The 112,642-nt window shown below is 36.4% G+C and overlaps 2 protein-coding genes across 3 annotated transcripts; one reads left to right on the top strand and one right to left on the bottom strand.

The window, feature by feature from the left end:
- The first annotated feature begins 20,770 nt into the window (after positions 1 to 20,770).
- Positions 20,771 to 87,957, top strand: USP8 (ubiquitin specific peptidase 8). 2 transcript variants are annotated; one of them, XM_044665174.1, is made up of 20 exons: positions 20,771 to 20,853; positions 34,791 to 34,957; positions 38,584 to 38,728; positions 40,910 to 40,995; positions 50,931 to 51,087; positions 54,550 to 54,592; positions 56,301 to 56,445; positions 60,756 to 60,918; positions 64,012 to 64,156; positions 66,788 to 67,011; positions 69,976 to 70,515; positions 75,457 to 75,543; positions 76,394 to 76,474; positions 76,850 to 77,112; positions 79,254 to 79,466; positions 82,919 to 83,129; positions 84,479 to 84,715; positions 85,132 to 85,274; positions 86,367 to 86,499; positions 86,656 to 87,957. In XM_044665174.1, exons 2-20 carry the CDS (start codon positions 34,854 to 34,856, stop codon positions 86,839 to 86,841), a joined length of 3,306 nt encoding a protein of 1,101 aa, XP_044521109.1. In that variant the 5' UTR covers positions 20,771 to 20,853; positions 34,791 to 34,853; the 3' UTR covers positions 86,842 to 87,957. The 2 variants fall into 2 exon arrangements, with proteins under 2 accessions (XP_044521109.1, XP_044521108.1); XM_044665173.1 differs by having other exon boundaries at positions 20,783 to 20,962.
- Positions 87,958 to 93,509: 5,552 nt separating this feature from the next.
- On the bottom strand, positions 93,510 to 111,434 carry USP50 (ubiquitin specific peptidase 50). The gene is made up of 7 exons (XM_044665171.1): positions 110,207 to 111,434; positions 108,032 to 108,226; positions 107,074 to 107,269; positions 103,748 to 103,954; positions 101,271 to 101,413; positions 95,299 to 95,431; positions 93,510 to 93,786 (listed from the first exon to the last, which is right to left on the bottom strand). The coding sequence occupies exons 1-7, from the start codon at positions 110,251 to 110,253 to the stop codon at positions 93,595 to 93,597; spliced, it is 1,113 nt and encodes a 370-aa protein (XP_044521106.1). The 5' UTR covers positions 110,254 to 111,434; the 3' UTR covers positions 93,510 to 93,594.
- Between the last annotated feature and the right edge of the window lie 1,208 nt (positions 111,435 to 112,642).

Below are 112,642 nucleotides of genomic sequence, written 5' to 3'. Positions count from 1 at the left end.
ACAACTGATGATTATAACTCTGAATGTGAATGGGATGAACTCTCTCATAAAACGTAAGCAAATAGCAGAGTGGATTAGAAACCAAACTCCCACCGTATGCTGTCTACAAGAAACACATATGAGGCGGGTGGACATACACAAGTTTAAGGTTCAGGGTTTGAGCAAAATCTTCTGGGCGTCAAATGAGAAAAAGAAGGCAGGAGTGGCTATTATGATTTCTGACAAAGCCAAAGTAAAAATAGATATGATTAAAAAAGACAGGGAAGGTCATTACATCCTGATTAAAGGCAGTATAAACAATGAGGAAATAACACTGCTCAATATATATGCACCAAGTGGCATAGCACCCAAATTCATAAAGGAGAAACTGGCAGAGCTCAAGAAGGAAATAGATAGTAAAACTGATGCAGAGCGAAAGGAGCAGAGCCAGAAGAACTCTATACACAGAGACTGACATTCTGTGGTAAAATCGAATGTAATGGACCTCTGAACCAGCAGCAATGCAATGACCCAGGACAATTCTGAGGGATTTATGGTAAAGATGCTGCCCACATTCAGAGGAGAGACTGCAGGAGAGGAAACATATAGGAAAAACAACTGCTTGAACGCATGGGTTGGGGTGGACATGACTGAGGGTGTGGACTCGAAACTACCACACCAATGCAACTACCAACAATTTGGAAATTGGTCTTGATCAAGGACATATGACAAAACTAGTGGAAATGCGCATGGGTAGGGGGGGGGGGGGGGGGGGGTTGAAGGGGAAAGGAGGAGCATGAATCATGTAACCATGTTAAAAATGAATATTAATAAATGTAAAAAAAAACATATGTTGTCTTTTCCCATTAGAATATAAACTCCTTGAGGGCAGAGACTGTCTTTATTTTTCCTTCTAGTTGTATCTCCAGTGCTTGGCACAGAGCTTAGAATAGTCAACACTTAATAAATGCTAATTTTTTTCCCAAGTGAAAATTTTTTTCCAAGGATATGTAATAAAAATTTTAACATTCATTTAAAACATTTTGAGTTCTAAATTCTCTCCCTCCCTTTCCACATTCCTCTTTAAGAAGCAGAGCAATTTGACATAGACTATACATGTATAATTGTTCAAAACATTTCTGCATTAACCATATTGCAAAGAGAACACAGGAAAAATAAAGGAAAAAATAAAAATAAAGAGAATTTTAAATGTATACTTTGATCTGCATTCAGATACCATCAGTTCTTTCTCTGGAGGTGGATAGCATTTTTCATCATAATTCCTTTGGCATTGTCTTGGATCATTGTATTGCCAAAAACAGCTAAGCATTCATATTACATTCTCAAAAATGTAATAATTAATCACTCAATCCGGAAATCCTATCAACATAATCAAAGGGTTAGCATTGCTTTCACCCATCCCCTGGAACCGTGGCTACTCATGGCACTTGAGACAATTTCCAGTGTTTTAGCTTTGGTCATAGCTTCTCAGGGCAAAGCTAAATGTAACAAAAAGCCTGTCCTTGAATCAGGAAGGGAAGAACAGATTTGACAAAAGGCTTATAGGAAAGGAAGACCTCCCAGGTGACCAAAAAAAGAAACAACAATAGCTTGGGTCTTACAGTAATTATTCTCTCTTAATTCCCTCCTCAAAAAATGCCTTATTCAGATAGTTAACTCAGGGCTTACATAGATGATGCTTACTATAAACCTTAGTTAGACAGCCTCCCATTAGGGAACTGGTATAGACTCACAGCTCCAGGGTATTCCACTTCCTTTACTATTTGTTTCTCTCTATCCAAATAACAAAAAGTGCAAAGATTAAAACCTATGGAATCAACAAGAGCACCAAACACCACAAAGAAGTCGAAGAAGAGGGTCCTCTACTCTGCAGAAAGAATGAACCATTAGAAAAGAGTATCATTTAGATGCCCCGATGGTATAAGGTGCCAAAGTCCAAAGAAAATGGTACACTTGAGTCTTGATTTTTTTACACATATTAAAAACCAATTTAAACAAACCTGGCCTCAGACACTAAACCCTGGGCAAGTCACTTAATCCTAACACCTAGCCCTTGCCGCTCTTCTGTCTTAAAACTGATAGTAAGGGGGCAGCTAGCTGGCTCAGTAGATTAAGAGCCAGGCCTAGAGATAGGATGCCCTAGATTCAAATATAGCCTTAGATACTTCTTAGCTGTATAACTATGGACAAGTCACTTAGCTCCCATTGCCTAGCCCTTACAGCTCTTCTGTCTTGGAACCAATATTAAAACAGAAGATAAGGGTTGTTTTTTTTTTTTTTAAAGTAATTTGCTACCTGCACAAATACCACAGATATGTACAGGGCTTTAGAAGAAACAGAAGAAAAGAGGATGCCCCACAGTCACTTCAAATTCTTATGTCCACAACTGAATTCATTAGGCTCTTAAAGAGATTCTCTTTCCCAACTTTTCTATCTTAGTCAGTGGTAGTAGCATTCATTCTACTTCTGGAGAAACTGAGGGCCAGAGAAGGATAGCAATGTAACCATAATCACACAGGTTAGTAACTGAAGTAGCCTAGAGCTGGGCCAGGACCCCGCTGATCCAGCATCCATTCCCCACCACCATATTGTCTTAAGTGATCTAAACATTCCAAGTAATAGCAGAGAAGATCTAGAATTCATAGTCCCATAGTTTTTTCTCTTCTTTTGGGGGGATGATTGGGTGGGGTGAAAACGAGGAAGGGGGTGGCTCTATAATTTCATTAGTATAGAGAATCCAGATGAGGAAATTCCCTTTACTCACATATCTGCTCAGCAGCAGTGTTAGATGGCTCAGGGTCATATGCTTAGTATGTATGTAATGTAGGATGTGGGCACATATATTCTAACTCACAGGCCAGCTTTTTTTTTTAAATAAAAAAAACTTTTTTTAAGATTTGGAGGCCAGTTTTCTACCTAATATGCCACTTGGTCTGAATTATCACCTCTAAAAACCAAAACCTAAGACCTTGTGCAGTTGTAGTTAGGTACCATAGTGGATGGAGCACAAGGCCTTGAGTAGGAAGGACCTGGGTTTAGTCCAAATCTGGCCTAGCTGTGTGACCCTAGGCAAGTCATTTAACCCCGTTGACTGCCCTTGCCATTCTTTTGTCTTAGAAATGATACTAAAATAGAAGATAAGAATTTAAAATAAACAAACAAAAAACCTAGTGTACAGCTTTTCTGCTAGATCATGGAGATAAATAAGCAGTCAGTTTCTGAATGTGAATTAAAACAGCAGTGAGCTCATTTAACAGCTTAATTGCCAGTATAATCCTTTCCAAAAAGACTTCTAGCAGGGTCTATAGGGTTTTGCTTAATTGTTTCCTTTTGTTTTAAGGGGAGGGCTCAATGAGGGGTAGGGAGAAGGAAATACATATCGGAAATGATAGTAACAAAAACAAAAGGCATTAATAACACTTTTTAGAAAACTCATTTATAATGTGCTTCTTCAGTAGTAAATATGAGTTCTGAAAGAGCTCACATTTTATCAGGGGAGATAACATACAAAGCTCATGTGCATGTAATGTCATATGTACATATACTATAAATTAATGTAATCTCAGAAAGAGGGAACTGAGGTGAGTCAGGAGGAGTGACAGAAAGGGGCCTCCTGAAGAAAGGGAGATTAGAGTTGAGTCTTGAAGGAATTCAGATAATCTAGGAGACAAAGATGAAGAGAAGGGTCATCTAAATGGTTCAGTGGATACCATCAAGCCTAGAGGAGGACCTAGGTTCAAATTTGAACTCAGATACTTCCTAGCTGTGTGACCTTGGGCAAGTCTTTTAACCTCAATTGCCTAACCCTTACCGCTCTTCTACCTTAGAACCTATATTAGTATCAATTCTAAGGCAGAAGGTAAGGGTTTTTTAAAAAGATGAAGAATGAGAGCATTTCCCTGTCTGGCTATAGGGGATCACCAGAGCAAACACAGCCCCTATCTTGGACTTTACTCCCCTCTATAAACTCTATCATCTGGCTACACTTGTCCTATTTGCTAGTCCTTGAAATTATGCTCCATTTTTGGGCTTCATACCTTTTCCAAGTTGTCTTCAGTATTTGGAGTAGAATATTCTCCCTCCTCATAGAATCCATGGGATTAAAGTATAGAAGACTGGAAATGGTAGAAGAGACTAGGTTGTGAAAGGCTTTACATGCCAGATAATTTTACATTTGATCCTGGAGGTAATAGGGAACCAGTGGAATTCACTGAGTGAGGCAAGAGTGGAGGTGACGTGGTCATTTGTACTTTAGCTGCACTTTTGATAGCTACAAATGGAGAATAGATTAGAGGGGAGAATGAAGAAGGGAGAACTTGAAGAAGACCAATTAGAAGACTATTACAGTGGTTCAGGAGAGGGGGGATAAGGGCTGAAACTACTAGAATTGTGGTTAGGTGAGTGGAAAAAAGGGAATTATGGGAGAGATGGTGTGATGATAAAAAAGACAAGATATGACCATAGATTGGACATGTTGAGATGATTGGGAGTGAAGAGTCAAAGATGACACTAAAGTTATAGGCATGGATGACAGGTGGTGCCCATGAATGAAATAGAAAAGTTTAGGAAGAGGAGAATGTTTTGGGGAAAATATAACGAGTTTTATGTTGGGTATATTGAATTTTTAATGACTATAAGGCATCCAGTCCAAGATATCTAAAAGCCACTTGCTGATTCAGGCCTAGATTTGTAGAGAGAGATTAGGGCTGGATATATAGATCTAGGAATAATATGTATAAAGATGATAGTTGAAAACATGAGAGCTGAAGAGATGCCAGAGCAAGAAAAAAGAAGAGAGCCCAAGACAAACCCTTGGGAGACAGGTATGGTTAATGATTATAAAATGGATAAAGATGCTACAAAGGATTCTGAGGAGGAGCAATCAGATAATTAGGAGAACCAGGATGAAGTAGGGCCACAAAAACCTGGAGAGAAAAGAATATAGAAGAGGAGAAAGTGTTGGGACAGTTTCAAATGCTTCAGAGAGATTGAGAAGGATGAAGACAGAAAAGATCAATAATTTTAACAATTAAGAGATTATTGGTTCTTTTAGAGAGAGCAATTTCAGCTGACTAATGTGATTGGAAGCCAGATTATAAAGGATTTAGAATTAAGAAAAGAAATAGAGGTACCTAATGTGGACAGCTTACTCAAGTAGTTAGCTGAAAAAAAGGAATAAAGACAAAGGATGCTATTGAGAGACAATGGTATATTAGTAAGCAGCAGGGAAGGATCCAGGAAACTGGGAGAGCCTGAAGAAAAGAGTATAGGATGGTATATGGGGCAGTATGATGGAGGAGACGGGAAGGGACGGAATTAAAAGGGTTTGTAGAAGGGTTTACCTTGGTAAGGAGAAGGGCTACCTCTTGATCTGAGCCAGAAGTGAAGTAGGAGGCAATGGAGGAAGATCTGTGAATAATATAAGAAAAGCAGGAGGGGAAAAGAGAGATGCTTCATCAAACAGTCCCCTTTTTTCTTTTTGGTGATGTAGGAAGTGAGATCCTCAGCTAAGAGGGTGGGAGGGAAAGGAGTATTGTGGGAGGTTTTAGGACAGATAAAAAGTTTGGAGTAGATGCTGTGGTAAGTGGGATGTCAAATCAATTAGGTAATTTTTTACAACTCTCTAAGATGAATAGGAAGGCATAAAAGAATTTCTTTGCTACTCTGAAGGCCTCATTGAGATAATGTAACAAATTTGTATTGAATTGAATCAATAAAGTTTTGTGATTTTCTACAGCAAGTGAGGAAGATTGAAGAAGGCAGATGGTGGGAATAATCCAAGGTTGAAATTTGACAGGGCATGATTTTGAGATCTTTGATAGGACATGGGGTAACAGATTAAAATGTAAAGAATAGTGAACAGAGTGACCAAAGAGTGGAGATAGATTAGAAAGGAGTAAGTGCAGGCATTGTATGGAGCCTGGGGAAGAACCGAGTGGGTAGCAGGATTGGAGGTTCACAGTGAGGACAAAGAACAGGCTTAGGGGTTGTAAGGCATAGGAAAAGAGAATTATAAAAGATTATGATAGCATAAAAGAATTTCAGAGTTCATAAACATGGAAGTATAACACTTTTAAGTGATGGTAAATTTATCTCAGTATGTAGCTGGAGATAACATGGAGGAATAAGTTGTGGCAACTTTGTAGATTGAAGAAACAAGAAACTTGAAAACTTGAAGCCTGTCCTCTTTTCATTGTACCATATTTCAGAGAGTAAAACATGGAAAGGCTAAATCCCTTCTTCAGTCATAGTATTTTAAAAGGGTTTCCTATTCAAAATGAAGCAGAGGGCTCAAATCCGGCCCCAGACACTTCCCAGCCGTGTGACCCTGGGCAAGTCACTTGACCCCCATTGCCCACCCTTACCACTCTTCAACCTAGGAGCCAATACACAGAAGTTAAGGGTTTAAAAAAAAATGAAGCATAGGGGGCAGCTAGGTGGCTCAGTGGATTGAAAGCCAGTCTTACAGACAAGAGGTCCTGAGTTTGACACTGGTCTCAGATACTTCCTACTTGTATGACCCTGGGCAAGTCACTTAACCCCCACTGTCTAATCCTTACTGCTCCTCTGCCTTGAAATCAATGCATAGTGTTGATTCTAAGAGGGAAGGTAAGGGTTTAAAAAAAAAAAGGATCCAGAATAATTGACATCTTCTTGATTCCATTTAAAGTAGAACATTTACAGGTAGCCTTCTCTAAGTTGTTTGAGATGTAGCAAGTGAGATGTCTTGGTTTGGAGTGGAAGTGGTCAGTGTGTCATTGTACTGAATATTTTGCAAATAAACTTAAAATAGAGGAAGAATAGGCTCAAAATAATTTAAAATATCTTTAAATGTCTTTAATAGAAGAGTGCTTCGATCATGAACTCCTATTGACATTTTTAAAAACTCCTTTTTGGTATTTCAAACAAGTATTTTCTGAGTACCTACTACATAGATTTTGAGAGACTTCATGGAGCAAATGAATAGAATGCTGGGATTATAGTCAGGAACACTTACATGCATATTCTCCATCTGATATTTACTGGCTGTGTAATTATGCCCAAGTCACTTAACCCCCATGTGCTTCAGACAGCTCCCTGGGATTTATTTACTAAGTCACAAAGGGAACTAGATCTACATTAATGGAACAAATTCCAATACCAACAGATCTCCTTACTGATGATATCACATATCTTTGATGTATTTGTGTGCTATATACTTAATGTTGCTAGGTGCCTTAGAAGTATAAAATTGGCTCTACCTATTTGGGAAGACAGCCAGTATATTATTTGAATTTTTATTATGTGCAAAGCTCTGGGTTAGGTGCTGTGATATGCTTTTAATGGAAGACCTAGTGAGAGGATAGGATTTCAGATGCTTATTGAAAACTTTATCATTCAGTAAATCATTATTTTTCACACATGTTTGGGCAGGTCTTGAAAAAATGTCAGCTTTGTTTCCCCACCACCTCATACCGGTCAACTCTGCATGAAAGATAGGATTATAAACACAAATTCCACAGAGGTAGCTGGTGACACAGTGGATAGAGGACTGGGCCTGGAGTCAGAAAGGCCTGAATTCAAATCCAGCCTCAGACAATTACTAGCTGTGTGACCCTAGGCAAGTCATTTAACTTTCTGCTTTGTCTCAGTTCCCTCAACTATATAATAGGGATAAAAATAACGCTTTCCTCTCAAGACTGTTGTAAGGATCAAATGAGATAATATTTGTAAAGGGTTTAGCACAGTGCCTGGCACATAGTAAGCACAATAAAAATGCTCATTCCCTTCTTTTCTTCTCCTCTTCTCATAAGAAATTGATGATGTATAGTAGAAAGATGGCTGGATTTGAAGTGAGAATTTGGATTTGAAACCCAGTGCTACTATTTAGAACTTAGGTAACTTTGGACAACTTTCTTAGACCTCAGTTTCTCATCCATAAAATGAGCGGGTTGGACTAGATTATGTCTAAGGTTCTTTCAAGGTCTAAATCTTTATATATTCCTCTTTCTTATTACACGAATCACTTCCAGTGATGCCACCAGAAATTTGACATATTGACATCTCCCCTCCCCAATTCAGAAAGACCTCTATCTTAGCCTTTGCTAACTATATAAGAAAAAGATCCCCAGACTGCCTACAAGGTAGATAAAACTTGGATGAAACTTACAACTATGGAAAAAGAACAATTTTATATTTTTTAATTCTCACACTTAGTGGTACAAATTTGGGGCATATTCAGGTAATGTTTCCAAATCACTAATACTTAAATTATAAAATATTTTCTAAAGTTTTAATATTTCAACAAAATGATGAGTATAATTTGATCTGAAAACTTCATATTCCCAGATATAATAATTATAATTATAATATAATATCATAGAAAGAGCCATGTACTGGATGCCATAAGCCCTGTCAATCTTTTCCTCTGCTATTTACTAGCAAACTTTGAGGGACTGAATCTAAAGTTCTTCATCTATAAAATGAAATCTCTCAACTAGATGGTCTCTAAACTCCCTTCTATTTCTATAATTTAGCCTCAGGAATTTTATCAATCTTTCATATTAAAATACATTGCTATTACAACTAGATCTATTCCTGTCTATTGTCCTATCAGATATCAAATATTCCTATCAGATGACAGTTATTCCTACCATAATATAAAACTATCAATCTTTTCATACCCTATATGCTTGAAGATTGTTTTGATTTTTGGTTTTAGTCACAAGGTCTGTCTCTTTTGTACTTTTGCCTTGCTATCTCTTACCTGCCTTGCTACCTTTCCCCCAAATGCACCACTCTTTAACTACTGCTATATGGTAGTTAGGTCCCTGTGTGTTATACAGTTTACTAGCAACATTTTATCTAACCTGTCTTATTTGAAGTTTCCATGGGGAGTGTAACAATCCCCAGCAGGGGCCTGGCTGGCCACAGACTTCCCTGGGACTTATATTTCTTCTCTATTTGGAAAGGGAAGAGAAATAATTTCAGATCAGCCTGGGGAGGCTGGGGAACAGTCAGCATTTGCCACATCTGTGGGTCTGTCCTTTAAGACCATAAGAAATGGCCTCTCTCTAAATGGACAAGCTAAAAGGTATATGTGAAAAATTTACCTGAATATGCCCCCAAATTTGTACTGCTAAGTGTGAGAATTAAAAAATATATATAATTGTTCTTTTTCCATTAGTTGTAAATTCCATCCAAGTTTTATCCACCTTGCAGGTGAACTAGGAATCTTTTTTCTTGCACAATTAGCAAAGAATAAGGTCTACAGGCCTTTCTGAATTGGGGGTGGGGTGGGGGAAGGAATATCAAAGTGTCAGATTTCTTGTGGCATCATTGGAAGTGATTAACGTAATAAGAAACAGGAGTAGTATACATTGTGTTTCTTATCTTAGGTACTCACCTGAGGGGAACGAGCCAGATGAACCTACACTACCCCATGTATTCTTACTACTGAAAATATAAAATTTAAATTTAAAAATTATTTCTTATAAACACCTGTGATCAATTTTGTCTTTATGTTGTTGCTGCATGTTCTTTTGTTTGTGGCATGAGCGAAGAGGGAGTCACACAGGAGAAAGGAACCTTTCCTAGTGCCAGACTGGTGGTACAACCCCCAGGTGATTGTTAGAGAGTTGTGCTACCAAAGTCTTAAGCATGAGTCATTTTATAACAGCCTTTCTAAGTGCAAAATTTCTATAAATGAAGTCCTTAGATTGAAAGAATCTCAAAATTTGGCTTTTTTCCCAACTTCCCCTCCTTGTGCTTACCTATCCACAGACATATAATTTATTTGAGTAACAAAACATTTATGCTTAGGTTATGCAAACATTTCCAGTAAACTAAATTTTGCTTTAACTACAAAGAGGTGAGAAGTTAATTAGAGATAGATGTGCATGTAAAATTAGGCACTGAGCCCAATCTCTTCCTAAATGTTAGGAATTTTCCTAACTAGGAGCTTGAAGCAGTTGTGACTGAACTCATAACTGTAATCCCTCTTCTACATGAGAGCCTTTTAAACACTCTCATCTTAAGCACTCAAACAGGGAGGCATCTGTCATGTGATATTTGTTAAAGGCCCAGATTGGGGTTTGGTATTCCAACTACAGAGTTCCCCCCTGATTTATCTTCTCACACTCATTGAGCCCTGGTCAGAGATAATGATAGGGAATGGACCTCTGATTTCATTAATAGGGGCTTTCTGTAATAATAGCTTGTGTTTACATGACTCTTTACTCTTAGATAGTGTTTATGGTGCATTATCTTTTTTGACTCTTACGGTAAATTGTGGGGAAATATGAGTACCCATTTTATGGACAAAGAAACTAAGGCTCAGGAAGTTTAAATGATTTGCCTAGGATAAGAGTCAGAGCCTAATTTGACAGCATCAGGAAACAAGGGGTTAAGCTGCCTGGCAACCAAATCAAGGACCAGTAGAGGGCAGCTGAGCAGTGGCTATTTGAGATCTAATGGCTGGGCGTGCAGGAGCTCCTGGGACCACTGGGCAGCTTTGTGGAGGAGCTACCTTTGTGGTGGGTGTTGTCATCACTAAGAGCACTGGCTGAGTGCAGAGAAGACTCCTAGGAGGCAGCAGTAATTAAGGCATTAGATCCCAGAACCACACATCAGCACATCTATATCTGAGAGTCCAAGCTGAGTCAAGCTGCAGTGTGATGCCTCTCTTTCCTGAGCCCAGTGTGAAGGGGAGTGGGGAACTAAAGGAAGCCCCAGGCTGAGATGACAATGATGGAACTGGAAAGGTGGGTCACTGCCCAGCAGAGCTGCCATATGACAAAGCAGAGCTGCTAGATCCATCCTGATTTCTTAAAGAAGGCCTGGCTCTCTGATCTAGGGTCAAAGATGACAAAAACAAGTCCAAGGCTCACTTCTGTCTTCTAGGCTTTCTCTCTCTGTGGGAATTATCCCACAGGATCATTCACCCACTGTGAACATGTTATTCTCTCCATTCCTCAGCATTATCTTTCTTATAAATCCTAGAGCTGGAAGTGAATCAGTAGATCATTTGGTTTAGCCCACCTATCTTAAAGCAGTCAAAGGATTATTATTGTCATTTGGCAGATGAAGCAAGTGAGGGCCAGAATTAACTTGCTTGAGTCCTAAGTGATTTGCCCAGCATTCTCCTAGTTCCACAGTATCCTTCCACATTTGTCCTGTCCTTCCTATGTCCACTATCTACCCCTGATGACAGTCCAGCTTAGACTAATACAAAGGCTTCCTAGCCAGTCTTCCTGTCTCCATTTTCATCCTTTCTTTTATGTATTCCTACTAAATTCATCTTCCTTATGCTCAGACCTTTTCAGTGACTCCCACTTGCCTACCAAATAAATTTCACTCTCTTGGTGCCATTCAAGGCCCTCCACAATCTGGCACCTACCCTATCTTTCCAACCTTGTCTCAAGCTACAATTCCTTCCCCATGCTACTTTTATTTAACTTCTGAGCTACTACATATTCCTCCCACACTCTAGAAACTTTTCTACCCTCTCTCTTTTCTCAACACTGTTCTTTATTTATGGAATGCCCTCCTCTCTTCCACCTAATGAAATCCTACCAGCCTTTAAAATCTAGCTAAAATGTTACTTTGTCCATGGGGCCTCCTCATTCTGTTCATAGTTGTGGTCTCTCTGAATTTCACACAGCATTTTATATCTCCCTGACTCTTACCATGCATTAGTTTGAAGTTACGTGTATATGTCGAACCTCCTTCTAGACTATAAATGGCAGGAAGAAGGCAGGAACTATGTCTCATTTAATTCTCGCATCTCTTTCCAAGCTTAGTACAATGCTCTCTTCACAGGAGAGGTGTTTAACGTTTTTGTTTTGCTTTTTAAACTCTTACTTTCTGTCTAGTAACAACTCTAAGACAGAAGGGCAAAGGGCTAGGCAAACAGGGTTAAGTGACTTGTCTAAGTTCACAAGGCTAGGAAGTGTCTGAGGTCATATTTGAACTCAGGTTTTCCTGACTCTAGACCTGGCATTCTTTCCATTGTGCTACTTAGTTGCCCCATAAATGTGTGATAAATAAATTTCAGACATCACTGTCGTCATTTCTGATTTTTCTGAACTAGCTATAATATAGGGACAAGGAGCTGGACATGTTATTTCTTTGGTTTAGGGGGATTCCAGATGAGGAAACTCATACTATTAGTATTCCTCAGCAACTTATAGTCTAGAGAGTACTTAAAACACTAAGACATTAAGTAATAATAATTAATAATAGCATTTGTATAGCATATATAATTAGCATTTATATAACATTTTAAAGTTTATAAAGCACTGTACATGTTTTATTTCCCTTAATAAGTGACTTTTCTAGGCTAATATAATCAGTACATGTCAGAGGTAGGATTTGACCCAACTCTCCTTGGTTCCAAAGCCATTGCTTCTCAGTTGTAGCAAAGATTGTAAAAAATGACTACTTTATTGACTCATCATGGCGTGATAGTGAACTTTGGTTCTTGAAGGCTAATATTAGTAGAATATAAGCTCTGGAAGATTCTACTAAATAAACTGAAAAGCCTGTATAGGACGAGTGATAGACTGCATGTCCATTGTCCAAGGATCAGGCTAGTTGATTTTAGAGAGATTCATTACAGATTTGCCACAGAGTGATGAATTTTTTGGCCATGGCAACTCTTAAAAGCACATCTGTTTGGGCAGCTGTGTTGCTATAGTAGATAGAGTGCCAAGCCTAGAGTTGGGAGAACCTGGGTTCAAATCTGGCCTCAGATACTTCCTAGCTGTGTGACTCTGGACAAGCTACTTAACTCCCACTGCCTAGACCTTGCCACTCTCCTCTCTTAGCATTAACACTAAGACAGAAGGTTTTTAAAAGCTTAAAAAGTTTTAAAAAGCTCATCTATTGTTTGTCCTTCGCTTTCAAAGAGGGCCAGTGACATCATACAGTGATGTCATGACTTATGCTTGAACTGGATTTAAGTGGGGCAGATTTGCACAGTCATCAACCTCACTCCCTCTTAAAGAATTATCAAAGTCCAACGTAAGACAAAAGTCAGGATGACTAGCTATGCCTGGAGACATAGTGGATAACCTTGGCATTTTTGATGTCTGACTAAGCTCTAAGTACTATTCCACAGTGCCTGCTTTCAACCATCGCTATTGGAATAAATTGTTCTCATCCACACATTCTGTGGGGGCAAGTCTTCACATGCTTGGAACAGAGACATTCCTCTAACTTACTGATGGGTTTGAGGCCTATTAGTTACCCTCAACTTAGTTTAGCCCATCTGCCAAGACTGTTTTGCTGGAATGTGGCCACTATACATGCTGAAGCTTCTTGGAGCCACAGAGAACTGGGTGCAAGGTGGACACCAAAGGTGGATGAGCAGCCCTGAAAAGGGCTCTGGAGGTCTTCACATAAGAGGTATTTGTCCTGCTTGAATGTCTCATACATCCCCTGGCATAGAAAGTACTTAATAAAGACATTATTATATCACTTGAATATTCATTTTCAGGTGTGAGTCAAACTGAATAACTACTGAAAATCCTCCGAATTTTGAAATTCTCTGGTTCTGTGAATGGGATCAAGGGCACAAATAGAAGGACTAAACTCTAGAAGGACATTTAGTAACTAAAGGAAAGGAAGAGTATATTGGTAATGAAATTATAATATTACAAAGTTTCAAAGACTGGAGAAGAGTACCTCTGAGAACTCACGTATGATAGCCCCAGTCCCCTTCATGCAATAGCAAGCTATTTTATCTGCTAAAAATACATTTGTGGAGGGACAGCTAAATGGCTCCACTGAGACACAGACATTTCCTAACTGTGTGATCCTGGGAAAGTCACTTACTCTCCATTGCCTAGCCCTTATAGCTCTTCTGCTTTGTAACCAAAACTTAAGTATTCTAAGGCAGAAGTTAAGGGTTTTAGAAAAAAAAAAGAATTTTGGAGTTTTATTAGACTGAGAAGTCAATATGATATAGAAATTTTAAAAGGCAATATTCTGACCTTAGGTCATACATGAAATAGTATTCAGTTTTGAGCATCTTCTTTTAGGACAAAAATCGTCTACTAAGTCAATGAAGCAACCAATAAGTATTTATTAAGCACCCACTACGTGCTGATCATTCTGCTAGGTACTGGGAATACAAAAATAAAAAGACCTGAAATTTTATTGAGAGACATAAAATATGCATATATAATTATATACAGAATAATTTGCTGTTGCTGAGTTGTTTTTTCAGTTATGTCTGACTCTTTGTGACCCCTTTTAGGATTTTCTTGGCAAAGCCATTAGAATGGTTTGCCATTTCTTTCTTCAGTGATTTTATAGATGAGGAAACTGAGGCAAACAGGGTTAAGTGACTTGCCCAGAGCACAGCTAGGAAGTGTCTGAGTCTGGGCATGAACTCGGGAAAAGGAGTGTTCCTAACCCTGGGCCCATCACTCTCTGTACAGCACCATCTAACTGTCAATAATACCAGGTATTATTATTTTAAAAAAACAACAAGGTATTTAGGAAGCTAAAGGGATCAAGAAGGTCTTTGGACAGGTGGTAGTGTTTTAACTGCATTTTAAAAAATTTTTTTATTTTTTTAAAAACCCTTACCTTCCATCTTGGAGTCAATACTGTGTATTGGCTCCAAGATGGAAGGTAAGGGTTTTTGGCTCCAAGGCAGAAGAGTGGTAAGGGCTAGGCAATGGGGGTCAAGTGACTTGCCCAGGGTCACACAGCTAGGAAGTATCTAAGGCCATATTTGAACCCAGGACCTGTCTCTAGGCCTGGCTCTTAATACACTGAGCCATCCAGCTGCCCCCTTAACTGCATTTTGAAAGATAGTAATGGGATTCTATGAAGTGGGGTGCACCCCAAGGATGGGCTCTGGCCAGGGTAAAGGCACAGAGATGTGGAATAGATTATCATGTCTCTCCATGGAAGATCAGTCTGGTCTGGGACTGTAAAGCCTAAGAAGGGAAGTAATGAATAATGAGGCTAGAAAGATAGTTTGGAGACAATATTGTTAAGAGCTTTAAAAGCCAGAAGAATTAATATTCTATGCTAGAGGCAATAGGGAACCACTAGAGTTTATTGACTAGAGAAGTTTGTTTGAAAGTTGGATTTTGGAGGGTGGATAATGAGTTTTGTTTTGGATGTGTTTGAGATGCCTATGGGAAATGAAGTCCAATAGGCAGTTGGTGATATGGACAGTATCAATCAATCAGTAAACATAAATTAATCACTTAAACAGTATCTATTAAGTATCTGCTATGTGCCAAACACTGGTATAGCAGAAAGAAGACTGGATTTGGGGACATGGGTTAAAATCCCTTCTCTGACATTCACTATGTAGGCAAGCCATTTGATATATCCAAGACTCAAGTTTCCTTAAGTATAAAAAAGAAAGAATAATTCCTGTAGTATCAACCTTGATGTTTAGCACAGTGCCTAACACACAGTAGGTGCTTAATAAATGTATGTTAACTGACTGAGTTTCAGGGTGTTCTGAAGATCAAATGAGATCAACACAAGTAAAATATTCTGGAAACCTGAGAATACTAGGTAAAATCTATGTAAGGTGTTATTATTATAGTGGTATATTTACATACAAAAGTGCTATGTATAAACTGCTATTGTTATAATTTATTACAATTATAAATAGGTTATTATTATTATATGTATACTTATAGTACTTCAAAGTTTGAAAAGCACTTTATATACTTATTGGCAATCCAGACACTATTGTCCTACTTTACAAATGAAGAAACCTTTCTGAATCTCAGTTAGATGACTTGTCCATGGTCACATAGCTAGAAAATGACATTTTTTTCATTTCTTGGCCTTCTTTTATTTATTTTTATTTATTTTATTTTTTCCATATGTACAACCAGGAGTTTTGGTTTGGTTTTCCCCCCACTTTTTATTTAATTAATTAATTTGAATACTTTTCCATGGTTATATAATTCATGTTCTTTCCCTCCTGTACTCCCTCCCCCTTCCCGGAGTTGAAGAGCAATTCCACTGGGTTATCCATGTATCATTGTTCAAAACCTATTTCTCCATTATTAATATTTGTAATAGAGTGATCATTTAAAGTCAACATCCCCAGTCATATCCCCATCAAGCCATGTGATCAATCATATGTTTTTCTTCTATGTTTCTACTCCCACAGTTCTTTCTCTGAATGTGGATAGCTTCTTTCTCATAAGTCCCTCAGAATTATCCTGGGTCATTGCATTGCTGCTAGTAGAGAAGTCCATTACGTTAAATTGTGCCACAGTATATCAGTCTCTGTGTACAATGTTCTCCTGGTTCTGCTCCTTTCACTCTGCATCAGTTCCTAGAGGTCATTCCAGTCCATCATTCCTTTCAGAACAATAGTATTCCATCACCATCAGATACCACAATTTGTTCAGCCATTCCCCAATCAAAGGACCTTCTCTCATTTTCCAATTTTTTGCCACCTCAAAGAGTACAGCTATGAATACTTTTGTACAAGTAGAAAATGACATTTTCTAATACTATTAATAATAACTGGAGGAAGTTGGGGGGGGATAGAAACACAATCTTTTCACAATATCTCAATGGATCAACAATGTAGAAATCCTCCAACTACCTAATAGCCTAATAGTAGAAAATCTCCAACTGCCATTAAAGAAAATTAATATATAACAATACAAGGATACATAAAATAGATGGACTCACCTACTGTTGTAACAGCTGCTTGCCCTTGGTCAGGAGATACATATAGTCTTGCCTAAATGGTTATCTCAACCTTGCAGTTTTGTCTAAAAAGACTTCTTTCCCAGTAGTAAAGGAATTTAGTCACCTTCCTTCATCTCCTACCCTTGAATAGGGAATGTCTTCTAATAACAAACCCTGCATGACAAATATGTTCCCAAAAGCTCCTTCCCCTCCTCTTCCCTTAGATGACCTCCCATCCAGATCAAAGCTCCCTTCCCTGGTCACTACTTCTTACTTCCTTATACCCATACATATCAACTCTATATTTTCTAGATCCCCTTCCAACTCTATGCCTCTACTGTATCCTGTGGTACCATATTTTCCCACAATTTGTTCCCCATATTTGGCATATTTTCCCTCCTTGCCTCTGCCTTTTGGAACCAGTAATTCCTCTCAAGTCTTCCTTAAATGCTATCTCCTTCAAGAGTCCTTTAGTGATTTTCTCAACAGTTTATATCTTCCCATCATTCTGTATTCATGTATATGAGGATATATACAAACTACTTAACAGTGAATATGATGGATCCCTGTAATAGAAAATGAAATCTTTGAGTTAGGGGCTATCCCATTTTTGTATTTGTATCAATTGAATGAAATGAAATGCCTTTACTTTAAATAATTGCATCTTCTATTTGACTAGTTGAAGGAAACACATCACGGAGTGGTCATAAATCAGCCCACAAGTATTTATTAAGTATCTGCTATGTGCCAGACTCTGAACTAGACACTGGGATACAAAAGTAAAACAATAGTCTCTTCCCACAAGGAGCTTACTTTCTATGGGAAGAAAATAATATTTACATAAATAAGTAAATATTACATATATAGGAAGTCATAAATCTAACATAAAGGAAAATTTAACAATAGAACATGAGTGTCAGAGGGAACAATGAGAGGAACAGTAGAAGGCAGAGTAGAGTAGAAAGGAGATAGTAGAGGGATTGAACTGGTGTTGGATGTGTATTAGAAACATGATAGTCACGAAAGAAAAATTCATTCTGAGTTGAGCTCTTGGGTGGTAGGCTGTCTTATCCTCCATATGAATAAAAACAATATTGATTATCAGTCCTTGAGAAAAAGAAAGGAAAGGGATCATGATGGGAAGGATACATGAATAGCAGGGAAAATGTCTAGTCCTTGATTCTGCTTGATAGTCAGAGTATGAGTTGGTGGAGTCCTGGAGCCAGAATGATTGTAGAGGGTGAGATAGAGTGGGAAACACAGGATTTAGAATCAGAGGACCTGTTCAAATCCTGGCTCTGCCACTTTTGACTCATGTGATCTTGGACCAGCCACCTAACAAAGACTCAGGCCTCAGTTTCTACAGCTATAAAATGAAGGCATTAGACTAGACTGTGGGCTCTAAGTTTTCTTCCATTTCTAAATCTATCATCTTATGATTCTGTGATTCTATATTTGATGTGCTCACCCATATCCAAGTTAGGTCAGTCAGCCTCAGGTCTTACTCCAGTACTGAGTAGATTATATCCTTAGGGCCCCTTGCACAAGATGGTCTTGATTCCTGGCCTGATGGCCAGAATAGAGTAGGAAAAGCAGGGAATGTGACCCCTCTCCTGGATGAAGCAATTTCTTCCATAAATCTGGAGACTACTCTCCCCTCAATATACTTACCATTAGTGGAGAGAATCAAACACATAGTAATCATTCATGTAGGCAACAAATATGTCCAGGGCAGACACAGGAACAACTCACAATCTCCCAGATTGCAGAGCAGATGATATCTTCTGGTGATGTCACCATGCTACTTTATTTGGGTTTGTACAGCTTCTAAAACCCAAGGCAAAGATAGTATCCCCAAAGGGGTAGTGGTCAATAGTATCAGATGCTACAGAGAGGTCAAGAAAGGTGAGGACTTGAGAAAAAGGTTCCTAAGCCTGAGTTCACTTTCTATAGGGGGCCAGTCTCTATATGATTTTTGGGGTCCTGAGTGGCGTGGTGGCATAGGATGGTTAAAGCAGAAGAAAGAAAATGAGAACAACAATTCTAGTGGTTAGCCCATGCTGTTCTGAATTCTGTGGGCTTGGGAATTTATTATATACTGATTTCAAGCAAAGAACACAAAAAAGAGTCACAGCTGTGAAGGGGTAATAAATCACACATAACCCATTGAAGTCTAAAGAGTAAAGGTGCAAAGATAAATGGCCAAATTCCAACCACCAATTTAGTAGGGGATAACTCTGGGAGCGGAAATACCCCATGGAGATGCTCACCAACTGAGTTCTGCTAAAGGCACCAGTTCTAATCTAAGTATGCAATCTTATCTAAGTAATGTTTGTTAGGATTCAGGCTTCTCAATTATCAAGGAGAGGAATCATCAACTCAGTAGATGCTAGTCTGCCACTTCAAAGCTCTCTAATAAGAATTCTAAGAAAGGTGGGGATCAAAAACTAAGTCAAAAGAGGAGCCTCAGATTTTTATCTTAGATGGCCCATTCTGTCTGCATCCTGACATGCAGTGCAGAAAAATCATACACACAGTTTTACTTGCCAATGATTTTGTAATGGGATCGAGATAAAATATCTGTTACAGACTCTGTTTCTCTAAATGACTCCTAATAGCCTCTTGGAGGGATCAAGTTGTTTTTGGATTAACCTACCTGCTGGTACCAGAGCTTTTTGGGGCTCAGGTGACCAGAACCAAACACAAAGACTGCTTCAGCTTGGATTGGTCATGTAGGGAATCCAGATAACAGGCCCTAAATTTGATCCTATTTCTCCAATGGCTTCCTACATCCAATGGCTCTCAACAACCTTCCTCTGGACTCTATTGTAGAAGAGTGTGTCAAACTTAAGGCTACTATAAAAGTGTCTTAAAGATGGTCGACTAGATTCTCAACCAATTGTCTTGGAGGAAGGGATGCAAATCGATGGGAACTTGGCCTTTAGAATCTCCTCTCCATTCCCACCCTCCACTCCTCAAGAATCTTGGGAGATGTAGTCAAACTCTAGGAATCCAATTCATCCTTGAGAGTAGGAGTTGCAATCAGGCTCTTCAGAACTTACATTAATTACATTCCTTTTGTATGAACAGGTCAGTCATGTGGCAAAGGCTGGAAAAACAAATTAATAGCCCACATGCCCTACTAGTATGCAAGAGAATGCAAGCTTTACCAAAAAAAAGCACCTGGGATTGGCTCGACCTCCAGTGAAGTGAAGGATGGACTAGCAACAATGGTGTTCTGAAGGAGAAATGGGTGGATTTCAGTCTGGAAGCTGGAAGGGGGGAAATGTCTAAATTAATAAAGCCATAGATCTATCAAAGCACCTAATTATATGAAATCAAAGTGTTTCGGTTCCACTTTTCAGAATATTTCTCCAATTAAACTTAAAAAAAAATTTTTTTTTTAGGAGAGAAATTAGTTCCTTAGCTAATAGCGCACTGATGCCGAAACTTAAGCCTAGAAGCAATTTGCACCTTCTAAAAAAAAGTGCAAAACTTTTAACCTGAATTGGATGCTATGTATTCATTCCCTTCCTTGCTGGTTTTGGTAAATTTTAGGGTTAAGTTATCCCCGGAACAGAACGTAAGCGTACAGAGGGCAGGGTGTTTGTGTTTTGTTTTTGCTTCCCTGACAAATATTTGTTAAATTGAACTGAGTTGAAGGTCCTTTCTTACCGAGCTAACCTAAAAGAAATTCGGGGTGGGGGAGGGAAGCTCAGGCTTTCTCGCCGTAGCCTGCAGTGGAGCTCCCGGGAAAGAGGGAAGAAAGGGATGCTCCCGTGATACCACAGGGCGAGGCGCGAGACACCCACTGACATCACCGAGTAGGGCTCGCTCCCGAAACTCGCAGAGCTTGGAGCGCGCTAGCGCGCCGGCAAGGGGTGGGGTGGGGGTGGGGAAGGGGGGGAGGTGTGCCCTCTCTGGCCGGGCTCTCCCGCGGCCCTCCCGCCTTCTTCCTGCAGGATCCTCTCCAGATCCTATGCAGAGAAAAGAGCCCAAGCGGAGCCCCGCCCCTTAGGATGACGTTTATCGACGCGACGCGTCGCGGTGCAGTTTGGGAAAAAGGGGATGAGCCGGGCTCGCTTCCGCTTGGACGGCGATGGCTGATTCCGCGAGTCCCCGGGAGAAGGGCCTTTGGCGAACGAAAAGGCGCTGGTGAAGCGTGTCCTCCCTTCCTACCCCACGGTAAGCGAGGTCGAGGTCACGGTCCCCTGGCCTAAGAAAGCCGCCCGGATTGATGTCTACTTTGTCCGTCGTCGCCCTGAAGACGAACCCGGTCCGGGAGGTCCCCGTGGTGAGAGAGACGAGGAGGGCGGGGCGGGGACACCTTGGAGCCGGGACCGGCTGGGAGGGAGGCACGGGCGGCATTCCTCGGAGCTTTTCCCGCTGCCCACGAAGGGGAAGCTCAGAGGATTCGATGCGAACTGTCATGGCTTCGGGTTCGTGGGAAGAAGACGGCCCAGTATACAGCTGCTTCCCTGGCTCGGACTCGGAGAGCCATCCGTAACCTCCTTCTACCTGCCTGTCCGCAAGCCCGGGCCTTAGCCTCTCTCATAGAGGTTTCCTTAACAAACCATCCCTTTTGACTTAATCCAGATACCTCGGAAGGGACAGAGAAATTGGAGATTTGGAGACCTGCCTTTGTTTACCTGTGATCTTTAGATTTATAATTGTGGGTACCACACATAACACCCCATCCATTCCTAAATGTGCCTTTTTGCCACAGAGTTGTTAGGTAATTTCCCCATCTTTTTAGTTAAACATTACCCAGAACCCTGTATTGTGGTGGTATGTTTTTAAGAGTAAAGCTGCAGAACAAGAGTCTAGACATTAAGTTTATTTCTTGTCTCCGATTCATTCTCTGACCTTGAACAAGTCACTTAAGCACTAACAAGACATTTTTCTACCTCCGGTAGTCCTTGCAGAGATTGAGGTATTTAATGTTTGTAAAAAGCTCTGAAAGTCTGGATAAATGCCACTATATAAGTAAAGGATGCCACTCTTCTCTCTGGATCTGCAGGCATCCTTAGTTTTTGTGACTATCATGCTGCAGCCATTTAAAAATGTCAAATGATAGTTGTTGAGTAAATGTTAATATGCTAGACTTATTGGTGAATTTTGCCAAATAACTAGATTTTCTTTTTCTGTGAAAGCTATCCAAGGTTCTTTGTTTGTGATAGTTACATACAAATTGATACAATGGAAATATTTTGTTCAATAGGAGGTGATGCCAGTCTTGTTAGAAATAATTTCTGGAAATGTGAATTGCCTCATTAGGACACTTGAATATATATTACAAATTGTGTATCTTACAAATATAACTAGGGTACCTTACTATGGAAAAAAGATTTTAAGGTAATTTTACATAGTTATTTCTTTAAGAGATCATATAACTTAAAAAGGGATAATATTGCATGTCTTTTCTAAAAGGATATCTTTACTATCTAAAGGCTAGGTATACCCTTGACATTGAAAGAAAAGGCTTCATTTATCATCTCAAATAATATTATATTTATCACATTTTTCACAACACAAAAAACAGTGTTAGCATTGTGCTATATTATATAATATTTTAATATAATAAATGCTAAACTTCTACAGAAGCAAAAAATATTGATGGAAACAGAAAGACATTATCATTAAGACAATAAACACAATTAAGGAAACATCTTTCAATGACTAAGTTTGTCTGAAGAGTATTTTTTGTGACTTAGGCTTATTTTTTGTGTTTTAGATGCAGAATGAGATAGTTTAAAATTTCTTGCTCATATTTATTTTTTAGTCATAATTTTAATTTAGTATTAGTTAATGAATGTAAGTTATTCCATATTGCTGTAACAAGATTAGTGAAAATTTGGTGATATAAGTTGATAGAACTATTTCTTTTAACTTTTAAGTTTCTTAACACAAAGGAGAAAAAGCTTTTTTTCCTTTTCCAAGCATGTTATTGTCTATATTAGCTGTAGAGTGTCTTATTTCAATTTTACATTTTGAGGTAATCTAGTCACATCAGAAATTAAGTAGTGTTACTGAATAGTTTCATGCCTAAGATTATTGCCATGGAAAAGAACATCTTGATGATAATGGGTTATATTTGTATTGTCTACTCTCCAATTGGTATTTTGTGCAGTATGTACAAAAAATACTTTATCTAATCTGATGTGGTTCGTTTTCCACTAGTATGGAAATATCCAGTCATTAGTCAACTGGTTATTGCCAGCTCTCAATTTCAGGCAACTAGGTATCACTATTGTTTTTATAGACACCTAATTTAATTAACAAATTATTTATCACTTGAAAAAGCTAAGTTTTCTAAACCTTTCTAATAGTGATATGGGCACATTGCTCTTGAATTTAATAAAATGAATCGTTGATCATTTAAGTAATTAGTATCAATTTCAGAGCAAATTGAAACTGGAGTTTAATGACATTGCATCCTTTACAAAAAGTTGTATAAGCCAAATCCTAGCATATTCTTTTAAATCTTCATATTTAGTAGACTTTTAATATTTCCTTACAAATATACTTTTTGGTAAGATTTAGACTTAGTAAACACATTTTATAAGTTTAAGTCAGCCCTAAAGTAGTGGATAAAGGCTGAACTAAGTCAGGAAGAGACCTGGTTCAAGACCTATTTGTCTTTGAGCAAGTTATTTAACCATGCAGTGTCCCAGGCAGTTCTCTAAATAATATCTCTAGCAGGTACTGATTTGCATTAATGATGGGATTTGCTTGAATCCCATTGTTAGTTGCATAAAGTAGTAAAATCACAGATTTTCTCCTTCCTATTCCTTCTCTTCCACCTCCCAACCTCACCAGAATTGTGCTTAAGTATTTTATTTGTAGGTTAATCAGATTATGAATTTGGATATGTGTTAAAAGTTTTCATGTTGTTCAAACTTCCTTTATAAAGTACTTTTAAAAATTGAGTCAGATTGCTTACAGAGTCATTGCTGAAAGCTGTCAAGTGCGTAAATGAACAACTACCCAGCACTTTTGAACAGAGGTCATGTGGGCAGACCCCTGCACTTGAAACCAACAGTTCTTTTTTTATTTCTAGACCTAGTTCCTCATTATAGACATGATATGCTGACCAATTTGTGCTTTCATGTCAAATGCCAAATGGGTATTTTATAGGCTATTATATAAATTTTTTTTCAAGTCCACCAAACTATGAAGATTGTTAAAAACAAGTGGGACTACACCAAGTAGCTCTATTTTCTATTCAGTAATTCCCATTTTAACCTAGTTTAGGTCCTTTCCATTGTACTGATATCAAAATTGATACCAGCGGCCTCCTTAGGGAATTCAGTGTCCTTTTCTCAGCTCTCTTACTCTTTGACCTCACGTGGTATTTGACTACCCACTACTTGGAACTCTCTCTTCCCTTAGCTTCCGTAACACTGTACTTTCCTGGTTTTCCCCCTGCTTTTCTGATTATTCTATGGCCTGTACTTAGTACTTTTCTTTTTCCATCCTTCTAACTGGAGTTTACTCCCAAGATTTGTTCTCTTTCGGCTCTGTGTCTCTCTGTGTCTCTCTGTGTCTCTCTGTGTCTCTCTGTGTCTCTCTGTGTCTCTCTGTGTCTCTCTGTGTGTGTGTGTCTCTCTCTCTCTCTCTCTCTTTCCCTCTCCTTCCCTCCCTCCCTCCCTCCCTCCCTCCCTTTACTTACATTCTGGGGACAAGGGAAGCAGCTTTAAAAATACTCTTGATTCTTTAAGACAAAAGTCAACTGATTGGAGAGTTACTATAGTAGCTTATAGATATGTGTTGATTTAACAGGATCTGCAACATTGATCTGGTAGCTTCTTATTTGAATTATTTTTGCTAACTAGGGGCTAAACTCTTGTTTTAAGCAGTTGAGGAAATGTTAAAATTTATGACCTTTGAGTTTATTTGCCTTAGAACAAAGCTCTAGGAACCCTTTTTTAGTTAAAGGCCTTTGCTTAGAGACTACTTAATCTCAGTTTTGCCCCTGTGCAGATGACCAAAAAATCTACATCTCTAGCCCAGACCTTTTACCTTGCCTTTGTTTACATCTCCTAAAGATCTTCTGTACTTGAATATCTCCTTATTATATCACATTCAGTATGGCCACAAAAAGCTTTGTGTCAGATACCTCATATCCTTTCCCACCTCTTTTCCTATAATTATTCTATCTGCCTGGGACTCCTCTTTCCAAGAGCTGAAATCCTACTCATCCTTCAAAACCTGTTAAATCATGGATGAACCTTTCTCTGTCCCCCTTCTTTCAGCTAGTTAATCTCTTCCTCATCTCTGCTACTGTAGCACTTTTTCTCTTCTGTAACAGTTACATTTGACTTTATATTGCAATTGTATTGTACAAATTCCCACCCAATAATTAGGTTTTAAGCTCCTTACAGGTAGAAACTGCCTTATTTGTATTTCTGCCTGCACTTTTCTCACCGTAGAAGTTACATAAATACTGAATTGATGAAGACATTGTTTCCCTCTTCAGGACAAAAACAATCAATAATGTATCATTACTTTGCATTATGCATCCATAAATGATATTCATTTCTAATGCTGCTTTTGCTGTTTCTTTTGTTTTTGAAGTAAATCCTTTTCAATTCTCTGCTTAAGTCCTATGCATACATTCCTTGAGAGTATTTTCAAGTCCCATTTCATTATCATTAAACATTTGAATAACTACTAATATACACATCACTAAGGAGTGAAAGAAATGTGAAACATGGTTCCTACCACCAAGTGCTGTAGAGTCTAGGAAAGACAGGAGATATATAAATTGAACAATATAAGGAAAGCAAGTGAACTTAGTGAATGATATAGGAAATAAGTATTTTAAGGAAACTGGATGAGGCAATAAACCTTCAGAGATGCTACTATCAGGAAAATATTAAAGAGGAGATAGCTTTGAAATTGACCTTGAAAAGAAAATTAGAGCTTTCAATGGCAAGGAAAGACTTTAGTGAGTGAGGGATGGTAGGCAGACCAGTGGGACATGTATAGAATGAAGCCTTCTCTTACTGTTCCAGCCCACACTGATCTCTATTTTCTCTGAATTCTTGATTCTGCTTTAAGCACTATGCAGCTAAACTCTTCATTATTCTCACTGTCCTATGGATATTAGTTTGGTTTTAACTTGATATTAGTTTGATTTTAACTAGATTTCAAGTTCCCTGAGGACCATACCATATATCTATCTGCCAGAGCAGCTGGCATATAGCCTATATTCAAGATATTTCTTCACACTGACATATTCCTGAGGAGATCAAGCTTCTTTTATACCTTAATATAAATAACTATTCATTCAGAAAATATTTAATTGTTTCCAATGGTTAGCACAAGGTATTATCTTAGAAGATGGTTTTTGTCCTTCATACTCAGGACTAAAGTGACCTCATGATGTCAATGTCATTGTACAGTATGTTCAACTGTGGCTGATAAGACCAGTACTAGCTCAGAAGACTACTACAGGCTGGAGACAAATAGTCCTTATGAACATTTGGGATGGAGATGTCTCTAAATTTACACATCTCACATTTCTTTTGAGTTATTAAAATTCTGCTTTGCTCATAGATATTGGATATACAAAGACAAATATTGGTATAGTTCAAATACTGATCGGCAGCATGGTGTAATGGAAAGGATATTGGACTGAAACTCAGAAGAGCTGTGATTTATAATCCCAAGTAGGAGAGAATTGGGGGTTGGCAGATAACCTTGAACTCCAGAGCTCCAAGATGCTATGGGCTAAACCAGATTGGTGTGCACACTTAAGTTCATTCAATATGGTGAGCCCCTGGGATTGGGGGATCACCAAGTTGTCTAAGGAGTAATGAATTGACACAGGTAAGAAATAGAATAGATCAAAGCTTCCATGCCAGTGAAGAGTGGGATCTAGCCCTTGAATAACTACTATACTTCTAGCCTGGAAGAGATAGGAAGATCCAGTCTTATTTATAAAATAATTTTTTTGAAGGAGAGAACTGATTTTTAAGTCTTGACTCCGGACCATTGAAAGGTCTCTTAGCCTCTTATAACTGGTTTCCTTATGTACAGGATGATCCAGAGATTTTCTCCTAAATGGGTGTTAAAAGTATCAAATGAGATATATGAAGTTCTTTGTAAATCTTAAAGAACTATACAAATGTAAATTATTATATGCTATAGATTTTCCCACTGGAGATTTTTACGGTCTCCTAGACTTAATGATTCAAGGTATAGCTCTTCATCAGCTATACAAATGGGAGATTATATTCTTTTCTCATGAATCATATTCCTACAGTTTTTTTTTAGCCATTCTCCAGTTGATAGGCATCCAGTTTGTTTTCAGTTTCCTGCCACTTGAAGAGTGTTGTTTGAGTATATTGGACCTTTATATCTGTCTTTGACTAACTTGGTATATATGCCAAGTAATGGGTTCTCAGGGTCCAAGTGTATAAACAATTTCATCACTTTTCTGGCATAATTCCAAATTTAAATCCAAAATGGTTAGTCTACTTCACAACTGTATCAGCAGGACCTAGATGTACCTGTTTTCACACATCCCTTCTCCAACATTTACTGTTCCCATCTTTTTTCATCTTTGCTCATTTGCATTGTACAAAGCAAAACCTTGGAGGTGTTTTAATTTGCATTTTTCTGGCTATTAGTGATTTTGAATATATTTTTATTTTTTAAATTTAATTTAGTTTTTTAAAATGCAGGTGTTTTTTTTTTCATTTTTATGTCAACATCTCCATTTACCCTGTCCTCATTGAGAAAGTAGGAAAACAAGTCCATTACAAAAAAACAAGCCTATTACAAATATAGTTAAGGGGCAGCTGGGTGGCTCAGTGGATTGAGAGCCAGGCTTAGAGACAGGAGATCCTAGGTTCAAATTTGGCCTCAGATACTTTCTAGCTGTGTGACCCTGGGCAAGTCACTTAACTCCCAATGCCTGCCCCTTACCACTCTTTTGCCTTGGAACCAATATACATTGATTCTAAGATGGAAAGTAAGTGGGTTTTTTTTTGTTTTGTTTTGTTTTTTTAACAAAAAACAAATGCATATAATCAAGCAAAACAAATTCCCACATTGACCTTATCTAGAAAAAAAAAGTCTCAGTCTCTGAGTTCAGTTAAAACTCTTTTGAATTCATCACCTCTTTATCTAGAAGAAGTGAATTCGTTTCATTATTATTCTTCTGGAATTGTGTTGGTCATTGTATCCATCAGGTTCCTAAATTTTTCAGAGTTGTTTGTCTTTACAGTATTGTTATTATGGAGCAAATGTCCTGTGCCCAATAGACATATAATCTATATGAAATTGAGTTAGAAGTTTCTTCTCTCATAATATTTTCCTTCAAAAGTATTGTTAGTTTAGGTATTTTTCTTACAGGAAATTGAGGATTCAATCAGCTATTCTTTCCCTATTTCAATTAGTCAAGATATTTTAATATTTAAATAATACCTAGATATAACAGGACAAATTACCAAATATATCTGTTGGATTCCAATACTATCCATAAATGAATTTGAGATCCTTTAAAAGAAGTACTTGATATCTCATTAGGATAACAGAAGTAATTAGAGCTCTCCAAGCAAAGGCTGGATGAACATCTGTTAGAGATGTTGGAAAGGAGATGCCTAGTCAAAAGTGTTTGACTAGCTAAACTCTTAAGTCCCTACTCTGAAGTGCTATAAACTTCACTAGCATTTAAAGTCCTGTTTATATCCTTTTTTATACTTGCTCTTTTCATCAAACACCTTTTACCTTGTGCTTTGACTTTAGCAGAAATTAGTGCAATTATTTTAAATCCAACTTCACCTTCTGCAATGCCTAAAATAAATTTTAGCACTAAGTAACATTACTTGTCTGCTCAGCTTTAAAAATATAATCATGCTAAACAACCATAGAAATAGAAGAATACATTGTCCTTTAAGAGACTCAATAATCTGAAGAAGTGTTGTTTAGAATTGCTCTTAGCCACTAATGGAGGGCAGAAAATATAAATTTATTCAAATTTGGAATATAGTACAAATTATTGTTTAAATTCATAAAGCTAAGTGACCTAAACACAACATGTCTTAACTTTTTTATGTTTTACTAATCCAAATCTTCAGTAGTTATCAGTCAACAAAAATAGAATATTTAAGAATATTCTCAGTTTGTAACTACAATAGTTACAAACTGAGAAAATTCTTAAAGTTACAAACTGAGAAAATTCTTAAAGTTACAAACTGAGAAAATTCTTAAATCTTTCTTCTGCCAAGAAACCTAATTGTCATTAAATTATACATCATTTTTCCTCTCATAGAAATCAAGGTCAGATAACCCCTATTTATATTCAAGCATATGTTCAATGTCTCTGAATAGTCATCCCTGTGGCGTATGTGGAACAAAAATTTGGTAAAATGGGTAATGGTTGGAGTAGTGCCATAGAGTCTCAAATCTGGTGCTTGTTCTTCAGTGCTATAATATTACAACTGCAGAACATTTAAATTGTCTAGGGAGTTCCCTTGCTGGAGTTGGAATTGTGATCGTTGTCTTGCTGTGGTAGAGTGAACTTTGACAGTGGCTGACTGGAAGTAGGTAATTCAGAAATTGCTGGCATTCCTACCTATCTTCCTAAATGTACTTATGTTGGCAGATATCCTTGTTTTAGAATCAAAAAGAATTCTTAAAATGCATGTAAGCATAAAAAGAATTTCAGATTAGCAACAGAAAGAGGAGATGGAGAAGGGAGATTTGGTGATTGCAAAAGATAACTCATTTTTGTCAAAGGGGAAGTTATGTTTTAAGGAAATTAATAGACTTACCACATAAAAAAAGAATTTCGTTAGTTAAGACATAGAAGTCATTATCATGAAATAAGGGAAATTTATATTCCTATCCAACAATACAATTAACAGAATAGCCCTTCAGACCCCCTCAAAATGACCATAATTCCAGTCTAACAATGGTAACATTATGTATTCAGTTCCCCTATAAGAGGAAAAAAGTCAAGGATTAGATTTTTAAAATTTTATATCTGTCTATAGAAAATAAATTTAAATATATAAATCTTTTTGATTTCAAATCTAGCAATCTATTAAAATTAAGAACTTGGATTTAAATTTTAACTCTGCTTTTAATAAACCTGTGTTTATACAACAGCAAGCCATTTAAACTTTCTGGAACTCATCCTTCATTTGTAATATGAGGAAATTGGACTAAAATACCTCAAAATATTTTAAAATGTTTGATCCAGTGTAAAAGGCAGTTCTAAATTGTATCTTTGTAAGAACTAGCTCAAGGAAAACTGTTGTTGTACTAATAATCATCTGATAGTTAAATTCTGACTAGAATGTATTAAGACACATAAGTAAAGTTGTTTTAAAGAGTAGTAAAAAATTAAAATCTGTTTCTAATTGTTCAATAAATAACTGTAAATTCATAAAATAAAAAGTTGATTTTATAATAAGAACAGGCCCTAAATAAGATTTCTAAAGCCCCATTTGTTAATATGAAAAGTGAAACAAAAAGATAATATTTGAGTAGATTAATGAGAAGTAGATGTAGAAGATGGCCCAAAAGTCTTAGTGTAGTTACTGTATAGAGATAATTTATGAGGTAAAAAAATTTACACATTCTTTTTAAGTACTCAATGGAGTACATATACAAAAGTACCAAGCAGATCTAGAAAACTAGAGGCTATGTGTATTTCATTGATAACCCATACAGTTGTAGCTCCTAACTAGAAATCAGTTTTTAAATTATGGTTAACAGACATTTATTTACTTCACAGGTTCAGAGAACTCTATTAAGTTTCTCTTATTGGTTAAAGAGAACCAATATTTCAAGAATTGGAAGAGACATAAATGACATTTAATAATGTATAAAGAAAAAAAAGTTCCCCACTGATTCATATCTGTATGTTTAGCCAGATCCTTCTTGAAATCCTCCAAAGAAGGAACAATTTCCTATAAAGGCAGCCCATTCCTCTTTTGGAAGAAATCATAGTCGTGACTAGTATATTTAAATGACAAAGAGAACACAAATACAGTAATCAGAATATTTAAGATGTCTCCAAAGTAGTTCTCAGGAAAATTCATAGCTCTAAATACCTACAATCAAATGAGAGTAAAAGAGTTATGAAACCATATTTGATGAAATTAGAAAAGCAACAAATTATATTTGGAAATATAAAATATAAAAACAAAAGGATTTAATAAAAGAATAGGTAAATTGAAGAAAAGTAGGAAATACATATATATATATATATGTAATTTTTAAGATGAGAACAGAAATTATGGAAACTGTAAGAACAATTGAAATGATAATCCAAGAGTTTTTTTGTTTAATGTTCTATAACATGGATTTAACAAAGAAGAGAGGAAAAAAATCTAAGAATTAGGCCTGAGAAAGGAGTGATCACAGCAGAAGCCAAAAGAGATAAAGAAAAATTTCAGGAATGAACTATTCTCTCAAAGAGCCTGTCATTTCTATTTTCAGCTATGGGCCTAAAATCTAAATACCATTTTCATTTATCTACTCAACCATCTTTTTACTTTTCAATTTCTTTTCTAAAGTGTTTGCCTTTGATAGGTCCCAGTGTGCTCCCAGAGGCTTCAGTTTCTTGTCCAAGACTTTGTAAACTTTAGGAATGTTTTCCTTCCTTCTGGTAATATAATATAATTTATACCCAAGTGAATCACTAGAAATGAGAAGTGGACAGTAGGCATTATTATGACAAATCTTGCTACGTCTCCTCTCACATTTTGTGAACACGTTCTTTAAAGAAAGCAACTCTCTCTATCATTATATTATAACAAATGGAGTTCCTTAGCAGGAAAGTACCAACCCACCAGTATTTTAAATTTTCTTTCTCCAACTCTTAAGAAAGATGTTATTAATTCACTGGTGCTATCATTCTAGTGATCATTTAGTAAAACAGCAGTTGCTTTCTCTCAGAGGGCCCAGCTCTCCCCTTATCCGGAAGCCCCTCAGATCTGTTTTCTTTGTGCTAAGCATTATGTGTTTTTCCTTCTGTGTTTTCTGTGTGCCATAGTCTTCTACTCTCCAACCTCCAGACACAAGTTGATTCCCTTCTGCCCATTCTGTGTTTGTAAATAATGCCTTCTTCCATTTATAAAGGAATATTTACTTGTCCCTAATGCCCTGAGAAGTAGAAAAAGTTTCCTCAAATCCTTTGCTTTCTTACAGGAGGTAAAACAGTTTGCTCTTTAACAAGTACTTGGTAAAAGGAGAAATAAAAACAGCATTTTCTTTGTAAATAATTCCAAATTCCCCTGTTCTCCATACTTGCTAGAAATTAGATCCTTAGGCTTTTGTGCTTGCTTGCTAATATTTTCCCTGAAGAATCGCCGTGGCAAATTGCTCTTCAGGAAGCAATGAAGGAAGAACTGAACAATTGGATAATTGACAAAATATTGTTAGAATGCCAATGCATTCAAATTAATGCATAGATTCATGTGCCATACCAACCAGAAGATAATTGGGGTATTTTGTAGAATCAGTTTGACATAGAAAAATAAGTAAGCAAGAATATTGAGAGCTGTTTTTGTAGCTCCCTCAGTTGGATAAAGGGGTATTCCAGATACCCTGCCAGAGTATAAAGTGTACTGTAAGTGGTACTTGTAAAGGCTATCAGGTGCTATATAAAAAAATACTTCAGTGGAACAAATTTAAAAATATTCATTTACATATGAGTGAAAAGGCAAGCAAGAATAGACAGATCATAGGGAAACAAATAGAAAAGTGAGACAGTCTCTGCTTTCAAGGAATTGACATTCAAATTTGGAAAGAGAACACATATTGGAGAGTTCAGTTTTAGGGAAAATGGAAAAGCCAATGATCCTTAGAGGGCAACAAAGATGGCCCAGTTGGTTGGAGTGTGAAGCAACTGGTTAATGATTAACCTGGATGTTCTTTAGAGCACAATGGAAAGGCTGATGGTAAATGCTTGGAATTCTTCAACTAAATAGTCTTTTAGGTTTTTTAATTATTTCTTTCCTCTCGTCAATAAACCCATTTTATGGATGAGAAAACCTAGGTTTAAAGAAATGGATTTACTTGCCAGGATCATACAGCAATCATATAGTAATAATCATTAAACATTTAAGTGCCTACTAGGTTCCCAGTACTGTGGAGATAAAAAAGAACCAAAATATAGTCCCTTCCTTCAAGGAGTTTATAGTCTAATGGGAAGATAAAAAGCAATTATATACAAGCCAGCTGTATACAGGATAAGTAGGAAATAATTAAAAGACTAGAATTAAGAGGGGTTGGAAATATATCATAGAATTTATGAGAGCTGTGATTTAAATCTTGTTTTTCTCACTCTGACACCAGTACATGTTATTTCTCTACCTTACATATGTTTATATTATATTAAAATCCAAATGGGGCACTGAGATAAATATAATAGCATTATTAATAAATTATACAGTATTTTATAAGGAAAATCTCAATAATGAAGAAAAGATACTTTTTAAATCTATCACAGAAATGAAACTATTAGAAACAAAGTATATGGATTCAATTTTATTTTTAAAAAAAGAATTGTTATTCACAAAAACACTGTAAGCCAAATAAGACAAATGTCAGACTTAAAAACCTATGGGGAGAATATTACTGATAAAAACCTTAACATCCAGTCTCTTAAAAAATTCAAAAAAACTTGGATATTGAATCCCCTATGGTTAAAGGAAATTAAAATTTGCAAGAAAAAAAAACATATTGTACCATCACCTGAAAATTTTTTTCAAGTCTTTAATAATCAAAGAAAGGCATTTTGATGACCCTTATTAGGAAACATTCATCTGATTACCAACAATATTTTAAAATATATGTATATTTTTTAAAACCCTTACCTTCTGTCTTAGAATCAGTACTGTGTATTGGTTCTAAGGCAGAAGAGTGGTAAGGGCTAGGTAACGGGAGGTTAAGTGACTTGCCCAGTCACACAGCTAGAAAGTGTCTTGAGGCCAGTTTTGAATTCAGGATCTCCCATCTCTGGGCCTGGCTCTCAATCCACTGAGCCACCCAGTTGCCCTACCAACAATAATTAAAAACAACCAAAAGTAAATGTTGATGGGGCTGGGAAGAAACTAATATATTGTTGAATTGCTAGTTGAACTGTAAATTGATATATTTTTGTTAGAGAACAATCTGGCAGCATATAATAAGAATTAGAAAACATCATTCCCAGTGGCCAATGATCCCCATTATTGAGCCTAAAACAAACCCCAAAAAATCTTTTTGTAAGTAAAATGTATAGCTGCTTTATTTGTAATAATATTAAAATATATATCTAGTGGATGAGGACTAACTTTAACAAATATTGGTAAATCTGTACAGGAGAATGCTACTATGTCATTAAAAATGACAAAGGAAATAATGTTGGAAGAACATATTGTAAGAAATAAAATGGGTACAAAATGATAGATTTAAAAATATTAGGGTTTTATTGATAGCCATTTTGAAAAAATGAAGCCACGTGGCTATTAAGATTTAGTTCAAAAGTTGCGCCATACCTTTGCCCCCTGGCTGCTTCAGCAGAAAAAGAGAGCTGGCCAATCAAGTTCTGAGTCTTTATACCTCTGTCTACTTAAGCACACTTCCTGTCCACCTCATTATGCAAGAGGAATCATGGGAAATGTAGTTTTGAAAGAATCCTATGTCCTCAGAAAGTTTAGATCAGGGACCTCAAAATTAGTTCAAGGACCCCCAAATTTCCAGTATCACAATATTAATGCAAAGTGAGGGGAAAACTTAACAGTAAATTTTCTACAACTGTATAAAACATGTAAACTGACAAATAAGAATGAAAATCACTGTTACCAGTTTGTGGATGTATAAAACTTAAGTAGTTCTGGTTATATGGTATATAGGGATGTTGACTTTTTTCTCTTGTTGAGATTTAAGTGTATAGTTTTAAAAAATCAAGTTTGCATATGTTTGGGGGAAAATGTAACTTAAAATGGCCCCATGTGTATCCTTAAATTTAAAAAAAATTCCTTGCATAAAAATAATTCATGTAATATGTAGAATCAAAGATTCAAGTACATAGTTTAGGAATTTTGGTACTCAGTTGAATTATTTTAATAGTGGAAATCGCTGGTATTCTGAAATTTTTGTTTGTTTTATTTCAGAAAAGAGCTTCTTTTAAAGACATTCCATCCATTGTAAAAGGGTGAAAGTAGATACTATTCACCATGCCTGCTGTTGCTTCAGTACCTAAAGAGCTCTACCTTGGATCCTCATTGAAAGAACTTAACAAGAAGACAGAAGTTAAAGCAGAGAAAATAAGTACTAAGAAGTGTGTATATTTAAATTTTTTTGAAGTGATATTAATTCATTTAAAATGAGTTCACATTTCCATGTTGTTAAGTATACATTTCATCTAAAATTAATTTGAATCAAACATCACACAAGTAGACCTCATAAGACCTCATATAATATTGGGCATTTGACTTCCATATGATTATTGTTTCCAAAGTATTTAAAAGCCTTTCTTTCTAGCAGAAAAAGTGTGGAATCATCAGGAAGTTAAGTTTCAGTTCATTGTGAAGGACAATTTCCCAACAACTAGAGTTGTCCAAAAATGGAATGGTACTATGGCTTCAAATATTCAAATGGACTTTGGATTCTTTTGTCAGATTTTTTTTTGGAGATGATTGCTTTTTGGGGAGGGAGTTAAAAAAACATGTCCTTTAAACTCTTCCAGTTTCATGATTCCGTGACTTTTTCCTATTAAGAGTTTTTTGACTATTCAAAATAAAACTAAACAGTTATTCTAATAGTCATTTCTTTTGTTCCAGACCAACGAGTTTACCTTGTGGAGAATTCCCAATATAGGAGCTCTTACCATGGATTTGGATTTTAGTTATTTTGTAACTTAACAGAGTTGCTTGTGTTTATGAGAAATTCGAAACTTGCCACTAGTCATAGCCTGTATGTGTCAAAGGAAGCACTTGAACCATACATCTTGAGCTTATCCATCCATCCACACCACTAATATCAGTATGGGAGAAAGTGAAACACCATTAATCAGTTTGTCAGATTCAACAAATGCCATTTTGATGATCTGCCCTCTAAAGAAGTCAGAAGTTGTCAGTTAAATCAATAAACCATTGGGCTAAGTAGGATAAAAAATGTAAACTTGACAAACAAAAGCATTAGACAAAACAAACATATCAAAATCATCACATATATAAACTGTTTAAGTCATTCTAGGTATAATTAAATATGTTCCTTTATTGATGGATATATCTCACACTTTATATCTGCTGCCTGAAATTCTACCATTAAGAGCTTTGTCCCTGTAGCTCATGGTTTTACTCCCTCTTGAGATGCAAATTCATGAAGAAGTAACATCACAAGTCATTATTAGTCAACTATGATATAGTATAAATGACTTAGGTAATCTATTTTCTAAAAGGTTTTAGAGAGGGGAGAATGGAAGCTTATTAGGGCACTACACTATTAAAATATGGTAGAAAGGAGATAACAGGGTAGAGGGAAAGCTCAGATACCTCTGGGCACCAACCAGAGACTCAGTTTTGTCTGGGGCCAACCTCTTTATGTAAGATTTACATGAGAAGTAACCTCATATGGTAGCAACAACACATGATTTAGAGCTTTGCCCTACATTCAAGCTCTGCTACCTATGTGACTTTTGGTAGGTCCTTTGACCTCTGGGCTTCATCTTCCTCTTTAAAATGAAGGTGTAGGATTATGTGACCTAAAGATCCTTCCTATACTATCTTATTATTTTATATATTTAAAGGTACTATAAAAGATTTATATCAGGCATTAATAACAATAAATATAAAACTCCCACTGCATACATTGCATTTTACTGGTAACATAAATTGTCATTATTTATAGTATTAATTAATTTAAAATAGTAACCTTGACTTAAAGGAAAAAAGACTTTTCTAATAAGGCTTAAATACATAAATGTTAAAGTGGATTTGTTAGTTAAAGTGGATTTGTTAGTTATCAGAAAAGCATCATTTAAAGAGAAAAGTTTTTGAAGGTAGAGATTGAAGAATATATATAATAAGGATTGCCTTGTTTGCTTTTATGAAAGCTTCTATTCCATGTATTCTAATTTGGAGGGAAGTAGTCTGTTCTGCTAACTTATAGAATGAGAATTCTTGAGACCATACTTTTTTAAATTTCATTTTTTATTTTACTATGTTTACTGATACTACTGTGTATATTCCCAATAATACTGTATTAGAAAATAGCTTGTACTTAATTAACCCATGCATTTTACTATAATAAAATCTTGAAAAGCATTACTCAGCATCCACATAGTGCTACTTGGTCTTGTAGCAATGGAGATTTCAGGCTTGTCTGCCACCACTATACCTTTATAGCTTTATTTTTGCCTTCAGTGTGTGGGAAGAAAGAAGGTAAAACGGAATGAAGGAAGAGACATCTAGCTACCTGTATTCTATATTCATGGCCCAGTAAATACTCTGCTTATATGTGCTTAGGGCTTTCTTTGCATATTCCTCGAGTGTCTATGAGACTCTTCCGTAGTTGCTAGGCACTGATATTCTGTGGTAACATGTTGCCTTTTTGTCACTTTTAAAAAGATGTCATGAAAGTTTAAAAGAAAATCATTTCACTCCTAAATTGAGGCAGGTGTTTAGTGTAAACATCTTAAAGGTCTAGCCTAACAGATTTAACAACAAGACCAGAGTAATGATAACAAGGTTATTCTAATGTAATAAGGCTTTAATTTAGATGGATTGATACTTGACCAGATTTCAATTATAGATCAAAAGAGAGATACATTTATTACCTTTAGGGACAAATATAACAGGATAAAAAGCTAATAACATATTATCAGGTAGAAACTGTAGATAAATATTTTTATTAGGTTTGTAGTTATTCAGTAGTCTATCTATTCAGTGTGTATCACTAGATCTCAGGGATTTTTAAATGACTTTTTTTAAAAAGTTGACTAAATGTTAATCCTGTAATAACTTACACTCTTAATTTGATTAATAAAACATATATTTCCAAGTTAATAGGTGTGTCCTGCCTCATGATGATTGCATATAAAACAGGACCTGAGGCAAAATAGTTTTCATTTGACAGGCCACCTGATTTGTGTCTTGGATAATTGATTTCATGATATAAAGATGGGATTTATAGTGTACTAATGATGCCGTAGTTGACTGAAGCTCCTTCTAATGAATTCCATGAAAGACCATAATTATTTAATATTAGTCAAGTTTTTGGGAATCACTTTCTTAACTCAGTCTGTAGAAGCTTTAAAACAGAGCTTAGCTATGCCATGCATTAGAAAATTAACCAAAGAAAAAAACATGTGATTCCAACTCAGTAAAGAGGGAGATGTCACATGCTTCTTCCCCCCCTACCCCCCCAATATATCCACACACTTCCTTCTTCCTGACTTCTGGATCTTGTTTTGGTATCTGGTTTGGTGGTAAGGGTAGATTTTTTTTTAGTAGTTTTAATGATTAAAAGTGGGGAACAGTAAGAAGAGCTCAAGGTTACTTTTACTTAAGAAAGCTTTGCTCTCCTACATGCAAAAATGGAATATAATCAATTTTTTGTTGTAGAATGTGACACCAAAAATAGGGATTAGAGAAAGTATTTCTAGAGGACAATTCATTGTATAGAGTTTATTTTTAACCAGATTAAGTAAATATTCTCTCACAAATGATTTTCTAGAACATGGACATAATTTTATTTCCAGGAAATAAATGATATTTATGGCATAATTTTACCTGTGGTTATAGAAAGTTAAGTTTCTATCTACCTTGTGTTCAGTTAGAAGTTCTAAACTAATAGAACCATAAATAATGAGGTTTTTCTGTATTAAGCTATCTCTGAATTTGTTTGTCAGTTGTTTTAATGCCATAGGCAATATTAGATTAATTATTTATTCTCCAATTCAAGTTATGTGCAGAGTGCCCTGAAGATCTTCAGGACAGCAGAAGAATGTAGATTGGACCGTGATGAGGAAAAAGCCTATGTACTGTATATGAAATATGTAGCTGTTTATAATCTTATCAAAAAAAGACCTGATTTCAAGCAGCAGCAGGTATGGGTTTTTTTTTTTCTGTTTTCTGTGATCAACAGTTTTTATTAATAGGTACTATCAAATGCCTATAATTGGTTATTAATTTTTGAGCATATGTACACTATCAAATTTCAGAACTTGTAGCATCAATTTTGTGAACATGAATTTTAATAAATACATGAGGTAGGAGAAGGCAATTCACATGTCAAATTAATTTCATTTGCAAAAGTGTTGCTTTGGTTTAATCCAGGTTGATAGTAGGCTGTGGACTTTTTTTTGGTTACTGTTTTAATGAAAGTGTACTAGGTTTTATGGAAGGAATTCAGTTTTTCTCATCAAGTAAATGTGTGTTGGCATATTGCTTTCATGAAATCCAAATTCAATTATAAGTAACTCATTGTGTTATTACTTATATTTTGTTGTAGCCATTCTAAAGATAAATTTAATTTACTTAATATTTTTTGTGTTTATTGGACAAAAAGTGCACTTAACACAGTGCCTGCAGGGTGCATAAATGCTTAATAAATGCTTGTTGATTGATTCAGTGGTTTTCTTCTGTAGGACAGATAGTATTCCTCTATTATTTTGGGAAGAAAAGCAGGCTAAATAAAGTGACGCAAAAATACATCCATACTTGAGCTGAAGTTGCATTAGTTAGTTAAAAATAAGAAGAAAACAATAGAGAATAGATTAAAGAAATAGGAAGGTTGTTAGGGAAACTTTATCCTGTATTAGGGATTATTACACTAGTTGAGAGGAAGATTTGCTATTGTCTGTTTAGAAGATTGTTTATAGGTTACCTGTTTTGGTAGAGAACACATTGGAAAGCCAATGTTGATGACTGTTCTCTGCCTTTAACATCTAGTTGTTTTCATCAAAAGAAACATCAAGTTTTCTTCCTCCAAATATCTTTGTCTGCATAGAACATTGAAAAAATGTGATTGAGTATCATTAAGATAACTACTTTGTATATTATTTCATGGCTGTAAATCTTTTTTAGATTTTTCGTTTTGATTAGTACCTCAAATTCATTCTAATGTAAACTAAGTTTTCTGGAGGAAAAATGACTTAAATGCATTTTTGAATTATTTTTTAGTCTCCATATTAATGTTTTTATGATATATGTTAATATGATATTGTCTTAACAAGAAAAGACTTACTTCTATAAACATTCCCTCCCTTTTATTTTTAGAGAATTTGGAATTTTTGTTTTACTTCCAAATGGTAGTAGTATGGTACAGAATTGCTAGATTAGATTAGGAAATTTGGTTTTGAGTCCTTGTTCTGATACTATCTTGTGTGAGTGATTCTAGGCAATTCCCTTTATTTCTGAGCAAACTAATGTCAGTTTCCTCATCTATAAAAATGAAATGACATAGTATTTATCAAGGAATATTGTTGTGAAATAAGGACTCCATAAACTTAAAAGTGCTTATAATCGCCATGGCTTTTTATAAGTAGGCTGCACAAATCTTAATTTGGAAGAATTTTTTTATTGTTTTCATTTGCTCTTCCCAGGATACTCCTCTTTCTCCCCCTTTCCCCTCTCCCAGCCTACCTTTCCCAGTAGTACTCTTTGCTAGGAAATGGCATTGGCACACATAATAAAAATATATACTAGGAACATTTAGGTGACTCAGTGGACAGTGCTCCAGGCCTGGAGTCAGGAGGACCTGGGTTCAAATTTGACCTCAGACACTACCCAGCTGTGTGACCCTGGACAAGTCACTTAACCCCAATTTCCTAACTCTTACACCTTCTACCTTGGAACCAATACTTGTATCAAAAAATTTTGTTATAGAAAACTTTCTACTTACTCATAGAAAGTAAAATTAATTAGTAGCATTCTCACACACAATATAATGCTTAAAGGAGAGAATTTAATTTGTAGTATTCTCACAGATAATTCAAAGTTCTAAACGGAGCCTTAATGAACAGAAAAGGTGCCTTACAATCAAAATAAGATCAGCATTCATTATTCAGAGGATTTTTTTAATCATAGGGAAAGATGGAATTATCTTTGGAACACACTTTAAATGTTTTAAGTTTGAGTTAATGAAATGTATATATTAAGAAAATATCTAAGAAAAAATTATAAGTTATAAGGACCATATTGTAATGTGGTTGTTGGGATAGACTGTTATCTTCTGGGGAATCATTGACCAAAATTAACATTATAGGATAATTTTCCTATGATTTTAGGACTACTTTCATTCAATGCTTGGACCTGCAAACATCAAAAAAGCTATTGAAGAAGCTGAAAGACTCTCTGAAAGCCTTAAACTCAGGTATATACATTATAAAATCTATAAAATAATTAAAATAAGATAGGTTGAAATAGTATTTATAATTCATCCCATCCACCTTTAACCTTGAATATGATCTTTAACATTTAGAAATAATTTATGGAGTATAGAAATTCAGATCTATACTTAATATTTATCCTGCCATGTTCTTACATCCTATACTATCATGTAGGGATCTTTACTGAAATTAAAACCATATTTGAGAAATGAAAGATTGTTTAAATAAACACTACTGTACTGGACTCAGTAACTTCTCCAATGTTCTATCAACTTTAAATATTTGTCTTTTAAAAAAAAAAAGCTTTTCAGAAAACAAAATTATGATTTGCACAGTAAACTGTACTACATTGCTGGATGATTGAATGATCCAAGTTGTTCTCCTAGGCATTCCCAAGTTGTTGTTGGTTATATTTACTATATTTTTTTTTTTTGCTGAATTTAGATGTACTTAACACCTTAGCAAGAATAGTGAAAAATAGGAAACCATCTAAATTCTGTTCTCACTCCATCTACCTCCCCAAATTGAATGTGTCACTTACTCTAGTATAAAAAATTTTCATTAGTTAATACCCTGCTCAAAAGCCTTCAGTGATCCCCTATAGCCTCTGAATTAAAATACAGATGGGTTAGCTTAGCATTCGAGACCCTTCCTGCAGTTTTCAATAGAGGAAAGATGATATAGTGGATGGAGTATTGGAATTGAAATCAGACAAACCAGGAGTTGCATAGTTAGCTTTTCGACCCCATCACTTTCTCTCTCTTGGCCTTCATTCCTCATCCAGAAATATGAAAGCTGCAGTGAATGGTCTTTCAGGTGCCTTGCAAACCTAAATCTGTGTTCATAATAATGATATTTATTTCCTTTTACTCTCCTGCATCAACTCTGCATTCCAGTAAGGATTTGTCCATTTCTTACCTCATGCTTTTGCACAAGTAGTCACTCTTGCCAGTAATGTACTCATTCCTAACCTCTAAGCACCTCCAGGACTTAGAATTCTTATTATTTGAGGTCTTAGCTCAGGGACTATTTTATCCATAGACCTTTCCTACTGCCATTCAGTTTGAGCTCTTCCTCATTCCTTTGCTTTTACTATTTATGTATCCATTGTATCTTTCAATAAAATGTAAGCTCTTATGGGCAGAAGTGTTTTACTTTACCATTGTCTTACATATAGTTGGCACTCAAATGTCTGGATTCAATTTATATGTTGTATTATGGTTTTATTTTTCATCATCAGATTTTTTTTCAAAACAAAAGGATATAAAGCTTTATAAAATAAAGTGTTTTAGATTGGTTTACTGAAACAAAAGAATTTTATTTTTCAGATTTAAAAATTGTGGAGTTATTTTTGTTTCACAGTTCAGTTTGAACTCAAGTTTATACTTTTAAGTTCTTCAAAAGTTTGTGCAAATCAACGGCTCAAAAAATATAGATAATGACTTATTTTCCCACTGACTTCTAATTTCGAATGTGTGAGATTACAGGAGGAAAAACAGTGAGCCCACTTTAGAATTTTAACATTTACTTCAAGGAATATCCTGCCTTGTAGGTGCATTGTTTAGACGTATTTAATACTTTCAAAAAACAAAAAATATATTGTAATCTTAGCACTATGCCCACACCGAATATTTTTCTAGGTTTAAAAGAAGTATACACATAGCAGTATGGCATAGTAAAGCCCATTGAATTGGAAATTCTTCTTAACTAGTACTTGAAAATATAAACAGCTATTACCTACAGACACTTTGCTAAAGAATACAAAAGAAAAAGAAGATGCTCCCCCTGCATGTTAGGATCTTATATATGAATTTGTTTTATTAAATGTTTATTGACTTGTTGACTAATTCCAAGTTCCCAAGTTTTTATCACTTTAACATGTATCCCACATAAGAAGATTTTGCTCAATTCCTTGGGTGTAGTCCGAAGGGTTCTTCACTTTTTTTTCTGTCATGGGCCTCCCTCCCCATACACTCTGGTAAAGTGGACCTCTCCACAGAATTATGTTTTAAATGCATGAAACAAAATACATCAGATTATAATAGAAACCAGTTTTTGAAATATAGTTATCAAAATATTCAAAATAGGTATGATCCCTGCTCCACAGCACTAGCCCTAGTTCCTTTCCTTTCATTTTGGGTGTTTTGTGCAGGGCTTTGTTCACATTCATTGTATCAAAATATCTCCACTTGGCATTTCTTTGTCTTTCAAAGCTTTTGAATTTTCTTTTTATCCAGAGCTGTCATGGAGAATGAATCCTACTATGTAATTAGCTTTCTCTGGTAAGATGAAGAAAAGAAGAGGCTTTGAAGTTCCCTGGAATTTACATTTTCACTTTTTTTTCCCTTTGAGAGAAATGGAGAAGGAAAGAGTTTCTCCATTCCACATTTTGGCCTAGACTATGCTAAGTTTCACTAGAAAGGAGGCAACTCATTCTTTTTTTTTTTTTTTTTTACATTTTTAAACCCTTAACTTCTGTGTATTGGCTCCTAGGTGGAAGAGTGGTAAGGGTGGGAGGCAACTCATTCTTACTGCCACAACTAAAACTTTCTCTACCATGTTTTGCAGCTTGGCTGAAGGCCAAGATTTTTCTCAGGAGGTCTAATTAAATGCCTTTCCTAGATGATAATGAGTGTTTTTTTAAAATGCTGATTGAAGGTTCAGAATGATAGGGCAACTTTAGGCATTCTGTATTCTTTCTTTGACCAGAGAACCCTTAAGTTTTTTTGTTTTTTTTTTTTTTAAATTGTTTTTTTTTTAAACCCTTGTACTTCGGTGTATTGTCTTATAGATGGAAGATTAGTAAGGGTGGGCAATGGGGGTCAAGTGACTTGCCCAGGGTCACACAGCTGGGAAGTGGCTGAGGCCAGGTTTGAACCTAGGACCTCCTGTCTCTAGGCCTGACTCTCACTCCACTGAGCTACCCAGCTGCCCCGAACCCTTAAGTTTTGTCCATATTTCCACCTTTTGCTAGTGCTTGGGGGAACCAAATTTTGTGTCTTTTTATTTTCTTTTGCCCCATTAGATAGAGAAAGCGCATCCTCTAGAGGCAGCAAGGTGGCTAAGTGGATTGAGAGCAAGACCTAGAAATGAGAGGTCCTGGGTTTAGATCTAGCCTAAGACACTTCCTAGCTGTGTGACCTTGGGCAAGTTACTTAGCCCCCATTTCCTAGCTCTTACCACTCTTATGCCTTAGAACCAATACATAGTATTCTGTGTGCCCAAATCAATACATAGTATAGAAAGTAAAGTTTTTGTTTTAAAAAGAAGAAAGAAAGGAAAGAGTGAGGGAAGGAAATGTGGACAGACTTGCTTTTCTTTCCAGGTTAAATTAGGTCAAGAGTAGCATGTCCTAATGCACAAAGAGTTAGCATTCATGTATAAAGGTCATAGAACTGGAAGGAACTTCAGAGTCCATTTAGTATGACTCTTTCATTATATAAATGAGGGAGCTAAGTCTTAGACAAGTTAAATGGCTTGCCTAAAGCCATAAAGGTAGTGTCAAAGGTGGGTTTTGAATTCAGGACTCCTGACTCCAAAGCTAGCACACACTCTACTATTTTATGCTAGATACCATCTAAGTTGTTGATAAAAATTATAGTTTTAAATTCTTCCTTTTTTACAAATATGCTCTGACATAATTTAATAAAGAGGAAAATACAAAGGAATTCTAATTCAGTGACTTGTTATTAAGAAGGCATAACCTGGTTATTTATTGATTTTTGATCCTACACAAACTTGTACTATGGGAGAACTTGTTGCAGTTTGAAAACAGCCCAAATATTTCTTGTCTGTAGCTTTAGTCTCCTTTGTGGTTGCTCCTCTTCCATGAAACACTTCAACTTTTTCTTCTGGCTATTTATCTAAAGAGAATTAATAAGTATAGTGGTTTTTTTTTTACAAGTTCTCTAAAGAGATTGCTTTCCCTAAAAGTTTTCTCTGACATAAAGAATTCTAAGCTCAGTTGAGCACTAATAGTGAAAGACTAGATTCTATTTCAGGAGTATCTAGGTTATTATTGCTGTTGTATTAAACATGAAAGTGAATATCCTATTCATGGCAGAGGTCAGGTCAATTAAACTTTGAGATGTGTCTGCAGTTTGTAATATAACTGTGAAATTTATTTTCCAAAAATTTCCAAGAATACATTTCTTAAATAAAGCGAAATATAACCCATATCCCAATGAGAATGAATTTTAGACCAAAGGAAAGAAACGTTTATTAAATACCTACTATGTTCTAGGTATGTACTAAGTGCTTTCTGAATTTTATCTATCTCATTCTATCCACACAACAAGCCTGTGAAGTAGGTGCTATTATTGTCCCTATTTTTAGTTGGCAAAATTGAAGCAGCTAGAGATTAAGTGATTTGTCCAGGGTCACAGAGCTAGTAATTGTCTTAGGTGGGACTTGAATCTTCCTGACTCCAGACCCAGGGTCTATCCACTGAAATACCCAGTTGTGCTAGAGGAAACTTTTTTCATGCCATCCAGCAAGAGTAGAAAAGAAAAACAGAGGGTTTGAGGAGCCAGAAAGGGGGGGAGAGAATAACTTTCACTGATATGCTAAATATCTTAACATAGGATTTTTTTTGCTGCAAAAAAAACAAGCCCATAGAATAAGAAAATGATGTATAACAGTAAAAATATGAAGCTCAGATAAAAATAAATCAAAATTATATTAAACATATTGTATTATAAATCACATTGCAGTTAGAATCTGCAAAATGAAACCTTAGAAATCATATTTTGTGTGGCAGCTGGGTAGCTCAGTGGATTGAGAGTCAGGCCTACAGACGGGAGGTCCAAGGTTCAAATCCGGCCTCAGACATTTCCCCATTGTATGGCCCTGGGCAAGTCACTTGACCCCCATTGCCCACCCTTACCACTCTTCCACCTATGGGCCAATGCACAGAAGTTAAGGTTTTTAAAAAAAGAAAAGAAAAGAAATGAAATTATATTTTGTGGGATGCTTTTGTAAGATTTTTTTAAAATTGTGATTTTTAAAAAAAAAAAATACAGTGTATTCATTCCAAGGCAGGAGAATGGTAAGGGCTAGGCAACAGGGGTTAAGGGACTTGCCCAGGGTCACCCAGCTAGGAAGTGTCTTGAGATCAGATTTGAACCCAGGACTTCCCATCTCTAGGCCTGACTCTCAATCCTCTGAACCACCCAATTGCCCCATTTGGAAATTTGCCATTAGATCTTATTTACTTAAAGACTAATAGAAATAAAAATATTTTTAAAATAATTTTTTGTTAAAATATGTGAGCCATTTAACATTTGTAAATAAGAATAACAAAAACTTTTTGAAGATATTCTTTTATCACATTAAAATAAAATCCAAATGGCCACTTGATTGCAACAAGCCATATTTTTTAAAAAATGTTTTCCATCTTAGAATCAATACTATGTATTGGTTCCAAGACAGAAGAATGGCAAGGGCTAGGCAATGCTAGATAAGTGACTTGCCCACGGTCACATGGGTAGGAACAACAAACTATATATTTAAAATAATTAATTCAGGAAATTTATAACTTGCCATAATATAATAAAACTTTATTATTATGTCCTCAAATCACAGCAGTGAGTGTTTGTATTGAGTAAGAAGTTTATGGAAAAGCTTGGCTCATGGCATAAATTTGCAAAATTGTTGTCATGTTGAACTAGAATTACATTAAAATATAATTCAATCTCATTCTTTTTAAAAAATTTTTTAAATATTTTTTTAGAAACATTTTCCATGGTTACATGATTCCTGTTTTTACTTTCCCCTTCATCCCCTTTCACTCCCCCATATCCAATGCACATTTCCACTGGTTTTAACATGTGTGATCAATCAAGACTTATTTACATATTATTGATAGTTACATTGGTGTGGTTGTTTTAGTGTCTACATCCCCAACCATGCCTGCATCAGCCCATGTGTTCAAGCAATTGTTTTTCTTCTGTTTCCACTCCTGTAGTTCTTCCTCTGAATGTGGGTAGCGTTCTTTTCCATAAATCCCTCAGAATTGTCCTGGATCATTGCATTGCTGCTAGTACAGAAATCCATTACATTTGATTTTACCACAGTGTATCAGTCTCTGTATACAATGTTTTTCTGGCTCTGCTCCTTTCACTCTGCATCAATTCCTGGAGGTCTTTCCAGTTCACATGGAATTCCTCCAGTTTATTATTCCTTTGAGCACAGTAGTATTCCATCACCAACATATACCACAATTTGTTTAGCCATTCCCCAATTGAAGGGCATCTCTTCATTTTCCAGGTTTTTGCCACCACAAAAAGCACAGCTATAAATATTTTCGTACAAGTCTGTTTATCTATGATCTCTTTGGGGTACAAACCCAGCAATGGCATGGCTGGATCGAAGGGCAGGCAGTCTTTTAGAGCTCTTTGGGCATAGTTCCAAATTGCCATCCACACCCTTAAGTAACACTCTTCCACCTAGGAGCCAATACACAGAAGTTAAGGGTTTAAAAAAAAACAAAAAAACAAATTGCCATCCAAAATGGTTGGATCAGTTCACTACTCCACCAGCAATGCATTAATGTCCCAATTTTGCCACATCCCCTCCAACATTCATTACTCTCCCCTTCTATCATTTTAGCCAGTCTGTTAGGTGTGAGGTGATACCTCAGAGTTGTTTTGATTTGCATTTCTCTAATTATTAGAGATTTAGAATACTTTCTCATGTGCTTATTGATAGTTTTGATTTCTTTATCTGAAAATTGCCTATTCATGTCCTTTGCCCATTTATCAATTGGTGAGTGGCTTGATTTTTTATACATTTGTTTTAGCTCCTTGTATATTTGAGTAATTAGACCTCTGTCAGAGTTTTTTGTTATAAAGATTTTTTCCCAGTTTGTTGTTTCCCTTCTGTTTTTGGTTGCATTATTTTTGTTTGTACAAAAACTTTTTAATTTGATATAATCAAAATTATTTTATATTTTGTAATTTTTTTTCTTACTCTTGCTTGGTTTTAAAATCTTCCCTTTCCCATAGATCTGAGAGGTATACTATTCTATGTTCACCTAGTTTTCTTATAGCTTCCTTCTTTATATTCAAGTCATTCATCCATTCTCAATTTATCTTGGTGTAGAGCATGAGATGTTGATCTAAACCTAATCTCTCCCATATTGTTTTCCAATTTTCCCAACAGTTATTGTCAAGTAGTGGATTTTTGTCCCAAAAGTTGGGCTCTTTGCATTTATCGTAGACTATCTTGCTGTTGTCACTCACCCCAAGTCTGTTCCACTGATCCTCCCTTCTGACTCTTAGCCAGTATCATATCGTTTTGATGACCATGGCTTTATAGCATAGTTTAATATCTGGTACTGCTAGGCCACCTTCTTCATGTTTTTTTCATTATTTCCCTTGATATTCTTGATCTTTTGTTCTTCCAAATGAACTTTGTTATAGTTTTTTCTAACTCAGTAAAAAAGTTTTTTGGTAGTTTGATAGGTATGGCGCTAAATAGGTAAATTAATTTGGGTAGAATGGTCATTTTTATTATGTTAGCTCATCCTACCCGTGAGCAATCTATGTTTTTCCAATTGTTTAGTTCTCAATCTCATACTTAATATGTAATTTATAGTTCTTTGGTTTGATTACAATCTATATAGGTTGATAATTTTATATGTCATTATTTCGTTGAAAGAGACTGATTTGGGGGCAACTCAGTAGTGCAATGGATAGAGCACCAGGCCTGTAAGTGGGAGGGCTTGATGACCTTGTACATCTTCTTGCTGTGTGACCCTTAGCAATTCACTTAACTCCAATTGTTTGGCCTTTGCTACTCTATTGTCTTAAAATAGAAAGAAGGTACAGATTTTTTTTTTATAGCCTGATTTCACATGGATTCAAAAACAATTGACAAATGATGGTACTTTGATCATACCAGATCTCAAGACTATATAGACTAGCCTACAAAATGACCAAAGAAACTAATTGAAATAATGACATTGCAGCAGCATACAAAATATACCCACAAAAATGAATAACTTTTCTACAAAGCAATAACAGAATCCAAGAGTAAATAATTGAAAGGGAAGTCTAATTCAAAATAATTGCAAAATGCATCCCATATTTGGAAGTCAGTACGTCAAAGCCCGTTCCCGACTTATATAGATATAATCATAAAACATTCCTTAAGACAATTCTAAGGGACTTATGACAGTGAATGCTATCAACCTCCAGAGAAAAACCTATTAGAGTCGAAATGCAGATGAAAGCATATGATTTTTTCATTTGTTTGGATTTATGTTTTGGGGTTTTGGTTTTATAAGAGTACTCACTTAAAACTGAACAATATGAAAATATGTTTTGCGTGATAATATAGGGATAACCCAGATCGAATCTCTTGCCAGCACTGGAAGGGGGAAGAGAAGAGAGTAAGGGAGATAAGTTCAATCATATAACTTAGGAAAACCTATGTGGAAATTTGTTATTACATGTAATCTTCAAAAAAAAAATAAGTTTAAATTATAAAACATTCCTTAAAGAAATAATGACTGGCATAAGTAACTGGAAGGATTTTTTTAAAGTCTTCATAGTTGGGTTGTGCCAATATAATAAAAGTGACAAAACCTACTGAAATTAATTTATAGATTTTGTGTTGTACCAGTAGATAAAATAATAAAATTCATTTGGTGGAATAAAAGATCTAGAAAAAAGGAAAAAAAGGGGAAAAGTAGGAATGAAACATGGTTAGCATTTACAGACCTCAAATACAGAAATAGGCAAAATACTTATTAAGCTAAGTAGATAATCATGATCAGAAACTATTTGCAGCTGGTTCGAAAATAGAACAATGGAATAGAAAAGACAAGGAGGAATTATAAATGATATAACTCAGTAATCCAGCATTTAGTAAACCTGAAAACATAAATTACCTAAGAATGAACTCTCTATTTGACAAGAAATTGATGGGAAAACAGGACAGCAGTCTGGCTGATAGATATTGAATTTTGTCCAATACCTTATATCATATACCATAGTACAATCAATATGGACTTGTGACCGTAATATTTTAAAAAATCATATCATAAATAGTTAGATAAAAACCATATAGTCTTTAAAATTGTAGCTATTATGAGTATAATACCAATCTCTCGCACAGCCTCTTGTGCCTTCTTATTCACTCTTCAATAATTAATAAAATTTTTTTGTAGTGTTTGCTTCATTTGTTTGTGATTGCTTCACATGGTAATAGCCAATTAATGTCATAATTAACAGAGACAATTGATGGTACTAACACCTTCCATTAAATAAGTTTATTTTTTTCCTTCCTCTTTTCTCATTTTCCTTTACAAATTCTTCTTATCCTTTTGCCCATGTTTAGTCATAAGCATTGGTTGACTCTCTAGCTGACACTTAGAACTAAAAAAGATAGGCGGGAAGCCCCCTGATAATACATTATTTATTTGATTACAACAGCTAATAGTTATAAAGTTTAAGTAAAGAAAGGATCCAAACTCTTTGGATATGAAAATAAAAAAACCTGTCATGTTTTTCAATAATTAATGCTACGTACATGAGATGAAGAGTCCTTTATCATCCTTCCTCGACAAATAACTATAACAAACAATAATGTACAACTAAACCACAAACAACCAAACACCTCAAGGAGGAAGCCTATGCAAGAAAAGAGAGTAAAAAGAACCTTAAGTAGTTTCAATTGGGAAAGCTCTGGATTTTCCCTCAAGATAGCTGGGAAATTGAAATTAAGCCTCTCTCTCTCTCACTCCATTCCAAGACTAGTTTGTGGCTTGAAACAATACCGTCAGAAAGTACATGTGATTTAAACTGGAAAAAGGAGATGGAGACCAAATCTTTTTTTTTTTTTTAAAGAACTTTATACATCTTTTAATGAAATGATTATGCCATCAATGGATCATTTGGTTTCTCTTTTCAACTAGATATGAAGAAGCTGAAGTTCGGAAGAAACTTGAAGAAAAGGACAGACGAGAGGAACAGCAGCTCCAGCAAAAGAAGGAAGCGGGACAGGAGGATGGAAGAGTCTCAGCTAAGAGCTCTTTAGAAAATGTATTAGACTCCAAAGACAAAACCAAAAAGGTATTGAGGGGAAATATCAGAATCTGGTTTCTGAGATCCCTTCCAAGTTTAGACCTTTGTTCTTGTGATACTAGTTGGAATTTATGGTGTTAGGCATGGATCTATGTGCCAGAGAAGTATGGTACCTATTTAAAAAATGAAATTTGATATTCCTTATATTATTTATTTCTGTGGTAACACTTAAAAGATCATATATTTTGGAAGATATTTTTATACTTAAAAGATCCATGACATTATCATTATGAGTTCTGCTTCTTTGCAGATCACAATTCATCTCTGCATTAGAATATGGCTTCTGTGGGTGACCGTGGCCAAAAATCAGTTTTGTCAGTTATGTCACAGTGAATTTAATGATTATATTCTCCCAAATTAGTTAGACTGGGCCTGTTCTTGAAGCCTTTATAATTTGGTAAGACCTGCCAAAATGTAGCATTCAAATAACGATTTTTATAGAAATTGAGTTAAATACTTTGACTTCAATTAGGTTCTGATGTTACTACTTTGTTTCAATGCCAACAAACATAGAGTAGGAGGTTTTGTTTTTTTTTTTTTTATAAACCCTTGTACTTCGGTGTATTGTCTCATAGGTAGAAGATTGGTAGGGGTGGGCAATGGGGGTCAAGTGACTTGCCCAGGGTCACACAGCTGGGAAGTGGCTGAGGCCGGGTTTGAACCTAGGACCTCCTGTCTCTAGGCCTGACTCTCACTCCACTGAGCTACCCAGCTGCCCCCAGGAGGTTTTATTATTTGTTTATTTGCTAAATTTTGTAGTAGAAGGTTCAGTGTTGTAGTTCTAGCCTTGCCACTGTGTAGCTTTGATAACCTTTGGCAGGTTACTTAAACCTTCATCTGTTGCTATCTGTTTCTGTACCCAGCTACTATCACCTCTAAATACTCCACTATTGACAGCATTATGTTTCACGTCACCAGACACCTTAGAATCTTCAAAATTTAACTTTTCATACTCCATAGAAAACTACTCATGGGAAGGTTGCACTCTAATGATTCTCCTGAACTGTCCTTTCAAAGCCATTTTCTCTTCAGCATTCTCTGTGTTTTTCTTTATAGCTTTATCCTAGTATTCTCTTCTCTTTTAAGCTTCAGATTTCAAGATACTCTTCCTTCTTTGTCTCCTTCCTCATTTGGCATCCTTGTGGTATCTCTTAATAGCTCCTCATTGACTCATTTCCTAGAGTAATTTTTTTCTTTCTTCATACCAGAACCCAAGGTTAAATTATCTATTTCTATGGTTTCATTTATTGAGTATAGTACTAAGCATTCTGTATATGCTAAGTACTTTTTTTTTAAACCCTTACTTAGACTCTTTGAATCAATATTGTGTATTGGTTCCAAGGAAGAAGAGTGGTAAGGGCTACGCAATGGAGGTTAAGTGATTTACCCAGTCACACAGGTAGGAAGTATTTGAGGCCAGATTTAAACCTAGGACCTCCTGTCTCTAGGCCTGGTTCTCAATCCACTGAACCACCCAGCTGCCCCCCTAGGTACTTATTGAATGCCATTCGCTTGTGGGTCATCACTCACTGTCACCAAAAAGTAGTGTTTGAGCTTTGTATGATAGTGTGCCTACCACCTGATAAAGGGAAATGTAGACATTTATTTTTCTTCTAAGAGACTACAAGCAAGATTGAACAGGGACTCTCCCTGCTTTAATGGGGAATAATGAAGTAAGTAAGCAGACATGAAGGAAGGAAATGAAGGAAGGAAAGAAAAATAATTTATTATGTGCTTGCAATGTGTTGGCAATCCTTGTAAGTGGTCGGGATATAAATAGAAACAAGACTCTCCCTGTCCTCAAGGAGCAAACATTCCAGTAAGGGAAACCAGCATATACTGGGGAGTGACAACCAACAAGAGGAATATTTATGACAGGGAAGTCCAAATAAATGGTGATTGACATTATAGGTCCTTTGATATGCCTTTACCAAGGAATAATAGAATGGATGTGATTAATGTTCTTAGGAACTTGAGTTGAAAGTAAGGAGAAAGGAGTTGGTACTTACACAGCATCAAGGCATTAGAAATGACCCAAAAGATGACATGAATTTTCTTTTTTTTTTCCTTAAAAGGAAAATTATATTTTTATTCAACAGTAATTATTCATAAGTTTGGGAAAATAGTTATGTGATTAATTTACATGATAATTACATTACATGTAATCAGAATTCAGTGCTTTGTCTTTCAGGTTTTTAATTTTTTTCATTAGCTTTGTTCATTATTAAATGAATAACATGTATTAGAAGAATATAAAGAGCATTGGCTTTTGTGTAGAGGACATGAGTTCAAATCCTGACTCCGTTCCTTAATACAAGTATAATTAACCTTGAGCAAAGAACTTTTCTCTAATTTCTTCATCAGTAAAGTGAAGGGATTGAATTAGGTGTTCTATGAGATCCTAATCTATGATCCTAATCTATTCAGGGTCAGGTTAGTTGCATAGTTATGACTATTTTAATTTCTTAATTTCATTTAGTTATATGATGCACAGACCAATATTAAAATCATAATGTAAACTAGACCTAGTATTTTTATCACAGTATCTTATGAATATAATACTGTGCTATTTGGAAAGTGCAAATTAGGTAAAATTTTATACATTTTCCACTGACTCAAAAGCTGGTTTATAAATGGAGTCACATTCCCAGATTAGGAAGGTAACAGAGCTATTGTCCTTTTACCTCCATACTAAAGATCAACTCACCATTCTTTTAATTCTCCATCTCCTTTAACTTGCCATCCACCACATTCCCTTTGTTGTTTTCTGAGTTAAAACTTAAGCTCCTTGAGGTCAGTTTGTTTCACTTTGATATTCCTGTCTTCAGACAGCTGAGTGCTGTGCTATATTACGTAGTAAATATTTAGTAAGTGCCTTTTCCTTTTTTCACTTATTCATTCAAATTTTATTTAAGATATTTCATTATTGTTTATCTTCCTTGTAATTAAGCCAAGCATGTATACACATTGAGGGTAATGACCAGTTTTGCTTGTTGTTTTATTATACCAAGAAGATCTTAATGAGTGAACATTGCATTACAAATTAGCATCCTTTTTGTACTATTACATAACATTTGGTATTTTATATAGAAAAAGAAAAGATGTGTCAAATTATTCTGGGGTCCTTGATTTTTAACCATTCTTTATGATTTAAATGTGACTTCAGAGGACTTGCGTTTATATTTTGGTTCTACCACTTAATAATTACCTGGTCATTGGACAAATCATTTAATTCCATTGGGATTGAGTTTCCACACTTGTAAAAAGAATAGGTTGGATTAGATGACTTCTACAGTTCCATTCAGTCCTTAATCCACAATCCTCTAATTATTACAACCAGTGGTTGTTTTTTTTTTTAACATTCATGTAAACTTTTTTAACTTTAAATGTCAATGAAGTATGAAATTTGAGTTTCATAAATAAAAACTTTTTCTTGTTTTTATGAAATAGATTAATGGCGAAAAGAAGGAAAAGAATGAGAAAGCTAAGAAAGGTAAGTGGTTGCAACAACAGCTAGGCCCATGTATCTCAAAAATCACTATTGATCCTTGTTTTTCTCCTTTTCTAGGCTATTTTTGAGATTTTTATGGTTCTTTAGGTCGTGTTACTCTCATTTTATAGTATTTTTTTAAGCATCCATTTTTTGCCCCAGAAGTTTTGGAATTTTAACAGACAGCTAGCTGGTGCAGTTAGTGTTAGACTTAGTTAAGAAGACCTTAGTTTAAATTCTTGTTCAGATACTTTATGTAACCCTCTGCAAATCATGTAATTTCTTTCAGCTTCAGGTTTCCTCATCTATAAAATAGGGTAATAATAATAATATCTACCTCAAAGAGCTGTTGTGAGGATCAAATGAGATAACATGTATGTAGTTCTTGGCAAACCTTAAAGCACTATATAAATGCTGACTGTAATACTTTTTCAAATCTCTTAACTATTACTACTCTTTTCTAGCCTTACAAAAATTCACATAAACTAAATGTATCCTCCCATCCAGTAAACAATCTATATATATTTGTAGGTTATCTGAAATAATAATGTTATTTTTTTTTTTAAATTAAAACCTACTCTGATGCTTGGAGTTACTTTCTAACTTGAGGCTTCTGAATTCAGGCTCTTAAAAAAAAAGTTTTATTCATCACTCAAAAAATTTGATTGTATAGTTTTGAGTGTGCTGCCACCAGGTGAAAGGTGATAACTTAAACATGGTTGTGCTATATGTATATATATTATATATATTCCACCACCACCCTCTGAGGTTGATGCTCCCATTCAAAAAAGTAAAAAACAAAAACTTTAACAGCTAAATTTTAGTAAATAAAAGTTTGTGGTATTTTTTTTTTTTTTAAGAATTGCTCTCACAACTTTTGAAAAGTAAGTTAACTTGGTGTAGTTAGATACTTATCTCTTTATTCCTTCATCGTTATCAACATATTTAAAATAAAACTTTACATATTGTTCCCTATTAAAATGTTCTTTAGCAATTAACTCAGCTTATTTTAAATGAAAGTCAAGAAAAATCTTTAGTTCAACTTTCAATCAAAAACTCAGGGGATAGTTTTGGTTATTTCAGTTTATGAATTACTTCTATAGATAACTCTTTCCCCTGCTGCCAAAGTAATTCATCAGTTTTTACCTCTGTTTTTTTTTCCTTTTAGAATCAGGAAGAAAAAGGAATAGTTATAAAAAACATACCAGAAAGCAAATTGTCTGCTCTAACCTTTTCTTACTTCTCTTTCTTCCTTCCAGTTTCTTTTCATTCACATAGTTTTCTCAGCATTTTAGGTTAGAGTCAAAAAGTTTTCCTCCTTTCTTTTAGACCAGGAACCACTGTAATTGTTACATATGGCAGTGTGTCATTAATTAGCTAATCAGCTCTTGACTAAATATCCCTGATAATATTTAGGAACTCCAATACTTATAAGCTTCCTCATTAAGAGAATTTTTAGAAGCTTTATTTCATGGAGAGCATTTTGAACAGAATTTAAATAAGGTTTTTTAATAAAGCCTTAATTGGTTTTACCAAAAGCCAAAAATATAAAGCACATCTAACAGAGCAAAATTTCAGCATGATGTTTTTTCCTTAACCTAATAATATATAAGGTAGAGTATAGAACTTTTCTAAGAAAAGGTCATGTTTTATCTTTGATAATATTTAAATACTTATTTGTTTCTTATGTGCTCTATTACTTTATCCCAAGGTGCAGTCACAGCTGAGGAATTGTTCACAATGATGACAGATAAAAACATCAGTTTGATTATAATGGATGCTCGAAGTATACAAGATTATCAAGATTCCTGTATTATTAATTCTCTAAGTGTTCCTGAAGAGGCCATCAATCCAGGGTAGGCTATTATATTCAGTATGACATGGTGGACTATGAAGATAATGTGTGTTACTGTTCAATAGTTTCTAGGTTAAATCCTCTTTTAGTTCCTTTCATGGCCTTCTCTTATGTAATAATGCTCCTTGCCAGGGAATGCAGGTGATCAGGTGCCATATAGTCAAAAGTCTAGTTATACTTATTCGTGGTAGATATACATAGGCAATAGGGAAGTTTCTCCTTTGACTTGTTACTCTCCCTGCTTTTCTCTGAAGCCACCTGAGGCTTACTGCGGACTTATAAAGGGCAACCCTTATATATCTCTTTATATATCTTTCTCCCCAGAAGGCCTACTAATTGATTTAGCCTTTCATTATGTTAATTTAGAGAAGATTATATATTTTTAATATAAAGAGAGAGATATTTTTTAAGTTTCTTGCATGGCATCGTGCTGGACTACTAGAGTAAAAGTCAAAAGACATAGGTTCTGATCTCATTCTATGACCAATTAGTTGTGTGAACTAGAACAGAGTGAGACTGTATCCTCACTTATAAAATAAGGAATTTTGTCTAAATAATCTCTTAAATTCCCTTCCAGTACTATCATTTTGTTGCCCTGATATGTGCTAGTAAGCTAAGTAGCATTCCCCTTGTACTCCAACCCATTCTTTTGTCTTTCCTCACATTTTATAGTTGAAGTTTTTTAACCTTAGTACCTAGAGAATATGTGGATTCTTTGTAGGAATGAACTGTTTTTCTGTATCCTTGAATCATTTTCTTGATACTATCCATATACAAAAATTTTTACTTAAAAGAAAAAATTTCACCTGCTCTATTTCCTGGTGTCACAAAAAAGATAATAAAAAAATAATAAAATATCTCATCAATAACTGAAGTTCTAGGTGGCCCAGTTTTAGTCTTTGCAGGTACCCATTCTCATTAGCCATCCTTACCTGTCACTTGACAAGGGACATCAAATAGAGTAAGCACATTGTGTTTGGAAAGTACTGCCAAAAAAAATCCATTGCTAGATAAACTCTTGTTTATGGTCCCTTGGGACCATAAATTTTATAATATATGTGTATTAAAATATTTTCTTGATATCTTTTTTATATCACTTTTGTTTTCTGTTTTCTTTTTTTTATTCAGAACTTAAACACCTCAAAAAATGAGCATATATATATATATATATATATATACACACACCAAGTAGATACAAAGAGATGATTATGCATGAAATAATGCATCTCTTTTCCATTCTTCTTGATTTTTTGAAAGTTTGTATTTCTTTCAAAGTTGTCCTGTTATTTATGCTTCATTTTGAACTTTCTTCTTTTCTGTATTCTTTTAAAAATTTAATTCCCAAGCTTGGCCATAATTCCTAATTAGAAACAGAAAGAAAAAAACCCTGTAACAAATAAGCACATTCAGGCAAAATAAAGTAATTTGGTGGCCATGTCTAAAAACATATATTTCTCCACAGCTTGATGTCATCTCTGTGAAGAGAAGGGCAATATGCTTTGTCATAGGTCCTCTGAAGAGATAGTTGATTATTGATTTGATCAGAATTCTTAAATTTTTCAAAATTGTTTTTATTTATGTTGTGTCATTATACATATAAGTACTCCTGGTTCTGCCCACTTCACTCTGCATCAGTTCATACTTTCCCAAAATTCTGTTGTTTCTTGTCATTTCTTAAAATGCAAGTCATATTTGCTACTATTTGGTCAGCCATGCCTCAGCTGATGGACACCCTCTTAATTTAATGTATTTCTTTTCATTCCCTCCCCTAACTTGCCATGGTCCTTAGGGTGCAGTGACAAAGGAGATCATAATACATCTTTAATATAATTTCTGCTGTTAATAATTTCCATTTCTGATTATCTCCTTTCTAACATATTCCTTTTATCCTCCCTTTTCTTTCCCTTCTTAAACTGTTCAGAACAAAAATTTTCTTATTTAATTTCCTCAATACACTTTGGAGACATTAAGGTTCTGAAAAGATTCTTGTTTCTTCTCTCCTTGTTAGAATGTTAGAATTTCATCATCATAAAGTCCCTTTAAATTATTCAAAGAAATTTTCTTTCCTAGGCTTTTTAGGAAATGTGCATTTCACAATTCCTACTTACCTGTAATCTTTTTTATCAGGAATTAAAAGACCTTAAAAGATCAATCAGAGGCCCATTTTTTCCCTCCTTTAGGATTATATTCAGGTTTGCAGAGTCATCAATTCTTGGTTATATGCCTACATCTTTTGCTTTTTAGAATATTGTATTCTAAAATACCTTCTTTTTTATTATAGAAGCCGCCAAGTCTTTTGTGATCCTGACTGGGATCATTGGCACTTAAATTCTTTTTAGTGATTGCAGTATTTTTTTCTTTCACATAGAAGCTCTGCATTTTAGCTATGGCATTTGCTATGACATTTAACCATGACGTTACCATTTTCTTTTGAGGTTTCAAACAGGAAGTAAATGACAGATCTTTTCTGGTTCTAATAGATCTGAGCAGCTTTCAATTATTATCTTTTGAATTAAAATGTCTAGGCCTTTAAAGAAATCATAGGTTTAAAAAGATTTCTTGATTTCTTAAATTTTAAATCTTGATTCTTAATAATTTCTGATAGCAGATAACTTAAATTTTCTTCTTTTTTCAGTCTTGTGATTTTCTAACATTTCTTGTTCTTTATTTGAATCATTGCTTTCTGTTTTGGCTATTCTGATTTTCAGGGAGTCCTTTTTTAACTAATATTTGCTTTTTTTTTTTTTTAAGCTTTTTTTCCACTTCTTTTCTTTAGGACTTTTATTTCATATTTAATCTCTTCAATTTCTCTAGGTATTTAAATAGTTCTTGTGGAAAATGAATTTTTTTTCCCTTTTTAATCACTTCTTGCTATTAGACATTTACTTTATTCTTTTAGGTTGGGTTTTAAAGTATCTTTGTGTCTATTATAATTCTGTACTGTGGACTCTATATTCTTATGTTTACTGATCTCCAACTTTCATCCTTCAACCAGAACTTTTTTCCTGGACTAGTCTATGCTTTCTACTATGCTTTTGATTTGAGTGGTTGGCTCAGCTTGCTCTCATTTGGGTCATAGAGGTTTCTGATCTAACCTTTAACTCCAGGAGCGTTAGACCCTCCTCCGTCATTGCAGTTCAGAGTTCTGGATCTTCAGATCCCTTTATATGGAATCTTAGGACAGTGCCAGAGACTTCAGTACTTAAGGACTTATGGTATCTAGAGATAAGCTCTGCCAGTTCTAAAGACACACTTCACTGATAACTGCTTCTCTAGGTTGCTTCCAAGGTATATGCTGGCTAGGGCTTTCTTGGGGGAGTACTCTTGCTATCTCATACCTTGTATTGCTGTCTGGTACAGAGCCCCAGAGGCTGCAGGTTTTCCAGACTGACTCTTGTAGCACTGCAAGGCTGTCAACTTATTTGCCTAAACTTTTCTGGAGGACCCCTTTTCCTTTCACCCATAAACTTTTGGCTGACTGTCTATCACATTCTAGGGTGGAAGAAGTCATTTACTGTAGTTATTCCCTGAATTGACCTTTTTTTCTTGATTTGTTTTTAATCTGTGGTATTTTTAAGTTTTTGTTGGAATAAGGGAATGGGAAGTCTATCTCTATTCAGTCAGCCATCTTGACGAGAAGACTCTTCATTTTCCAATAACCCTTTTCTCCCCCATCTTTCCAATGAGAGCCACTTCTAATATGTTGTAAAGGCATAGCAGAAAGAAAGAAAGCAGTTCATCAAAATAAACCAGTACATCAGCCAAGTCAGAAAGTATATATAATAGTAAACTAAAGATCTATTGATTAAATTATCTTTATTATATTGTTAACATGAAGAAGCATAATTAATATAGTAGTGCATAAATTTGGTATATATTTCACTTGCCATGGAATGGGTAGGACTTGAAGCTGAGAAATAAATCAATAGATAAACGTAAAATTATCTTACATATAACTATACTGGCTTTATGTTTGAAATAGAGACACTGAGATATATTCTTTCACAGTTATCCCCATACAACACCCTCAAACCTCTCCTGGTATTTTATTGTTGGTGACCACCATAGAAAAAGGATTCCTTCCCTGTGGATAATTGTTAAAATTGATAATCTACTCATGATTAAAGAGAGTTTTTTTGTAGCTATTTTTCACTTTCTAGTAATTATCCCCGAAAATGCGTTCTAGTTTTATGCTCTAGTCAGGGAGTTAGACACAAGCTTTTATTATAAAGTTTGAATTAAGTATACAAGTACAATGTAATAGAAAGTCTGATGTCCTTTTGCCTCAATGCATATGTTGATAAATTTCAGAGTCACTGCTAATTCGATTGAAGCAAAACTTCCAGATAATTCTAAAGATGCATGGAAGAAGCGGGGGTACGTTGACTATGTTGTACTTCTTGACTGGTTTAGTTCTGCCAAAGATTTACAGCTTGGAACAACTCTGCAGAGTCTGAAAGATGCACTTTTTAAGGTTAGCAAGGTTCCTTGTTTATTTCCATTCTATAAAGTTAAAAAGCAAAAGTTTTCGTTAATACCTTGAAGAGCAAGAAGATGTGTTACTTTGAAATTAGAGTTTGTTTTCTTCTCTTCCTGCATAGTTAAACATTTATTATTTATTTATTAAGCCCTGGCAAAGCAATGTACTCTATTCAAAATAGTCATAGATATCCAAATAATCAGTATCTCAGAAATTTAAATTGTTGGAAGAAAATGTTTTGACATTTTCTATTTTAAGAATTAGGCCTTTTTCAATGGTTTTATTCATAATAAGTCATTTTTTAAAATTGCTTAGAAAAATTTAACCTTTATTTTAGATATTGTGACTTAAAACTCTATAAATATTAAACTAACAAAATTTTAGGGAATCTGCCAGCAAAAGGCAATGAAACAAGGAATATTTGATTGATAGTAGAAGTTGGATTTATTGAAATATTGTCTTCTATACTATTAAATGACTTCTTTCTTTTCTTCATATCCTATCACATGTCCCTTGTGATCTCTTTTTCCTTATTCTCTCTTCTCCTTATACCCAGGACCCTAGATTTTATTAGAGCTTGTCCCATCCTTATGCCTGTCTGTGGCTCACCTCTTCCAGACTTCCTTTTACGCTGCCTGCTAGATTTAGGTGGTAACCTTTGAGCTATAATCTATCTTTCTTAATATTATTCCTTCTTTTCTCTCTCTCTTTCCCTCTCTCTCTCCTCCCTCTCCCCTGTACCTCCCAATCTGTCCTTATCTATGGGGAGATAGCATAAGAACAGGAGTGAAGGTGATCTGAAAGTAGAAGCAGGACCGAAAGTAGTAGGGTGTATGGTCTCAAATTTTCCTACTTAGAACTGGAATCTTCCATATTCTTAAGTATTTTGCAATCACTTTTTTGTTATTTTTAGTGACAGTTGTCATTGCTAGTTCTGAACAGGGACTCCAAGAATGATTTTTGGGGACAGCATAGGTATTTTTTTAAAAGTCCTAGTGATGAGGATTGATATCTTCCTTTGAAATAGCAGTCAGTTAAGGATCAGCAGTCAGTTAAGGATCAGCAGTCGCGCCAAAGGATCATAAGATTATAGATTCAGAGCTGGAAGGGACTATAGGAGATCATCTAGTTCAACACTCATTTAAAACTTTTTTTCTCCAAGAATTTTTTATTGATATCTGGTTTTTATATCCACTACATTTATTTCTTACTGACTCCCTCTCTATCTTTCCTAAGATAGCCACTTTGTATTAAAGAATAAAAAGAGAAGAATAAAGGGGAAATGTTATCAAAATTAACCAAAATATCAAAAGTATGTTATATAGTATTTCTCAGATGTAGTCACTTATTCCTAAAAGGAAGCTAAGGGTGAGGAGAGGTATTATTTTATATTTCTTCTTTGAGGCCAAGTTTGGTCATTTTAATTTTAAAGCATTCAGTTTTAATTCCATCCCTCTTATTTAACAAATGTGGAACTGGAGTCCGAGAGCTTAAGCACATGGTCATCTGAATCAAAACAAACTTTATCAATTTCTCAGTAAATGAAATCTTCATCAGTATCTTTATATTTAAATGAAAGTTAGCTTTATGGAATACTGTTATAAGATAACTTTCTCTGTTCTAAGGTAGGTAGATTGCTGAGGTACTATTTGTTCCCATCATAGAATGCTTTAAATAGCTAGCTAGCTCTCATTTTTTCAAAATTCTTTGGCTTATTTTTTATAGTAGCCAGAGTACTAATAATATTCTGAATCTGAACTGGATATCTAAAATGTGGTCTATTTAAAAGGAAATACATCTATGAGTATATCCCCAAAAATAATTACACAAAATTACCATGTTTTTATTTTTAACTATAAATTTTTTAACTCTATAACAAGTGTTTTGGGTTTTAAAATTCAGTTTAAATAAAGATTATCATTACTATTCCTTTTCTCTTCTTCACTTTCTTTGTTGTTTTTAGATTGTGGTCAAACTAAATTTAGGGAAAAACAATTATGTTTTTTTGTAATACCCTGTAACTTCTACTTATCTCCAAGAAAAAGTCTTCTTAGCTCTCCTTTGAATCAAGAGTTTATGTTTTAGAATATTTCTAAGCATCCAGTGCAGAGATTTCACGAGAAGCCAGTTGAGTTACTGATGGACTGGCAGGGCATGGTGAATCCTCAAAAAATTGATTCTGCAAAAATTAGCTTCTGGAAGATTTCCCATATATGTTTTTCTTTATGTTGTAAACTTTACAGAGAGAGTAAAGAATGAATTCAGATTCCAATAATGCCTTTGCCTAAGAGCTCAAACACTCTTAATTACTTTTTGTGTTTTTCACCACATCTTAGTCAGCAATAAAAATTAATCAACATATTCTTTGGGGGACATGACATTTTACTTAAGCATTGTGACTTCAATACTTAGTATTTTGCAGAGTTCTTTGTGCAGGTACTGGATGTGGTTAGTTATCTGCATAAATAAATCTGGTTTAGCTGAGTCCTTTTTTCTTTTAATAAGAACCATTGGATCCACTATGGGAAAGAGCTGCATCTTGTGGATTAGTAGTTCTAAAAAGGATTATAAAGATCACTATCTAGAGATTACTGTTGACTTTGTGATTGGTTTTCTTTATTTTGTCTTTTTCACCCCTACTATTTCAATCTAAGAGAATTAAGAGAAATATTAGTAGGTTTTGTTTGGGCTAGGATCTTCCTTGATTTCTAAATGGAGCTGTTAGGACTTATCTTGCTTTCTCTAGCCAATTATTCACCATCTATGTCCATTGATGTCTTATTGAAAGTAAAGACAGGCTTGTTTTCTCTAGATAGTATTTTAAATGTGAATATTGTCATTCCCATTTATTGGCAAAGGAAAATTTAATTAGCATTTTAAAATTTCTCTTTAAAGCAAGCAATCCCTGTAAGTTTCTCTGAGTAATTTGGGTTTGTTTTGGATTAATGCCACATTTTCTATTAATTATACTAAAAATGGGCATTTCAAATAAAGAAATATGGTTTTAAAATTCAGCTTTATAGAATATTTTAATATTTTATAAAATTGCTTCAGCATTAAAAATAATATATTTGTTTTGTTTTGCAGTGGGAAAGTAAAACTATCCTGAAGAATGAACCTTTAGTTTTAGAAGGAGGTTATGAAAATTGGCTCCTTTGCTATCCCCAATTTACAACAAATGCCAAGGTAATTCCACCTGCCCGTGGCAAGACTGAAGAAGTGTCGATTTCATGTACGTACCTTCTTTAAAGCTGCATTATGTTAAAATGTTTTTAAATCAGTTGTCTGTATTTAATAGAGCCTTGCCAAATTCTTGATTATATTTTCATTTTTCATTTTCATTTTTTCTTAATCGAAATCTATTTTCTCTTTTCCCAGACATCCCCCAGCCCCTTTGGAAAAAAGAGTAGCAAAATTCATTTAACAAATAATGCAGTCAGGCAAAAATATTCTTTCATTGGCTAGGTCCAAAAAATTGCATGCCTTTTATCTACACCCTGAGTCCATCACTTCTCTTTAAGGAGGGAGATAGCATGCTTCATTATTGTTCATCTAGAATCATGAATGGTCATTGTTGATCATAGTTCTTAGGGCTTTCAAAATTGTTTGTTTTTTACAGTGTATTTACTGTAAAGCCATGTCCAAAAAAATATGTTTCCTATTCTGCATATTAATCCATTATCTTTGGTGGTGGGTAGTAGTTCTTCTTCATAGCCGTCTGGAAGGAATTATAGCTGATCATAGCATTGATCAGAGTTCTTAAATCTTTAAAAATTGTTTTTTTTTACAGTATTGATATTAAAGAATAAAATGGTTTCCTGATTCTGTTCATTTTATTCCATATCAAGTCATATAAATTTTTCTGGGTTCCTTTGAAACTCCCTCTTTGATCTTTTTAAAAAATGGATTTTTTTTCAGTTAAAAATATTTTTTCTTTGTGTTCCATCTCTCCCTGCCCCTAATTGAAAAAGAAAGAAAAAGGAAAACCATTGTAAAAATATGAATAGTTAAGCAAACGTTGCCATTTTGACAATGTCCAAAACATATATGTTTATACTCTTGAGTCTATCCCATCTTTTTAGAAGCAGGTAGCATGCTTCATTATGAGTTTTCCAGAGTCAAGATTGATCATTACATTGACAGAATTCTTAAGGCTTTCAGAATTGTTTATTTTCACAGTGGTATCTAAATTATTCTCTTGATTTGGCTCACTAAACTATTCATCAGGTCTTACAAGTCTTCCCAGATTTCTCTGAAACTTCTCCCTTCATTAAGTCTAGACCACAAAAAGTACAACTATAAATATTTTTGTATATAGAGAATCTTTTCCTGTTGTTGGTTTTTATTTTGTTTTTGTTTTTATACATATATATATATGTCTTTGCCACATATAACTAGTCATAGTATCCCTGGGTCAAAAGTTTTGCACAGTTTAGTAATATTTTGAGGTATATTTCCAAATTGCTTTCCAAAATGGCTAGACCACTTTATAGCTCCACCCAACAGTGTATAATTTTCCCTTTTTTGTCAGTTTTGCTAGTCTGATCAGTATGAGGTAGAACCTCAAAGTTGATTAATTTGCATTTCGCTAATTAATAATTTAGAGCATCTTTTTCACATAACTGTGGACATGATTTCATCCCTTGTGAACTGCCTGTTTATATTCTTTGACTTTTTATCAATTAGGGAATTACCCTTAGTGTTATAAATTTAAATTATTTCTTTATGTACTATGGGAATGAAATTTCTATCAAAGAAACTTGCATCAAAGTTTTTTCCCCCAATTAAATTTCTCCCTTTAATCCGATTTGTAATTATTTTTTTTGGTACAAAACTTTTTTCATTTTATGTAATCAAATTGTCCATTTTATTTTTTGTGATACCATCTATCCCTTGTTTGGTCATGAACTCTTCACCTATCCATAGATCTGAAAGATAATAAATAATTTCTTTATTTATCATGACCTTTTAAAACTAATCACATCTTTTCGAGTTTATCTTGGAATTTGCTATAAAATGTTGGTTTTAACCTAATTTCTGCTGGACCATTGTGCAGTTTTCCCAGTAATTTTTGTCAGAGTCCTTATTTCAGTAGCCAGGGTCTTTGAGTTTATCAGATACAACACTACTAGGTTTGTTTGCTTTAGTATGTCATGTACTTAAATCTGTTCTATTTATGGACCTCTGTTTTTTGATCAGTACCAAATTATTTTGAAGGTTATTCTTTTATAGTATCCTAGTTTAAGATCTGGTATTATTGAACTTCTTTCCTTCCCACTTTTTTCCCCTTTAATTTCTATTGAGTTTCATGATTTCCAAATTGTTTGCCATTTTTTTTAGTTACATGAAGTAATCCTTTATGAGTTCAACTGATATGACATTGAACAGATAAACCAATTTCTCTAAGATTGTTATTTTAATCATATTGACTCAACTCACCCATTAGCAATTTTAATATTTTTCAAATTATTTAATTCTATTTTCCTATATATTTTATAAACTGCAATTTTGATGAAGTTAATGTTTCATTTAATTTTTAGTAAATTATCATTTGCAAAAAGCAATAATTTTGTTTTTTCTTTGCCTGTTCTTATTCCCTTAATTTTTTTTCTTACCTTGTACTATATGCAGTGCTAACAATGTCTGCTAGTAGTGATGAAAGTGAATGTCCTGGATTTTTCCTGATCTTACTGGAATGGCCTCTAGTTTAGCTTCATTATACATGGTACTGGCTCTTGGTTTTAGATCATGCATAATATTTACATGCTGTCTATGTGCTTGTTATTGCTTATGTTGTGTTTGTAGATACACCAAAAATTTTATTTTTTTAAAATTAAATTAAGACTTTATTTTTGTGTTTTAGTGGATTTTACTTATCCTTCACTGGAAGAGCCAGTTCCTGTTCACCCTGTAGCTCCGATACCACCTTCTCCTGTAGCTATTAATGAAAATGCAGAATCGGGAAGTAATCAAGAGAGGATGGGATCACTTAGTGTATTAACTCCAGTTGGACCAGTTGCTACTGCTTCTAAATCTGACAGTTCATCTGTGTCTAATCCAATATGTATTGTGAAAAATGTTCCTCAGGTATGTTCTTAATAATTTTAAGTCTTTAAATATTTCATTTAGGTGATTGATAGATATCATTTTCTCTTATACAAAGAAAACTGCCAAAGCAATATGCATATAGATATAGATATAAATATAGATACACAGATATCTATAGCTATATTGTTATCCTTTCCACATCACAGGGGTTAAAGGTAAGGCACCTCTATAATCTGGAAAATTTGCATAAAATTTTTTGGCCCTCTTTGCATACCATAAAAGTCTGAATTTTTTCTTTTTATTTTACGGGGTGTTTATAATACCTCATTGTAAATTTTGGGTTAAGTATGCATTTCTGAGTTTCTAAACTTTTTTCAGTGTCATCTGCTTAGCTTTGCATGTTGTCTGTGGCTTTTGCAAAATTTTTTATGCCTGAAACCATGAAGGGGAAAGTGGCACTATAGAAGGGATAACTGGATATTTAAATTTAGAAGAAATTCTAGAGATCCATTTACTACAAATGCTATTTCAATAAAAGTCTAGCAAAATGGTTATGTAAACTTTAGCTATTGTTTCACTTAACAACAAAAACAACAACAATGCTTTTTAGCACTTCAAGGATTGCAACTCTTGGTTATTTTAATCCTCACACTAATACATTGTGGTGCTTTAGAAATAGTACTGGATTTAAAGTCAGAGAACTTGCTTCAAAACTTGACTTTGCCACTTATTGCCTGTGTAGCCTTAGGCAATTCACTAAACTTCTGTTCCTCAGCTTCTTCTACTGTAAAATCAGGGGATTGTTCTTATTTATTTATTTATTTGGTGGCTTTTTATTTAATAAATTGAGTGGTAATTTAATGGTAATTTATTAGTAATAAAAATGCCATTTAGATGTTATTTTAAGTCACTTCCATCTTTAAATTCAGGATCCTATAATTCTCATTTACAGATAAGGAAACCATGGCTGAAAAAGCTGGTAATTGATAGTGAATGTCAGAAATGGAATTTGAACCTAAGTCTTTCCAGTTCCAAATCCAACACTTTACTCCATTATATAATGTAATACAACAAAAGTTTGGGTTGTGTTTTTGTTTTTTATTTTAATTTTTTAAATTTATTTTTAAACCCTTTTCTTTAAACCCTTATCTAGTCTTAATATCAATTCTAGACTAGGCAGTCAGAATTAAGTGACTTGCCAAGGGTCACATAGCCAGGAAGTGTCTGACGCCAGATTTGAATCTAGATCTTCCTGACTTCAGGCCTGGTGTTCAAAATCCATGGCAGTACCTAGCTGCCCCTGTTTTTTTTTTTTTTTTTTTTTTTAAACAGTTCAACAATCTATTGGAATTCATTCTAAAACTGACTTTCTCCTAGTATTTTCCTGAACATTGTTGCCAACAGAGGTATGGCCCAATGGATAGAATGTGTATCCAGCTAAGTCTGGTGTCTAGAAAGTTGGTTTTGAAGTTAGGAAGATGTGACTTTCCACTCCTGGCTTTGACACATCTTGGCTTTGTAACCAACCTTGGGCAATTCACTTAACCTAGTATGGTACCTCCCTGTCTTAAGATGATATGATTCAGAGAGGTTGCTGACCTCCTCTGATAGAGAGATTCCCTCCACATGTAGTCACTACATTGATGTGTAGTCCAGTCTCTGTTCTCATATCCTTAATTTTATAATGTTTGCATAAAAAAACAAACAGGCTTCCTGTTGTTGGTAGTTGATTATAATTCTGAAATATGAAATACTGAAATATGATTCTGACTGATGACCTCCCCATATAAGCAGCAAGAATATTTTGGAAACTTTTAGCCTGAAGTCCTTTACAAAAAAATAACAAAAGTGATAGACCTCCAACATTTTCCTCTGTTCGTTATATCATTTATTTTAAAAGATGAGAGTTTAAACCAATTCCTTCTCAGACTTCTCACCAATTTAAAGTTAATTATTAAATTTATTATTATTAGCAATAGTTCATATTCCTTTTCTCAAATATTGCTAACTTATAATTAAAGTTTAATGAAAAAATATTTCATTTGTTTAATTATACAATAACTGGCTTTTATTTGGTATTTTGAGTTTTGTAAAGCTTTTCCCATATATTCAACATTGATGTAGATGATGTTCTTATTCTGTGTTATAAATAAGCAAACTGAGTCTGAGAGATTTAAGTGACTTGCTTATAATTTTGAGGCAGGATTTTAACTCAGGCTTTTCTGACTCCAAGAATAACATTCTAGATCTGTTCCTTTATTATTTAGAATCTTTTGTCTTTAACAAGATAAGCAAAAAGTTGTAACAATAATTTAATAGACATTTTTCAGAAATAAATTTTAAGTTCTAGATATTCTCTTTCATAAGGATTGAAAATTAGCAATTTTTAAGCACTGAAAACCAAATTATTTTAACTGTGACCCTTTAGAGTACCTGTCTTGACTGGGGAAGGTATAAGGGAAGAGAATCTTGTGAACAAAATGCTTCTAAGATTAGAGCAGCTGGGGATGGTTATAGACTGCTCAGTGAGGGGAACTGTTCCCTCTGTTCTCTGTTATTTATGTCTTTTGCACTCTAGTATAGCATTAATGTACTAATTAAAAATTGACAAGAGAAATAAACATCATCCATTTAAAAGTCTAAGGAATCTAGACAATTTACACATAATACTTGACTTGAATCCTTTGCTAAATAGCTCAGTTCATTAAAAAAACAAAAAGCTTTTTTAGGACACTTAATTACTACATAATATCTAGATCCAAACTTTGTATTTTAGTCAGAAGATAGCAACTCTTATCCATATGTTATGTTAAATTAAAGTGAAGAGAGGACCCTTTTCTTAAATACTTCATTATCCCAATGACACCTGCAAGTAATACCAACACACTATCATCACTTTGGAATTACCTTTATTTTATGAAAACACAGGGTTTCAAGAATTAATGTTAAATATTTTGACATTTTGACAATAGTACTGTATATACTTTGTTTTTGTTACTCCAGATTGATCGCACTAAAAAGCCATCAACCAAATTGCCTGATGATCATAGACCAAAATCAGAAGCACCAGACCTTGATCATCAGCCTCCTCAGAATGGGAAAGTTGTTCCTGATCGTTCCACAAAGCCAATGTATGCCCCAGTGGTAGATGCTTTAACAGAAGAAGAAAAGCTTCGTATTCATGCAGAAACCGCGCTTCTGATTGAGAAGAGCAAACGAGAGAAAGAGCTTCGAGAAAGGCGTCAAGAAGAACAGAAAGAGAAACTAAAGAAGGAAGAACAGGAACAGAAAACCAGAGAGAACTTGGAGACTGAGGAGAAAGAGGAGGGAGTCAGGCTGCAGCAGGCTGACGAGGAAAGTGATAAGAAAGAGGCGAAGGAGGCAGAGGGAGCGAAAGGGTCAACTAAAAAGGAGCATGAAACATCAGAGGCAGCAAAGCCCATGGAAGACCGGGAAAAAGGGTGCCAGACGCCAGAAGTCCAGAAGAAACCAGTCGCAGATGTTGCCCACTCATCTGGCCTAGCAGATCCAGGCTCTAGCAAGGTGAGTAAAGCTGAAAAGGGTCAGCACAGATGGCCAGCCAAGCAAGGAGCAGCCAGTAGTACCTCCAGAGTCACCAGATGAGCTCCAGGCACTTTATTAGTTATGTGACTCTGGGCAGGCCACTTTACCTCAGCTCTCCTGTGTCTCTATCTGTAAAAATAAAAATAATAGCACATGCCTCTCAGGCGAATATCAAATGAGACAGTGCTATAGAAATGTTGCTACTACTGCTGAAGATGATTATGTTGTAATTTCCAGAAGAGGGTGGTACAACTGACAGCATACATTTTGTGTAGGGGAGATGGATTTGTGCTAATTCTTCATACTTTGTTGTCCAGTTCCTTTTAAGACAGCTTTTTGGAACAAGCCTTTAAAATTAGGGCCACACTTTTGTAACTTATTAACAGGATACTTAACATTTGAAATACACACTACAGTCTTCCTTTTTGATGCATCTTTAAGAACACATTAAAAAAGATTCTGTGTCCTCTCTTGTTAGAACAGTAAAAGAATATGTTTGCTATTGTTTTATATGTTAAATTTCATATTCATACTGTTTATATATCAGGATGTCTACACCAGGGTATGTATGCGCTTATTTTTGGTGTCATTTTCATTAAAATTTTTGTTTTATATCTATTTAAGTAATGCCAGAAATATTTCTCATAATTCAAGTGTTTGATATTCTTTCTCTTTACATATTGCCATGTAGCTTACAAAAGCCAAATTTGTAGATATAACTAATGTCTTTAGGCCCAAACTACATGTTTGCAAAATAGTATAGTTTATTAAAATTGGTTTTATATAGATTTATTTAGATTCTCTAAAACAATAGTTTGAATATGCCATTTTCAGAGACATTTCACTTGACTGCTAACTTCAGTCATTTGAAGAATAAACCAGAACTAGACAGTAAGCAGAATGCCTCTGTCCAACCAAATTAAATATCATACAATCCATAAATTAAAACTTATTAGTCAACGAGTATTTTTTCCAGTGCCTACTGTATGCCAGAAACTGTTAGACTCTGGGCATTTTGAGACCAAAATGTGAAATAGTCCCTGTCCTCAAGATGCTTATGTTCTCTCTGGCAGTGAGGAGTGGAGAGAGCAGCAAGAACACATATAAATCAATACAAAGTAATTGGAGGGTGGTTTTCAGAAAACCTGAAAACTTAAGTCTGAGGTGCCACTTTTGCTAGTCTTTGAAAAGATTAAGGAGTGAGGATTAGCATGAAGATAGGACATAGAATGTTATATAGGGATAAGAATAAGAAAGTAGTCTGATAGGGTCTTAGAAGGCAGGAAGGAAAAGCAAGGTGTAATAATTCTTGGACTTATTGTGAAAGGCTTTGAATGCCAAATAAGAGTTCATGTATTTTATCATTGAAGCAGATAGTCCTTTGCCTCTGTTTGGAGGTTATTGCAAAAGACCAAGCAAAAAGTTCTGAAGGCCTGAACTAAGATGGTAACTGTCAGTTAACAGGCATTTATTAAATGCCAGGTTCTGTGCTAAATATTGGGGATACAAAGAAAGGCCCCACCTGCCAAAACAATCTAAACACAATCCCTCCTCTTAAGAAGCCCATAAGCCTAATGGGAGTGAGGAGAAGGGACTAGATGAGATATGTTATGAAGGTAAAATTTAACAAGACTTCACATTTGGGGGAGCAGCTAGGTAACTTAGTGGATAGAACACCAAGCCTGGAGTCAGAAGGACCTGATTTCAAATTTGGTCTCCAACACTTCCTAGCTATATGACCTTGGCAAGTCACTTAACCTTAGTTGCCTAACCCTTGCCATTCTTCTGTGTTAGAATTGATACTAAGACAGAAGGTAAGGATTTTTTTAAAAAGACTTGGCAATTGATTAGATTGTTGAAGTAGAATGAAGCATTAAGGATGACTTCAAGGTTTTGAATCTCACAGGAAAGATAGCTCTGCCTATAAACAGAAATAGAAATGTTAAGAAGAAAGGTGGGTTTAGGGGTTGAAATTCTATTTTGGACATATTGAATTTGAGATATTTATGGGACTTGTGAGAAATATTTAATAAGTAGTTCAAATCTGACCTCAGACACTTCCAAGCTGTGTGACCCTGGGCAAGTTACTGAACCCCCATTGCCAGCCCTTACCACTCTTCTGCCTTAGAATCAATACAAAAATAGTATTAATTCTAAGGAGGAAGATAAGGGTTTTTAAAAAAAAGTAGTTAGTGATATGGTTCTTGAGCTCAGATGAGTGAGGAAAAAACCAGATAAGGCTGTATATATCTTGAAATCACCCATATTTACACTAGGGAACTGGATGATGATTCAGGAAAGGAGCATGAGAGGAAATGATCTGATAGGTAGGAGAAGCAGCAACAGAGAGCAATTCATGAAAACCCAGAGAAAAGAGAGATCCCACAGAAAGGCTTATAAGGAAATTAGGCTGAAAAAAAGGCTACTGGGTTTGGCAATTAAGAGGCGACTGGTAACTTTGGAGAGCAGTTTTAGGTGAGTGATAAGGTTCAAGCCAATTTGCAAGAGGTCGAAAATTGAGAAGAGAAAACTTGGAGGCAATGAATATAGAAAGCATTTTCTAATAATTAGGCTGAGAAATAGAACAATAGCTTCACAGGAAGCTAGGATTAATTAAAGATGTTTTTTGTTTTGTTTTATAAGGATGAAGAGACCTAGGTGTGTATATAATAGGCAAAGAAGACAATAAGGAAGGCATTGACTATTTTTAGAGAAAGAGAAAATATTTTCCTAAAATACTGTCTATCTAGTATACAAGAAGAAGTGTGATCTGGGATACAATTAGAGGGCTTGGTCTTGGTAGGGGAAAAAAAAAAAAAAAGACCACCTCTTCACTCCAAAGAGATTATAGTAAAAGAAGAAAAAATAAGGGATTATAGGAAGAACTCACAATGAATGACTTCTATTCTAAGTCAAGTATGAGGTCAGATTATCCAGCAAAAAAAAAAAAAAAAAAAAAAAAAAAAAAAGGTAGAGGATAGACAGTGAAGAAAAATGAGGCTTGAAAAGTGAAGAAATGGTTCAGAAGTCCTAGAAGATTGCAATATAATCAATTAGGGGAAGAGGGAAAGCATTTTCTTGGCACTGGGAGCCTTTAGATTTTTTTTCCCTCTTAGATGTATAATTTTATTGGTGTAAGAGCTTCTTGTAAGAAAATTTTCTACCAATACAAAATTCAAGTTTCTCCAAAAACTTACAGCCTTAGAAAATTTGCATGAGATGCTCAGATTAAGTGACTTGCCCATGGTCACATTAACTGTATATGTCAGAGGCATTATTTGAACCCAAGATTTCCATATACTTTGCCTTGATGTAGCCATAGTTAAGATTCAGTAATACACATTTGTAGCAAACCCAATCTGTATGGTTTCGTAACTTCCTTTAGCAGCCTGGAGTTGGAATGCAGAAGGCATTTGGCAAAGATGATCCTGGGTTGGGGTTTAGTAGGGCATGACCTTGAATAGGACAAAGGGGGAAGGAATTTAAGAATAGAGGACAGTAGAAAGACTAATTAACTATCAGGTCAAGATTGGTAAGGGAAGAAAGTCAGGGCCAGGATGATAGCTGGAGAGAATACTAAGGGAGGGACTGGAGGGTCACTTCAACTGATTTTGTACCCCCTCAATGAATCCGGTTTTTCTACAGAATCATTCAGGAGAAGGTAAGTAACTTTGGGAACATAATGGAAAGGACCATAATTTAAAGCCAACTGACCCTTGCACACCCTTGCAGGCCAATCATTCTGACAGTTGCAATAGGAGCCCATTCTGCTGGTCAGCCGGATTGTGGAGATTTTAGAAGAGTAAGCTCAAGAGAGAGATGTAATAGTAGCAGATTAATACCCTCTCAGAATCTTGTGGAAACTGCTTTGATATGATTTCCCCTACCTATAACAAATTAGAGAACAATATTATTGTAGGAAGTGTTACTGAGAGCAGTAAGGATTGAAACTTAAAACTTAGTGAGAAGAGGGGAAAAAAAAGGAAACTTGGAAATAAAAATGTAGGACCTGATTAAAGACCATTACTAATAAGGGGGAACTTTGAATCCTTTGTATTTCTGACCCTGAATTAACAAGAATAAATAGGCATATTCTTCACCATTTAAAAATATAATTAAATATATTACTGTTTATAATGAATTCCATAAAAAATAATTAAACTTTTAAAAATTGGCCCTTAAAGAGGCTTCAGGTGTCTGGAAAATTCATTTATATGGAGCATTTTATTTCTTAATCCTCCCAGAGAAATTAAGATTACTGTAGATATTTTTTAAAATTAGGTAGAGCTATAGTATCATTGAAATGTACCTAGTTAATTTCTCCTAGTTTTTAAGCACTTGAAATTTAGGATTTGGGGTCTTATTAACAGCAGGCTTGAATCTTAGCAGAATGCTTACTTAGACTTGTGACTTCTACCAGTGAAGAGAGATTACTGATTCACTAAAATATTTTAAGTAATGCCTTGTGGCAAAAATGTGACTGTCATCATCCAATATAACACTTAAACTAGTTTGCTTATAGTAAGTATTCTTAAGAATCTGAAAATCACAAGAGACTTCCAGTCCAAAACAGTGTTAAGATGATAGCAAGTTTCTGTGACTAAAATAACAGGACAACGTCTTACTGGCAGTTACTCTACCATGATAGAATGCTTCACAATTCCTTTTGAATTTTGCCCTCTTATTTAGAAGCCTATAAAATCTTGAAGGGATATAAGTGCCTTTGAATTGATTGGGGCTTCCAAGTTTCTGGCAACTAAATCTTGGTGCTGTTGGTAGAGCTTTCTTATAATTTAAAAAAAAAAAAAGATGTTTTCAGCATGATTGGTAGAGAATGTTATAATTTCGGAAGTGCAGTTATATGCTAAAAGAAAATGTTGGTTTTTTCCATTTCCAAAATTTTAACTATTTATTTTCCAGCCTACTAACGTTAAAGGACAACCAGAAATTGGAATTCCAAAGGCAGGAACTTTTAGTGAAAATACTGAAGATAATGAAAAACCTAAAGTAAGTAAAGTCTTTGGAAAGAAGTGGGAGAGGACTACAGATCTGTGGCACCCAATAATATTGACTATCTTAAGCCATTTCTTTTGGTTTTTAAGCTCTCCTTTGTAGGAGAGAGCTATTAAGTCTTCAGCATCTATTTTTTTTATATATGACTATTACACTTCAAAGTATGTTTTTAGACTTCCACTGAACATATTTTCTGTTCTTTCTTAGAGGTAACAAGCATTTTGTTAATTTATAAGAGTAAAAAATTTTTTATGAACTTTTGGCATTTTCCCTTTTGTTATTTATTCCCAAGTTTTTCATTTTAAAAGGTTTTTTCCCCTAGTCTTTCTCATGCTCTATTTCTATGTTAAACTTGGTTTAGGTCTTTTAGACTATGCAGTAATTGAGGAAGTATGTTATTATAAACACTACTTATATCAGGCTTCCCTGTCCTAAAAAGGACAATTTATGAAAAGAATATAAAGAGTTATAATGGAGGGGATAGAGGCATATTATATTTAAAGGACATTGAGAATAGGAAGATTACTTAAAAAGGCTTAGCAACAGAAGTCTCCCACAGTTCAATTACAATCTGCTCATTGAACTTCAAAGCTTTTCTTCTTAATCACCAACTAGATTCTGCTACTTTACCACTCATATTCTCATCATAGTTCTGCAGTGTGAAAAACCCTTTCCTACAAACTGTACATAGATTGTAATAAAGAAAAATGAAAATATCTTATCAGGAAAAGTCTAGGAACTTAATTCTAAGAAGTTTTAAAGGCAGAGAGTACTCTGTTAACTATTCATATGTCTTAATTAATTTGTATCTTTTTATACATTAAGTTTCTTTTTCTTCAACTAGTCTCAGCGAGAGCCTTTGACAAGAGCTCGAAGTGAAGAAATGGGAAGGATAGTGCCAGGATTGCCTGTAGGCTGGGCCAAGGTAAAAGTCAAAATTATTACAAAATAAAAGGGTTATATCAAATAGTAATTTCTTTTTGTGTCCATTCTCCATGAACTAATGTGATATTGTTTCCAAATTTAGAAATGTTCAGATAGAGTTATTCCCAAAGTAAAAAGACTTTTCTAATATTAATAGGACTTCTGATTATGCAACATGAAAGATCCTTTGAGGATGATTGACATTATCTAAAAATGAAATAATCTGTGCTTAAAAGTGTAATTTAGATAGTTATTGATGTCTCTGTAGTTATTTTACCTAGATTATTCAAAGTCAAAAGTATATTTAATAATGGAATAGCTTTAAATCATGATACTTTGGCTTTTTTGACCTCTTTTTTTTCCCTTTCCATTTAAGTTCCTTGACCCAATCACTGGAACCTTTCGTTATTACCATTCACCCACCAACAGTGTTCATATGTATCCACCGGAAATGGCTCCTTCATCTGCTCCTACTTCTACCCCTCCGACTCATAAAGCCAAGCCACAGGTTCCTGCTGAGCGAGATAGGGAGCCTTCCAAACTGAAGCGCTCCTACTCCTCCCCAGATATAACCCAAGCCATTCAGGAGGAAGAAAAAAAGAAGCCAACAGTAACTCCAGCAGTCAATCGGGAAAACAAGTAAGTCTATGTACCCCAAACCAGGAACACCATTAGATTTTATAGCAGTGGTTCCCAAGTCCAGTATTTTGATGGGTATCAAAAGTCTTTATTGTATGCAACATTTACAATGAAAGAAATATATTAGGATGGGGGAAAATGGTACTGATTTTGATAACACCATTGAGCACTGTGATACAAGTTTTTCATATTAGAAATAAAAATAATAATATTATTATTATTCTCAGCATTAATGGAAGAGGAAGGCCTTTCAGACCTGTAAGTCCACACAAACAAACTGGCTCCCAGACCATATTTTGAGAACCACTGTTTTACAGTTTTTGTCATATATTGTGTTTTTACTTTGAGAATCCCCTTTAGCAGCTTCCTCAGAGTGCAGTGTGAATTCTTTTTAAAGTATATTTTTATTTATTGCATTAAATATTTCCCACTTAAATTTTAAAAATTAAATGTTCATTTTTTAAAATTTTGAATTCTAAATTTTCTTCCTCCCTCAAGTTCCTCCCTTCCTTTCCATCAGAAGGCAAGTAATTTGATATAGAATCTACAATTGTAGTCATGCAGAACGTGTTTTTGTATTAACCATGTTGCAGAACCCGAGAACAGAAACCAAAAAAAGAAAAAAGGAAGAAAGTAAAGTATGCTTCAAACTGAATTCAAAGTTCATCACTTTTTCCTCTGGAAGTGTTTTTCATCATAGATCCATTAGAATTGTCTTGAATCATTATCTTGTTCAAAGTAGCTAAGTCTTTCACAGTTGAACATCCTTATAATATTGCTAGTACAAAGTACAGTGATCTCCTGGTTCTTTTCATTTTACTTTGCATGAGTTTATAGTAAGTTTTATCAGATTTTTCTGAAACTGTCTCCCTGGTCAAATCATATACTACAATTTATTCAGCCATTCCCCAACTGATGGGCATTCCCTCAATTTCCAGTTCTTTGCCACCACAGAAAGTGCTACTATAAATATTTTTGTACAAATAAGTACTTTTCTCTTTGATCTCTTTGGGATACCAGTCTACTTGTGGTATTGCTGGGTCAAAAGGTAAGTGCAATTTTATAGCCCTTGAGGCATAGTTTCAAATTCTTCTCGAGTAGCCGGACCAGTTCACAACTCCACTAAAGTGCATCAGTGTCCTGATTTTTCACAACCCCTCCAGCATTTGTCACTTTTCTTTTCTGTACTATATGAATTCTTACTTTCACATTACCTGACTTCCATTGGTCTTTCCTCTGAGGGTAGTAAAGACAGAATTCTTAAGTGCTATTAAGAGATGCCAGTAATTACAAAACATTAAAATTCTTAGAGGAAAGAGGAATTGTTTATATTATACTGTAATGCCTGAAGACTCCCTTTTAAGATTTTTTTTTGTTGTTGTTGTTGCCATAGCCACATAGTGAATTCAGAGAAACCATGATAGTGAATTCAGACAACTTATTCCTTTTTTTGTAATTGCCCAGGAGATAGTCACCTTTTAGTTTCCTGTTTTGTATCCTCTGACTGAATTCAGTATCAAAACATCTGGCAGTGGATATTATTAAAATTGAAACTTCTTTCTAAAACGGAAGGACTTTTTTTTAAAAACCCTTATATTCGAAGTCTTAGACTCTATACTGTATATTGGTTTCAAGGCAGAAGAATGGTAAGGGTTGGGCAGTAGGGGTTAAGTGACTTGCCCAGGATCAAAATAGCTAAGAAGCATGTGAGGCCAGATTTTAACCCAGGACTTCCTGTCTCAAGAACTGGTTCTGTCCACTGAACCACCTTGTTGCCCCAAACTGAAGGATTTTGAAGACAAATTCCTAATACTGGAATCATTTTGTCTCTCCTCTGAGTATATTGCCTTTCCTAAGAGGCTTCAGAGGATCTTTGACGTTATTGGTTTTGGGTTGCAATGATTACAGGGAGGGTCCCAGAGCACGATATCAATACCACATCCCAAGATTCCTCATGCCCATTGCAGGGGGAAGGAGAGAAGTGTGGAGATCTCTTTTTCTGTAAGTGTTTGGTCCACTGCTCAAGTTGCCAGAGTTTCTGCTATATGAATCATTACCACGGAACTCCAAAAGATTTATCATGAACACTGAATTTATGTACAGATTTACATTATTTCAATGTCCTTAATTTTCCTTCCTAGACCACTGTGCTACCCCAAAGCAGAAATCTCAAGGCTTTCTGCTTCTCAGATTCGTAATCTCAATCCTGTATTTGGAGGATCAGGACCAGCTCTCACTGGACTTCGTAACTTAGGAAATACTTGTTATATGAATTCAATATTACAGTGCCTATGTAATGCTCCTCATTTGGCTGATTATTTCAACAGAAACTTTTATCAGGATGACATTAACAGGTAAAGAACACTAAAACAACTTTACTACTTTTGGTCTGAAATGAAATTACTGTATTGGCTGTTTAGTTTGTTTACTGTTCTGTTTGTAAGGTATACCATCACTTTACACTAATGGAACCAAATTTCACATGGATCTAGACAAGTCATATGCAAGAGTATTCTTTAAAGAGAAAAAAAAATAGAGAAAAACCTCAGACTTTTGAAAAAACAAGTTTAATGATGTATTGTGAACTTCATCTTTTTTTTCCTTTTGAGAGAGGATTAGAAATTTGGAAGATGAGCAGAAGTAGAGGAATGTGGAAGAGAGGAAGAATTTGGCAGGCACAGGTAGGGAGCCTGTCTCTTATCTGTCAGGCAGAAAGGAGGAGAATTTGGGCCTAAGTTATGCAGAATTAATTATAAAATTTGGCATATTAATTCAAGTCTCTTTCAAATTGGGTTTAAAATAAAACTTTTGTGAAAGTAAAGATAGTAAGGAAAAAGACAGCTGTATAAGGAATTTTGCTTAAAAAATTTTTTTTGCTCCAAAAATCATCTGTTTTCATGTCGACAGCTTGTTTACATTTTTCAACAAAATGTACATTTTTAATATAAAGATGGAACTCTGATTATAAATCTATAGAGGTGACACAAAGCAAAGAGGCACTATACTGAGTTTTAGAAAAATCACAATACCTTAAACCTTAGACAGTAGAATTATAGTACTATAATGTGTCCTACTGCTGTAGTTAAGGTAAAAATCAATCTCTTAGAAATTTATTTATTTAGAGCTTGAAGGGATTTTCTCAACTACTTCATTTTACAAATGTGGAAACTGAAACCTACAGAGATTAAATCCTTTGCTTAGCATCTTACAGTTAGTGACGAAGCCAGAACTAGAACCTGAGGTGTCCTGACACTCCCTCTGTATATGATACCATACTGCCTTTTGTAATATGTAGAAACTACAAAATAAATGTGGCAACTTCAAGTGGTGAACAAAAAAGTAACATTTTCTAAAGCATTGTGTATTGTAAGACTTTAGAGGTCAAATGTTCCAACTCCCACTTAATGTGAGACGCCTCCTTCTCAGTGTGCTTCCTAATTGACCATTAATTTAGGCAGTTTGATTCTAACAGTTTCTCATAGGCCTAGGAGGAAATTCAATGAGTTAGGAGATCTATGTTCTTGTTCCCTAACATGAATCACTTTACCTTTGGGGGCCTAAGTTTCTTCATCTGTAAGACAGAAAGAAATAATTCCTGTTTTTCTAATGTCACAGAATTGTTTTAAGTATCATATGGGATAATAGATGTGAACAGTCTTTGAAATCTTGAAGTGCAGGACAAATTCATAATGGTGATAGAGTTTTCTTATTTGTAATTTAGTACTAAGTGACATTTCTAACTAAAATGACCTGTTACATCCTATTTAGGAATAATAATCAGTTTATCTTGGCCTCTGCTGTTAATTTACCTCTGTATTACCTATTTAGTGCCCCTTCAAAGTACTTAATATAGGCATGTTGAGAAATTAAGAGGAAGATCACACAGCCTTCCTAAAAGCAAGAGCGATCAATGCCTTTAATCCTGAAAGTTTCCTAGTCACTAAAATACAGGCAAGATTTTGTTTTTTAAGCCTACAGTAATTTCTGTAAAGCCTAGGTCATTTTTGTAAAACGTTTCATTCGAAAGATTGAGATTCTTGATATTAGCTGATATATGTACTCTTAAGAATAATTTTACAGAAACTATTATTTTTGGGTTATGTAAAAGGTAGAACATTTACCTCAGAGTTAGAAGGCACAGTGTCTCTTCAGGATAGATAAAAAGGATAAAGGTGCTATCTCCTTGAGGAGCTAGAACCTAGCAGCTAAAAGAGAATTATGATAATTTTACTATATGAAGTCTGACCTTCTGATGGAAGATGAAGCCTCCCTAGTTTGATGCCTGGTAATTAAGGAATTTATATATAAAAACATTCCGTTTCTTAGGGTAATCAATACTAATGCAGTCAGTGACTATGAGCCAGTTATGTGTTATATCTATTTCCTTATTTGTAAAATGGAACAAATAATCTCTGAGATGTGGATCTCTTCCTTTTTTGTAGTGATACCTAAATGGCAGGAATGGCTGCCAGGTGTTAGGAGAGAAGTGATTTGGCAGCATTCCTTTTCTTTCTTCTGATTTTACTGTTTTTGTCAGGGGTGCTGTTGTCCACACATCTTGTTTGTTTGAAACCTTGACAGTTTTTAGGTTTGTTTGTTTTTTTAATTCCTCTTCTTCAAGTCACTGCCACCCTGTCTTTCTCACTTGGAGATTAAGGCTCAGTGAGCATAGAATCTACAGTTGAAAAGGACCTTAGGTATCACTGAATTCAGTCAAAGTCCACAAAGTAATTCCCCAGAGGTTGTGAACAGGAATTTGGGAGTGAATCCAGGTCCTCAGACTCCCAAGTCTGATGCTTCTCCCCAACTCCAATCCATTAGATCATAGATGCCTTTAGCTGGGTTCAAAACCTTCTGGCCAGTCAGGAAACATTTATTAAGTACCTCTTTTTTTGTCAGGCACTGTGCTAAGCCCTGGAGATACAAAGAAAAGCAAAAGACAGTCCCTGACCTCAAGAAACTCACAACCTAATGGAAGTGACAACAAAGAAACACAAACACCCTATATTATATGCAAGATAAAAAGGAAATAATAGAGGGTAGTCACTAGCATTTAAAGGGGTTGAGAAAAGCTTCCATTTAGAACCAGGGATTCTAGTTGAGACTTAAAGCCAGGGAAGGCAATAAATAATGAGGAGAGTGTTCTAGAAATGACAGATGGTCAGAGAAAATGCCTCGAGCAGAGAGATGGGACATCAGTGTCACTGGATCAAAGAGTATGTGGCAATGTATAAGGTTCCCTATTGCCTCATGAGTATTTACATGGCATTTAAGGCCCTCCACCATCTTGAACCACCCTATATCTCTGACCTCTTAGCATACTATTTTTCATGTTATCATTTCCTGTTAAGATATGGGACTAAATTCCATCTTATCCATCATCTAGCACAGTTCTCTGGGCAGCTTGGTGGTTCTGTGGATAGAGTTCCAGGCCTACAGTGAGGAAGACAAGTACAAATTCATCCTCAGATACTTACTAGCTGTGTGACTGTGGGCAAGTCGCTTAACCTTTATTTGCCTCAGTTTCCTCATCTGTAAAATGTTCATACTACTTAAATGAGATAAAAATTATAGTGTAGCAACTGGTACATAGTAAGCATTATATGTGTTACTTTTTTTTTTTTTATGTGTTACCTTTTAAAAATAATAATTATCTGTACATAGTAAATGCTTTAAAATGTTTACTAAATTTGTTTGAAATATTTAAAGTATTAACAGTAATGAATTTTAAAAATAATTAACACTTTTCAACTCCTGTATATCTTTATTTTAATTGTTACTTTTAATTTTTATTTTATTTGCAAAGGTCAAATTTATTGGGGCATAAAGGGGAAGTGGCTGAGGAGTTTGGGATAATCATGAAGGCTCTGTGGACAGGACAGTACAGGTATATCAGTCCAAAGGATTTTAAAATCACAATTGGGAAGATCAATGACCAGTTCTCAGGATACAGCCAGCAAGACTCACAAGAGCTGCTTCTATTCCTAATGGATGGACTCCACGAAGACTTGAATAAAGTAAGTCCTTGTATGTATTTTGCTTGATGGTGCTTGATACCAGTAACATTTGTGCTAAGATGTGCAAGTATTCTAAAAATGGATTTGTCAGATGCCAGAAGTTGTATATTAGAAAGTCCTGCTGACTTTTTTCGTGTCTGTGAAATTTGCTGTTCCAGTAGTCAGTATGTTCGTTTTGCTTTTTATCTAGTGTATCTCTGTAGCATAACTGTAGGCAGCCATGTGGACTGGATAGAAGGCTGGCTATAGAGTCTAGAAGTCCTGGGTTCAAAGCCCACCTCAAACCCTGTGCAGGTCACTTAACCTCTCAGTGCTCCAGAAAATCCCTAAGACTGGTAAGCTTCAGAACAATGACTGCTAATGCACTGAGAGGACTTTATTAGGGAATTCCTATATTGATGAAATTACAAGCCAGAGGTAAAACAACTGTAGACCCGTATGTGCACAGGATAAGTATTTGTATAGCAGAATACTTTAAAATCCCAAATGCAGAAAATTTTCACCAAAATCATAGTCATAATTGACTTTATACTGAATGTTTTCATCCTCCCCATTTTTACTTTTTCCTAAAAGCAGTTTCACTTCATACTTGCTAGATTACTTGGGCACAGGTTTATATTTCCTTGTATTATTTGTATTACAATACAGTTGTGTCCTGTATTCCATATCTAGATTTTTATGTTATGATCAGATTATGAAACTGTCGATTCTATACAGAGAGGATTTCCTTTACATTCCTCATTATTTTTTAACCTCATTCCCCCCCCCCCCCAATTACACATAGAAATAATTTTTAACATTCATTTTCTTATTTTGAATTCCCAGTTGTCTTCTTCCTCCTCTGCAATTTCATATAAGATGACATATATGTATAAGCTTACATTATATAAATCATCTTTAAAAGGACAACTTTCACTAATTTCTGCACAGATAATACAATTACTTGATGGAAGAGTTCTCTTCATAAATCAGACCTTTTAGATACAGTAGGAAGAGCCTTTTAACAGTTGTTTTCCAAAGCTCTGATGTACATTTTAAGCTATAAATGTACGTTTTAAATACTAGCAGTCCATTATTTTTGACCACAGGATTATGAAATCAGAGGAGTTCCTAGAGAACGTGTCCACCCCCCTCACTCAAATGCTGAAGAATTAGCTTCTTGCTAAGTGTTTTCCACAGCCCCTCTTTTAGTGTCAGCATCTTCTGTCGCCTAAGAGATGACAGCAAGAGTCTTTGAGAACTCCTTGCCAATGTGTTCAGTAGCATTTATAGGTATTCATTCAGCCTCTATATTCAAATATTGAACATTCTTACTTAGGTTAATGAGAATTTAAATATTTTGTTCCTAGGCCGATAACCGAAAGAGACATAAAGAGGAAAATAATGATCATCTTGATGATTTCAAAGCAGCTGAACATGCCTGGCAGAAGCACAAGCAGCTCAACGAGTCAATTATTGTTGCACTTTTTCAGGGCCAGTTTAAATCTACAGTACAGTGCCTCACGTGTCACAAAAAGTCTAGGACATTTGAGGCTTTTATGTATTTGTCTCTACCACTAGCATCCACAAGTAAATGTACATTACAGGTAAGCCTGTGATTAAATGAAAATAGCCAAAAGGCTAGTTGTATATATTCATTTCTTAAATTTCTGAGGAAACATCTTAAATCCACAGAAGTATGATGTTATATGTAGTTGAAATTTACAGGTAAAAAGGTTTTTGAGTTCTATGTAGGCCTTCAGGGGTTAAAAAAGTTAGGAATTTGTCTTATAAGACTTCTTTCTTTAGTTTGGCTTTTTTTCCCCAAGATTTGGCACTTAATTTCCAAGTTTAAAACATCCAAAAACATATTTTTGATTTAGAAATCTACCTGTTGGCTTTACTTAAGTAATTTTGAAGCAGATATGATACACCCTGATTTCTGCACTGTGATCTAGATAGCTGATTGTTTAAATGATGCTTCTTATTATCTTAATTTTGAGGCAACTTCTTTTTTTCCTAGGATTGCCTTAGATTATTTTCCAAAGAGGAAAAACTCACAGATAACAATAGATTTTACTGTAGTCATTGCAAAACTCGAAGGGACTCAATGAAAAAAATAGAAATCTGGAAGTTGCCACCTGTTCTTCTGGTGCATCTGAAACGGTAAGAGAATGAAATTTATTCATGAGATTAGCCATAAATACAAGTTGCAACATTGTGGTTTTTTGGCTTTATTGGGGGGCTGTATGACCAGAAAAATGAAAATGTTTCTCCTCTGTTGACTTGAGGCATCTAGGTGGTACAGTGGTTAGAGCACCAAAGTCTAATGTCAGGAAGACCTGAGTTCAGATCCAGCTTCAGAACACTTACTACTAGCCCTATAACCTTGGGCAAGTTATTTAACATTTGTTTGCCTCAATTTCCTCAAATGTAAAATGGGGATGATCATAATAGTATCTCTCAGGATTGTTTTGAGGACCAAATAAGATATTTGTAAAGTGTTTAGCTACATAAATGTTAGTTATTGTTATTATTGGTACTATGTGAATTAGACTTTGTAGATGCTGAGTAAACTGTCCTTGTTATCAAAAATAATTTAATGAATATCCACTAACTATATTTTACTTGGCATCATTTGAATTTATCTGGGTGACTGGCCCTTCTGAGTACCCAACATTTATAGTGGCACAACTATTCATTGAGTAAGATGAACTAGAATGGAAGGGGACTGTTTTGGGTATTGTCTGGACTTGGTGGCCAGATCAGCAGTTTTAGACTCTGTTATCTTGAAGAAAGAAGCTTGGATAATGGGTGGCCCGATTTAGTTCCTTCTAAGTTTAGTTTGATGATACCATTGATTTTTTTTGTTCTTGAGGTGACCAACCGTGCAGGAAATTGTTTTCTCCAAACAATCTCTAGGACTTTCCATTATGTCAGAAGTCTGACTTGTAATAGAAATCAGTTTCATCAGCATACATATTTACACATACACACATGCTTTCTGAGTGCAAGGTGCTGAATCAGGCCTGGGAAAAATAGGAGATTAGACTATGATAAAGCCCCATCTCTTATTGTAGAGCATATTCATAGCGGGAGGGAGCACATTAATTGGGGAATTAGGGAGAGGGGATAAGATGCAGATGTAGATAACTATAATATGGAAACAATATATGATAAGCACATAGAAAAGTTTAAAACAACATTCCTGTGAACCTCAGATAATCTATTTAACTGCTTTAACATTATGTTCTACAGTTTTTCCTATGATGGAAGATGGAAGCAAAAACTACAAACATCTGTAGATTTTCCATTAGAAAGTCTTGACTTATCACAATATGTTATTGGTCCAAAGAACAATTTGAAGAGATACAATCTGTTTTCAGTTTCAGTAAGTACCTTAAGTTTAAACCTTTGATTTAAAGAAAACACAACACCCTGTGTCTTTAATGGTAGTGGCCTACCTGTTCATTCTTACCTCTGTGAGAAAACTTAAGATTATGAACTGTGAATTTTCCTAATTGACTTCTTGTTTGCTCGATTCCAGAATCACTATGGGGGACTAGATGGAGGACACTACACTGCCTACTGTAAAAATGCTGCAAGACAACGGTGGTTTAAATTTGATGATCATGAAGTGTCTGACATCTCGGTGTCCTCTGTGAGATCCTCAGCAGCTTATATCCTCTTTTACACATCATTGGAACAGCGAGTAACAGATGTAGCCACATAAGAAGAGTACGTAGAAAGCTAGCTTTTTTTTTAAAGGCACAGCAGCACAACTTTAGAAATTCATAGTAAGATGCAGAATAGTTATACACAACCATTTAAAAGACATAAGAGTGAGAGCTGTGTTACTGAAACTAAATATTTCAGGTCAGTGCTACTACTTTATCAGGAAGCTGACAACATCTAATAAATATTACAGTAAGCATCCTTTATAGATTCTACTTATTTCGAAACAACTTTTTTAGTCTGCTCCCAGATTAAATTATAACTCATTCTTTGCGATCCATTTAAGCATTATTCTTATCCTGGCCTAATAGACCTCATTGTATACTTTTTTTTTTTTTCACTGTTATGGCCTTTTCACATTTCTAACCCTCAGCTTGATTCTACTGTGAATACTCTAGAATGATGTAAAGCAGGTAGGAATGTATGTGTATATATTTATTGCATACTTGCACATCAGACCTATGTATATAATTAAAAAAAAAAGTCCTTTCGTGAAGCCTAGAACTCAGAGGATTGCTTTTTCTTTGCCTGTTCTAAATAACTAAAATGCTTTTTAGAGACACAACAAAGCAAAGCTATTTTTATGTTGGCTTTGGGATGTATTTGTGCACTTCAACTTTATTCTAAAAAAGAAATGGAAACTTTTCTTTAATTTTTTAATATATAAATTTCATGTACACCTGCATTAAAATCCCAATGAGGAAATTATTTTAAATCCCAAAATGCTGTTAAGTGTTCTGTCTTGATTGAAGTTTTCTCTTGTCTGATGTAACACAGAAGAACCATAAGCACCAACTTCAGCATATGTTTTTTCATACTGTCTTCAATCAACAAATAGTTTGTTTAGACCAGAGGTGTCAAACATGCGCCCACAACACTCCTGAGTACACCGAGAACCAGATTTAAATGTAATTGGGAAATAAATTTAACAAAAGAAATGAAAGTGCAATAAATAGGAAGTATTACATTTTAAAACTAAAACAATATGTAACCCATAGGAATCCTTATGTACCCTTTAGTGGCCCCTGTTTCCATTTGAGTTTGATACTACTGAACTATAATAGCAAGTCTAACCAAATAAAAGCTCTGAATAAAGCAACAATTATCTGTCTCTAAGTCAGCAGGCAAAATCAAGTATATTAACTTAGAATTAAGGCTTTTTCATTTTTCTTAGAAATAAAATGTGAAAAAAGTTAAAGAAGTGATTAAAAAATGAGGCAGTTTGACCTACTGATTAGAATACTGGACTTAGAATAAAAAAGACCTGAGTTGAAATACTACCTCAAAATCTTGACCCTGGACAAATCCCTTAATTTCTCTCAAACTCACTTTCCTTATCCACAAAATGGGGATAATAATAGCACCTTATTGTAAAGATCAAGTAAAGTGTTTTGCACATCCCAAAGCACTATGCAAATGTTATCTGATGATGATCTTGATGGAGTGATTGATTTAGTATAAGCATCTCTGGGGAAAAAAATCAATGAGAAATTATCTGTTAATGTCATTTAGTCAAGAAGCATTTATTAAGCACCTACTATGTGCCAAACAGTGTGCTAAGCCCTAGAAAAAAAAGGCAAAATAAAAGGTATCCCCAAAATCTTTATATAGCTTTTAGCTTTATTAGCTGACAACTGTACTAAGATGTTTGGAACACTCTGTATAATGATCCTTGCCCTTAAGAAACTAGCATTCTAATGAGGGAGCCAAATATGGAAGCTGCCATGAACATACAAGATATATCCAGAATAAATTGAAGGTAATCTCAGAGGGAAGGCCCTTCTGGGGGCTGAGTGTGGGCAGGGGTGGGAGGATAAGACAAGGGAATGAGACCAGGAAGGACCTCTTACATAAGGCATCAGGATGTAAACTGAGTCTCTTTTTAATTTTTATTTCTTAATGTTTTGTTTTTATTTTAGTAACTTTCCACATAAGTTTTCCAAAGTTATATGATTCGTGTTGTCTCTCTCCCTTCTTCCCTCCCCAACCCTAGAAGTTGACAAGCAATTCAATCTGGTTTATTATCAAGCAAAACACATTTCCATATTATTGATTTTTATAAGTGAATAATCTTATAAAACCAAAACTCCAAATCTTACATTCAAATAAACAAGTGATAAATCATACATTTTCATTTGCATTGATACTCCCAACAGTTCTTTCTCTGGAGGTGGATAGCATTCTTTATAAGAAGCCTCTCTAAGCTGAGTCTTTTAAAGAAGAGGTTAAATAGAAGAATGGGAGCATTTCAGACATAAAAGACAGCAGGTGAAAAGACATGAAATCTGGAGATGGTGTATCATGTAGGAGAAATAGCTAAAAGGCCAGTGTTACTGGATCAGAGATTGTGGAGACACCATCCATTGGGCTATTGTAGTAGTCTAGGTGTGATGCAATAATGCAATAAGAGCCTGCATCATTACCGGGGATATGTGAGTGGAGAAAATGGAATGGATGGATATGAGACGTAGTAAAGGGAGAAATACCAGGACTTGATAGCAAATTGTAAATGTTGGGTGTGTGACACTGAGATTGCACAATTGAGTGACTAGGAGAATGGTAGTGCCTTTAACAATTATAAAGAAGAGGTGGTTTGGGGAGAGAGAGTGAGGCCTGGAGTCAGGGGGACCCGGGTTCCAATCTAGCTGTGTGACCCTGGGCAAGTCCCTTAACCTCAATATGTCTAGCCCTTGCTTTTCTTCTACCTTAGTAGTGCTAAGACAAAAAGTAAGGGTTATTGGGGTTTTTTTGTGTTTTTTTTTTTTGTTTGTTTGTTTTTTTTGGTTTAATTATAGGGAAGTTAGGAAAAGTAGAAGGTTTTTGGAGAAAGGCAATGAGTTCTAATGGCAAGTACTGGAGAAAAACCAGTACACTAATGAACCACTGGTGATGTGAACCAGTTCAAACAGTTCTGGAAAGCAATTTGGAACTACACATAAAAAGCTATGAAAAGTGTATACTTTTTGATCCAGAAATACTATTGCTGGGTTTATGCCCCAAAGACATCAAAGATATATTTTGGCATGGCATAGAATTGGAATGGATACCTATCAATTTGGGAATGGCTAAATAAGTTAGGCATATATATATAATGGAATAATTTGTGCTGTAGAAATGATGATGGGAGATAGTTTTAGAAAATCGAATGAATACAATATATATCGTCCTCTCAATTCTGCTCATATATATGTGTGTGCTCATATATATGTGTGTGTATATGTATATGTATATGTGTATATATATACGTGTATATATATATATATATATATATATATATATATATATATAATGTAAAGATATTCAACTGTAAGAGACTCAATAATGCTGGTCAACACAATTCCAAAGGATTCATGATGAAACATGCTATCCATCTTTAAGATAGAGAACTGGAGAACCCACAATGCAGACTGAAGAGTATATTCTTTTTGTTTTGTTTTTTTAACATGGTTATTTCAGGAATGTTTTATATGACTATACACATTTGTAACGGATTTTGTTTTTCTTTACTGAGTAAAGGGGAAGAGAGGAGGGAATTTAGAACTAGAGATAAAATTGAACTAAAAAAACAAAAGTAATGAATTCAGTTTTGGACAGGTTGAGTTTAATATGTCAAAAGACATCCATTTGATGATGTGAGACTGGTGGTTAGGAGAAAGGAAAGAACAAGATGTATTGGGTGTCCCAAGATGTCCTAAACATTTAATTTGATATTTAAATACTCATTAGTTTAAATATGTAATATCTTTTATTCAAAGATATTTTATTTTCCCAATTACACACAAAAACAATTTTCAACGTTTTTCCAAAATATGATCCATATTGCCTCCCTCCCTCTCTTCCCCTCCCCCTTCTCAGAGATGGTAACTTAATCTGGATTATACATGTATTATCATGTAAACCATACTTCATATTGATCATTGTTGTAAGAAAATTCTCATATAAATCTGTAATATCTCAAGACTGCACTAAGACTTTTGATAAGGCCCTTACAGATGTAGGAATCACCTTTATAGGGATGATCATTGAACCCATAGGCGCTCACGCAGAACAGGCAGGGAAGAGAAGGCCTAGACCAGGGCCTTGGAGGACATCCAGGGTTAATGGCTGTGACCTAGAACGATGTAACAGAACAGACTAAGGAGGAGCAGTCAGGTAGCAGGGAACCAGGAGAGAGCAGAGCCAGGAAAGCCAGAGGAGAGTATCCAGAAGAGGGAGATTAGCAGGGTGGGAGGGTAAGAGAAAAGGCCGGTGTGTTGGGTAGGTAGGTCGCTGGGACTTGGAGAGAGAGTTCACTTACATGTTGAGGCTGCTGAGGGAGAGGAAGGGAAGGGAAGGCACAGATGGGGAGGGCTATTTGGGAGACGCGGGCCGCATGTCCCGGAGTAGGGAAGCGGCCCAGAGGTGGGAGATTCCTGGGAAGGAGGAGGGGGCAGTGCGGTGATGGTGGGATGGAGGAAGGTCCCTGATGGATGTAGCAAGGAGGAGAGGGTGAGGGAAGACACAATGTAGGATGGAGGCAGGGGGAGAAGCTGCTCAGCCAGTGGCTTCAGTTTCGATAAAAGCATGAGAAGAGGTTCTCAGCCGAGATGAGGGATGGTGAGGGGAAAGTCATGGAAGGTTTGAGAAGGGATGAAAAGATTCAGAGAAGCTACTGTGTTGGGGGAAATAGTCCATAAGGAAGTTGTTTAAAATTTTTTGCCTTGTTTCAGTGAGGACCTACTTGACATTATGTAACATTAATAAACGTTTTTGCTAACTTGGGTCTGAATTTGTGCACTCTAAGTTTTATTCTAAAAAGTAAAATGGTCACTGAACATCTTAATAATAGAATTTCTAGTGAGTGGGTCAATTGAAGAGTTAGATTTCAGGGCAGCTGGATGGCTCAGGAGATAGAGAGTCAGGCCTAGTGATGGGAAGTCCTGGGTTCCAATGTAGCCTCAGACACTCCCTAGCTGGGGGACCCTGGAAAATCACTTAATCCCCGTTGGCTGGCCCTTACCACTCTTTTGCCTTGGAGCCAATACACAGTGTTGATTCTAAGGCAGAAAGTAAGGGTTTTCAAATTTTAAAAAATTTTTTAAAGAGAACTCAAGGTTTGAGAGATTAAATCAATAATATCAAATGGTAATTTTTATTTCATGACTAGATGTATAACACATTTAAATCAAGTCAGTGACTTCACCCCTTCATAAGTTGAGCCATATCTATTTTTTTTTTAAACCCTTACCTTCCATCTGGGAGTCAATACTGGGTATTGGTTCCAAGGCAGAAGAGCGGTAAGGGTAGGCAATGGGGGTCAAGTGACTTGCCCAGGGTCACACAGCTAGGAAGTGTCTGAGGTCAGATTTGAACTTAGGACCTCCTGTCTCAATCCACTGGGATACCCAGCTGTCCCCTGAGCCATATCTATTAAAAGGAATAATTTTGACTTGGAAAGCTCAAATAGTGCTTCTTTAAAAGGACGGTGGAAACCCAGCCTAACTGAAGTCATTTTGCATCAGTCCAACTTCATACTCCTGAACTGAGTTCCTGGCAGTAAAATAGTTTATGTGAGAATGGAAGTTCAGGTAATCAGAGGAGGAGCTTTTATCTCAAAAGCTCTCTAGCCATTATGAGAGCCCAGTTTAAGCCAGTATAAGCCAAATGAGCATAGCCTTGAGCAGGGCTTCTTGGCCTCATTTGTGTCATGTACTCCTTTGACAGCCTGGGTAATTCTCAATGTTTTTGAATGCACAATATACATAGGATTACAAAGGAAATTAATTATACTCAGTTATCAACTGCTTTTTTGAGTTAAAAAAAAAACAAAGCCAGTTAAGAACCTCTGGCCTAGGAAGAAGCTTTATAGCAGTGATTCCCAAAGTGGGTGTTACTGCCCCCTGGTGGGTGCTGCAGCAATCCAGGGGTGCAGTGATGGCCACAGGTGCATTTATCTTTCCTATTAATTGCTATTAAAATTTTTTAAAAAATTAATTTCCAGGGGGCTAAGTAATATTTTTTTCTGGAAAGGGGGTGGTAGTTCAAAAAAGTTTGGGAACCACCGATCTATAGTCATTTAAAAGTACCATTTTAGTGTAAGGGTCAAGTTCATTGTTTGAACTTTTAAAACTGATTTCTAGACTGGAATTGGTATAAGGGACCCGAGCCACCCTAGAAGCTAGGCAATACAGTGGCCTTACACATTTTCCAGTAGTATGGCCCCTGGTCAAATTACTTAACCTCCATCCCCCCTCAGTTCCCCCATCTGTAAAACGGGGATAATAATAGCACTTATCAGAATCATCGTATCAAATGGGATACTATTTTGTAAATCACACAGTGCCCAGTACATAGTAGGTACTTAATAAATGCTTTTTTTCTCCCTAGAAAGACTACTTCTGATTCACTTCAGGCATAGAAACGCAGATGTGATCTCTGGGAATTATGATGGGTTTGGGGCCCTTTTGCAAGGAACAGATTCCCCGAGCATCTGGGCAGGCCCTGCAGTTCCTCTCGTCCTAACCCCTCAGGCTGCTCAGGCTGCAGAGTTATCTTTGGCCTAGTGGGCCGTGCCAGGCCCTGCCCCACAGGGGTGAGCCATCTGAATGTAGGCAATGAAAAGTGAGCCGTGTGAGCGCGCAGAGCAGGCCTCGTGGCCCAGAAAGACAAGAATACCAGCAAGTCATATCAGATGCACAGGTTTAATTTTAAGCAAAACGGCTACCACTGTGATTTGTGATCTAAGGCTCCGCAGTGTTCAGAAAACGCTTTCCTAGCACTTGCATTTTGGGGTAGGTATAGAAAAAGGCTGACAACTGTAGAAGAGGAGGTACGCAGCGGCAGTCTGGACTGAAGAATCTGGAATCTCACAAACTCGGGTGTCGTCAAAGCTATACCAGGTCTGGCTAACTGTGTTCTTGCAGAATGCCGTGTAGTGGCCGCCATCTAGATCACCGAAGTGGTTCTGAAGGAGAGAGAGATGTTTAGCCGGGTTTGGCGTCTGGTTTTTCTTTCTGTTTGCGAAGATTTTCTCACTACAAAGAAATCTAAGGAAAGACTGTTTTCCATTAGAAATGACTGTACTAAATTTTAGGTCATTCATAAGGAATTAGTAGAGTGAAAGTTTAAAGGACTTCTGGTGCTGATCGTGTTTCTGGGCCGCTGGGACTGCCAACAAACGGTGTCCCCTGAGGCCCTCGGATAGTTCAGGCTTTACAAACAGGATGACAGCTTTTGGAAGCACACGGCAAATGGTTTTTAGTGAGTAGAGCCGCTGTTGGGACACCTGAGGTTTCATTAGAGAGAAGAGCTGAGATATGAATGGGGGGAAATCACTTACAAAGAGGCCTGTAAACATACACACGATGCTGCGGTATAACGACCAACCACACGAATGCTGGGAAATTTAAATCATTGGAATGCTATTGGATTGATAGGGTTCAAGGAAGTCTCACTGAGAAGACACGACAGCAATTGCAACATACTCGTATAGAAAAAGTTACAGAAATTTTTAATTAGGGAAATGTAATGTATGGATGCTGGAATATTAAGGCAGATGCTCGTGTGCAACTAGGTTTGCGTGACCAAGGTAGAAAACATATGGTTTTACGTTACACATTAGAGTTTTGAGGGTAAAAATTGTTTTTCTCCTGATGGCCCACACAGTCATTTCAGAGTGATTTTGTTTTGAGATCTGATTGATCTGATCGCCTAAATCTTTTCTTTAGTTCACACTTCTTTTCATATTTCCTAAAAGTTAATGATTCTAATAGCAAGAAAGGATGGCTAGTTTAAAAATCTGTAAGTCTGTAAAACTAAGTCTTTTAATGTGAATAAGCATCTCCCCCTAAAGTTTTGAGTACAACTTTTTCTACTCTACACTAGAATTTCTCTAAACAGCAATCCCTATAACCAGATACTGGGTCAGAGGAAGTGATAAGTCAATTTGTGAATTCTTAAAGACAAATTAAGCATATCAGACATTCAATTTTCGATGACAGACAAGGGTACTACAGTTTTTCAAACAGGAAAAGGAAGAGTGGCAAAATGCTACTAAAGGTAATTTTTTAAGTAGTGTTCAGAAAGGACTAGAGATGAGATACTAGCTGGAAAAAAAATCTCTTCCCCAGAATCTTTCACTTCACTCCAATATACTGCTATTATCTTTCCTTTTAGGTACAATGACACTGGTAGGAGCCCTGGGTACTCCACTCCAAATAAACTTGGCACTTCTAAGCTATTCAGGACCGACTCCAGGAGCCCAATTTCTAGCACCAAGGTGGAATGTAAATTTGAAGTTGGTATTAGCGTCTAGAAACCTGAGGGCAGAGAATGTCTGTTTAGAGGACCAATCCAGATGAAAATCAATTGTTCCTAGTTTTATACCTTGTAACAAGAGATTGTAGAATAGTAGATGAGCCAACAGCTTTCTTTAAAGGTCTTGTGTTACTTAGAGCAATTTGACCTCATTACTCACCACCACTCCACAAAGGCTGTATTTAGGATGTTTCCGAAAAAGTGGATAAATATAAGGAGAAAGATCCAAGTTGTTGAGTGGATAGTGGATATCTGTCCTTAATTTCCTCTTCATTCTACCCTGACAGTCAAACCTAAGGAATGGAAATAATGTAAATATATGGTAAACGCTCCATTCGATGATTCCACATTTGAACAATGTCACCCATATTTTCTGCTTCACAGAAACCAGATGAGTTTCTTTAAATAATTTACCAAAATTCAATGATTTACAAAAAGTACATGAAGCAAAAACCAGTAATTGATTTTTGCTCTGTAAAAGTCCTTTTTAAAATAAGAAAAACAATTCCTATAAAGTAATTCCACTCTAATGCAAAGGGGAGAGATTCAGTGCCAATATAAATTTTAATGGAACAAAATGGATATTTTGCCAAGGGATACTTTACCTGAATTCAATTACTCTTCCCTATTCAGGGGTCTAGAAAGAGCTATGGGGCTTCCCATGGGGGGAAAAATGAGTTAAAGCTCTCCCAAAAGATTGCTCAGAGCAGTTTATAACACTGAGAGGCCAAGTGACTTGCTCAGGGAAACACAAGTTACGCCAGTCTTGAGGCCACATCTCTGCACCTTCCTCAGAAATTTTCAGAAAAACATTTTCCTGGGGAAAATATTCTCTAGGAGGGTCAGGATATCATTAGAATGAAAGCTCCTTGAGGACAAGGGCCAGATTTGTATATTAATACAGTGCCTAGTACCTAGGATGTCCATGAGCAGTCGGAGAGGGATCCAACAGAATCAACTCTTCCCTCTTTGTCCATTCCAACCACTAAAAGTCCTGTCCCTACCAGTCCCTATTTCTCTAGTTCTCTCCACTCTCCCTTCTCCAGGCCACTCTATAACACCTCACCAGACTGAACAGGGAAAACACTGTCTACCTTGTCTAGTTCCCATTTATATCTGGATGCCTTTCTTAATCTTTTTCCCAACAATGATGCCAAGTAAGGTCAGTGGTTGGCTAACAATTGGCCGTAAGGCAGTGAGGTGGTGCAGTATATAGAGAGTTAGTCCTGAAGTCAGTTAGACATGAGTGCAAATCCAGCTTCAGAAATCTAATAACTGTGGCTCAAGTCATTTAGCCTTAGCCTCAGTTTCCTTATCTGTAAAATGGGAATCAAAATAGGAATTGCCTCCCAGGTTTGTTGTAAGGCTCAAATGAGGGAAAAAAAATTGTATTAAGTGTTTAGCACACTGTTTGGCACAGAGCAAATGCTATTTAAATGTTAAAATTGTTATTATTAACTAATTAACTTATTAAATGTTAATATTTCCCAGTGCACAACGGAATGAATAAAGGACATTGCCCAAGAGTCTCAAAATAAATGCTTGATGAATTAAATTGAATCTCAGGAGAGAGTCATTTTTTTTTACTGTATAACCAATAAATATTTACTAAGCATCTAATATGTGTCAGGCACTATGGTATGTGCTGGAGATTACAGTAGCCTCATCTCTGTTTCTTTCATTTCATTAGCCATCCCCAGAATTTAAGAAGATCCCCTTCTTTCCATCTCTCTACTTAGCACCGTCGGCCTCTTGGCTCCTTCCCCCAGAATTTCATGCCCTGTTCCTTCCTAGATGCTTATCATTTTGTAGAAGTGCGCCTGCCTCATTTCCTCAGTGCCCCGAGGGTGTCTCACTCTTTATTATATCCCCAGCAAAGAAAAGGATGGTGGTAAAATTTTCAAAGCGTTTTTACATACCTCACTTCATAGGAAACCATAGAGCAATTCTGTGACTTGGGTGTAATACTAGCTAGATAGAATCGGACAGTGCTTTCAGGTCTCTCATGTCTACGTCAAGCCTTCAGGGAGCACCTAAGCACTGAGGGTTCAAAGAAAGGCAAAAAGGAGTCCCCACCCTCCAGGTGCTCATCTAGCAGGGGCGACGACGCGCGAACACGACACATACGAGAGGGAGAGAACAGCAGAGGGAAGGCCTCCGCCGGGGCACCAACAAAAGCTGCTGAGACTCAAAGGAAGCCGGGAAGCAGCGATGAGGAGGGAGAGTATTCCAGGCTCAGAAAACACAATGGAGGAAGGCGGAGAAGACGGGAAAGGTAGGAAAGAGCCCAGTTGTGAAGGACTTGAATGATAACCAGTGGAGTTCATGGGGTGACGTGGTGGGACTGTGCTTTTGGAAGACGGACTAGAACAGGAAGAGACTCGAGGCATGTATTGCGATAGGCCAAATGGGAGTGGATGGGATCCTGCTCCAGGGTGAAAGAAAAGAACATTTTAAGAAATGTTACAAAGGGAAAAAACAAGTTCTTTTCAACTGAATGGATTAGAGGGAGGGAGTGTGAGTGAGAAGTTGAGGTTGACCCTGGGTGATAGCGTCAGAAATGGGGAAATTGGGAAGAAAGGAAAATTTGGGGGACAAAAATGAATTCTTTTAGACATGTTGATTTTCAGATGTCTATGGAAGATCCAGTCGGAGATGTCTAAAAGGCAGTTGTAAATGTGAGACTGGAGGTCGGGAGAGCGGACAAATAGATCTGAAAATCATCTTCATAGAGATGATCATGAAATCCGTGGAAGCTGATGAGAACGCCAAGTGAAAGAGGTTAGAGGGAGAAGAGGGCCCAGGACAGAACCCACATCAGCAGTGATGGTCTAGAAGAAAACTGAGGAGGGAATAGATTGGTAGAAGAATCAAAGGGTGGTGTCACAAAAACTTAGAGCGTAGAGAATATCAAGGCTGCAAAGAGGTCAAGAAGGAAGAGGACTGAGCAAAGGCCATTATAGTTGGCAACTAAATCACTGGGGATAATTGTGGAAAGAACAGCTTTCAGGTAAATGACAAGGTTGGAAGCTCAACTGCAGAGTTAAGGAGTGAGAGAAAAGGAAGTAAAGGCACAAGATGTAGATGGTAGATGACTTTCAAGTTTATCTACAAAAGGGAGGAGGAATAGAGAACAATAGCTAGAAGGGATGGACAAATCCAGTAAGGGTTTTTTCAAGATGGAGATATAAGAGCATGTGTAGGCAGTAGGGAAGCAACCAATAGACAAGGAGAGATTAAAAATTAGTGAGAAAGAAAAAAAGTTAGAAGGGGAAGTCTTCTATAAAAGAAGAGATGGAATAGGGTTCACTTATACATAGATGGTTTGCCTTGACACAGAGAAGGGCCACTTCTTGTGAGACCGAAATGGAGGAGACAGTAGCAAAAGTGATGTGATGAGAAAGGAGAAGTCAGTGAATGGCTTCAATTCTTTCAGGAATTATGAGGAAAGTTTCTCAATTGATAGAGCAGGGGATGAGATGAGTAAGGAATGACAAGGCTTAAAGAGGGATGAACAGATTTTGTGAAAAAAAAAAAAAAAAGTCGCTGTAGTGAGGGGAATAGTATATTGATCAGGCAGGTATAAAGCAATTGTCTTGCAGCGAACACCCATTTTGAGATTTAAGTATTTGTAGCTGGGATTTGTGATTTTCTCCAACTTCATCAGTCACATGAGTATAAGTGAAGGCAGGAGATGGTGGAAATATAATGCAAGGCTGAAATCTGGCAGGGTAAGATTTTCAATAAGAAAAAAGAACGAGGGACTCGAGAGAAGAGATAGGGTCAAATGGGAAAGAAAAGAGAATAGCCATTCCTAGTGACAGCCTGTGAAAGAACTGGGAAGAGGAGAGATTGGAGATCTTGATGAGGATGAAGAGCAGAGTTTAGAATTGCAAGGCAGAGGGAAAAGTGGAAAGACAGATTATTATCAGAGAAAGTAGTTTGAGTTCATGAACATTGAAATGTGGTCCTCACAACGTTGGTCAGAGGCAAGTTTTGAACTCGGGTCTATCTAATTCTGAATCCATCTCTCCATCCACTGTGCACACAGCCACCTCAACAATATTGAAGATATTGTCCTTATTTTACACATGAAAAAATGAGGATCAGAAAGATTAAGTGATTTACTTATGCTCACACAGCTAGTGTTAGAGACAGGATGTGGACCTGAGTCTTTCTAGCATTTTGCCACAAATAATTAAGCTCACTAGCCTATGATTTGCACATTCTACTGGTTTCCCTTTGTTTGAAATTCCCCTTAGACATTTTCCCTCCTCTAAACCAGCAGAACCTCCACTTTTCTACACTGCCTTTCAGAGACCATTGACAATAACTCAACAATCACACCAGCCAATTCTTTGAGCATTCCAGCATGGAATTCAAGAACAGGTGACTTAAACTCATTCAAGAGAAACTTGGTCCTCTCCTACCACCACCTCTAATGTGTCATTTTCCTTGGCAGAGAAAATAGTAAAATTAGAATTGAATCGTTCTGCCTTTTCTCCATTTTCTGTTATCCTCTCCTAAAAACAACAGTCCTTTCTCTTCTTTGATCCTTCTTTTTCCCCAGATAGCTAATAATACCCCTTTGTTGTCTGCAGCATTCTTCAGTCTTAGCTTGGATTCTTGACACTTCATGAAGGAGTATGTCACTCATTTGTATTCATTGTCCATTACAGGTCCCTGACTGTTACTTGTCTTTTGGTTGGTCATTGAATTCTCTGTGAATCCACACAGATTTCTCTAGACAGCCGCCTTTTTTCTTCCTTTTTGGAATTGTTTCTGTTTTTAACTTCAAATTTTCATTCTTGAAGGCAAGTCCTATAGAAGAGGGCAACTTTCCCTGTGGAATTTTAAGCCATGGGATTCTACGTCTCCTTGCCCTGCATCCTTGGTTCCTCTCTGTCACAAATTCTAACACGGAATGGTCATTTCCTCCCTTAAAGCTTTCATTTCTCTTTCAGGAGGCAGTTCCCCTCTGCCTTTACCCTTGCTAGTCAGAATCAGATCCAAAGCAACAGTTATCCTTCTTCCTTTCCTTACCTTTTGAAGGATGAAACAGGAACTGTTCTACTTTTGGGCAGAGAGTTCTAGCAGATATCCTGATAAATGAAGAAACCCACCACAACTGTATCATTCATGCCCCTGTGCCTAGGCTTGTGATCTATTTTCTAAACTCATCTTCCTTTTTTGAGATGATCTGTGGCATTTTCTCACAGCATTTCTATTTTTCTCTTCTGATTTTTACCCAAGTGCTTCCCACCATACTTTCCCCTTCAAGTTTCTAACTTTTCTCATGAGTATATTTTCCTAATATACAAAGCCATCAGTCCCTTCCCTTCATCTATCTCTTCCATGTGAATAATGTATATCCTTCCAGAGCCATATTCTACCTATAAATTCCATCTCATCCATGCCCATTGCTACGAGATTGTTTGTCTCTGTGGGATTTCTGATTCCTATTAAATACCCATACTTTGTGCATTCATATAATAAAATTCTGAGATCTTGGTTTTAATGAGCACATTTCTTCCACTTTGTCTCTAAATTATTGCTTTTCTCTCCTGCCATTCTTCTTCCCATGTTATAGTTGCTACTATGTCATCTAGATTGGTAAGTGAAAAGCATTTTTCTCCTCTATCCCTTTTCAAGTTTAAGACCTTATTAATCAGATTTAGAAGAGTTTAGGCAAATATATGTTTTACCCTTTCCCATTTGGTGCACTCCATGGTTGGTGAATCTTATTGGATGATGATCTGAGTGGGCAGCAATATTTAAAGACACTTTCATATTAGAACAGAGAAGCACTTGATCTCTATATTTGGTTAAAATTGTTTCAACTCCCACCCACTCTTGAATAAGCCAAGATAAGCAAGAGCTATGTGTCATTTGTGGTGGCAAAAGGATGGTGTGGGGAACTTTGGTGATGGGGCAATGGTATTTAAATGATAATTTAATTATATAACCAATCTTTTATCTTAAGATAAGACTTCCTTTAGATAAATATGCTCAATTCCAAGAACCGGTGAATTGGCCCAGGACTAACTTTGACTTATACAACCATCCAGATGCTAGTTTTCTGGTCCATTTCAATTTTTTGAATTATGCCTAAATATGGCCAAGAATCCATACCTCTTTAAGTGAAAAATAACTGTCTTTGGTGCTTTGGCTATACTTGCTCTGACAGCTGCGTCTTGCTTGGATTCGCAGAAAGCACAATGAATTTGGTTATTCCAGGTGAGTGTATCTTGTTGAAAAAAGCATCCAAGACATTCCTGTTGAGAGAAAAACATTTAGTAAGCAAACTTGGAAAAAGGAACCTGAATTGCAGATCAGAGCCCGCCATCTTTCACTTTATTTCCTTCGTGAGTTTTTTTGTGTCTTTTGTCACAGCCTGGGGAATAGGGAAATATGTATTGCATGAAAGCACTAGTAGAACCTGTATCTGAAAATTTAATGCTTTGGGGAGGGGTGAGAGGGAGGGAAGTAGAGAATCTTAGTCTTAAAAAATGAAAGTTAAAGGAAAACAAAAAAGAACCTGTACCCTCCTCAAACTAGAGCTTTGTTAGCGGCCAAGGAAGCCACCCCACTGCAATGTGACTGAGGAGGCAGAGACACAGGACTTGGAGCATTTCCCTTGTGCCACCCCCAACAGAAAGCTGCTACAGAAGCACTTTATATCGAATTCCAATCTACTTTCCTCTAATTTTTACTCAAGATGAGTGAATGAGGAAAATCAAGTGCAGATTATTTCAAGCAATCTTGGAATTAGCCCTTCGACTATCACCCAGGTGAGTGAAAACAAAAAAAAAACCCTGATTTCATTTATTTTTCGAGATACATAATTACTATGCAGAAATCAGACTGACCATAAACTCAAGATGGGCTGGTCCGCCTAGGGATGCTTAATTTATAAAGCTGCTTTATGGGGTTAAAAAAAAAAAAAGATGGGGAGGGTGTGATGGAGGCCAGGATTCAAGAAAATTTAAATGGGCTGGAATGATGGGATAGAAATTTAATAGGGACGAATGTAAAGTCTATTTCTAAAGATTTTTTTTAAAAAAGGTGTTTTTATTGTTTTGTTATTAAACTCCTAGCCTTAGAATTGATGGCTGCTCTTGCTAATAATAACAGAAAACACCAGCAGGTGAGGGGGCTTGAGATGGTCTCCTTCAGGAATGCTTAAGCTCTTCTCTGAGGGAGGGCACGATCACATCTAAACATTGCAGAGATTTTCAGAATGCAAAGAGCAAAATAAGGGCTAATGAACTTAGAAGATTCGTTTCAGCTGGATCGTAAGAGTAACTTGCAAAGCATGAAGTCTGCCTGAGAAGGCCTTCGGATGTCTCAGCAGGTACTTAATGCTCTCACTCGGATTCTTCCCTTGGAGCCATGTAGGCTTGGCTCTAGAACACAGATCTAGACTCGGAGGGGAGATTGGGGGGGGGGGGTTCTAGAGCATCATTGGGTGGGAATTAGAATTATCTGAAGTTGGGCCCTGGGAACGCATGTATTTGCTTCTCAAGGTCCTGCAACATCTTGAGAGGAAAGAATTAAAACCAGCTACGCAGCCGCAGGGGTCAAGCGCTCTCCCATTCCCGTTTCTGCACCTCCGGGAACACCTGCGGATCCTCGAGGACAGGGTCCGGCGGCGGGAAAAGGGGTCAGAGATGGGGCGGGGGAGGAAGCGCTAGCCGGACATCCCAGTGGTCCAGTGTGGCAGCTGGCCAGGGAGCCCTAAACTCTGGGCCCTCTCCGGATCTTCTCTGCTTGGGGAGCTGAGCCAAACGGGCCTGCCCTGCCTCTGTTCTCTTTCAGGTGGGGCCAGCAGCGGTTTGCATTGCCAGCTCACTGCCGGCGAGTAGGGACGCTGCAGGAAGACGTGCCACGCTGGATCATCTCCTACAAAGTGAGTACCTGAAAGTCACCTCGCACCATCCAGGGTGGCGAGAGCATGAAAGCGGACCTGGTGTTCCCCCGGAATAAAAGGCCTCCCCGGGCATTTGGGGGGATGTTACCCCACTTATGGTATTGGAAAACAGCTCCAAAAAATACCATCTTACCTTCCGTTTTAGAATCAATAGTATCGGTTCTGAGGCAGAAGAGCAGGAAGGGCTGGGCAATGGGGGTTAAGTGACTTGCTCAGGGTCACACAGCTAGGAAGTCTCTGAGGTCCTATTTGAACCCAGGACCTCCCGTCTCCAGGCCTGGCTATCTACCAAACCACTTAGCTGGCCCCAGAAAGTGGTTTCTTGAATGCTTCAGGGGTTAGACCGGTGGTTCCCAAACTTTTTTGGCCTACTGCCCCCTTTCCAGAAAAAATATTATTTAGTGCCCCTGGAAATTAATTTTTTTTAATTTTAATAGCAATTAATAGGAAAGATAAATGCACCTGTGGCCATCACCGCCTCCCTGAATCGCTGCAGCAGCCACCAGGGGGCGGTGGCACCCACTTTGGGAATCACTGGGCTCAAGGAGCCGGCGAGGGGGAATGAATCGTTTTAATGGCAAGAATCATTCTTCGCCCTCACCAAGCCGTCCCGGCTCTGGGCACACGAACGCTCCCGACCCCTTAGGCAAAGGCCCTGCGTTGGGGCCCGGATACCCACCTGAAGGGAACATTCACATTCTGATGGAATCGGAAGGGAGAGGACGGTGAAGACTTCGTTCTTGTAGGTACAGTTTTCACACTTCAAGCACACGATGTCGTAGTTCAGCTGCCCCTCAAAAAGCCGCGTAATGATGGAGGATTCACTAGACGCCACCTTCCTGTAGCACTTCGTAGTCACTTTCTCGTGTGGTTTTTTCCGACGATACTATAGGAATCCCCCAATACCCACCCACCCCCCCGAAAAAGAAAAGCACATGAGCAATTGGCAATAAAACGGAACTCTCCATAAGTGAGGACGAGCGCTTGGCCGTCGGCCTACGAGGAACTTCTGACAGCGATCAAGGGAGATTTTTCTGATTTCCTCCTTTAAAGAAGAAGACTCTGATCCTGAGATAAAAGAACAGATCGCCAGAGGCAGCGAGGCCGGATAGAGTCTGGAAGACCTTCATTCAAATATGGCCTCAGACACTTATTACTGGCTGTGTGACCCTGGACAAGTCATTTAACGTCTACCTGCCTCCGTTTCCCCCACTGTAAAATAGGACCATTAGATGTTTCTCATTAGGACGGAGACCCTGCTACTTATTGTGAATTATATATGCTTTTCTGCTGATGAAGGTGCTGGGAACCCAGGATACTCTCAAAATTGGGGCAAATCCACCGGGTAAGAACACAAGGAATTGTTTTCTCATCAACAGGACTTATAAATGTCATCTAAACATTCACACAACAACCTTGATTATTGCAGATTATATATATATGTATATATATATATAATATGTGATATCTCTACGTGGCATTGATTGGATGGTGGAAAGTTTCTGGAATCTTATGGGTATTATGTTAAATAACGTGACTAGCACGGGGGCTCTGGGCTCTCTCGGATTCCCGGGGCATCAGCCACCACTCCTGTTCCTAATTATTCCCTCTTTCTCCGGAGGGACGCCAATCCCGCGTCCGCCCAGGCTCCCCACCTCGGAGGCATCCCTCACCGAGTCTCCCTCACACCGACCACATTTCGGGGGATACCGAGCATGGCTGTTCTAACTCAAAATCTCCCCCCGTCTGCCCCCTGCTCTTCCCCCGGGGAGCCCCTTCTCAAGTTCGGGGCCTCTTCACGTCCTCACTGGCCTGTCTGCCTCCTCCGATCTAGCCATCCCCCATATGGGTGGCAAATTGTCCTCACGAAAACACACGCCTGACCACGTCTTTCCCTGCTCACAAGAATGGAATAAAAACTGTTCGGCATCGAGGGGTTTTGGTCGTTTGTTTTTGCCTGGCCTCAACCTTTCTTTCCAGACCGATTTCACAATGACTTCTTTGGCACACACTCTGCATTCCAGCCAAAGCAGCCTCCTTGCTTTTGCCCTACACGTGGCAGGTCATCTCCTGTTTCTTGGCACAGGCAACTCCCTCACCTTTACCTCTTGGACTCCCCTGAGCTCAAGCACTGCCTCTTCCATGAGGCCTTTCTCCATCCCTCCACCGGGGATGGTTTGCTTCCTTTGCCCAGAAATGACATATCATTTATCCACGAACCCGTGGAAACCCGTTTCTCATCCGTGTAAGGATGGGATTTGTGCAAGGGGGATGGGACTAGTTTCACTTTTGTGTCTGTATCCCCAGGGCCCAACACAATGCCTGGCACACAGTAGACATTTAAGAAATGTAGTTTCATATGCTTAAAAAAAAGGAAAAGAAAAGCAGTTCACTCTTCGCCTTGAATTCAAATTCCTACTATAGTGGGAAGAGAAACTAGCTGCTCTTTGGAAATGACGGGGGCCAATTCCTTTCCCTTCTAGTCCATCATTTCGAGATAAGGGAGCCAAAGATCTGGATGGCAGAAGTGGCATTCCCTGCATTTCTCCTCTCAAACTGCCCCTTCTCTCCATCTTTTCCTGAGGGTCAAAGGAATGAAGCTAGTAGGGACACGTAGATGCTAAAGTAGAAGTGACATCAGTAGAGGAAAAAAAATCAATTCATTTTTCCAGAATGCCAAAGGGCAAAGGTAACGACAGAAAGCAGAAATCTAAGGTTTGCAAATATAAGCTTCATCTGGCCAGGACTTTTTCATTTTCTCTTGTATCCTTATAGTACCTACAGTGCTTGGCTTATATTAGCTGCTTAATAAAATCTTGATTGATGGGGAAAAGGAAGAAGAAATCCAAGATGAAGAAGAAAAAACTAGGATAACAGTGAATAGAGATAATGATTTTCCCCACCCCGCTCCCATCCCAAGCAAGTGCCAAGGATTTCTAGAACAAGCAAAGGAATTGGAAAAGCTGCAACAATTTACTTATTATAATTATAATAGATGCTTATTGGCCGTGCAGCAGCAGAGGTTAGAGAGAGACGGGCAGCAGTGATGAGAGCAGCAATAGTGAGGGAATGAATGGATTCCTAAGGAAACAGGGCAGTGCTAAATATCAAGTCAGGGAGAAGCGCTATCTTTGTCCTCTGTTTGCATCCCTAGTGCTCAGAGGATTAAATGTCCTCTATCTGCCAGGCATAGTCCATAGTGTGCCTCAGTGATTCCCACAGTGGGCACCACCGCCCCCCTAGTGGGTGCTGCAGCAATCCAGGGGGTGGTGATGGCCACCGGTGCATTTATCTTTCCTATTAATTGCTATTAAAATTTTTTAAAAAATTAATTTCCAGGGGGCTAAGTAATATTTTTTCTGGAAAGGGGGCAGTAGGCCAAAAAAGTTTGGGAACCACTGGTGTGCCTAGCGCATAGTAGGCACTTGGTAAATGTTCATCAACTCACTCTTTTATCAAGTTTCTATTTCTTCACAATGTAGTCAGGCTTTTCCCATGAGTAGTTGTTGTTGGGTTTTTTTTGTTGTTTTTTTTGGAGGGAGGGACTGGAAACTAAGCCATCTTATGGGGAAAAAGGACTAAGAAGTGTCATTCATTAAGAAGGCTGTCTATCATATTTCTTTTTTGCTTTACTGAAAGGAGCTGAGATACTAGGCTTCTTTGTCATTATTCTGAACTAATATTCTGGAATATTCTGGGCTAAAATACTCAGTAGAATCCTTGGAGGATTTGGAAGAGGAAAAATTGTATACTTCTAGGCTAGAGCTAAAACAAGCTAGATTCTGAGGAACCCCAAGGCAGGTGCCAGTGGGACCAAAGTGAGCTTTTGTGAGGGTAATGAATCTGGGTCCAGTGTCAATATACAAAGTTCTAGTTCTGGGTGGAGAGTCTGCACCATGTTTATAAAACAAGGGGAATTTTTTTTAAGGTCAAGTATAATTATGTCTAAATAATAAAGTCTAGCCCAATGCCTGTCTTATGGCATAGTGGCCACTTTCTACTGACCTTCTTCAAAGCCTCATGAAGTTCATTCAGGACATAAATCAAGAATTCCTGGGCATCTTGCTGTGTCCTCTTCAGAAATGTTGGATAGATTTTTCCAATGGCTGTCCGAAACACTTCGGGTGAGACACAATCTGAGTCTCCAAGCCACATGTCTGTCATCAGATATGCAAAAGCAGTGGCAGCCTCACCACTGTCTCTTCCAAAGGAGAAAAGGAACAGATAGTGTTGTTTGATTAAAGCTACGAACATATACTTAAATACTTGAACACAGAGCAGGAAACTCAAAGGAACCCTCCCTCCTTCCTCTGAAGACTGGCTGCTCCAGAGAAGAGGGCAGAGTCTGATCTCCCATGGCAAGCCTGGATGTTTTTTTAGCTTTGTAGCTATAACCTCCACCAAGTTGCTCAACATTTTAAAGAAGGAAGAATCTTGAGTTTCAAAGTAAACTCACTTTTTAATTTAATTTTTTATCCAAGATCTACCTTTTCTCCCTCCTAACCCCATTGACAAAGCAAGAAAAACAAAAGCCCCTGTTCCAAACATATAAACTCAAGCAAAATAAATGTCTATAATAATCATATCTAAAATATACACACATGTATATGGCATGGATATATATACATATATTAATCAATTTTACCTAGACCTATCTTTCTAGCTCTCTGTCTGTCTGTCTATCTATCCATCTATCTGTCTCTCCATCTCTATCCCTCTATCTATCTATCCATTCATCTATCTGTCTATCTATCTGTCTGTCTATCTGTCTGTCCATCTATCTACGTCTGTCCATCTATCTATCTATCCATCTATCTGTCTGTTTATCCATCTCTATCTATCCCTCTATCTGTCTGTCTATCTATCCATCCCTCTATCCATCTCTCTGTCCGTCTGTCTCTCTCTCTCTCTCTGTCTCTCTCTCCATCCATCAGGAAGTGAGTAGCCTGACAAACAGACTTACTTTTGGAGAGCAGTGATGTACTTTCCGGAAAGAAAATACTCCACCAATGGAGTGATACTGCAGAGACATTGCAAGATGGCATTCATGTAGCATGTGTTGCCTAGGTTACGAAGACCTGTCACACCTTGGGAGTGCTGCTGGGCCATGTTAGACTCTTTGGCAGAGCTGCTGTCACTATAATCTGTACATTCTGTGCTGTGTTTATGCCAGAGGGAAAGAAAAAATAATATTTTGAGGGGGCACGATGAGTACAATTCAATTCAATTGAACAATCTTTGTTAAGTGTCTATTAAGGGGCTGGGGGACAAAAATAAAAGAGTCCCTGCCTTCAAGGAGCTTATATTCTTAGGAGAATAATATAGGCATGCAGATAAGGAAATGCAAGGGAATCACAGAGAGACAGAGGTAGAGAGAAGCCAGCAAGTGAAAATAGCTGGATTATAGACTCGGTAGGGTCAAGCGCGATCCTGCTGCTGATCTAGACCACGGGGATGTACGGCCAATCTGATGAACCTGCACAGTTGACTTCTATGCTGCTTAGACAAAATGCCTACGTCTCATCTCTGCCATAAGATGCAGGGACGTAGATAGAATAAACAAACCAGAGCAGGGTTTTTGTCTTCCTTAAGTCAAGGGAATATAGCCCTTCCAATGCCCAGAAAATGAAATGAAAAAAGAAATGGCTTTTCTCAGGCCTGCAAGGAGCTCAAGGCCCAGGTCTTTGGACTTAAGTCAAGCCTGATGGGCTGTTTTTCCTTCATGCCAAGAGCCTCTTCTTGGGGAGAGGAGCAATTGTAATAGATCAAGGCTAAATGGAATGAAAGATCTTTTTTATCTGAGATGCTCTTGGCCACAGGGTCATGGAGCTCAAAATCTGTCATTGGTGATTCTTCCTCCAACATACAAAAGGGCTGCTGGAATGCTCTTCTCTATGCCATATGCCTCATTTCCTACTTGTAGTTTATCTTCAGAAGTGTTTGAAAAGTACTCCTTTTTAGGTAAGTACTTTTAGGGAGAAAGGGTAAGTATAGTGGAAAGAGCCCCAATTCTAGAGTCAAAAGAAAGATCTAGGGTTCTGATCCCACAGGGTACCCTTTACCACCTCAGTGATCTTAGGCAAGTCACTTCTTTGGGCCTCAGTTTCCTCATTTGTAAAACAAAGAGGGTAGAACTACAAATTCTTTGAGGTTCTCTTCTAGCTCTAGATTTCTGAACATAGGAAATAGGCCATCAGGGTGCCTTTTCTCTGTTTCATGGCAAGGGAAACCACTTAGGCCAGATGCTTTCAAGAATTGTATTGAATATATTATTGTTGAGGTGTTCAGTTGTGTCCCTGGGTAGCATACTGTCCATGGGGTTTTCTTGGCAAGGATAATGAAAGTGGTTTGCCATTTCCTTCTCCAGCTCATTTTACAGATGAGAAAACTGAGGCAGACAGGGTTAAGTGACTTGCCCAGGATCACATAGCTAAGAAGTGTCCGAGGTCAGATTTGAACTTGGGAAGAAGAGTCTTCCTGATTCCAGGTCTGGCACTCTCGCCACTGTGCCACCTAGCTGCCCCAAATGGAGATCATTTTGTTGTTGAATTGTTCAGTAGTGTCTGACTCTTTATGACCCTGTGGACCATACTGCCTGTGGGGTTTTCTTGGCAAAGATACTGGAGTGTTTTGCCATTTCCTTCTCCAGTGGGTTAAGGCAAACCAAGGTTAAGTGACTTGCCCAGGTTCACACAGCTAGTAAGTTTCTGAGACTTTATTTTAAACTCAGGTCTTCTTGAGTCCGAGACTAGCACTCTATCCACTGCAACAGGATTCTAACATGTCACTATGGGGTGTAGCTACTCTAGCTGCTGTTCATAGTATTTTTGGCAAGGAGGTATTTCAATTATAATCTGCCCCACTGAATATCTCTCTTTTTTATTTCTCTCTGTCTATATATACATATATAATATTAATTATATATAACACATTTAATTTTATTGCTATATGCTATATATGTATTTTGTTACTTTTCTCCCTAGATTTTAGATCATCAATCAGTGGTTCAAGACACTGAGCACACACTTTTGTGAGAAAATCTTTCTAAATGCTGCCTTGAGCCCCTCCTTGCTTCTGAGACAGTCTTCCCCCTTGGCTTAATCCCTTATCTAGAGCACTGTAGAAGAGACAGACTCACAGTACATAATAGATTTTGAAGTCATCAGGAGGACATCTGGAAGCCATGGGGAAGGAGAGTGTTGGGTTGTTACTGCTATTGAGGCTTGTCTAACCTTTTAACTTCATTTCTTTCTCTCTTTCACACTCTCTGTTGACTTGATTTTTAAAAAATAATTTCTATTCCCCCCCCCCAACAGGTAGCTCCAAACTGGTTTTCATCTGTACTTCAGGTACCATTCCAATTTAGAACTTCTGTGCATCATAATCCTATTTCCCCTCAGGATTCTAGCATGTCGCTATGGGATGTAGCTACGCTAGCTGCTGTTCATAGTATTTTGGGCAAGGAGGTATTTCAATTCTAAGCATAACGCTTTTCTCCAAATGGATCTTTTTCTTTTTAATATGCATATAATTCTTAATTTTTTTGTAAGCAAGACTGTTTGTTCTAGTTAAAATTCACTGCTCTGGAAGAAGTATTATTAACTAGAGACTTTTTTTTTTAAGGCAGTTGTTTTATCAGGAAAAAAGCAGTGGTTAGGGGGCAGCGGGGGCAGGGAACAGTGGGAGAATCTCAGATCCTGGAAGTGGGGTGGAATGGACTCCATTTACTGGCAAATGGAAAAACAATTCTTCAGTGTGTAAGTAAAATATAGAAATCCTGTGAGAATGAGAGAGAAAAAAGCAGGCAGAGAAAGAGAGAGAAAAGGAAAGAAGAGAAAGAGAGAGAGAACCAAAAGTGGTAATAGACAAGAAAGAAATGTTCAAGCAGAGTCTTGGTCTAGAATGTTCAAGGGAAGAATTCATCTATCATGTAAGAAACTGGCCCAGGTGACCCTCAAGATCTTTTCCCAACCATAAGATAACATGCCTAGTGGATAGAATCAAAAGAGTTGAAGCAAAATTGAGGGAAGGCCTAGTGAATCAGTAGATATGGAAACCAATATGGGAAACAGGAGCCGTTAGGAAGAGGTAGTGGGAAGAGTTGTGGATTTGGTGTCAGAAAACACTTCTGAAAAGTGTGACTTTGAGATAGGCATTTTAACTTCTTTCAACTGCACTTATTGGCAAAACAGGGAAAATAAACCAAGGACCTCACAGCATAGTGAAGGAAGCCTTCGGCAAAGCACAGAGCCCTCTCTGAAAGTGAATTATTGTTGGTTGACTGAAACCATGTTTACAAGAGAGAAAAATTTCAAAGCTGGAAATGGGATTTTTGGAGGCTGAGCTAATTTGTAGGGAAGAGTGCAAGGCTAGGGAATCATACAAAACACACACTCACACTAATCCCAGAAAGTAGTACTATAAGAATGATTACTCGATCTCTGGGAATGAGCTCACTTTATAGTTTATTTGGCATTTGGGAGATTTCATGACCAAGGGGATCATGAGATGCAAACAGGTTACATCCAATTGGTGGCTAAAGGGCATCTTAGAGAAAATTGGAACTGGATGGGGCAGTTTTTTGTATAATGGTTTTCATGCAGTTCTACATGCAGAGAGGAAGAAGGAATATGCTGCATAAGACCTCACCATCACTGGCTAACATCTGATAACACTGTACCCAATAGCTCTGGCACAGATGTAAACATCAGGAGTCTTTGTTTCTTTGTCCCTTTGCTCCCTAGTCACTCATTATGACACATTTTCCTAGAAAACTTTTAGCTTTGATCTTTCCTTGGTCCTGATTCAAATCATAAAGCTTGAGCCTTAAACTCCTCCCAGAGCCGAGTAGCAAGTCTTACCTTCTCTTTATTTCACCTTCTGGTAGCATCTATATCCCAGAGTTGTTGTGAGAATTGAATGAGATGTTTCTAGAGTGCTTTGCAAATCTTTAAAATGCTATATACACACTAGCTTTTAGAATATTTGTGCTTATTCTGTTTTGCCCTCAAATAGTTTACTAATAGTCTTTATTTTACACACACATCAAACTTATTAGAAGCAAAGGTCTTATATCTAATTTCCTAATATCTGAACTTCCATCTACTCTTCTCCCAAACTATGTTCCAGGACTAAAGCTTCCTTAGCTCACTTTCATTTATTACTTAATTCCCCCTTCATATAATATGGTATGTATATCAATGTAATTTAATAATGATCCAATTGTAATCAGGTAAGCATTCATTTTTGTACATATGATCAAGTACCATCGTAGGTAACGGAAATGCAAAGCAAAAACGAGAAACGGTGGCTCATTGTCAAGGACTGTACATTCCACTAGAGAGGGGGGGATACAAAATATGTAAAGTTATGGAGCCACTGAAGGCTCTTGGTCAGGACAGTGATAGGCTCAAGCTTGAGCTTTAGACTTATTTTAGTAGCAATGTGGAAGGAAGGTTGGAGAAGGGAAGAAACTGGAAGGAAGCAAGAGTCCAATTAGGAGGTTGTTGGAATCAACCAGGTGGGAGATGGTGGTGACTATGACTGGGAAAAAAAAAGAGGGTGGATATAGGAG

Source organism: Gracilinanus agilis, chromosome 2, assembly GCF_016433145.1.
Source record: "Gracilinanus agilis isolate LMUSP501 chromosome 2, AgileGrace, whole genome shotgun sequence".
Classification (NCBI taxonomy): domain Eukaryota; kingdom Metazoa; phylum Chordata; class Mammalia; order Didelphimorphia; family Didelphidae; genus Gracilinanus; species Gracilinanus agilis.
Note: the sequence above shows the minus strand (reverse complement) of the source record. Positions and strands in the feature narration are given on the sequence as shown.

Excerpts from the sequence above, each read along its gene's own strand:
- USP8 (XM_044665174.1), top strand. The coding sequence starts at position 34,854 with ATGCCTGCTGTTGCTTCAGTACCTAAAGAGCTCTACCTTGGATCCTCA. Across the intron at positions 38,729-40,909 it reads CTGATTTCAAGCAGCAGCAG|GACTACTTTCATTCAATGCT; the intron begins GTATGGGTTTTT and ends CTATGATTTTAG. Across the intron at positions 60,919-64,011 it reads TGAAAGATGCACTTTTTAAG|TGGGAAAGTAAAACTATCCT; the intron begins GTTAGCAAGGTT and ends TTTGTTTTGCAG.
- USP50 (XM_044665171.1), bottom strand. The coding sequence starts at position 110,253 with ATGGCTTCCAGATGTCCTCCTGATGACTTCAAAATCTATTATGTACT. Across the intron at positions 107,270-108,031 it reads TACATCACTGCTCTCCAAAA|AGACAGTGGTGAGGCTGCCA; the intron begins GTAAGTCTGTTT and ends CTCCTTTGGAAG. Across the intron at positions 93,787-95,298 it reads ACAGCCTTTGTGGAGTGGTG|AACCACTTCGGTGATCTAGA; the intron begins GTGAGTAATGAG and ends TCTCTCCTTCAG.